Source organism: Gouania willdenowi, chromosome 5 (assembly GCF_900634775.1).
Source record: "Gouania willdenowi chromosome 5, fGouWil2.1, whole genome shotgun sequence".
In the NCBI taxonomy this organism is placed as follows: domain Eukaryota; kingdom Metazoa; phylum Chordata; class Actinopteri; order Blenniiformes; family Gobiesocidae; genus Gouania; species Gouania willdenowi.
The window spans coordinates 23,895,480-24,021,836 of NC_041048.1; the positions used below are offsets into that span (position 1 = coordinate 23,895,480).

The following is a 126,357-nucleotide window of genomic DNA, read 5'->3' on the forward strand; positions in this document are numbered from 1 at the left end:
TCATTCATGGTTCACTTTGCATTAACAACTAAGGATTTTGTATTTTTTTAAATAAAAAAATATTACAGTAAGATGACCGTTCAAACAATGCGACAGCATCAAGTCATAGTAACATATGGATGAAATGCAAAGTCTTAGAGCCAAGAAAAAACACTTATTACAACATGATGTAAAAATATATTTTCACTTGTTCAAGACAGTTGTAAAAAAAACTTGTATCCATATATATATAAAAGACATTTCAGATGCTAATGAGAAAAAAAGTAAATTAAGTTTCAGCTATAAATTATATCAGAGACTTCCTGACCTCTAAACATCAACTGCAACAGGATGAGGAGTGACTGAAAAATAAGATGAACTGCAGCATCCCCTAATGGGATAAACCAGACTGACAGCTGAAGTTCCCAACAGCTAAGCTTTAACCATCATATCATAATGCAGGTTATTGAGCAGAAGGTGAAACATTTAAAAGGTAAACTGTTGTGGCTGAAAACAAGTTTATATTTTATCATGAATGATCAATATAAGGCTGTTAATTATTAAACTTCTAGTCCATCCAATTCCTTAATGTGGAGCATAATATTTTGATCGTATACTGTAAAGAGATTAGTGTCATAGGTAAATCTAGCATCTGGACAAATGGAAACCACATCACTGCTAACCATTTATAATCATGTTATAATGTAGCTTCAGAGACCTCTAAGTAATTATCAAGACACTGACAATTATTAAAAGTTTTCCTAACACAACTATTTTAAATTGTGGCCAATCCTTCGGCATCCAACCACATTTTACAGCTAATTTGTATGATGCACAGAACAGCCTGAGGAACAACTTTATCCAATTCAACCTGATTACATCATCTCTGCTGATGCTCTGAGTGGCAGGTTCACGTCTTTAGTTGAATCCGGTGAAAAACATGTTAAATGTAAAGAAATGAAAAAAGAAAAAGAAAAAACAAAAACTTGAAATGGTGAGGTCAAATGGTCCTTCAATGCTTCACAGAAATAGTTTGAGGAGTAACCATTTGAAGGAGGACCATTACCCATCAGTGATCACAAAGGGCCGAAAAATGATGAGGGGAAACATTACAGCACCTAGAGCCTCTTGTTCAGCAGAGAGGAGCGAGCAGCTTGGATCAGTCGACATCAAAGTTCGTCGTGTGGTATTTTCAGAGCGTGGTCACAGAGGTCTGCAGAGCACATGGGTTAGAAACCAAACAACAGGTTATTATCACTAAGCTGTAGCATTTATTAAGTAGTAATGGGATGTAAACACGTGCAGTTACTCATACCTGTCCTCTTGCTGCAGAGTTTGTCCTTAACGTTTTCCATTTCATGAGAAAAGAACTCTATGAGTTCATCTTCATGTTGTTCAACAATCGTTTCACACTGAAAAACAAGTCAGAGCCAACGTGAAAAAATAAAACTCATAGAACAGCAAACACATCATCGCTATGAGTCTCTGATTGGTACTAAACTAAAAGGAGCAACAACGGGAACTGAACTCACTGCAAACTTTAAACTGGATGTAATCCTCGAGTCCAGCGCGGCCTGAGATAGGTCCATACTCTCACCGTTCCGAGACTTGATCCTAAGATAAGACTTCCTGTTCGTAGAGGAATCTGTGTGTTCTCCATAGTCAGCCATCCTCTCACACACACTCTCCATCAGCTCCAACAGGTTTCCCTCAGAACGTGCCAGAGGCACCTGCAGACAACAGGTATCAAAACACACAGAGGCATCATCACTGGTTATTTATTTACCAGAATTTAGGATTAACCTTACAATAACTGATGCTAATAATGATGTAATAATGCTAGAATCTATTTTCCCAACCATATCCCTGTGAAAGGCCAACCTTTAATTTTAAAAATGTCCAATTAATTCTCATGGAAAGTTTCCAACTTTAAAAATCCCTTGGATTTTTCAACCCAAGTTGAAATGCTTTGTTTATTAATTGCAGTATTTTGAATGAATGCTGGTATTTATGTTTGGATATGATACAGCTATTTAAAAATGACGCCTAATTTCCAGATAATTCCAACAAATCATTCTAAATTATGTGATATATATATTTATATAAAAGGCCGAGGCTATTCATACGGAAACATATGAAAAGACTGCCAGTCTATTCATACGCAGCGCCCCTCATTGGCCAGTTAAGGTCACGTAATAGGTGCACCACGTGACTTAAAGTACCTTCAGTTTTACTTTAGCTATTATTTATTTTTAGCTACCCTTTTATTTTAACCTTAACCCTAAAATGTAATTTTTTTTCGTATATGTATTTTTAAAGGTGGAATTTGCCGTGTTAAATATATTACAATGAAAAAATATATATGACAAAAGTGAGATTCAAACCCACGTTAGTGGCCGGAAGGATCCTTTAGTGAGGCGCCTTAGATCACTCAGCTATCCTGGCATGGTGAAAAAAACACAGGCACATTACGCTTATGTTGAAAAGGTCTGGAAACGTACCCATTGTCTCGGGGGCTATGGTTACGTTTAACGTATCTCTAAACACTTTCTTTACTTAAATATGGAAGAGATTCTCAAGAGATCTAATGCTGTAAAATGGAAATAATAGAACAGGGGTGGCCAATCCTGGTCCTCAAGAGCCACTATCCAGCATGTTTTAGATGTTCTAACACACCTGATTCAAATGATTAACTCATCATCAAGCTCCACAGAAGCCTGATAAAGATCCTGGTCATTTCAATCTGGTGTGTTGGAAGAGGGAAACATCTAAAACAGTGGCTCTTGAGGACCAGGATTGGCCACCCCTGTAATAGGTCATGTGGCTATTGATACAGAAACACAGCACCCCTCAATGACCAGTTCATGTGACGTTATAGGTACACCACGTGACTTAAAATTCCGTCAGTTTTATTTCAGGCTTATGTAGAAAACGTCCGGAAAACGTACGTTTCCGTATCAATAGCCCCGGGGTCCTTTTGATGTTTCCGTATCAATAGACACTTTATAGATAATATGTATTCCTATAAAATACTTTCAATAAATAATTGAAAAGTTGATATTATTGACGAGGGTTAGGGCTGTGAAGTAACCTCACATATCAGCTAATCCTGTCCTGTGTTGTGAGAAGCAGAAATCACAGAGCACTGGAATGTTCATGGATTCTTCTTTTATTTTTTTTTCTCACTATTTTGACTTTCTGGGATCACTACAATCCTGTCTGTCTCCTTGTCCTTCATTCCACCGTTGGGCTTCATGTCCTTCCTCACTCCATCATCTTCCCTACACATCTACCATCTCTCCTGTCTGACATGAGCTCTCAGGACAGTTATGTTTTGAGTTCATCACACAGCCTGTCCCTATTGTAGGTGGGCCTCACCTCTCTGATAGACTGGCTGCCGTCCGGGTTAATCCTGAAGGATCCGGTCTGGATCATTTTCTTGGGGTCTATCTGGGAGATGGCAAACTCCATCTCATCCACCAGAGCCCTGCAGGCTGAGCAGGAAGCAGAGAGGACATGTTAGAGGTATTAGAGGTGTCAGTGTCCAATAACAGACAGCAAGTCAGTCAGTCAGTCAGTCAGTGTCCACCTACCTCCACACCTGACGTCCTGTCCCGGTCTGACCGCCTGGCTGAGGCTCAGCAGGACACACAGGAGCACACATGACGTCAGCCGCATCTCAGCTTCTCCCCTCATTCTGCGTCTGAACAGTAACACACACACATTTACATCCCAACAGGTGAACACAGCTCAGTCAGTGAGCGATAATAACAATGTCTCCGAGGCTGAGCCACAAAGCAAGAAAACTTCTACTTGAACTCACAGTTGTGTCTTCACTCCACACGAGTAGAAGTCCCATCACACTATCACACTCTGAAGTGATGACGTAGCAATAGACCGCTAGACCGGAAGAGGCGGTCCAGACAGCGCCCCCACGTGACCAGGAAGAATCTAGAACAAACAAAGATTAGAAAAATAAATAGAAAGCGTTTAATAAAATGAGTTGGGGATGATGCAGCACTTTACCCGCAAGAGGAAAACTAAGTTGAGCCAATGATTAATAATTATTATTTTTGTTCTAAAATATTATTGTCTGTGACCACCTTACTCTCACTTCTCATGGAGAAAGTTGTTTATTTCATGATACATTTAGAGGAATTTAAAGAGTGCTAATGTCTATTCCAGGGCTTGATTTATTGATTGACATTTCTTTTGTTTGATGTCATTTGTTTTTCAACCAATTTGGCATTACATTGTAATTATTTTATACATACGTGGATCTGATTAATTATATGAGCAAATGTCCTAATACTTTATAATGTGCATTTTTCAAGAGAATTCTAGTGCAGAGGTCTTTCTAAAAAAAAAAAATGCTTTTTATTTATGATTGGTGATAGCTTTAAGAAGCAACACTTGGTCATTGAAAGTTTGAGTAGATAAGGTACAGAACAACACAGTCAGTCACAGATTACGCTGATAGCACTGTGCCTTTAAAGCTGCAGTTTGTAGAATTGTGAGACTTGTATAAAAACTCTCCCCTCCCTGTTTTGAATCCTATCGTCTCTTACCAGTGTCCTGGTGAACGCTCCAGCTGTGGAGCTCTTATTGGGCTTTTTTTTCTCAGCAGAGACTAGTGACAAATGTAGGGACGTTATCTGGTGTTATTGGAGAGTTTTCTGATGTTTTAGAGACTCTGACATTAAAGCACGTATCACTGGCTGCTGTCATTTACCATCTGACTCTGGCTCTGAGGTAATCATCTACTGCTTTTTTATTTGCTGGCTCAACTGGAAAGCTAAGTAGCAAGCTAGCTAGCTACAAGTAGCAAGCTAACTAGCAGAAGAATGGCTCTTTCCACAACAGAATACAGCAGTCTCCTCCAAAAGATTACTGAACTGGAGACTACAGTGCGAGGAATACAAGTAAACATTGAGGTTAATGGACACTGTGGATATGATAATGATACGACTGTGCCGCTGTTTCAAAACAGCGGAGTGGATAAAGCTAACTCGCTACCAGCCCGTGCTAACAAAGCTATCAGGCCTAGGGAGGATCCTGTTCCCGTTGATAAGCCAACAGGTGCGAGTCCTCCCTGGAACACTCTTTGAGCTAAACCTAAGAAAAAGTCATATCCACTTCAAAGGCTAACGGGCCGAGCAAAGCGCCCTGATATCAATAATGAGACGGACTGGCCTGCACTGGCTTCGCAGACTGCAGCCTCAACATCAACTCCCTTGTCTGCCCAGGCACAAAAGTGGACATCTGCTAAAGGCAGGAGTATCACCAAGTCACAAACCCAGTTTCATGTAGAACTGGGTAATCGATTTGCCCCACTGCTGAATGACCAAGGATCTGGCTCTAATGAGGTCAACACACAACCTTCTGGAACTGCGAAGACTGAAAGTGCTTCAGGAAAACAAAAGCGACATGGTAGGCCAAAGCAACAACCTCACACACTGATAGTGGGAGACGTTTCTGTTAAAGATGCTCAGAAGATGTTTAGCAGCAACGTGAAAGTGATCTGCTTACCTAATGACACAGTATCAGACCTGGCTGACAAAATCTTGCATATCGTTGCAGATTACCCACATTTGAAAAATGTTGTGATTCATTTTGGGTTAAATGATTTAGCCAATGAGGAGTCTGAGGTGTTAAAGCAGGATTTCACCCATCTGCTAAAAACTGTGAGCTGTATACAGCCTAAAGTGTTCATCAGTGGCCCGATACCTCCAGTCCGCAAAGGAGATCTGAAATTCTCAAGGATTTACTCTTTGAATAAATTTCTGTCTTCGGCTTGTGCTGCCCTTTCACTAAATTTTATAGAAAATTTTCCTATTTTTTGGGAACGTCGTCATCTTTTTAGAGCAGATGGACTGTGTCTAAACAAGGCTGGAGTAAAACTCTTCACATCCAACTTGTTTTACTTCACCAGTCACACTGCTATCAGTTCTGATAAAGACAGAGGACAACATGTACCATCGGAGAACAAAACAACAAGGAAAGAACATGGAGTCAATGAGCTTCCAGCAAGAAATAAAAATCGCCAAAATGAAGAGGTCAACCCAACCCCCGCATCTCAGGACCCACCTGCTTCACCCCAAAATTCACCTACTTCCACCTCATCCAGCTTCTCTCCTACCCCTGCCTTCTTGGATTTAACTGCCCAGATGAACGAGCTGGTTCTGGCTGGCACAAGACTAACACCCCACCCTTTACCCCACCATGGTCAATCTGCACCACCCATCCCTCCTCGACGATACCAGGCTCAGGATCACTCTTCTCCTCAGGCCAGCTGTGTTCAACTTAGAGCGACACAGGCCTGATGTGTGCTGGGTCCAGACTGCAATAGCTCTATTTTTAGGAACAACCAGAAAAAGTCAGGGCCCTATGGAGTTAATGCAGCTTCTTTAATTCCTGTGGTGACAGGTAACACAGGTAAAATTGTGAAATTAAAGAAAAGCAAAAAGCTTTATAGAGATAAAAATTTGACTCCTATAACATGTCATCCAAAAAGTCCACCAGTGTCTCCAGTAAAGTCTTTAAAATTAGCTCTTCTTAATGTTAGATCTCTTGTTAACAAGTCACTAATAATTAATGATTTTATTTTGACACATCACTTGGACTTTTTATTTCTTAATGAAACATGGTTGAATGATGGTATCAGTAATACTATTCTCAATGAAAGTGCACCACAAGACTTTATTTATTTAAATAAGTGTCGTACTTGCAGGAAAGGTGGTGGAGTTGCTGCCATTTTTAAATCAATATTTCAGTGCAAAGAAATAACATTTGGTGATTTTATCTCCTTTGAATATATGTCATTCTTACTGAAGGGTGATTCAAGAGTTCTGTTTTTAGTCGTTTATAGACCCCCAAAATATTCTGGAGAATTCATGGATGAGTTTGCTGAACTGCTGTCAGTTGTATGCACTGAATACAATTTTTTAATAATAACAGGTGACTTAAATATTCATGTAGACAATAACATGGACAATACTGCCAAAGAACTGTATGCTTTAATGGATACTTTTGGTCTTACACAACATGTGACTGGTCCGACACACACTCAAGGTCACACTTTGGATCTGGTTATCTCTAAAGGTGTTGATATCTCTGCTGTTGATGTAAGAGACTTAGCTCTATCTGATCATTTCTGTGTCTTTTTTGACCTAGAGACTGTAACATCTGTTCCCCCTAGTTATGTGTGTTTAAAGAAAAGGTACATAAATGAGAACACAAGTGCACAGTTTATGGAAGCCATAGCAATGACACCAACATTGAGTGCTGAGACAGTTGATGATCTTCTGGATGAGTATAATAGAAATGTCTGTAATGTCATAGATGTGGTGGCTCCAATCAAAACTAAGAGAAAACCAAACACACAGAAAACACCTTGGAGGAGGACTGAGATAATGCAGAATTTGAAATCTGACTGTAGAAGAGCTGAGCGTAAATGGAGATCAACAAAACTCCAAATTCATCTAGAACTGTACAAAATAAGTCTGCGAAAATTCAATGATGGCTTGTTCAAAGCAAGGCAGCAATACTTTTCTGAAATTATTGCCAAAAATGTCAACAACTCTCGCACGTTGTTTTCTGTAATTGAAAAGCTCACAACCCCCCCAGATCAGATAGCCCCTGAATTACTGTCAGCTGGAAAATGCAATGAATTTGCTGTATATTTCAATGAAAAAATACAATCAATAAGGTCAAACATCAGAACAAACCAGCAAAATCACAAAAAGCTTGAACAGCTTCAACCACTGAGGGATGAGTCAACTACAATGTTAGAGTTTATTACAGTGAACCCAAAAACAATAGAGGAGACTGTTCAGCAGCTGAATCCATCAACGTGTTGCCTTGACACAATACCCTCAAACTTCTTTAAAACTGTTGTAAAGTCAATTGTCACTGATTTGTGTCAGATAATTAACTGCTCATTCCAATCAGGCACCGTACCAAAATCCCTGAAAGTAGCTGCTGTGAAACCGCTGTTAAAAAAGAGAACACTGGATGCCTCTATACTGGCTAACTATAGACCAATCAGCAACCTTCCATTCATGGCCAAGATCATTGAGAAGGTGGTCTTCAACCAACTGAGTCAATTCTTAACATTCAACAAAATATTTGATAAATTTCAGTCAGGTTTTCGTTCTCATCACAGCACTGAAACTGCTCTTATCAAAGTGATCAATGACATAAGGTTGAACACTGATTCAGGAAAAGTATCTGTTCTCATTCTGTTGGATCTAAGTGCTGCATTTGACACTGTAGATCATACAATTTTGTTGCACAGATTGCAAACATGGGTTGGACTAAATGGAAAAGTAATGCAATGGTTTAAGTCATACTTGGAGGAGCGAAGCTATTTTGTAAGCATTGGAAACTTTGAATCTGACAGATTACCAATGTCCTGTGGGGTTCCTCAGGGATCTGTTCTTGGACCCCTTCTGTTTAACCTTTACATGCTTCCTTTAGGACAAATTTTACAGAACTGTAAGGTTGATTATCAGAGCTATGCAGATGACACACAACTATATCTATCACTGAACCCAGATGACAATGGTCCCATTGAGGTGTTGTGTGACTGTTTAGAAAAAGTAAACTGCTGGATGAGTGAAAACTTCCTTCAACTAAACCATGACAAGACGGAGGTGATTGTCTTTGGTAACAAGGAAAAGAGGACTGCTGTCAGCAATTATCTTGAGTCTCGATCTTTAAAAGCTAAAGACCAAGTCAAAAACCTTGGTGTTCTGATTGACTCAGATCTTACATTCAGCAGTCAGATCAAATCTATCACAAAAACAGCCTTCTACCACCTAAAGAACATCGCCAGAGTGAAAGGTTTAATGACTCAGAAAGATCAGGAGAAACTGGTCCATGCTTTTATCTCCAGCAGACTGGACTATAGTAATGGTCTTCTGACAGGAATCCCCCAAAAGAGCATCAAACAGCTACAGCTGGTTCAGAACGCTGCAGCTCGGGTCTTAACCAGAACAAAGAGGTCAGAGCACATTACTCCAGTTTTAAAGTCTTTACACTGGCTCCCAGTCAGCCTCAGAATAGACTTTAAAGTTCTGCTGCTGGTGTATAAATCTGTGAATGGGTTTGGTCCAGAATACATAAGTGACATGTTAGTCAGGTATGAACCCAGCAGGTCTCTCAGATCTATGGACACAGATCAGATAGTGGAGCCCAGAGTTCACAGTAAACATGGTGATGCTGCTTTTAGTTGTTATGCTGCAAAGAAGTGGAACAAACTGCCAGCAGAGCTGAAGTCAGCATCCAATGTGAACATTTTTAAATCAAAGTTAAAGGCACTTTTTTTCTCTACTGCATATGATTGAGAGAGAGATTTTTTGTCATGTTGTTGATGTAATGATGATTTTACTGATGATTTTAATTGATTTTACTGATGATTTTAATTGATTTTACTGATGATTTTAAATGTTCTTATTGATTTAAATGTTCTTATTGATTTTAAACAATTGAATGTTTTATCATGTAAAGCACATTGAGTTGCCTTGAGTATGAAATGCGCTATATAAATAAATTTGCCTTGCCTTGCCTTGCCTTGCCTAAGGACAGTAAGAGGCTGACAGCCGCTCCTCACACACAAGTACCGTATTTTCCGGGAAATTGAACGCACCATTATATTGGTCACATTCCAAGGTTTGAGGGTGCCCTTCAAACAACTCAGCCAATCAGAACGGGCAGGTATAGGCGGGCTGCTGTACTCTGGTTAACTGAGGCTTCCGTGTATTCTGATCAATTTCAACGGACAAGTTTCCATCTCTACATTAAGTCTCCTCCTCACTGCTCCACGTCTGCATATTAGTCTATTTATGGTTACTTTTTACTGGATCCAGACTGATAAACTGCTCCGTCCGCTCCCCGTGCACCATCGCCTCAACAACATCGGACTCTGAGTCCAGACACGATCACTTCTAAACCAACATAACGTGGTTATTTGGCAACTTTATTGTTTCTTTCTATCATAAACTGGCTGATTTGTGTGTGTGTGTGTGTGTGTGTGTCAGTTACGTCAGCTGTCAGGCTCAGAGTCCTGTGTGTGATCGCTCCTCATAAACCAAGGAGCGCAACATTGAAAAAGCTCCGATCTGACGCGGCACAGTGTAGCGTTCTGAGCGTTGTGTAATCAGTATACCGATACGGCTGTATTTGGTATGAACCACTATACCGCCCACCTCTATAATGATTATAAATATACATTCATAACCGAGTCTTGATCGGGAGATAACGTCCGATTCCCATCGAGTCTGAAACCATGTGATCGGGCCCGATTTCTGATCACATGATCGGAAATCGGGACATCCTTACTTTATTTTGTTGCTTCTCTACGTCTGTCTTACTTTTTCCTCTTGCTTTGCCGTGTAACCGTTAAACCTAACGCTGCAATGGAGACTTCTGCTGGAACTAGGGCTGCACAATTAATCAAATTTTAATCGTGGTCATGATTAAATTAACCTGATCGTTTATTTTGGCTTTGGATTATAAGATTGGTTTTATTTAATTGCTCTTTACATCCACACATTTTAAGTTTCAAACATCAGCATGTGTTAGATAGAAACAGAACCTGCCCTGCTGTAGCACAGGTTTATATTTTGATTTTAATATATTTATGGGAATGAAAAGTTCATGCAATACTCAACTAAGGAATAGGATATTTAAACAAAATAATGCAATTCAGATTTAAATTGTTTATTTAAATCCCTTCAGTGACACACAGGAGGTCCTCGGTCCAAATTCAGATGAATGGAATGACATCAGGACACGTAAGTTTGACACAAACATGCGCCGATATTCTGGTTGTTCTGAGGAGAGCAGTGCTGAAGGATCACTGTCACGTTGTTACACCAGTTACTGTTCACATCATCCATCTGCAGCACCATCCTCATCTTCTTTTAATTCTAAACAGGTTTTTGAACCATTTTGTTACAGCGTTGTCCTTAGAAGCTGCCTTCTCCTTCTTTTACTCCTTGTCTTTCTTATGCCTCTTCTCCTTCTTCTCCTCCTTCTCCTTCTTCTCCTTCACTTCCTCCTTCCCCTTCTTCTGCCTCTTCTCCTTCTTTTTCTCCTTCTCCTTCTTCTCCTCCTTCTCCTTTGCTTCCTCCTTCCCCTGCTTCTGCCTCTTCTCCTTCTCTTCCTCCTTCCCCTGCTTCTGCCTCTTCTCCTTCTCCCTCTTTTGCTCCTTCTCCTGCTTCTGCTCCTGAATTGTGGCTTGCACTTTGTTCAAGGCTTCCTGTGTTTCAGTGAGCGTGGCCTTCATGATGGACATAGTCTTGATGCGGTTGGACCGCTCCTCTTCCATTTCCACAAGTTTTTTCTGTACTTCATCCAGGGCAGTCTGTAGTTGGACCTGCGTTTGTGTCGACTGGTTCTCATTATTGCAGAGAGCTTCCTTTTCTGTGATTGCTTTCACAGCTTTTTCATTCTCCACCAGTTGGTTACATTGGTCTGTGCGGCTTTTTAGGTCATCCTCCTTCATTTTCAGAGTGGCCTCCAAATGTGAAATGGTTATTTGTTGTTCATCTTTCTGCTTTAAGAACACTTGTTCTTTGTTCTGAAGCTCGTTAGTAATGTCCAACAAAGCAGCCTTTTCTTCATCCAACTGCTTCTTCTGAGCCTGGACCTTCTCACGTAGCTCCTCCAGTTTAGGTTCAAAGCTGTCCTCCCACTGGCTATTTTTCATGTCTATTTCTTTTTCCATCTCATCCAGTACAAATGAAAGGTAAGAGATTTCCTCTTCCTTTAGCTCCAACATTAGGTCCTTTTTTTCCAATTTGACCTTCAGTTCCTGTTGTGCCTCATCCAGTGAAAGGAGATTTGTGATTTCCCGATTAAGCATCTTTCCACATTCATTACACTTGGGATTAGCTGGTTCATTACAAGATAATTTATCAGAAGAAACTTCTGTCTCTGCTGTGATGTTTATTTTCTCCATTTTAATATTTTAGATGCAAAACTTGTGGACGTTACCAAAAAGCATCAAGTCTTTCAAAGGAGTGTCCAGAATAAAGAACCCACTGTGAGCTATATTATCATTGCCTTTCGTCTTTGTTTTGTCATCGTTAAAAAGAACCCAGTGCAAGATTCTGAATGCTGATTGGCTGTTAGGAACCACTGTTCAAAATACTGATAATATTACTGAATTATTTTTTTATAGTGCTTTTCAAGAAACTCAGACACTTCACACTTTAAAACTCAACGAAACAGATGAAAATGTTAGTGACTTTTTTTTTAACTAGTTTAAAGTACATTACTTTTTGTTTAGTAAAGTAAAACTAATGTAAATGCATGATCGTAAAAAAAACAAACAAACATCAGGGCATGTGACTTTCTAGCCTAAGCTAGGGCGACTTGTTTGTGGATTTTTACAAGAAAATAATGTATCATTGGGAATATACAGGTATATATACAGGTGCAACCTAAAGTATATTACTTTTTGTAATGTAATGTAACACTAATGCAAATGCATGATAGTCAAAAAAAAACAAAAAAAACCCAAAACAAAACATTGAGGCAGGTGACTTTCTCGCCCTACACTGGTGTGACCTTATAGTGATTTACTTTTTCTTCAGTGAAGTAACACTAATGTAAATGCGTGCTCATAAAAAAAAAAAAAAAAAAAAAAAACATCGGGGCATGTGACTTTCTAGCCTGGAGCGACTGTTTTTTGGGTTTTTAAAGGAAAATAATGCATAAATGGGAAAACAACATATACACTAGTGCGACTTAATAAAACTTGGAAAAGTGTTTGGTAGAAAATAAATAAAACACATACATATCCACCTATTGGTCGTTACTCTGGGTTTTGTTGCAAACGTCGGTCAGATTTTTAGGAAATCCTAATAAACATAATTTTTTGATTATCTTTTTGACTCACTGGAACTCTCATTGAAACTCACTATGTTTGGTGATGATTGACCAGTATATCTCCATGGTTACCTTGGTGGATTACATGCTGCTCTACTCTCCCAGCCGAGCATCTAGTCATAGGGACGTCCTCGGAGTCCACAAGGCCAGTGAGTGCAAAGCTCACATTTTGCGACCACGCGGACTCTACTTCGTGTACCTGGTGTCACAAAAAAACATTACTCGGCATGTATTTTTCACACTGATTCGCATTAAGGTTGTCTGCACTTAATTAAATGTAGAAAACAACAGGAGGAATACTCTTGATGTGCAGGTCCTGGAGAGCCCCTGTACTGCATGTTTTAGATGCTCCCCTGGTCCAACACAGCTCATTGTAAAAGCTCATTATCAGGCTTTGTGTAGAGCTGCATCATGACCCAAACATTATAGATCTAACTGTGTTGGAGGAGAGAGACATCTATAACATGCAGGATTAAGTCACTTAAGTAGTGTTGTGTTCAAGACCACACTGTCCGAGACCAAGACTTGCCCGAGAGACCATACACGTGTTTTTTTTTTTCAATTTAAAAAAATATATAAATAAAAAAAATTATGACAAGGTTCGACAGGTAAATAACATTCTCTCTTTAATTTTAGTTTATTTTAAATACATTTGACGGACAAAAAAGGTTCCTGCAAAAAATGAACTAAAATATTAAAACTACTACTGCTACTGATAAATTCACAATTATTCTACATATTTGAAAACAAGATTTTTATGTCAGCTGAATGTACAGCAAGTGTTTAAAAGTATTTCTGCCAAGAAATAACGATTCTCGATTCTGATTCTTTGAGTTGTGCAGGTCAACAGGTCACAGATTTCACAAGATATTTTTTTTTGTTTGAAAAAGCCTTTACACATGCCATTTTTATTAATTCACTTAGTTGATATAGTTTAATTTGGTTGCTGTATTGTAATTAGGATATTCAATTTTAAAGGTTTCCAAATGTAACTGTAAAAGTGAAACTTGCTGAAATAAAACTACAAACAAGTTGTCATCAGTGTAAAAAACAAAGAGCTACAGGTAGATGTGAAACTAAATAAAACAAACTCAAACCCTGGAACAGTCATGTGACAAATCAATCAATAGTTCTTGTTGAGAAATATTATTATTATTCTGGATACAGTGGAAACAGAAACTATAAAAAAATAGTTATATTGTGAACCTATTTATATTGTAGGGAACATATTATGTTCAAAGGTAAAAAATTATTTTTGTTTTTAAAAAAAAGACAGCCGAATTGTAGATAATACTTTAATTTACTTACTCACTCATGTAGTTTGGAGCTTTATGTTCTGTTTTGCGCAGTTTGGTTGTTTTTCTGATTGGTGCTACAATCGCTATGGAGTTTGGTTATCAACGTTTCAAACATTTCATGGAACACACACACAGTATTCATTTATTTGCAATAAAAATATACTAAATGAGAAAAAGTGAAACACAAAAAGTGTACAAAGACAACTGAAAGAATAAAAAAATGCACAAAGACAACTGAAAGAATACAAATACACGACTCCAAAAAAATATACATTACAGAAAACTACAATGCAGGTGCACGGAGGAGATGGATGTAGACACACACACACAGTATTTACAATAAAAATACACTAAATGTGTAAAATAAAACAAAAAACTAAACAATATTTATACAAAAAGTACACACAATTACAACAGAAATGCATAAAAATACACACAATTCAATATTTATACAAAAAATACACAAAATGACAACAGAATCACACTACAATGGCAACAAAAAAACTATAACTATACAAAAATACAACAGAAAGATACACAAATACACATAATGACTCCAAAAAACATACATTTCAGAAAAATACACCAAACAAAAAAAGATAAATGAATAGGTTCAAGTCCCATTAAATGTTATATAATGTTTAGAGGTATGTTAAATAAACCAAGTATCACATGTAACGGCAGTTCCATTACATTAACTGTATGGAAAGTCCTTGGCACATGCTCTCTGCCTTCATGTGTGATCGGTGCTCTCAAAAAACAAAATGCCATTCGATGTTTTGTGACAAGTCTTTACCCAATCAGAGACAAGTTGCTGAGTCGTCACTTGGGAAACTGCTGATGTGGTGTTCCTAACAGAAGGTGGTCTTAGGTCAATGTCCCTCAGTGACTCTGTTTGAACATACCTCGCGTTTAGGAATGGGATACTCAGAGTTTCCCTCATTTGAGCCCCAACATACTCAGAGTTTGAATATAACCCGTTTTATGGAATAGGACTCAGGTGTTGCTCTCCCATCTTTTAAAAGCTGTCGTTTTTCCTCAAAAGAAAGTTTCTCTATTGTCTCTACCACTGTCACCCTGCCGGTAGTATTATATTCTGCCCACTAGCTAGAGAACGGAGCAGCAGCGGCCAAGCTGTATCAATTCACTAATGCACTCTGAACATATGTATAGCATTTAGCATAGCATGGTTACGTCCAAAGGCAGTGTAGAAAGCTGCCTGTTTACGTAAATGGTTGTCTTCTTGGGGAAATGACTGCGCATGAGCAAACACATAAAAACACGCTATGGGGCCAGAGGCAGAGCAGCAATGTGCTTTTGGGAGAGGGCGTGGCCTCCTCCTGCATTACAGCAGAGTGAGACTGTGCCGTAGCAGGAAATAGTGATGTTTAGTCATTTAGGCTATGAAAAACAAAAAATGTTGACACTTTCAAACTTATAGGTACTGTGGACTATCGGAAATGGAAAAATAAATAATTTATGATTATATTATAAAATTAAAAAAAAATTAAAAAAATCAAAATATCAATTCACTCTTGGGTAGGCACTGGAGGGTAGCACTTGAAGTCTTATACATAAGGCTGACATTACTCTGTCAATGTCTGTTATTAGCATGAATAAGGTGTCATGAAGGCTGTCATTAAGTGTCGTTTGCTAAATTATGACACCTTTAGAGCTATGTTGGCACTTATCCTGCAGCCTTCTGCCAGAAATATTTATATTTTACTAAAACATGATTTGTTTTTGTCTTTAAACCTAAAAAGAAGAGTTTTAAAAAGACTGGATGGTCATAACTTATAACACATCCATTCATTTTCTGACCCGCTATTTTACAGCACAGTGCAGATAAAATAATACAGAATAAATTAGTTAATAAGTTCCCTGGATGACGACAACATTTTAACAGCAGGCAGAGATCATTCACATTGTACTGTGATATTGTTTCTTTTTTTAAGATTTAAATGAAACATGATGCTGGAGTTAACATTAGGGATGCACTGAAATTAATTTTTTTGGCTGAAACCGAAACACCGAAAAAAATTTCTCGGCAAAATATTCATCGTATTGCATTTTTGGCTCTGAATGTGCACTAATCACTTTTATTAAAACATTGCTATTGTATACTATAATATTAATGCTTCAAAAAGTAAATCAATTAAAAACATGAAAATATTATTTTTAGCACTGACATTCCAAAAATGCAAAATATAAAATAAAAAGTTAAACTCTTACATTAAATAATGTTGAAAGAGAGTCAAATTAAACAGGTTATCTAATTAAAACACATAGTATATGTGTAATAGTATATCTTGATGAAAATCAGCTTCTTGGTTTTATTTATTATCCAAACATGTTGTTTAGATGCACACACTGAGAGTTCACAAAACATACACACACAACAATTAAAAGTTAAATAAAAAGTAATTATATTAAAAAAACAAAAAACACTGACACAATTGGCTTCATGTTTATAGTATTTTTGTATAATTAAATACATATGTGGTGTTTAATGAACCAACATAACATTTGTGTTTGTGTTTATTTATTAAATTACAAATTGACTTGATTTATATAGAGCTTTATCCCTACAATGAAATTCTCAAAGTACTTTACATATCAGCTCATTCACCCATTCACACTCACATTCACACACCAATGGGACTAAACTGACTTAACCTCATCAAACCAACCAAATCCCTATTAGTCACAGAATGATGAAGAGCTGTTATTATTATTATTATTATTATTATTATTATTATTATTATTATTATTATTATTATTATTATTATTAATATAATAATAATAATAATAACCAGATTTATATTTGACAAAGTGAAAGTATAGAATAAAATTGTATAAAATTTTATTTTGTGAATATTCTTTTTTTTATTATTGTTTTATTTTTTGTTCATCAATTACGAGACAATTCAGGCAACTCCATTTAAACTTCAAGAGACCACACCTGGGGTCACGACCCCAAAGTTGAAAAATGCGGGGGAACAAACGTGCCGAAATAAATAAATAAATATATATATATAATAAATACACGTAAACAAAAATAAAAAGGGAAAATTTTAGATTAAATACAAATAAATAAATATAAATGGGGAAAAATACAAAAGTAAAAATATAATTTCAAATATAAATACATCATTGAATAAATGCATGCAAAAAAAAACATGCAAAACAAAAAAAATATTGTTGAAAAATTCAATGAAATAGATTGATAAATAAAAGTGGAAATAAAAAAGAAAATACAAATATAATTTACACACTTTTTTTAACTTGTATTCATTTAATCATTTATTTTATACATATTAAACATTTTTATTTTTGTTTCTTTTATTCATTTGTTTTTAATTTTGGCAGGTTTGGCCCAACGGGATCTCGGTGGTGCGTTCAGAGTCCGTGGGAAACCGGGGGAAAGCTATGACTTATATGCAACAGACAAAACGTGAAAAGTGGTCACATGCGTCGTAAAACTGAACGTTTCACCTTACGTAAATATTTTCATTTTTATAGTTCATATAAAACGTTAAGATAGCCATTATTTATGCATTGTTCACAAATAAAAACAAAAATAGACAGTGTATCTTGAAAAGTTTTTTTTTAAGTTTTTACGTAAAGTTGCGTGACGTCGTCGCCATGGAAACGAGTTGGATGCGGCATTTAAATTCACCTGCTGAACTTCAACGTTCTTAACGAGCAGCGAGAGACGTTGAGAGGAGAGCTGTGAGCATCTGTGAGCACATTTGAGCTGAGAAAGGAGAGAAAAACTCTACAAAACACTGATAAAAGTCATCCGTAGACCTCTACACGACCAGAAGAAGAAGTTCAGAACCAAGACCAGAACTTCAGAAAAAGGACTGATAAGAGGACGAGACCAGAAAAGTGAACCATGGCCCTGCGCATGGCTCACGGTAAGACACGTTTTAATTATTCTCAGCTGATAGGCCTTATTTCATCATTTTAGCACTGAAAAGTTAAACATATATTATGATTTATAATCTATAGGTCTGTCTAAATCAGGTTCTGGGCCTGAGACGTTTATATTTTATATTAAAGGCCGACAGAAAATGGTTTTAACATAACGAAAATCGAGAAATGCTGATTTGTCATGTGTTACTTTGACTTTTGTTATAATTTTACTCTAATGTGATACTTTTAGTGAGCGTTTGGGCTGTTCCGACTGTTTTGCAGAGGTGTAATTATTTATTTAAAAAAAAAAGTAGATTTATTTAAGTCCTGTACTGACTGAGGTAGATTTAATGTAAAATTGGTACTTTACCTCATAAATAATTATAAGTCGAGTTTGACTTCATATTTTTCTAGATAAAATTGATATTGAACTATTTGTTTTGGTTTGTTTTGAAGCAGCCAATGAGGTGGGTGAAATGTAGTTACCATGGATGCTGTTTGCATTGTTTATACTTGAATATTTACTTCATTTATTTACATAGATACATACTTTATTTCCTACATTGATTACTTTCTTAAAATGTCTCCGTATTTTAATTTAAATGGCTTATTTTTCACCCTCTTATTTCATTTCTTTTTCAAAATCCTCCTGTGGACAAGTGTTACAAATTAGCGCACGTTAAAACAATTAAAAATTGTCCAATGTCATTGTGCTGTCAAATCAAAATAGAAAAAAAATAATCAATAAATAAAATCCTTTTTAAAAAATAGCAGTGCTAAGCATTCATGAGAGTGATACAGTCATCACTGCACAAATTAAATGTTTATTTATGTTTTGTCTGTATATGTTGTCAAAGTTTATCACTTTAGCTATGAATGTTTTAATCTTCCAAGAAATAAACAAATACATTTGTTATTTTTGCTTTATTGTTATAATCATTGCCCTCCTGAAGGAAGGATTAACTAAACTTTATAAGGGGAGTTAAAATATATTGAATTGTTTATTTTTGAATATGCAAACAAAATAATTAAAATGGGGGAAAAAAGAGCATAAATTTGAACATAAAACATCAAATACAGAAGTGTAACTTATAAACTCCTCCTTCTTCTAATCACAATGACAATCTTCATTGCACTAAGACAGCATAAATGTATTATATATACAGTATGTATAAAAGTGTACATCACAAAATATCATCCCAAGTTGCCCGTTAAGCCCTTGAAAAACAAACAAAGAAAAATATAAGATGATAATAATACAATATACCAAATACAAAAACAATAGAACAATAGTGTGTGTGTATATATATATATATATATATATATTCTCTTAATACTCAATGTTACTCAACACCTCCCTCCTGCCTGTACGTCTTAAAAATTGTTGTTGTACCTTCTTTTGAAATGTTTAATATTTGGACTCTCGGGGTGGTGTGTACCTCAGTGGGTTGAGCGCCCGTCCCATGTACGGAGGCTATAGTTCCTCACCTGCAGCCAGTCCAGGTTCGATTCCCGGCCTGGGACCCTTTGCTGTGTGTCATTCCCTGCTCTCTCTGATCCCTTTCCTGTCAAGCAACTGTCATATAAAGGCCACTAGAGCCCAAAAAATCCTTTAAAAAAAAAATATTTGGACTCTGCTTTAACTTCATGGTGAACCTGTTAAATAGTGTCAACTCACTAACTGAAACAACAAAAACTTTGCCTAGTTTTACGAATTGGAGGTAATTTAATGTACATTTTCCCCTCATTATTGCTGAATAACTCCTGCATTTTCATCGCTAATTGTTTTTTTGATTTTTTTTTTTAGCTTTTAGTCTAGCTGTCTAACATTCTGCAAACAACAACAAAAATATTTGGTGTTTCTGTATGTGAGACCGTATAACAGTTTAAATGTACATCTAAAGGAAGGTCCAAACATGTTTCAGTTAAAAAAGAGCTTTAAAAACTTTTACATTTATTTACAATGTTATGAAATAAATATGTTTAAATATCGCTGTTCGTTAAACATTTTTTTTTGTTGTTTATTTCAGGTATGGGTCAGCCCAAGGGTTGGGTCGCAGGCTGGGCCGAGCCCGAGGGTTGGGTCTCTGGCTGGGCCGAACCCGAGGGTTGGGTCTCTGACTGGGCCGAACCCGAGGGTTGGGTCTCTGACTGGGCCGAGCCCGAGGGTTGGGTCTCTGGCTGGGCCGAACCCGAGGGTTGGGTCTCTGGCTGGGCCGAGCCCGAGGGTTGTGTCACATGCTGGGCCGACCCCTCGGGCTGGGTCGCAGGCTGGGCCGAGCCCGACGGTTGGGTCGCAGACTGGGCCGAACCCGAGGGTTGGGTCGCAGGCTGGGCCGAACCCGAGGGTGGGGTCTCTGGCTGGGCCGAACCCGAGGGTCGGGTCGCAGGCTGGGCCGAACCCGAGGGTCGGGTCGCAGGCTGGGCCGAGCCTGAGGGTTCCGTCGCAGGCTGGGCCGAGCCCGAGGGTTGGGTCGCAGGCTGGGCCGAACCCGGGGGTTGGGTCTCTGGCTGGGCCGAACCCGAGGGTTGGGTCGCAGGCTGGGCCGAACCCGAGGGGTGGGTCGCAGACGGGGCCGAACCCGAGGGTCGGGTCTCTGGCTGGGCCGAACCCGAGGGTCGGGTCGCAGGCTGGGCCGAGCCCGAGGGTCGGGTCGCTGGTTGGGCTGAGCCCGAGGGTTCTGTCCCAATCCGGGCCGACCCTCCGGTTTTGTTTCCACCCTGGACAGACCCTCGCTGGTCCGACCCTCCGGGCTCGGATCCAGGCTTGGATCCAGGCTGGACCGACCCTCGCTGGGCTGACCCTCTGGGTTTGGACCCAGGCTGGGCCACAGGTAAGTGTTGAGAAACCTCCATCATTCGGCTCTGACTGTCGGTGTGAGTCTGTCACCAAGAGGCCTTGGTGAGGTGACAGTTCTGACTCGTCTTAGAGTCTTCTGTTTCTTGTTTTTCTAGATGAGTTCCTTGTTTAAACGTGTCTTAAACAGCTAGTCCTTGCATCTGGCTGGATTAGCTTAGCCTTTGATTACATTCACACCAAGGCTTGTGTTTATAATATGACCCTTTTGTAAATAGTTAATTTAGGTGATTAATCACAGCTGGCCTTTGTGTCTTGCGGGGCTTCTGATGTCCCGGGCAACGTCTGGCAACTGGACCTTTTTAGATTTCAAGGATTTTATATTTAGTTACTTTATGACGGGCCACAGTGGGCGTAATTCTCCCGTCACTCTCGTAAACAGGTAAGTATGTTTAGGTTATAGTTAGGTTGTTAAGAGTTTAGAGATTATGTTTTTATTCCCAGCATGTTAGAGACACAAGAGGCATCAGCAGAGGATGAAGACTTCTATCAATCAAAACTATGTAAGTAAAGCTTCTCGTTTACACAGAAAGACACTCAACACTTTTTTTATTGTAAAAATGCTGCCATTGGTAGAAAAAAAAGAAATAGATGTTCCTTTACACTAAATCCTGTAAATTGTCCACCACAGTGTCCCACAATCAGCCCCAGGAGGAGACGCCAGCAGAGGAAAGAAACAATATTAACCAAAACAATGTAAGTAAAACCTCTCATTTACACAGAAAGACACTGATCACATGTTTAATGTATAAATAGACGTCACGTTTTACTAACGCCTGTAAAATTTCGGAGAGGAACGCCATCGTCCACTGATGGAGGAGGAGAAGAAAGATGGAGGACGGGAGCACCAGCATCTACCAATGGAGGAGAAGAAATACTTTTATTAACCAAAACAATGTAAGTAAAACCTCTCGTTTACACAGAAAGACACTGGACACGTTTATTGTAAAAAATGACATTACTTTATCATAATGCCTGTAAAATGTTGGACTTGACCACCAGAATTCACTGATTGAGAACAAGGAAGATGGAAGACTACCATCATCTACCAGTGGAGGAGGAGCAGGAGAAAAATGCGGGAGCACCAGCATCCAAAAGTGTCCCACAATCAGCCCCAGGAGGAGATATCAGCAGAGGAAAGAAAGACTAATAACCAAAACAATGTAATTAAAACCTCTCATTTACACAGAAATACACTGAACTTTTTTTTATTGTAAAAATGTTGTCATTGGTGAAAAAAAAGAAAATAGAAACAGATGTTCATTTACACTAAAACCTGTAAATTGTCCACCACAGTGTCCCACAATCAGCCCCAGGAGGAGACGCCAGCAGAGGAAAGAAACAATATTAACCTAAACAATGTAAGTAAAACCTCTCATTTACACAAAAAGACACTGATCACATGTTTAATGTATAAATAGACGTCACATTTTACTAACTCCTGTAAAATTTCGGAGAGGAACGCCAACATCCACTGATGGAGGAGGAGAAAGATGGAGGACGGGAGCACCAGCATCTACCAATGGAGGAGAAGAAATACTTTTATTAACCAAAACAATGTAAGTAAAACCTCTCGTTGACACAGAAAGACACTGGACACTTTTATTGTAAAAAATGACTTTCTAATAATGCTTGTAAAATGTTGGACTTGACCACCAGAATCCACTGATGGAGAACAAGGAAGATGGAAGACTACCATCATCTACCAGTGGAGGAGGAGGAGAAAAATGGGGGAGCACCAGCATCCAAAAGTGTCCCACAATCAGCCCCAGGAGGAGATATCAGCAGAGGAAAGAAAGACTAATAACCAAAACAATGTAAGTAAAACCTCTCATTTACACAGAAAGACACTGATCACATGTTTAATGTATAAATATACGTCACGTTTTACAAACGCCTGTAAAATGTTGGAGAGGAACGCCAACATCCACTGATGGAGGAGGAGAAGAAAGATTTCTATCAATCAACCAAAAACAATGTAAGCAAAGCCTCTTGTTTGAACACATATTTAATATAAAAATAGGTGTTAATTACTGTACTAGTGCCTGTAAAATGTCTTGTGTGTGATTACAGATTCATTTCAGAGGAGAATCAGACTGTTCCAGATGTTCATCACCACAGCACAGAATGAGACAGCAGTAGTAGTAGTAGTGTTTACTCTGACTGCTTTCATTTCAACTATAAATAAATAAAAAATAATATCTTAAGAAATCAAACTTGGTGAAATGCTTTGTGTGCTTAAGAACTCCTGTTTATATTTAATCTTAGTTTGACCTCCTTATTAGATTTACATTGAAAATCACAAATTCAAAACTGTTCAGTTTTGACTGCATAAATACTGTTCTCTAACAAAATTATTAATGATAATAAAAAGAGAATTGAATCAACCACATTATGTCCTGGTTCAATGTTTGTATACACTCTTCTTTATGGTTATATTTTTAATACAATACATATTTTTAATACAATACATTTTAAGACAAGAAAACTTGTCTTAAAATTGTCTTTTTTTATTTTTTTATTGCCGCCATACACATACAGAATGTTTTAATATATTTGAGAACAACTCCAATAGTTTGGAATGATCCCATGCAGCTCTCTGTGTGCTCCATAATTCACTGATGGGATTGTACATGGCTATGACTGGAAAGCAGGACGGTCTGTTCTTAGACTTCTGAACAACATGCCATAATCAACACACTTTATACAGTGTGTTGATTATGGCATGTTGTTCAGGGCTGTTTCCATTTCTCCAGGCAGATGCTGATTTTATATATATATATATATAAATATATAGTTGGCTTTATTTGGTTTAATATGTTTTGTCTTTGTCCTGACAGTTTATACACATTTTTTTCTCATGGTTGTTTGCAGTTCATGAAATTAAATTAAATTTTTTAAAAGTCAAGCCCCCTATTTAAAATAGGGGTGTCCTGATTCAATATCGATATTGGATATCGGTCCGATATTAGCCTGAAAACGAATATTGGATTCACAGATATATGTATGTTTTTTTTTTTTTTTCCAATACATCTTCTATTCATTTTTTTCAATTGTAGAATACTGTAGATATTACGTTGAAGGTTAAAATGTATGTAATCTACTGGTTCATAATAAATGGGTCAGTTTTTCTCATACCTACTGTTGCTGACTATTGTTCTCTGTTTGAGTGACATCACTTGATCAAGCCTTTTATAACATTCTACACTACAAAATAATTATTTTTAAAAAAAATTAAAGGTAGGATTCATGCTGATATCGGATTAATATCAGTATCGGCCGATACGCAAGCCTGTAATATCGGTATCATATCGGAAATGAAAGTTGTATCGGGACATCCCTAATTTAAAAATCTATTTTGTGGTCACTTTTTCAATCCTTTTCTGATGGGAGCAACTGTTTGATCTTAAACTTATTTTGAAAAACTAAAACCAAAGAAACCTTTGAGCTGTGATCTAAACCCTGAGCAAACCAACTGGTATTTCTCATATACAGACTAAGGATCAGACTCATATTTCATTTTTCCCCCTGATGTGACAAAACCATGACTGCCCTTTTTTTTTTTTTTTTTTTTACAGGACAGCTGAAAATGGACAAAACCAGTTCTCACACACACACGCTTTTCACCTTTTAATTAAAAAGAGCAATAATTCAAGAGTAACTTACAGATGTCAGATATTTCATTACAGTACTCCTTTCAAATAAAACAAGAAACCACCTTTAAGTCTCCAAAACAGTATCAGACTGTGCAAATTCATTACACCACAAATAAATTAGGACACAGTACAGCAGTTTACCGCAGCAACAAGGCTTTAGAAAAGGACATAAAAGCCATTTTGTCAAATTTGAACAATTCTGAAAAAGCCCTCTAATTATTCTTTACCGAAAACAAATACAAAACTGACTTAGTTTTATGTTTATTTCTGTGTGGAAAAACCATTCAAACCACTGTACTTAGTCTAAGTAATGGTTCATTGTGACAGAGATCTTAGAATTAAGGCACTTTGGTGAAGAAGGAAGGCACTGTGGTTGTTTTCTGTCATACAGTTTGAGTGTGGTTCGCTATGTGTAACAGAACCAGACCCACAGTACACGGTCATAGGTTAGTAATCTGCATCTGCTTCATAATGTTTGGTAATACTTTGTATATAATTCCCTCGTCTGGTTCCCTCACTACACAGAGACACTATGCAACACTGCTTTAGAAAGGTAGAAAAAGAGGGAAAAACAAGACACAAATACAAATGGAGACAAATATATTGATCATCATAGCTACGTATTGTGAAGGTTATCTGGTGTTTAAATGCATCCCAGCTGTTCCCAGTATAACAGTTTACTGCAAACGTGTGTTACTCTAAGTTAAACACAAAGGCTTCGTCCTTTTCTATCTTCAAGCCACATATTGTGATCAGCTTAAAACCTTACTCATGGTAAAAAGGCGAGGTACGCATCAGTTTATGACAGGCAAACACACTAAACCAGATTCAAATGAAAAGCTTGTACATATTTTTTTGGGATCGTGGAATAAACAGAAAAACCTGCACAGAAAGCCACAAGAACGTGAACCCATAACCTTCTTACTGTGAGGCAAGCAAGAAATATGCACAAAAATACACATGGAAAAGTTGTTTAAATTCCATAATTCCATTCAAAAAGTTTAAGTTTCATAGATTACAGATTCAGGGCCCACAATTGAAACGATTTCAAGTATTTATTTGTTTATTTTTACATAATTTGAGCAATTGACCAAGGGTTTGGAGGAAGACGGGTGAGGAACAGAACAAAACATTGCACCCCAAATCATGACTGACTGTGGATATTTCACACTGGATCTCAAGCAGTTTGGGTTCTGTTCCTGACCCGTCTTCCTCCAAACCCTTGGACTTTGATTCCCAAATGAAAGGAACACTTTACTTTCATCAGAAAAGAGGACCTTGGACCATGGCCAACAGTCCAGTCCTTCTTCTCCTCTTTATTTTCTGCAAAAACTGAAAAGTAAATGATTTCTTCACAGTATTCTCATTTTTTTTGAATTCCTGTTTTCATGGGTTTTATGAGCTGGAAGCCCAAATTATGTAAAAAAAATAAACAAATACTTGAAATCATTTAAATTGTGGGCCCTGAATCTATAATATATGAAAGTTTAACTTTTTGAATAGAATTATGAAAATTAAACAACTTTTCCATGATATTCTATTTTTTTGGAAAAGGTCTGTACTTTAGTTCAGACAAAGCAAAAGGTATAAAAAACTAAATTCAGTAAAATTGTGTATTTGTTAAAAAAATAGCTTACAAATTTCACTAAAACAAGTGCTTCAAATTAAGGCAATAAGCCTAACAAATGTATAAAATTAGACTTTTCTAAATGGATGAACAGACATCAACTATCAGAACATAAAATAACCTCATTCATCACTGAGAACACACTGGGAACTCATGCAAATATGGAACATGTCAAAGGGAATGTAAACGTGTCTTTGTTTTACCAGCCAGGACTTTTGACAAATAGAACGTTTACAAAAAAGGCGTATATTTCTCTCATGGTTTCAAAATAAATTGACATAAAACTGTCAATACTGTACATTTGGATAAAAACTCATGGGAAATAAAAAATCCCAATAAATATCTTAAATATGTTTAAGTGTCATACAAATTTTCTTTCTTTTTTTCATCAGTATCATTTACTTTAATAATACAAGTATGCTCAGTTTGAGAGAAGAAATCCAGGATCTTTCAGGTCCTCAATAATAATAAAGAAGAAGCTGCAGCAGTGCTTTGGAGGAAAAATAATATAAAATTCCCAGAGATGCTGAAAAGTAAAGCCACGTTTAGTTCTTTAGATTAATTCTGGTTGTTATGTACATGAAATATTAACATGATGTCCATCTGAAAGGCATTTAGACTAATGCAGGGAAATTAACGCTCCGTGCTTCAGCATCTGTGTTCATTTTAATATAGATATTTAACAATGTTTTTGTTTTTTTTCCCGACACATTTCAGTCAACTTTCTTCATTGCTGATATACTAAACATACACTACTGTATCTCAGCCATGTGTTATCAGAATGATGTCAGTTATAGAGATGTGCCAACGCACCATAAGGACACTTTGTAACCCAGAGAGAAGAAGACGGTCAGGTTTTAGGGAGGTGGTCTGTGGGTGGGCTGAGGTCAACATCTTTTAGCAATCAATCAGCAGGTCCCTCATCTCTCCACCAGCGTGTACGTGTCCATCTCATTCTGTAGGTAAATGCGAGACAGGCCGAAGGGCATCTGGAAGAGAGAGACAACATAATAGAGTTAGCGTTGAATATATTATCAGTTTGCCCTGTAATAGGGAAGCATGTGTTAAGGGAAGAATATTACAATTTGTGTGATTTTACAAAAATTATATCCCTGTTTGATAATAAAATGAAATCAAAGCCTATCTTTGTTCCAGAAAGAAACTGACGGTTGAGCATTCACTCTGGTATGAAAAATGATAAACTTTTGGACAACTCCACTGTCATCTTTTCCTCACAGTTCTCCCATGTAAAAACATACCAACAAAAATATGCATTCCTTGCTTTTGTCCTCGAAACACATAAAACTATTTCTTTATTTAAAGCTATCAACCTGTGACATTCTCCTTCATGCAAACTAAAGTCCTTGGAACGTCCTTAAGACCCAAACACAATAAGCGAAATGTCAGCGTTGTTGTTTTTTCCTTCACATGTCACAGAGGTTTAAAAAGTAAAGTGGTATATAGATTTTTAGTGAGGAATTATTACCAAAAGTCATTATGGAGGACTGTAGTCCAACATGTTTCGATGTGAACCTTGAATTTTAATTTTATGCAGCTCTGCTCAAAGGCTGAAATATGAAATAAATTAAATATTACTTATGTTTAGATCATTATGTATCTTAACTTAAAGGTGACGCTTCTTGAATTGGAATATGATGTAGAAGAAATGTATGTCTCTGAGGTTTGTTTTGCAAAGTGATGATAAACATCATTTATGACCGACGGAAGGTACTTTTTCCCCCCCGCACACACTCAAATAGCAATTATTTTGTATTTGTAAAATGTCTTCTGTAATCAAAACAATGTAATACTCCTGTCTACATGCAGGTAGTCTGTGCTTTTAATGGTTTAAGGTGTCAAAAACATTTAAGGGAGGTTCTTCGTAACCAAGTTACGTAAAAACAAAAATAACCCAATCAAAAAGTCTTGTATTGCAAATAAATTACTTCTGACTTATAGGTGTAGTTCTATGTAGAGCAAGTAATTAAATTAAAATAAAATAAAAATAAAAAGATTAGGTCTGTTTGTTGTTAGTCTTCATGAAACCTGGATAATGTGACAAAAATAATGAATGTAACTGAAAGAAATGTCATACCTTCATTTTAAGCAAATTAAAATTACACTATGTTTAAAAACCAACATATTTTAATACTTTACTGATTATTGAAAAGTCAAATGCAAATATTTTTTCTATTTATTACAGCCCTACGACACAAAGATGTATTTATTCATGAATCGTAAACCTTCTTAAGTGACAGTTTCCTTTAATTGGAGATGGAAATCTAAAATCTGCGCTGAGCTTTTATGCAACTTATTTTATCAGGACCACAATCAAACCAAAGATATGGATTTATCCTCTTACTTTGGATAATAAAACAGAAGACACTGACAACTGTCCTTATATCCAATATCTGTATTTATTCAGACACGTGGTGTACTTCATTCAGGGGCAAATAACAGACAAATCATTATTTGGTCCCAAAGAGCTGCAAAATAATTGCTGTTTAAGATTTAAAAAGCTCTTAACTGGGAACCTGAGACTTTACATGATAAAAACAACAACACAGAACATGTGACATGACCGTCACCCCTGAAAGCCACCTTTACTGTCTGCATGGAAGACTTGATGTTGTCACACAGTCCTACAGCACAGTTCAGTCACAGTTTGACTAGAAGAGCAATGGCTTCTACATACTCCATAAGGACAGAACATTGTTCTTGTTCTCAAGGTAGAAAAAAAAAAAAACAGGGTCAGACGTTAAGTTTCAGTCGTTAAGAGACAGACTTTGGAGAATTCTAACTATTGAGCCGACACACATGCAGTCACTACCTGATACTAATGACGAATAACTAGTAAATAAATGACACTGGAGGGTCTCAGTTCAGAGTGGAAACAACATGTGTGAATACAGTACATGTTGTCCCCGGTTTTAAGGCCGTGAAGTGGAAAAAAGCAGTACCTTAAAGAGTAAAGTAATGGTTTAACTGCCAAGAATGTCCCGATTCCACTGTTCCCAGTACGAGTACTGTACTCAGATTTGTGAGAACCTGTTCATGTAAATAGGACTCTAGTTAGCATTTTAACTTTTGCAGTTGAATTGGGTTTTTTTTTTTTTTTTTTTAATTCAGCACATGAAATATATTTACAAAGCTGCTTTTACAATTAAACTGCTTATAAAACAGATTAAATCCAATTGGTCAAAGCTAAAATGAGTACAAACCTTAGTTATAGGACACACACAGTGACCACTATAACTAGTAACCACAAATCCAAGGCTTTAACGCCATCACTTACATTACTTTAAACTGCTTTTTCAATTATTTTTTTGCCCTTTAAATATTACCAGGCATGTTATCTCGTAAAACTAGCCACCAGATAACACAATGACCAGTTGAATTACAACAAGATAGTTTAGATAAACCACTTGAGTCAGATCACCCTGCCTGAAAAGAGAACAGAATCTATCCTCCAATCAGATTGGGACCAATCACAAGTTTTGTTGATCGATGCAAAAAAAAAAAAAACAGTGCATTTATGGCATGAGTTGAGGGTTCCTATGGTGTATGGAGAAGCCTTTAACACTGGTTTAGGCTAAAATGGATGAGGAGTTGTGAAGAACCAGAAACTGACAACAACACAATCAAAATGTGGTCAGAAAACAAAGCAAAAAAAAGAGTCTTCAGTGACATGACACCTCAACAAGCATTATAGTCATAAATTATCAATTTTGAAAAAGGTCTTGTAACTTTTATTTTGAAGTTTAACATGACAACTGCTGTAGCTTTTTTTTTTTTTTTAAACTGAAATACTGTAACTAATGACTTTAAAAACCTGTTCACAACACAGCAAACTCACTATCATAGAGCTTTAGCGTGATGAAAAAACAGCACAATCCTTTTTCTCAAACCACAAAAACTCAGAAAGACTGAAGATTAAAATGTGTTTCATTATCATTCCACTTCATCCAGAGTGTGTGGTACACTGGTTATTAAAGGCACTAAAAGTGAGGATAAAGCCACATCTGCTGTATGTACGTCTATGTTTGAATCAGTTTAGTTTTTATATTGCACGTTTAGAGTTTGAACTCTTAGAAATAAAAATAGGAAAGTTAGCTGTTAACACTTTGGGTTGATTAATTTCTATCAATCAGATATATACAGACATTCCTATGACCAGCAGTTACAGGTTCATTCATATGGAAACTTTTGTCAGACATTAAAATGTCCCAAAACACTCATATTCCAAATACTGAAATGCTCCAAAGAGTCTACACAGAATATAGAGTTAGAGGTGAAGAACACCTGAGAGGTTTATTGCTACACATCTTCATTTTAGGAACATCATGGCAGACAAAAAGGTAAAATGTCTCAAAAGACAACAGCAAATAGTGAATAAAACTGGAGATAGACTGAAATGCTTGTTATCCAAAAACAAATATAGACTTGGCAAGAAATGTTTATGAACTGAAGTCATTTTGTGTTTAATTGTGCCACAAAAAAATGTTTTTGGTTGTGACTTCCTCACTGCTTCCACTGTTGTAATCCAACTCATGTGATCAGTGAAACCAAAATAAATTAATTCACAACACTGCAAACATTGTGTTGCAATGCTTTTAGTGTGTCACATGTTTGGAAAATTTGGGGAAAAAACACACCAACTGTTGATATCCTGCTCAAAACAAAAAAACAAGACAAAATAAACCCAAGACATTAACGGAAACATTGCTCTCAACCTGCTGAACAATACTGAACCAGAAACCGTCTCCCAGACATAAAGAGAAATGCTGGTGATCATTGTTGGGCTTTAGGTGTCGTACTCTGACTGTTCTTCAATGAACACAGCAGGTCGGTTGCTTACCCGGCTGCCAAAGTCCAGGCAGGAAACCCCCAAAGCAATCAGACAATGCCATGCCTGCAGGTGGCGAGAAAAGAGTGAGAACACACCATGAACTTTGTTCTCACACATCGCAGATTGGAAAATGTTATGACAATATATTTGCTAAGATGATTTATTAAAGAATAAAAGACATCAATGTTGACATGCAACCTACCAGATAGATGACGAAGCACAGGTAGGCAATGGAGAGAAAGGCGGCAAACACGTAGAGCAGCACGCTGTTTAACGCCGTTATGTACACAACCACAAAGTACATGTTGATTGCACAAACCGCCAGAATGACAATTCCTCCTGAAATCTTCCAAAACCTGAAAAGGAGACAGTTCAACATTATAACCTGCAGATTTACAAGAAACTGACAGAAAATATCTTGTTTGTTCAAACCTTTTTAACTCATTCAGTGCCAGCCATTTTCAGAATTTCTACCCCCTCAGTGTCAGCCATTTTTGAGCATTTTGACTGATTTTTAAAGACCCACAGAATATTCTGTATAATGACAATCTGAATTCTGACACCAGATTCTGAATGATTAGATTTCATTCTTCTGTAATCAGCAGTTGAATAGAGGCAAGTTTCACACAAATCACCAGTTTGTAACAAAAACCTGAGAAAAATGGCTTTTTCTGAAAAAACCTATTAGTGACTTTGAAGCAGTTTTTTTTTGCTTTAGGGACACCTCAATGTTGGTTTCCTTCTATAAAACTACAAAAACAACATTAAGACCAGGCTTTTGATGGAAACAATATTATTATTATTATGCTATCTGGGCCAGAGTTGAATGGTTTTCTTACTGTATTTTGGCTGTCCTCCAAGTCTCTCGCCCTGTCATTCTCCACAAAAGCAACTTCCTCCTCCTCCCGGACATGTCAAGTGTCACCCCTTGCCACGTTTTTTGAGAGTTTTCTCTCACCATCGCAACACTCTCAATAGTCCACTTAGTTCCACACGTGCTCTGGTCGGGTGTGCGTTGCTGGGAACTTCAGCATCAAATCTCGTAGCGCCATTTTCTGTCTCGTAAACTCTTTTCCTCTCCCTTTGACCTTTGCCCATCACGGGTGATCTCTCATCTACCACCTACATGGCACTTATTATTTTGCTGTCTGGCTCACAGTTGAATGTTTAGCTTACTGTATTTTGTATCTGCCCCCCACTCCGTCAAACACAGACATAACTTCCTCTTCCTCCCAACACGCAGAGATGACCCATTTGGCCCGGTTAGTTGATGGTTTTATCTCACAATCGCAACATTATCAATAATTCACTCAGGTCCACACATGTTCTGTGTTAGTATGTGGTTCTGTGAGCTGCTGGATACTTCACAATATCACTCCGTAGCGCCATAATCTCACTCGTTCCTGCTTCTTCCTCCTTAGCTAATGGTCGCATCAGTGGCTAATCTCTCAACCAAAGATGCGCTGCTGCCATTTTGAGGGCACACTTGTCACTACATCAACAGAGAAGCCTTATATTTACAGGAGAACTCCGTCACAGTCTATCCTAGCAATTTCTGTGAAAAAACGTAATTGACGTAAAATTACGTCTTTGGCACTGAGCGTTTGGATTTGAAATGACGTAAAATTATGTCAATGGCATTGAATGAGTTAACAAAAGACTGAAACACACAGAAATATACTGTACCTCTCTTAGTTACTTTAAATGAAAACTTTCAAAAGCTAAACATGTGGTCAATTATACCACTGTGTATTTTTAAATAAGGAAGACTCCGTCAAATATGCATCAATCTGTCTTTGGCCTCAAGCCTTGAGCATAAAGTTTTCTGAATTTTTTTAATTCTGATCCACTGTAATAATGACAAACTAGAAACTCTTTGTCCTTTCAGTGTAAATATGGTATTCTGTAGAAGCAGTCGTTATAATTGTTGAATGCATAACAGCTGATATTAGATAATACAGTGATTTTCACTCACAATCCATTAGCAAAGTCGTTCATTATGGATGTCAGACTGGTGAAGGTCAGAATAGGAATCAAAGCAAATGGAAGCTGTGGAAAGAGGGGGAAAGAGAGTTTGACCTCGAACAGAAAAAAACCAAAGAAAAACTGAACAGATTTGGGTGAAAAGGCTTGGTTTAAACCCAACGGCTCTTCGATCCCTCAGTCTTACCTGCAGGCTTTGAAGTACATTAAGAAAGTCGTTCATTCCCGTTAGGTGCTGAACATCCTGGAAAATGGCTACCAGCAGTGTAGGCGTGATGGCAATTGAGCGAGTCAGCAACACTCGGGCAAAGCGAGACCACCGTAGGTTCAGGAATCCCTTCACATGACAGAAAACATAAATATGTATGAAAAAACACGTTTTTGGTCAACCACAAATGAATATTATATTATTATCAAGCTTTACCAGTATTTTCTTACCTCCATCACAAACTGCCCAGAGTAAGTGCCTGTCATGGTGGAGCTCTGTCCTGCAGCCAGAATCCCTATGGCCCAGATGTAAAGAGCTGCAGGTCCAAAGAAACAGCCCAGCACTACTCCCTGCGGACACACACACACATTATAAAAATGTATGATCTATTCATATCATATCTGCATTTCAACCTCTATATTACTATAAACTTCTGTTAAATACATATTGAAATAATGTAGTTGCTATTTTGACATTTTAAAAGTGGAGAAGTTCACTTTAGTCACACCAGCAACACCATTGGAAGTGTTATTTTCATGCATTTCTGAAAATATATTATAACCATTTTCCTGCCTTCTCTTTACCCATGCATTTATATGTAGCTGCAGAAGGAAGGACTGCACAATCTTATGGAAGCTATGGACTCCAGTCTTATCTATTTCTATAGTCCTATGACAATACACAAAACAATGGTACAAAACTTAAATGTACTTTGAACATATTGTCTGTGCTTGTATGCCTACACATTTTTTCTTTTTACCCAGGATCAATAGATAGAAACAATAGAGGAAAACTTCGTCATGGAAAAACTGACCGTAGCGCAGATGAAAATTAAATAAGAGAAGTGGATGTTATTTCAGGCTAAACACATTGACAAAGACTGAAATAAGAAACTGGAAAAGACCTGTGTGGAAACTGACAGAATGCAGGAACTGAGACAAACTCTCAAACAGTATATTTTGTTTTGTTCTTTTAATTTGTTTTTGTTGTAGTGTTCCAAATATACCCAATGAAAATTTAAGTTACAAAAATAAAAAAGTCTCTCTTAAGAATCAACAACAGTCTTTCAAAGGGCATTATTTAATGTACATTATGTGTATGTGGAAAAACAAAGGGCATTATTTGAAGTACATTATGTTTATTGTGGGAAAACACCTACAATATACTAGGGGTTGAACGACTACATAATTTTAAAGGTTGACTCTATGTGCATACTAGTCAAGTCGACGTCAACTAGTCAATGACGTCACCAAGAGTCAAAGCCGAGCGCCGGTGTTGTGCCAAAATCTGTGACCAGGAAAAATCTGTGACCGCAGGCGGCGACAGTTCCAACCCCTGTGGCTTCTCAGCAGACATTTACTTCCCCTTAAACACGTTTATAATTTTTCTCCAGTCTGCATTTACTTCACCCACCAGAGCGTAATATTTAGGGGGGAGTAATAGCTTCTTAATAGCTACAAAAAAGTTTAGCACTCTTCTTCTCTACCGCTGAGAAGCTGCAGAGATCACAGATTTTTTCGGGTCACAGACTGTTCATGTTCAACCCCTATAATATAATGTATGTTCAGATTGTATTTACATTGAAAACACTAGCGATGCATTCATTACAAAAAAGTAAACCAAATTAGACATACCCCTTTGTAAATGTCCACCTCGAGTGTTGCGTTGTTGAGGGGGAAGAGATCTGTGTGAGGGCTGCCTGTCATGTTGCATTCAGCATTCTGTAACAGCAGAGACAGTATTATCTTTATTAGCAGAAATATTATTGATGAGCAAAACATGATAAAAGACTTTAATATTCGGTAGGAGATGGTTGTCATTTCTATACTGCAGACTTACCACATCCATATTGGTTTTATTGTAGAAGGCTTGAGCAAAAACAGCCACGACAAATACGTTGATGAGAAAAGAGATGAAGAGAGCGATAGTAGACTCAATGAAGAAGTACTTGTTGGCTTCCTTTACGTCATTTTTATTTTTACGATCGACATCCCGAGACTGTTCAACACGGGAAAAAACAAAGGTTTTGGTCAAACATCCTAATCTGCTCAATGCCTGGATTTCTTAAAATGTCTAGTTTTAATACAAAGATACCAACCTTGACCAAAGCAGAGTGTAAGTAGATGTTGTGAGGCATGATGACGGCACCAACGATCCCAACAGCTTGCACTAGCTGCACAGGCCCACAGCCGGCACAGTACGGTACAAACATGCCCTTCAGCAGCTCACCTTGGTCAGGCTTTACCAGAACATACTGTAAGAAGAAAACACTAATGTATACACTACACATGTAAAAATCACAACACACCAAAGCTTCTCTCATGTCCAAAAAATAGGTGGACACTGACCTCGTAACCAAAACTTATAGCCATGACTGTGATCAGGAAGCCAAAGAAAGCTTCAAGTTTTCTTAGACCTACAGAGACAAAAAAAAGTATAAACCTAAAGAAGCCCAACAATATATGTGCATCTGCAAAAGTAAATTATGTACCATATTTATCTAAAAACAAGAAGACAAATGTGTCTGTGATGGTGATAAGAACTCCTGCCCACAGTGGGATCCTAGACAAACACAAAGAGACAAAAATGATTCTCATACATAATAAAAAATAATGTAAAATACATCATATGTTGTGTGTGTGGTTTGCAGTCAGATAAAAGCATTACCTGCCCACAGAAAGAAGGTTCAGTGCTATGGCACAGCCAATGACCTCCTGCATGTCTGAGCCAATGATGGCCAGTTCGACCATTAACCAAAGGATGATTCGAGGAACCTGTAAAGGCAACAGTTTGATGTGACGCTCTAAAAAGCAGCTAGAATAAATAAATACAAATAATAAAAAACAAAAAGCTGCTAAAGTTCCACATCACAACAGTACACAACCTAATACTAAACATGGCAAACAAACTGCGATCACACTTATAGGTCTATGAACACCTGAACACCATCATGTAATTGCATTAAGAGTCTGAAGTACTCACTGTGGGATACTGTCGGTTGCAAACTTCAGCCAAGTGCATTCCTGTGACGACGCCGAGACGTGCGGCCAACCTTTGCAACAGCAACCCAATGATGGTGGCTCCAAGAAGCACCCACAGGAGCTAACAGTAGGGAGAACGTTTGCATTGTTAGCTACTGTATGGACTGCAGATGTTAATTCTAATATATTCGTAGCAGTTTGTCACATAACTAAACCTGAGAGACTTTAACCCATGTAATTAAATAGAACCCTGTTCCGGGGTTATGGGCCAATCTGCAGGAAACTAATCTATACTTAATTTAAAAAACACTACTTGGAAATGTTCACAAATATGCAACTATTACAAAAAAGGACAAAAAACTAATGTCTACATTATCTAATAGAGTAAATAAAAAAATTAACTATTCTGATAATATAATTGTTCTCAGCCAAGTGGTTTGCAAAAAAGTTGAAAAGGGTTTAGAAGTCACCTTAAAGCCAGCTTTAGCTCCTGATTGAAGGTCAGACTCAATGTTCCCAGGATCCAAATAGGCAATGCTCATCAGAAACCCGGGTCCAGTGAAGGCCCAGAGTTTACGGAAACTAAATGCCTGAAGTTACACAAGATAAACTCTTAGTGTAACACAGCAGCAATTTTTTAAAAACCGCATAGAATGAGGAGAAGCATTGTTTTTGTTGTTGTTGTAAGCCATTAATGTTTGTTTGGTACATTGTTTGTAAAGGTTTACCTGGTTCGCGTCATTGGGAATAGGCACCTTCTCCTCAAAGTACGTAGAGAAGCCTCCGTCCTGCTCCTGGTCCACAGGTGAGGCAGGTGGAGAAATAGCGCTGTACTGGTTTGTCTGGACTCCATTTTCCTGAGGGGAGTCCTCTGAGAAAACAACAGGGAAAAAAAGTTATCCTCATCAAAACAGAGATAAAAGAAACAAAGCATTCATCCCCCAGGGAGAATAGGTGCTGCCCTTCACCAAGCAATGACATAATCAACAAGACCAACAACAAAGACAAGAAGATCTTTGGTACAGTATCACGAGTAATAGATGACAGACTGATAAGCAGCTTATCAATAAAACAGTGCTTTTATATCCGAAGCTTTACAAAACACATTCCTGCAGCCGCGTTGCAGTTTTTCACCAAGTGATAAAACTAAAGCTCAGCTTTCAAGCTTAAAAAACCCAAGAGTCATCGTTTCTTAAAACATGAAGTACACTCTGAAGCAAACTAACAGAGGTCATGGATTTTTGTAGCTTCAACCGCAAACCTTTTGATAATGCTCACAAACTAAACTAAACAAATTAACTAAATACTGCTTTGGTTTATATTCACAAAAGAACAATAAAAAGAATAGCAATTAAATATAAAAGCCCATTAACTCACTGTAGCAAGCTAAAAGCAACTGAACAGTGATTCCTAAACTACTGTAATGACTTTAGTTTAAACTTTAAGCCAAAGCATTTTATTGTACACCCTGTCAGCAGTAGCCAGTAATTACCTCCTTACTCAATACTAAACCCAGTCACTCCACTCACAGGCTTTACAAGAACACAGAAAAAGGTTATATAAAGGCAGCAGACTGTCTGGAAAAACCACAACTATTCAAAAAAACAAAACAAATGTTAAACATTTTTGTCCAAATGTAGCAAACAACTTACTGAGACTGGACTTCTCATTTGCGTCTGCTGTCATCTCCAGCTCACTAAGAAACGTCCTAGAGTCCAATGTTGCTCAATGTGATAAGATGTGACTCAGCCCTGACCATGCATTTTTATTATTTTTTGATTCGTCACTACACTCTGAATTTGTGTTTCTAAAAGGATTTACCAACAGGGGGAAGTAAATGTAACACATCAGTGTTCAAATATATCAGTAAAAAAAAAAAAAATGTTTACTTTAGATCAAAACGTGAAAGACTTTGACAAGGTTACAAAGAACTGAGCAGAAAATAGCTTGGATAAATGTATAAGATGGGGACTCTGCACATATAGTTTAATGTAGGACGATGTGATGTAATACGATGGTCATGTTTCTGTTGTGTTTAGGTTTTACCTTCCAGGAGGTCCACGTCTTGCTGAGCGTTCATCAGAGTGAGACGAGTGATCCCTGGAAACCGGAGGGAGGAATTATAGCCTCTCTGCCAAAGCAAAAACAATGTTTACATTATCAGGCAGCTTTATTCTCTAACTTGTGAGTAAAACTGCAATTATACTGGAGCAATATTTTGGTTTCTAAACAATGTTTGGGGTAACAAAGACTGAGTAATCTCAGTCATTATTTCTAAAAGGTTTTATCTTTGGGAGCCTCAATTACTCCTTACAAACAAGCTGCAACCCAAGGCATTAAAAAGTTTGATTCCTAAATGTGTTCCGCTATAGAAAGACTTTGTCTGCAGTCTGCATAATCAAATATGTGTAACAAAAATATATTTGTTCCAGCAAATGTAAACAAACCATTAAAAACACCTCACTTTTGGGTCCTGAAGCATGAGTTGAGAACCTCTGCTCTGCGTAACCCAAGTTACTACAGGTTCTTTTTTAGTTCTCTTTTCCTTAATTCCCATGAATAGGAAAAAATTACATTTGAATTTAAAATTACAGCAAATCTTAAAAAAAAAAAGAAAAGATTTTTAAATAAACGCTGATAGTCAGGACTGCAGGTCGTCCCAGAAGCACATGACTGTCAGATCATATGAGGTTAAAGAGGCACAGAGGGTGCTGAGCAAAAGGTTTCCACTGTGATTCATGTGCTACTCCCTCTGAGAAAACAAGCTTAGCGTACCAAATGTTTTAAAGGGGACATATCATGGTTTTAAATCCTTCCTTTTTACATATAAATCATACAGTTGTGGTCTATATAAAGCGGAACTGCAATGCTTGGGTCTGAATTCCTCATTATTATAGCTCCACAGGCCCCTTTTCTACCCCTTTTCTAATGTGCTTCTGAGAGCAACTCGTTTTGGTGCGGTCTCTTTAAATGCAAATGAGACACTCCATACCCCGCCCCCTCTTCAGGTGACACTCGGTTCAACTCCACCCTGCTCGGCCATTTTTGTAGTTTGATAGAAGAAATACGGCTATGTAGCAGCGCATAAACTTTTTATTCAGAGGTTATTTACAAAATGTCAACAACGGAAGACTTGTCCATCCAGCCTTACATGTTCGAGCCAGAGTCTGACCCGGCGGAGCGAGATGAAAATGAAGATGATCAATCTGCAGAACCCGAACAAGTGAGCTAACACAAGCACCGAGCTAACGCTAGCGCCAAGCTAACGTCACGAAATGCATTTTAATACAGTCTTTTCAAAGACAAAAACGGCAAAATGAAATGACTAATGAAAACTTTAGACTTAAATTAAATCACGTAGGCCATATCATCAAGGATCTAAAATGAGCACACAGCGCTAACATATGAAGTCTGAAGACGGGGCAAATGCTAAGCAACTGCTAATGCTAACAAAACAATGACAGGGACGTCTTATGATCACACTTTTTAGCATTATTTACAGCTGACCGAAGTGCTCTGTTCGTCGTCTCCAAAGATAGAAGGAATTGAACCCTCAATCAGACAAAGTCTTTCGGCAAATCCTTCTTTATACTGGCGGAGGGTGCAGAAGCAGTCATCCTTGAAGTGCTTCGCGCACACAAAAATGACCTTACCCACAGATGTGGGTACATTTCCGTGAAAAATAAAACTCAACCAGGCACTTCGAAAAGGTTCTGATGCTGGGAGACGGTGTAATGAAGCGTGTGGGTTACTACATTCAACAACCAAACATTTTGACTTATCCTCTCGTAACTTCGGCATCCTTGAGCTTGGACAACAAAATAAAAGCGAGAAATAAAATGGTGGATTGCTCGAAGTGTTGGACCTGGAGTTGATGTCCTAATTTGGCAGTTCCGCTGCAAATACTGTGATGTAATAGTTCAAAAAACGTAATAGAGAATAGAAAAATCGAAACAGATTGAAAAATATGAGCAAAACAGAATATAAAGATATCTAAGAAGCACCTGAAGAGACTAATTAGATTTTTTCTGTACTTCTAAGCACTCTAAATATACAACAAAATGCATTTAAGGGCTAAAAAAGTGGATTTAGCATGATATGTCCCCTTTAAAGTACATTATATTACACTCAGATTGAACGGTAATATTTCAGTTGTAAAACAAGTCTAATGGCACCATTTTATTTGATTTTTTTCATGTTAAAACACTAAGGGTTTGCTTTAAATCCTCTAATAATGAGCCCAAGCTGTACCTCAAAGGGGTTTCTTAAACTAATACAAGGCTGCGAACTTAATTTTGCTGACACAGCAGTGCACACCTTATATGTTTAAATATCTGCAACAAAACCTATGAATAATCCCCTTTAACCAAGACCAAAAACGCATTCAGTGACGGGGTTTTAGAAACACATCACTGCTGCTGACTACATTCCAAAGAAAAGGCAGTATATTTAAATCAAAAATATATAGATTCTATACAAACAGAGGGTATGCAGTTCACCCATGCATTAATTAAAGTACAGTAATGCGTAGGGATAGGAATCGAAAACCGGTTCTTTCTGAGAACCGTTTCCCAGTAATCCAATTCTTAGGAATCGTTTGTTTGCTTGTATTTCAATTCCGCTTATCGGTTCCTCTTACGTCGCAAATACACAACGATAAACTCCTTCAGGTCCTGTATATTGTGTTCATGCTACCACCAAATGAAGCTCCTTCCAGTTGTTTCCTTTCCACCGCGGAAAATCCATCTCCTCCACCTCCGTGCTGTGTTTAAAGATTAAAGACAGCACATTAATGGAATTCGTCCTCTGCATTTAACCCAGGAGCAGTGGGCAGCAGTTCGGGGTTAAGGGACTTGCTCAACATCCCACAGTGACGGCCCAGGTGAGGCTTGAACCGGCAACCCTCCGATTACAAGCCCAGCGTCGTTAACCACTAGGCCACCACTCCCCCGTGTTTGTGGCATCTCTGTTGCTACGCTAGTCACTTCCAGACACGGGAGGCGGACTTGTACTGATCGTTGTCTTTAGTTTGCTCTTTCACACATACGGCTGATGACATCACATGTAACAATGGGGACGGCGTTTCTGAGGGTCCATTTATAGAAATGTAAACAAAGGCTAAACTAAAGCTTTACCGTTTAAATACATAAGTGCAGCTGAACTTTTGGTTAATATGTTCTTTTTCGCAAAATAATTATTTGTTTTATGTCTAAATCAGTTTTGGATCAAGTTGTTCAAGTTCAAAAGGAGCACCGTAAATATTCTCATATGCTCATATCATATGCTGTAATAATAATAATTCATCAATTTTACATATATTATTATCCAGTGAAAACAATCAATACCTAGTGGATTAAAAGGGAGCTGATATTCCTGCAGGAAATTAAAAAGACAATGATAAGATAATAAAGAGTTAAAGCAATCGCTAATGTCTTATCAATTCCCATCCCTAGTAATGCGTGCAAAAGGACAATGTAAAAAGTAGGGATGTCCCGATACAGCTTTTTCATTTCTGATATGATACCGATATTGCAGCATTGAGTGTCGGCTGATACCAATATTGATCCGATATCAGCATGAATCATACATACTTTTATTACTTTTTTTTTTCTTTAATAAAAAAATTATAATTACTTACTTTGTAGTGTGGAATGTTAGAAAAGGCTTGATCAAGTGAGAACAATAGTCAGCAACAGTAGGTATGAGAAAAACTACCATTCATTATTAACCAATTGGTTACATAATATCTACAGTATTCTACAATTGAATGAAATAAATAAAAAATTAATTGCAAAAAAAAAAAATGGTAATTTGAATCCGATATTCGTTTTCAGGCTGATATCAGACCAATATCGGATTGGGACACCCCTGGTATAAAGACAACTGTTAGACGACAATTGATTTACTGACACATATATTACTGCATGTTTATTCGTCTGCTTGATTCCGGTACAAAATCACCTGAAAACAGTAACCTTTAGAAGATGAATAGAAAGGTTTGGCTGTGACTCTCAACAATCTGACCTAAGCATGAGCAGTCAGGCTAAATCTATAACAGACGTAAACACACAGCATGCTCTCGTACAATTAACTGGGTGACCATGTCGCTAAAACAAGGTTTGAATCCGAAAGCTATTTTAATATACTGGTCTAGCTTTGTATATTACAAACCTATTGTTTTTAAAGACTTAAACTAGGTATTTTGGGTATTATTTATTAGGTACACAAACATTATCAGCATTTTACTATGCACTGGAACACCTCAAATGACTTAAACACTATTTACTGAATAACCATCATATGAACAATGTTGAAACTAAATCCACTGTGTGACTCGTGACGTTTTCTGTTATCAGAACACTGGATGGCGAAACTTTACAAATAGGGTAGGAGATAAAAACTTGTGTAAAACTGTGAAAAATCCAAAACTACGTCACTTAAATCTTCAGTAAACATTACAAGTGTGCCAGGAAGTCATTTATCAGAAAAGATCTACTGATGTCACAGACTGATTCATTCAGGCTTTCCTAATGTTGTAAGGTAACCAAAAACCCTTTCACTTCCTCATTTGATTGTTTTATGGTTCTTATACCACAAACGTCATTGTTATAAAAACCTAATCTACACCACACAGCTTTCACTATCACTCCAGCAAAGACGCCTCCCAAAACGGCAATGTGATCTCCAACGACACGCCCTGCAAACTGCACCAGGCAAAGACATTAACCTCAACAACAAAAATAGTAAGCAAAACTATTCATGTATTGATTCTTAAAGTTAATGAATATTCGCAGTGTACGCCAACCCAAAACATGTTGTCTCTCTATACTGGCTAATCTCACTGGGTGGCAGAACTTACTGGAGCTTATCCCAACCTGCCTCAGGACGAAAAGCATGATACACCCTGGACAAAATACCGGTAGTCCCTCACAGGGTTCCCACACCTACAAAGGCCACACAAGGGACTCAAACCCACAATCACTGCACTGAAACAACAAGAGAACAACAAAAAAATGTGTGAAAACAACCACAAAAAAAGCAAGATCCCTGAAACGGTAGACCGTTCTAATTCAAACATGTATCTTTGTTTGACACAGTAAATACATTTTTAATAATAACATACTATCAAATAGGGGTGGGAACCTCTGGGTACCTCACGATACAATACGATACAAAACAAAGCTCATGATAATGATTATCTCACGATATGACAATACTGCTATGATCGATATATTGGTCAGAAATCAATCTATGTCCTAACAAGAACAATAACAATATATTAGTTCCTTCAACAGTGACAACATTCCCCCCCCCCCCAAAAAAAAATTAAAAATTAAATCGATACTTAGCGCAAGCATATTGATAATCGATCGTGCAAAAAAATATTGCGATACCTTGCCGTATTGAGATATTGTCACACTCCTACTGTCAAAAAAACAACAAATGAGGAAACCAAATGAACCCCATGACACACATTTTCCAAGAATCCTCTTGAAGTCTTATACTTGGGGTAAAAATGTGCAAATAAACAATGTAATAATGAAAACTATTAACATAATTGCGATGATTAAAATTTTTTTTTTTTAAAAACTAATAACTGGGTCTAATAAACAGCCACATTTCTAACAGAAGTGGCAGAAAAATATAGCATCTTATATTTTGTTTTTATAAAAGCCCATTTATACAGTTAAGGAGAAAAAGTTATTTCATTTTACAAAATTGACTTAGACAAAGGGTAATAGAGGGAATGACCTGCTGTGGCTACCACTGAAGAGGAAAATGCCAAAAAAAAAAAAAAAAATCTGCAATTTTGATCAATTTCGGTGGTTTAGGGACCACCAACATGTATTCTATTTAATAATATTTGTTGATAATAACAGTATGATTTTAGCTGGTCTGGACCAGCAGAGATCAAACAAGGCTGTTTGTGGTCGTGACCAGATGAATCTGACACATTTAATCCAAATACTTGAGTTATATATATATATAAAAAAAAAAAGTAAGAACCACGGGGAATATTAAAGATTAGCTTTTGAGCCTAAACGTGTAAACTATTAATCAGATCATCAGTTCAACAACATCTGACATGTTTTTTTTTTTTCTTTTTAATCACTCATTTCAATTTGTTTTAACTCGAGAAGCCAGTCCGAGCAGGGACCATAATGTATGAAATCTCGCCCTGACATCTTATTTAGCGTTTACATTAGTCAAACAACTAAGTAATAAATATTCCCTGAATGTGTCTTTATTGTAGAAACAGTAGCAGAGCTGCTGTGCTAACACCTCCCCGTCCTAGACCAAGCTAACCCTGCTTTACAGGATACATTATTAGCTTCCTAGCTGCACACAAGTACTAAAAACACTCTTACCTGTACAGGAAGCTAAAGAAAACTGTCGTAGATAAATGACCAAAGCTTGACTTTGGACTACTGACAAATGTGTATTTTAACATGAAGCTAAAGTAGCACGAAGCTAAATTCTGCCAAAGTCGTATCTGCCCATGGTCACACTCAAAGACAAGTGCGCATGCGTATTGAATTATACGTGTTGTGATTGGTCGAGAATTCTATTCGCTATGCCCGGAGTGCAGCCTGGCAGGCATAATAAAATCACTATTAAACCAAGAAAAGTACATAACTTGTCTGAACAATATGACCATTAATAATACAGAACATTTATTATCCCTTAGAGAAAAGAGGAAACTTTTGGAAATAAACTAACATGACCAGGCAATTAAATGGTTAGATAATTTTGAATATGTTTAATATGAGAAGAGACAGATGTGCATTTTTTGAGTGAGTTTGACAAGGACTATTATATAGGTCCATTACTAGCAGCATGATGGTGTGATGATGAGCACTTGTTGATGAAGGACCTTTTTAAATGGTGTTTGAATGTTCTGTAATTGCATGCATGGATTTAAAAAAAAAAAAAAAAAAAAATGCTATACATACATTTTGTGTGTTAATGTATTACCTTTATTTATACATATAGTTCCATTGAGACAACGAGGTCTAATTTCCATGACACTTGTTTTAGACAAATGCATTAATATTTCAAAACATATAACAGTTTAGAGTTGCAAACATTCCTGCAAAGTGAAGTTCTTACCAGAGCATGCACTGCACAAATACTAAAAATGAATGTTGGCATTGTGTGGTGAGGTTTTTAGAACAATATGTGTCAAGTTTGTTAGTCTGTATTATACATTGAGGACCTACACAGGATAAAGCAGGTGATCATAATGCTTTAAAATAGTTTAGGTTTTACTTATATTGAATAGAATCAGAATCAGAATTTCTTTATTAATCCCAGGGGGAAAGTGCTTTTGTTACAGCCACTTAAGAAAAAACAAAAAGAATAAAAGAATAAAACGTTTAACAAAGACGGAAAAAATAAATAAATAAACGTTAAATAAGTGTATAATTAAGTAAAAGACTGTTAAAAATGAGGATGAGATACACACACATTACAGTAGCAAAAAATAAAGAAAAATAAATAACAATAATAATAATAATAATAATAATAATAATAATAATAATAATAATAATAATAATAATAATATACAAATTTTTGTCATTTATATATTTATTTATTTTTTGCAAAATATATATCCTAAGAACTTTAAAATATGATAATAGCAGTTAAAAGTATATCTGTTTAAAGTCGCGCTCCTTACTTTTTCTCGCGAGATTTGGGTAACTAACGCGTAATAGCGTACCGGCTGCTAACTAAGCTAAATCTGGGCTAACTATAGCTGCCAAAGAGTGTCATGAAGCCATTTTTCCACCAAGTTTCAATAACAGAGCTTCATCAGTGACCGGGACATGGAGCTGAGAAAGATTACCGACCAGGTAGTCAGAAAGCTTATCTTCTGGAAACCGTTATTCGGTGTCTGGTGATTATCAGCGTAGCAAACAGCTGGCTAGTTCCGTCCGCAGCGAGCGAACCAGGAAAGTTCACTTTACAACGAATTCATGTTAAACAAAAAAGCTGTGTCATGCTATGACTCGTTTTTAATCTTGTCCAACAGTTAAATGAATGATAATTAGTTTTGTGTCGTGTTAAGGGCGTCTCTGTGTATCAACGCCGGATTGCGGTGGGGGGAAAATAACACATCAACAAACAAGTTCAAACAAGTGCTTTACGAGGTTTTATAGTTTCATTCAGAGGCTGAAATTCAATGACTGACTTTTCAGGTTTACGCTGAGATTTGGTGGAGTACGCATGCGCAGTTATGATAATATATGTTATATGCCGATTGTTTAGTCATATGATAAACTACATTCAAAAGCTAGTTAAAAAAAAAACACCTCAATTTGTAAAATCCTAAAGTTCAACCTCTATATTTCATGTTGAAGGAGTAATCATAAAACAAAGAGGTTTTACTTGTTTTTAACAAATCTATTTGTTGTAAATGGGGGGTTTGTAAAGCTATGCCATGTCACTTATATAATAACCCATCTAGTACATACTGTATGTTGACAGCTTCTGTCTTTCACCTGTCTATCTATTTCAATTCTTTTTCTTTCTTTTTTTTTTTTTTTTTGGTCTGTGTCAATGCCAATCACAGTTAGTTAGTCTGTCATGTTTTGTCATTATATCTGATTTTTGAGTAGTTAGCAGTAAAAATGTTTGTTTATGTTAAAATACAAATGAATAATATTATTTAAAAAACGAAACACTGAACAGTTTTTAGTATTATTGACTCTATTTCTATGTACCCTCTCTCCTTACAGTCTCCATTGGTCCAGGCCATATTCAACAGAAGCACAGAAGACGTGTCTTTTTTGTTGAACCATAACGAAGATGTCAACTTGCTGGTAATTTTGTCTTGCATTAAATTTCATTTTCATTTCACTAAATTTATATTATTTTTAAATATGCTCTTAAAAAAAAAAACAGTTTCAGCTTTAGGGCTCCTCTATGCATCTTTTCCAGAATGTTTTATAAACTTGTTATCAACAATGGATAAAAAATAGATTAAAAAAAACAACAACAAAAAACCTGCAAATTATAACATAAGGGACCGGCCTGCTAACATGGCAACACAGCTCTTAAAATAAAGAAGAAAAAAGGATGTATTATTCCATTTTCTTTCAGAATGGGACATAAGATTATGCCAAGGTTACACTAATGTAAATACATGTGTGTTATGTCTCCAAGCAAAAGAGAATATCTGGAGCAGCTCACAATATAAACCAGCTGGAATAAAACCGAATAAAGCTGTCTGTGCTACCAAAAGTGTCGAGGTAAAATTGGATTTGACCGTTTCCCAATAAAAAAAAGACTACGGTACATTTTAGTCAAACTATCTTAGACTAGTAAAAATACAAAGAACTCAAAGACAGTATTCAGTCACTACATTCCACTGATCAACCTGCTGTATAAAAGTGCAAGTCTGTTAAAGGATTGGCCTGAGCTGCTTTTTGAATTCCCCCTTGGGGATCAATGAACGTTATCATATCCATTGAACCATTGCTACCTTAAATAAAACAGTCTACATTAATTAATTAATTTCCTCATCACAAAATACTTTGTTTCCTTTATATTAAGTCCTCAACATAGTAAAAAGTGATTATTTTTAGTGTTATTAACATAAATGTATAATGCTAATATGTATTGTAAATATCTTGATTATTTAAAATTTGATCATTAATTGTGGATGTAAAGGATGTAGATTTCAACATGGAAAGCTAGAGCCAAAGAGGGTTTACATACACTATCACTATATCAAAAGCTGAACTGAAAGAATAAAAACACTAATGTTTTATAATTTCTGTTTTCAGGACCAAGAAGAAAGCACACCACTGCACGCTGCTGCTTATTTGGGTGACACCCACATTATGGATTTACTAATTAGTTCAGGTAACAAAAACGAATTCACATGAATAATTAAAAAAACAAACAACCTTGTGGTAAATCATTTTTATTTGGTAATTTAGTGACTAAGTTGTATTTACAAGCAGGATTTTAAATCTACTCTGTTTTTTTAGGCGCAAACATCAATGCCAAGGACCAGAACCTGCTGACTCCTCTTCACCGAGCGGCTGCCTCACGAAATGAAGTACGCACCCTGAAAAACTCTCAGAAATAACGTTTTGAAATAGAATTGTCATCAAACTTCATGGTGAACCCACATTTCACTCGTCTTGTTCTCAGAGGGCTGTGGAGCTGCTGCTAACGCACGGCGCAAAGGTGAACACACGAGACAAAGTCTGGCACACGCCTCTACACATGGCTGCTGCCAACTGGGCTACAGGCTGCGCTGAAGCTCTCATACCTCACGTTTGCAGCCTGGATGCTGGGGACCGATCTGGTAGGACGCCACTTCATCATGCAGCATACAGCGGCCACGAAGAGGTGAAGTAAAGAACATGGATGGTCGTGAATAGATTACAAAGTGCTTATCTTTAGCTATTTATTGTTCATACCTTTGTAAATGTGTATTTATTATAAATATGTGTAATATTTATTAATACTGTATACAGTAAGAATAGATAGATTTAATTCATGCAAATACTCTTAATAAAGCCAGGCTGTTTAAATGACGTGTTTGGAGATGATAAATGTTCTTCCTTGGTTTGATGAAGCATTGTGTGTTGTTAAAGCTTCTTACACCCTCTTTATAGATGGTTTACGCTCTCCTACGTAAAGGTGCTGGTGTGGGTGCCAAAGACAAACAGGAAAGGCAGCCAATACACCTGGCGGCACACCTGGGTAAGTGCTCTACACGGTGATACGATACATGTTGTTTTCATAGCTTGGTTTTGTAACAGCTGTTTGTCTGCTTTATAAATCACTTCAATAAACATTGATTTGCAAGTTTTTCAGAGCTTGTTAAAGCAAACTGACTTTTATTCAAATGTACAAGATTAGATTATTTAACCTTTTGTCCTGATGGGATATTTAACCCAGAGCACATAGTGTGAGTTATGGTTTTAACAAATACTTAAAATTATGGTTCATAGGTTATGTTTGAACAGGTGTGTGTGGTGCGATGCACATTATTACGTGCTGTATGTAGTAAACATATGTTTTTTCTTCAGGACATGTGGGAGTGGTGAAGCTGCTCTTGTCTTATGGTGGAGATGTGATGTGCACAGATAAGCGTGGGTACACACCACTTCACGCAGCCGCTGCAAACGCACAGTCAGATATGGTCATGTATCTTTTAAGCCTCGGAGTTGAGGTAAACCTGCTATTTCATCCCTTCACATTCAAAATACAAGTTGTGTTTCACAATATCTGTCTTTGATATTTGTTATTGGAGCTGTTTTAATGTGATTTTGGATTATTTGCAAGAATTACCCCTTTGCTTTAAAGTTAATTGGTAAATGTAATGCTTTCCTCAACTGTACTCCCAATGCAAAATGGTTTAACTAAAAGTTTGACACGTTAATAACATGTGCTATACTGTACGGCACAGCTCCAAATTGATGGAAAAGACAGAACTGTATCTTTCACAATTGACCTCATTTTTGCTTTTTCTATTAACTGTAATCAATAACGTCAGCCATTGCATATTGTCATCATTTGTGCTGTATATTTTTAGGGCTTTATTCTAAAGTCACCTGTTCTTTATACTTTCTCCCTTTCAGACTGATGAGGCAAATATTTTTGGAAATACAGCCCTTCACATGACCTGTCACACTGGACAGGACTCTGTCGCCAATGAGCTGGTCAACTGTGGTGCAAACATCAATCAGCGCAACTACCACGGCAACACGCCACTGCATCTGGCTGCTGCCTCCTCCAGTGGTGTCCTTTGTCTTGAAATGCTTGTCAGTAATGGAGCGGATGTTAACATAAGGGTAAATTCAAATTTTAAGTAGTTTTTGAGTAAGAAAATATTTTGCTCTTGCTGTATTGTTGTCAGTTTGTTAAAGTTGGCTTTTCTTTGATAAATATTTGTCCTTTCTGTGAAGCAGAATAAAGACGGAAGGAGCGCTTTGCATATGGCTGCAATGTACGGACGCTTCACAGGCTCCCAGATTCTTATTCAAAATGGTAAAATAATGCAAAAAACAAACACTAGGTTCCAATGAAACATGATAATCTCACAAGATATGACGCACAGTTCACATTCAACAAAACAAGTACAATATTTATTTAATCTGTAGGTGGAGAGGTGGATTGTGTTGATAAGAAGGGAAACACTCCTCTGCATGTTGCAGCCCGATACGGTCAGGAGTTACTGGTCAGTGCTCTACTCACCAATGAAGCTGACAGATGCAGGTAAGTTTACCTAAAGCAGAACCAAGGGATTGGTATCAGGAATTCAGTATTTCCCAGTTTTAAAGGGTCAATTTGTTCATTTTTGTTGTAGTTTCATGTGTTTTTGGAGTAGTTTTGTGTATTTTTGATCGACTTATGTGCATTTTTCTGTCATTTTGTTCCTTTACTTTGGGTGACTGCACAAAATTAGACCAAGTGCTGCATGTGACCCCAGGTTGCCATTTGCTCATGTCTTTTATTGATGATCCCAAGATTTAATATACAGAAGAGAAAAGGCCCACAACCGCGAGAAGAAAATAGTTTCCAAACCCAGTCATAATGTCGTCTCCATTGTGACCTACTATACATTGTTATTTGTCACTTGTAATGAGTGGTTAGTGATCACTACTGGTCACCCATTAAATTGTGTGTGCTACTGTTTGGCATTTATGAATGTATGACTGGTGTGGAAAAGCATGCATTGTGCAAGCAAAATTAGGAAGGGATGAAATACAATCAGCATATCAGCATATCTTTGGCGTTTATTTGATTTGCTACTTTAACAAATAATGATTTAGATATATATAGATACTGTATATAGATAATTTTTCAGCACATCTGGAACATTTGACTATATATTTATTATATTCTCATCAGAGATGTGTAGTTTTCTCGCTGCATGAAACCTTTACCTTTCAAAGACTGATATAAGTTTATATCTTAATAGAAGACTCTTCTTTAAATATTTACTAACAATAAATAATGTCCTTTTATAGACAGGGTGCTCATGGGATGCTTCCTCTACATTTAGCAGCACTCCATGGATATCCAGACTGTTGTCGCAAGCTGTTGTCCAACGGTGAGAAGTTTGCTAATGTTCTTTAGAATGTGTTCACTTGTCACACTTGAGTTTTTAATTGAATTGAATCAATGATGAATTGAATTGTTTTTAATTCAGGCCAGTTTTACAACTGTATACCACCTCTGACGAGTGGCCCAATACTAGCCACAGGCTTTGACATAAACATGTTGGACGATCATGGTAGGACATGCTTGCATGCAGCTGCTTCTGGAGGGTAAGTGATGAACTCTCGTATTAATGCCATGGACTATTTCTGCTCACTCGTTTTAGGGAAGTAGACACAGCTAATGTCAAGGCTATATATAGTACGATCACTTCAAATCATTGTTGGTCCCTATAAATATGCTACTTCAGATTGTATATTTGTGAGAGATGCATTTGTACCAGTTACATCAGAAAATGTTTTCTAGATTGAATGGCTGTTGATCAAATGATAAATTGATCAATCAGGCTGGTCTACTGTCAGAATACTAATCAATTATTTCTTGTTATGTTCTTTGTTTTGCAGAAATGTTGAGTGTCTCAACTTGCTACTAAACTTTGGAGCTGAAATTGATATCAAGGACAATTTGGGAAGGTGAGACGTGCTAGAGAGACAATGTTGAGTATTTGAACTGTACATTATAGTGACCTCACAGTTTCTTTATGTGAACCCACAGATCTGCTTTGCACTATGCCACTGCCAGTGGGAACAGTCAGTGTACAGTGTCCCTGGTGAGAGCTGGTGCAGAGGTCAATGAGCTGGATCTGACCAACTGCAGCCCTCTGCATTATGCTGCTGCTTCACATACCTTTTGTGGGTGAGGGATAATAATAAACAATTGGCATTCACACAAATGCAGCTTTAATAAACAATGTTTTATGCAAAGGAAGGACGCATTGTGAAGAAATACAATCCTGCAGTTGAAAGTTCCCTGATATCCTAAGAAAGGTAGAAGTAGCCTTACATTATGTAGAATGCAGGCAAGCAGTGAGAATTAAAACATACATTTTTATTTATTTATTTATGTATTTATTTATTTGACAGGGACAATGTAGTCAGACATAGTTACAGAAAAAATGCAACTGATGCCATGCATACAGAGTGTTTAGCTAATGCTAATCCTCAACTCCTGTACCTGGTTGAGCTTTTCCCCAGATACAAAATATAGAAAATATATAAAAGCACAATCTTAAACACATGTTCACTTATTTACAACAGTGATCTATCATTTATCCGTCCCCACATTCAGCTCACACAGAAATAAACATGTCACTGGATTGGATGAAAAATTGCTCTCGAAACAACAAAATCCAGCTGCCTCAGTGTGACCAGAAGAACTTTGTACTGCTGCTCTCATGTTATTATCTTTTTCTTTTCAGAGGGGGCACAAACTCTGAGCCATACATTAACCTAAATAAGGAACAAGAGGCATCTATGTAAGTATTAAGTAGATCAATGTTTGTTCTAATTTCTCTGTGTCCTGCTGTGTAGCACCGGCAAGGATGTAGGACATTGTTTTTCATGACGGACACTTGAATGGACATTATCATTACCAGCTATCACTTGGTAATAGGGGTAACACAAAGAAAATCTTTACTGTTGAAATCGGGCACTCTATCAGACCAATATCAAAAATAAATGTGCAATCAGTGTGTGAGATGGTATATTTTAAATGACATTGTAGTTAAAATGATGAGCTGTTATTTAACCCCATTAGGAATTGCCAGAGAACCATTTACGGAACAAAAACCACACTCAAGCTCTATGAGTGGTGACATTGTTTTTACTTTCCAACTCACTTACCAGTCCTGGGTTTTAAACCAATGACTTAAATCTTACATATTTTACCAAATATTTACCTATTTCTAAGGATAGCCAATCTATCCCAGATTAGTTTATGGTGTTTGATCATGACTTGTTGCTTTAAATCAACGTAATTATTAAGTTTCCTAATGTGTTTTCAAATGTTGTGTGTTCAGCTGTTTGGACTTCTTGTTGGAGAATGGAGCAAATCCTACTCTGAAGAACAGTAAAGGATACAGTGCTGTTCATTACGCAGCAGCCTATGGAAACAAGCAACATCTGGAGCTGGTCAGGCCTGTCTCTTTTTTTTTTTTTTTTTTACTTAGTGTTCTTTTTACTCAGTCAGAAACGGTCTTGACCCAATATTGGTTTGCTACTATTGCAGCTTTTGGAGATTTCCTTCAACTGCCTGGAAGAGGCTGAGAGTAATATTCCAGTCAGTCCTTTGCACTTGGCTGTGAGTATGATTGCTCAAAAACGTGTGGATCCATGAGACTCTGTTGAGTGCTGCTTCCTACATTGTTTCTAATCTTTTCATCAATACAGGCGTATTATGGGCACGGCAAGGCACTGCTATTGCTCTGTGAGACGCTGGTGAGTCTGGATGTGCGGGACATTGAAGGACAAACTGCTCTCCACCTGGCAGCTCAGAGAGGCTTTTCATCATGTGTTGAGGTTCTGTTGAAACATCAAGCGTCCTACACACTGAAGGACCATAAACACAAGAGGACGGCTCTCCACGCTTCAGGTGTGTTATTTACAATATTATAATACACTCTAAATAAAGCTATTTGTATTTATCTAACACTTTACCACTAATTGTTTTCTGACTAATACATTTTGTCCTTTTCTTATGAGCAGCTGCTGAGGGTCAGGTAGACTGTCTGCTCCTATTGGTCAACATGGAACAAAGTGCTGATATTCTTGATTGTCAGGACACATCGGGACAGTGAGTGACTCCATACCTTATATTTTAAATACATAATTTATTATTCTTTTTGTTGGTAAATGTAAAGAAATATGGTCTTTAAAAAACATTTTAAATCAATAATCTTCTATGACCGCTATATTATACCGTATAAAGTTGTTGGAGCCACAACCATCATGTTCATACATTATAGCAGTGTTTCTCAAACTTAATACAGCTGTTTCATCCCTTTTGAAGAGTGAAACATTTTCAGCTCCCCTCGCAATGCAATTTCAAATAAATGGGTAAACATTTTTACTTTTGTAAAAAAAGGTACAAATTGTGACTATTCTTCTTCAAAACTCATAGAAATAGCATAAATTGCACAATCACATATTTTAGAACAGTTGTAATAAAGTTTTTTGAGTGTCATAATGTCACAAACCATCTTTCTAAATCATCGTCACACCAACTCTGTAGTCGTTTTGACAGTCTGACATGACCTCATTTTACATTTAACCACGTTTTTGTGTTTTTGAAGATGAATACTACATTTTGTGATTGCATCTGCTGCTCTTGCATTATAGTTCAGATATCTTTGTGATACGTTTTTAACAACCCACAACACAGGTGTGATACTGATTAGTTTATGGCCCACAATCATTTCAAATCAAATAGTTACATTTAATTCCTTTGTCGCTTTTTGTTTTTTTTCGTGTGACAGGACAGCGCTCATGCTGGCAGCTCTTGGCTGTCACACAGACTGTGTTCACATCTTGCTGGAAAAAGGCGCGCAGGTTGATGCTGCAGACAAACGGGGTTTTACTGCATTACACAGAGCTGTGAGCATAGACACATTACATTTAACTTATAGAGAATCATGGTGGACCACCTTCACCTTTATCATTCCTGTTGTCCTCCCACATGGTGTGTGCTGAAGGTTGTGTTGGGCAGCGAGGACTGTGTGTTGGCAGTGTTGGAACACGGAGCCTCTGCTCTGTGCAGAGACTCTCAGGGAAGGACACCGCTCCACCTCGCTGCGTCTCGTGGTCACACTGAGCTCCTTCTCACCCTGCTCAAGGCTGTTAAGAAGGCGGACCCTCTGGACTCCTTACTGGACTACAGTGGCTTCACACCCACTCACTGGGCAGCGCATCATGGTGAGACCTAACAACAGGAACAATGTCTCACAGTTAAATGAAACTTAACATATACCAGTACCAGAGTTGATTTTTAAACAGCTGTTGGTTTTCTGTGTTTCTTCAGGGCATGATGGGTGTTTACGTGTTTTGCTTAATAACACGTTCTTCAGCAACCAGGAGGGAAATCCTTTTACCCCGTTACACTGTGCTTTGTGAGCAACACAACTTTTTACACAGTGTGTTTTATACATAAGCAGTTTAGAATATATGGTGTTTTTGACTGATCTGCTCTATAAACACAGAGTTAATGGACACGATGTCGCTGCTGAGCTTCTCGTGAAGAGTGTTGGCTCTCATACTGTCAACTGTCGGGATGCCAAAGGGAGGTGTGTTTAACTGTGTACATCAGTTATGCTGCATGCAGTGCAGCAGGTTTCAATTTCCCTCCACATGCTAAGAATGAGAAGATAAAGATAAGGACATTTATAATAAAAACTTTTAAAATGCTTTCCCACAAAACGAACCACAAAATATTGCCAGAGCCAAACACACACGTATTTACTCTTGATTTGTATTTTAGTTTGAAAAATAAATCAGCTAACTTCCACTATATGTGATACAGACACGGCTCTACTGGACTCAACACAAACCTGAACTGACCAACACACCTGCCCTTTTTAATGCAGGGCTGAGCACATAGTACCATTATGTGACTTATGAAGTGGTAGTTTGCCTTTCAGTAGCCCCAACCTATAGTTTTAAAAATGCTGCTATCAAAACTCAGTTTATTTAGATCCTACTGCTTAATGTTTTTTTCTGACTGTGTTTGTTCAGGACTCCTCTTCATGCAGCTGCTTATTCAGGAAGCGCTGCAGGGCTCCAGCTGGTCCTGGACCAGGGTGCAGAGGTCAATGCTGTGGATAACTGTGGATGCTCTGCTCTGATGGTTGCTGCTCGCTGTGGACAGAATATAGCAGTTGGTGGGTAACTCGGAACACTCTCTGATTCTTAAAGACCCCCTGGTTTGTGCTGACCTGTCATACGGGGAAATGAAAAAATGCCTTGATTATTGGCGTTGCTCCTGAAGTAGTTAAGACACGCCCAGTCACAGCAGCCCCGCCCCTACAGCGCTGCACAGTTCAGCATGGAGCTGTCAATCAATGCTCACTGAGGGCTGTGAGAAGAGGAAACCAGTTTCTCCTCCCATCTTTTATAGGAGGGGCGGGACCAACAGTGACAGTTAGTGACGTCACTGATCTAATATCAGCCAATAGCTAAATTCAATTGCAATAGCTGGCGTTCAACACAAAGAGGGCAGTCACTCTGACATTTTACAACTAAAAACACAAAATGAAATACTAAAATGCAAGGAGTGAGACTCGGATCAATGAACTACATTTCGTAGAAACCTTCAGCAGAAAAAAGTGGTTTTAGGGTGTACTTAGTAGTTGGTAAGGAACCTAGAGTAACTTACAGACACACCTCATGGTTAGATTTCTACACACCAGTTTGTTCCCCCAGTGCTTATAAAACTTACCAGCCCAGTTAACCACACGTTCAAAATATTAAAGTCTGTCATGGTTTTTGCTGATTTTCCTACTTTTTTCAGAGTTGTTGCTGCACAAAGTGAAGCCTGACCTGAGCCTGGTGGATGTGAATAATAACACTGCCCTTCACTTAGCCTGCATCAAGGTCACAGACACACACACACAGATTTCTGTCTGCATGCAAGCACATATGTTTAGCACACATGTAGCAGATTTTGTTTATTAATGTTTTGAGAATTTTTTTTTTATCATGGTGTACTAAAGTATGAGAAACCTTTGATTAGTTTACTCCTTTTTAACACTGTTATAACAAAAAAATAACTGTTGGCATGTGATGAAGAACCTTCTCACAGTTAAAAAAAGATCTACATGAAATGTTGTTGTATGTTATCGTTACTGAATTGAGGAAGAGCTCAATGTGTTTCCTGCTGCAGGGCCATGAGATGTGCGCTCTGCTGATCTTAGGAGAGATCACTGACTCCTCCCTCATAGATGCTAGAAACAACACTCTCCAAATGTGAGTGAGGACAATTCCACCCCATTGCTAACTTAAAAATACCTTTTATCAAGATATCAACTTGGACTTAGTGAAGACAGGTGAAGTCTTGTAACACAAAAAGATGTACTGACTCTGAGATGCATTCATCGTGTATTCCAGGCCCCTTCACATTGCAGCGAGGAAAGGCCTTGCGACCGTAGTGCAGGTGTTACTGAGCAGAGGAGCTGCTGTCATGGCTGTAGATGAGGAGGGTAAGTAACGGGGGTTTTATTTTTGTGATTAGGGGTCAAAACATGGAATGTTTCTTTTTTGTTTACTTCTGGTCCACCTTGTGCAGGCCACACACCAGCCCTGGCCTGCGCTCCAAACAAAAACGTAGCAGAGTGTTTGGCCTTGATCCTGTCCACCATGAAGCCCTTCCCTCCCAAAGAAGCTGGAACTGGAGCCACCTCCCACTTCAATCCCATCCTGAAGAACTGCAGCATTTCTGCCACCCGTGGAGCAGGTGGAAGTTTGTGTCATGCCTGAGTCTCAGACTCTACCAGCCCTACAGAGTGAAATTTCATCCCAGTTTAGTGACACACACACACACGCGCACACACACACACACGCACATCTCCACACACATGTCACACAGCACATATTCATGAACTCGTGGCACTGCTCCTCATAGTCTTATACTTTATTAATGCTGTTGGAGATTCTATAGAATCAACTAGACATAATTTATTGAAGGAATAACAGTTTTTAATATGAACATATGAAAAAGCTTTTTAGCTTTTCACACTGTTAAGAATATTACCGTTTCTTTTTCATGCTTTTTCACCAACATAACATTACAACAGAGTATTTTAGGATATCATCTGATGCAAACTGTATGAATGTGTTTCTGTGGTGTGTGTTTGAATGAAGTGTTTGTTCGTCTATATTCTCTTCAGTCCCTTCAGGATCTAGAAGTGTTATATTTTCTTTCTTTTTGATTCTCAGGTGAAAAGCTTTTTTTTGGGGGGGGGGGGAACACTTTACCAAAGTTTGTACAATTAGTAAATATAAAAACTGCTTACCAAATTCCATTTTATATTGCCTCAGTGAATGGAGCACTATTCCTGGTGGAAAAGTGATTTTCCATACACAACCACTCCGTGCTGCACGACAAACTTTATGCTACAGAGTCCATAGCAATAAATAATTATATCCTTTGGTCTCTATTTTTTGTCAGTAAACAAATTGGGACGCTGTAGGAAATCTTAGCAAAATGTGCTTTTTATGATTCCTGGAGGGACTGACGTAATACTACTTCTTGAAATACGTGTTTTAAAGTATCTAACATTATTCAAATGTTTTTATGCAAATACTAAGACTATTTTTTTACGCAAGTATAGCTGACTCTACAGTGTGTGTTTTAAACAGTTTTATTTAAATATTGTCATGATGAATAGTAAGCCAAAAGGTCTATGTTTTTAAAATATAGTTTAATGCTGTAACATGTAATGCTTCAAATCAGGGGACTTTTTACTTGTATTTCATAGAAAATCTCATGTTATGAAGAAGGTCAGTTTGTTCTGGGCTGTCAGAGCAACATCTTAGGATGGATGTTACAAAGCACAACATATGAGTTGTATTAGTCAGCTGAGAAAAGTCAAAGAAAATATTCAGGGGAAAAATAAGTATCAGATTACTGAAGATTTCTAACATGTCTCTTTGTGACTTTGCTTTTCTTCATGCTTTTGTTTTAATTTTGCCAGTCTCTGAAGTCTTGGTTCTCCTTATTAATACATCTCTCCTTTATTTAGTGATGTAATATAATGCTGAAAATACTTGTAGCTAAGATGACTTATAAAGATATGAAACCAGATTTAGAAGCCAGTCTCCTGTATTTTAGGAGCAAGAGAAAACTAGTGGTTGGTATGTTGCCCAGAATCAGTTTAATATAATTCAGCCATCCACTGAGCCAAGAACCCAGCTTTATACCCAACATCTACCCTCTACGCCTGCTCAGCCTTGCTTTAGCTAAGGGAAGTTTAATCAAGCCTTAGCGGAGTTATCATCTCATGATACTGTAGTTCTAAAGATGGATCTCTGGAATTAACAGGGTTAGAACATGAATAAATAAAGCTGCTACACCGTGGCACATTTTCAAAATATTTTTTTTGCTTTAATAATCAGAAGTTAAATTTGTCTTTGAAGGACCTTTTTCTGTGTAATGGTTTGTTTTAGTTGATTCGCTAAGCTTCATTTTAACAGTGGAGTAGATGATGTTAAGCCAAAGTTTAATTGAAGTGTCCAGCATGTCGTTTTTAGTAACCTTTCTATTTTTAGTCATTTAAAAGTGAGAATGGCAGAGAACAGAATTTACCAGCATTTAAAAAAATGCTGTTGTGCTTTATATGTTTCCCTTTTTTTAGGAAAGGTTATTAGCTGCTGTCCCTCTACTGTCTCTCCCCCTTTAAAAACATACTTTACACTTTTGCACTCTGATATCAATGTTTACATGTTACCTTAAGGAATCTTTTCCCTAAATTTATGCAATAAATTTGACAAAGATGAAACTGGGATTCATATATTTTTAAAAAATGATTTCTACATACTAAATGAGGTGATGTATTGTGACGCCTGTTTCCTGTGGATAAACTTTTTTCAATACTAAACATCAGGGTGTGATAACTTGGAACGCTTTGTGGTTCCACTGTAACCGACACCTGTTTGAAATGACATAAATAATAAATCATTTATTGATATTTTTTAATGTGTTTTTTTCTCTTTGAAACAAACAACATGTGGATTTACTTGTAATTCCAAATGATGACATCACAATATTATTTCAGTTGATAATGTAGCATTAAGATTTATGAATGAAGTGTACTACAAATCAAATTCATCTATTATTATCATTGAACTATTGTGTTATTCAGAGGTAAAAGTAATGGATTACAAGTACTCATGTGACTGTTGTTGCTTTTATGGGTACTCGTACATTTTTGAGTAGATTTCTATATCATTTTAAAAGAAGTAAAGTAATTCATTACATTTCTACAGCTCAGCATTACTGACTAAATTATTATTTTTGTTTTAAAATGATCAACGGACAATGGGAAACAACAAAAAAATTAATAGACAACAATCATAGACGACCAACCAGATTAAATGTAATGTACCGCACCAAAACAGCATTGAGTGCTGGTTATTTTCTCAGTTTCAGAGTTCATAAATGTAGCTATATTTAGAGCCTGAGAATTTTATTATTTGGAATTGAACTCATTGGTGTTGTTTTATTTCTTAAAATGCACATTTTGACAAACCTTTTATTTTACACAGATGCCTTTGTGGAAAAAAAGAAAATTCTAATTGTGCAAGATTTGGTCTCTTGCTTTTTAAGTGATATGTTTACTGTATGCAAGGGAACCGTAGCAAGATTTATTAACAAAAATAAACAGGTCAAAGTAACTAGTAACTTTTTACTTTGAGTACTATTCATTAGAGCTACGGTTTACTTGTACTTGTCTTGAGTATGTTATGTTTGTTTACTTTTCTTGTACTTGAGTACAATTTTAATCAAGTGTTAGTCTTGAGATACTCTCATTTACCTGAGAATGCATACAGAGAGACGTACAGGTTTTGCTTTGCTCAATCAATCAATCAATTTATTACAGATGAACTGAAAACGAATCAGCAAAAATATCAAGTTGTTACGGCAGAATTTGCGGTTGACCTCATTTGGAAACATGATTTATTGCTCTGGTTGAATGATGGAGTCCAGTCGGAGCATTGATGGTTTTATAAAAAAGATTTATTATAAGATAAAATAAAAAGGAGTAAAGAAGAAGCTTCCATCCTGAAAGAATGAAAGACAAAGGCTGGTGGCAAAGCAAAAAGGCAAAACCCGTTCAAGACCCGTTCCAACGCTCTGACTAACAGTTTCAAAGCTTAAGCTTTTTATATAGATAACAGCAAAGTTCCACTCTGGGGTAAGGAGGAGGGGAGAGTCAGATGCCCAATAGTGGAAAGATTTGAGGATGATGAAGACGTATATGTTATGAGGGAGATCTGGCGCCACTCTTATCTCCTTGATAGTGTGTGTGTGTATCTGCATGTGAGCAGAGACTCTGGCCTTGGCAGAGTCTCTGTGCACTGAGTATGATCTGTACTGTTTAATCATGATTCAGCTGTTCAAAAGTGTAAAGAGTAATGGAGTCATCATGTATTAAAACATGACAAATTGTACACATGAACATACATTTGACGATATGATGATGAATATAATAATTGCCATAACAAAGTCAATAGGCTATAACAAACATCCATGTGTTTCACTAGTGTTTCTCCTCCCTTGGCTGCACATGGATGGGACATGTGTCTTCTTTTGTTTTGATACTAAGACATTTGTGATTGTCAGGGTCAAACATGAGCTCATCAATGATAGATATACACACATTATATAGGTCAAAGCACAATTTTCAAAAGTTCATATACAACAGTAATATTTTAATTAGAAGATGTTTTACATTTACAAAGCAAACGATCAGTTATTGTAGTTAGTTAAAGATGACATTTACTGCTGATATAAAGCAATACAAATTATGTTCAAGATTATTGATTTATTCATTATTATTATTTATCATTTAGGGGTCTATTGTGTCATGTTTATTTTATTTATTAGGTATATCCATATGAAAAAATTTTAATGTGTATGAAGTATAATATTTAAAATACAATTATTCTTCATTGTTAATTAGTTAGATGTTGTGTCTTTTTGTCAAACTCTTTTTTAGTGTTAATCTGAGTGTCCTAGTTATTTATATCTGATTTGTCTCTTTGCTTACATACTTGCTTGTGTTATTGTTAGATTTAGAGTTGCTCTGAAACTGTTTGTTCTTGTCCTGAAAATGGCAGCTAACGAGTTCATATGAATTTATTCTATGAGTAAATAGGATTATTCAATATAAAGACATTTCATTATAGTATGTTAAAAAAAAAAATCCATTTCAACATAAGTAACAGTACTTCTACTTGAGTAGGATATATCAGTTCTCTTTACACCTATGGTGTTATTGTTATAACGAGTCATCAATAAACATCTGACATGGGGCCAAGATTTAATCCATGTGATTATCTTCACTGGTCATAATGTTCTGTATGAGTTCAATACCTCTGTGAACCACGAGGTGTCACTGTTAGCGATGTTTGAAGCCTCTCGGCCACCGTACCCTGTCTAACGATCAGTAGCAGGCGCTCTCCGGACCGTAGGCTTCTTCTTCACCAACATGGCGAATGTGGTGCTGGAGTTTAAGGCTAATGCCGGGGACTCAGAGCCACAGAACAGGCCCGTCCTTATACTGGGACAGCAGAGCAACCTGCAGCTCATCACCTGGAGCCAAATCAAGGGAAAGCTGGAGCCAGTGGTCACCAAAGAGGTGAGTGACAGCTGGAGTTAGCACGATGCTAACCACATCAAGTCAGTCAGTCTACTTCTCTAATAAGTCCAAACATGAGACCTTAACGGTTTTTAAGAATTTAAAATGCGACTTCACGTTATATTTTATTTTGTCAAGCTCTTAACTGCACATTTAAGGTTTAAACTAACGAGTAAAGTCGATTATTTATCGACTAAAAAAATAAAAAATCACTGTAAAGCCGCTAAAGCCAGCACATGTACATTACATCTGAAATGCTGAAAGGTTGCACATTTAGAAATATTACTAGTGGAGCACTTGTGTATGTTTTCTATAAAGAACAACTTGAGACTCCTACTAAGACTTTTCTCTGTCAATGATTAGTATTATCCTTATCATGTCCTCTGCTGGTTAAAGGTCTTCACTCTGACAAAACCTCTTATCACTCTAATCATGTGGAATCAAATAGTCATGAATGCAAATTCCAGTTATTAATCAATGCAGTTTGAGTTTGATATGATTGTATTATTTCACAGATTCCATGAGGTTGTGTTGGTGCTAAATTGTCAAAAAAAAAAAACAAAAAAACCCCCACAAATATTAGATATTATTTTGAGAAATTATACTTCTAGGATATTGAAGACTGTTTGTATTTAGAATGCCGTACCCTGTAATAGTTGGATAAAGATATTTCAAAATACATTGCCAACAATTTTATCTATTGACTAGTCGCCAGTAGGGATGTAACGATTCACTCAACTCCCGATACGATTTGATTCACGATACTGGGTTCACGATACGATTCTCTCACGATTTTTTCATTTACAAAATGGGACTGTAGACACATTTTTTTGGGGGGGAAAAATGCTGTATTATTTTCCTTTTATTTTTCATTGTCAAAAGAATTCCTTGATAAACTATTCAAAACAATGCAATTTAACTAAAAATTAATCTTGAATTAAATAAAGGTATAATACAAATGAAAATGAAGCCTATTAATTTAAATTCTGGTTCTATAATAAACAATGCAAAACTGCATAATAGTTTTTCTTTTAAAAGTGCAACTGAAAATGTATTTTGTGCCTTAACAATTGGACTTAAAAAAAAACAAAAAAAACAGTGATTACACTGATTTACGTCATATTTGTTTGGACCAGCAGAGGGCGCTGGTAACACAGTGGTCGGTTGGCATGCAGATATTCTAGCAGTGAAGAAGAGATGCTATGCTAGCAGACAGAGCTAATAGAAAAACGTGACTTTTGCAGATATTCAAGTAATATTACAGATATTCTTTCGGTGCTAAAGGGGTAATGAATCATTTATTAACATATTTAAGAGTAGAAGGCGGCCAGAAAGAAAGTATTAGCAGACTCCGCCCGCCGCCAACACTTCCGGATGGCGCCGTCTGCTGGATAAAAAAAGTACTGCGATTCAATTGTCAGAAAATTGATATCAACCGTGATACCTATGAATCGATTTTTAACTGCCTTACGATTAATCGTTACAGTCGCCAGGGGTTTCCCGATACAACTTTTTCACTTCTGATCAAATATCGATATTGATCCTGATACTATACGAGCACAAATCACATATACCGTCTTAATTTATTTTGTAGCGTGGAATTTTAGACAAGGCTTGATCAAGTGATAACATAGAACAATAGTCAGTAACAGGTACGAGAAAAAAAAATTATGCATTTGATATTAATCAATGGGTTGTATGGATTTTAACCTTAAATATAACAATTTAATAAAGCAGTAAATTAGATGGAAGACCTTGAATATAACCTCAATAAATCTAATTTAAAAATTATTATTATTTTTTTATATATATATATCAGAGGTGTTGGATGAAGACCGGTATGATCCGATACTTGTTTTCTGCTGCTATCACAGTAGACCAATATCAATATTGATCAATCAGGGCACCCTTACTAGTTCCTGTATTATTTTTGCTTCTGTTGCGCAGCAGCAGCTTCTTTTTCTTAATGGGCTATATGCACAGTGAGACGTGATGTATTTCCGATTGAAAATAAGACCGATGAAGTATTTCCTGTTACCGCTTTTGGACAGTTAAAACAGTGGAGAAGTGAGCCGTCACACTTTTAAAACATGTTTTTCACAGTTTTCGTTTGATTGTGCCTGTTTGTGTGGTTGTGTGTGTCTAAACAATGACATCCAAAAGGACGAAGTTTACCTTCCAAACAAAAGGAGTTAGCACATCAAGATACCGCTGTGGCGTTCCTAGGTGTACAGTCTCAGCTAGACGTAGTTCTGCTTTGAGTTTTTTACGTTCCCACAAGAAGATGAGCTACAAAAAAGTGGATCATCAACATCCGGAGAGATGAACCCTAAACCCTAACCCTGACATGAAGGAGCGATCAAATGCACAAGGGCGTCGGTGAAGCTGTCCCCTTTCTTTTTCAGTTTTCACCCATTGTTTGGTGTTACAAAGAAAAGCATATTTTACCACAGTTGTAACACTTTAAGTTGCTTAGTTTCAGAACATTTCATCCTGAATGTGATAATGACAGTCACTGAAAGATTTCTTGTGCGTGTGTGTGTGTGTGCGTGCGTGGTCAGGTGTGGCAGGCTGCCCTCAGTGCTCTGAACCCAAACCCCACAGACAGCTGTCCTCTGTACCTCAACCAAGCTGTAGTTGCTGCTCTGCCTTCACGTGTCAGCAGACACAACAGCCCATCCTCCGCCCACTTTGTGTCGCGTCTGGTCCGCTCCTGTCTTCCTGGAGGGAATACCCGCTGCATAGTGGTCAGTGGCTTTATCTGGATTATTTTCTGTGTTTTATTGAACATTGTCGTTTGGAAGAGAAGGAATTATAGAACAAAAGATCTAGTGGCTAACATAAAGTCTATTCCATTATCTTCTAGATGGTATGTGAGCGTCCAGATGTTTTTGCCTCTTCCTGCGCCATTGCCAGAGCCTTTCCCATCTTCTCTCGCCGCTCCACCTCCTCACGCAGGGCTGAGAAGAAACATGTGTCCGTGGAGTTTCTGATTGTCGGACAGGACAAGACTCCTCTGGATAGCGCTGAAGTTGAGGTGCTTTGCAGGGATTTCTGACATTTTAAACACTTCAAGTGCAAGATGAAAACGCTGTCATTTTAGCAATTTTATGAAGTCCAAGTCTCATTGTGAGCTGAAAGGCTTTTGTATCTTTTCAGTGTCTGTCACACGCTGCTGATGGAGTGCGTCTGGCTGCACGCATTGTGGACACACCATGCAACGAGATGAATACGGACACCTTCCTGGATGTAAGTATGCTGTTTTTGTTTATTTGGCCACAATTTGATAATGTAATAAACTGTAACTTTTCACCTCTGCACGTCCTGGTTTCTTTGAATATGTGTTAATAAGCTGCGCAAAATTCTGCTTCATGTTGGGACTAAAGATTTTAATGCCAGTTTTAAAATTCAGTATAAAAAAGTCTGAAGTCAGGAGATTTTCCGTCACTATATTAATAGAATGCTGACTCTGAGACAAAGTGCTTGGATTAAACCCAACTACTAAAGTGGCAGACTGCAGTTAGAGACTGCAAGTTGTAAATACGTGGAAATACTTTTAGACATCTCTCTATAAAAGCAAGGAATCTCTGTGTGTCTGTCCGTGCCTCAAATATCTCTGGAGTTCAGGGACAGACGGCGCTCATACTTGCTACATAGCTGCATCTTGGTTCAAAGCTGTGCGACGTTGCATTTGTTTGTACTGTAATGCTACAGTTAATGAATAATTTCATAAAATTGTCTACCTCAAGCAAAGCACAGCCACTAGAGTCACGTGTGCAGCCAGAGCCAATCGCTGAAGAGCTTGAGTAGCTACTTGAGCACGCACCAGACGTGCGCACACACAGCCAAGCAGGCACATGAGTGAGAGAAAGGAAGATAGTTTAGGGCTCTTTCACAAGTTTTGAGCTCCTGTGACTGTTCCTTATTTGGTGATTATGTTTCATAACTTTTATTTTAATTTTATTTTTAAATCAACACGGGTTACATCGGACGGAGGGTTAGATTGGAGAGGGGGGAGGGCCGTCTGAGCAGCTGCACTATACTAGCAAAGCTCTCAAGTCTCACACATTGGGCATGATACACTGAGAGTGTGAATGTGCGCGGCTGAAGTGCGTGCGTGTGAGCCCATGGAGGAGTAGCGAGTCACACACATGCACACACAATGTTTCCTCTGGAAGTGTGAGCCACACACATGACTTATAATAAGTTATTCTCAGTCAGCTCGCTAAGTTACATCTGTTTGTATATTAATTACTAATCTTGGATGATGATCACCTCTGCACTAAGAAATGTTAAACGCTAAATAAATAGTTTTATTTGTACAAATTTGTAGTTTATACATCGCAATGTATTTAATAAAATATATTTAAATGTTAACAAGCATTCAGTGGCCGAAAATTATGTTGATTTTTGTGAAAAGGTTTATTTTCACAATACAAAATGCAAATTCTTCAAACAAAGCAGTGTATATACAGTGAAGAAAATAAGTATTTGAACACCCTGCTATTTTGCAAGTTCTCCCACTTAGAAATCATGGAGGGGTCTGGAATTTTCATGGAAGGTGCATGTCCACTGTATGAGAGATAACCTAAAAAGAAAAATCCAGAAATCACAATCTATGATTTTTTAACAATTTATCCGTGTGATACAGCTGAAAATAAGTATTTGAACACCAACGTTAATATTTGGTAGAGTAGCCTTTGTTTACAATTACAGAGGTCAAACGTTTCCTGTAGTTCTTCACCAGGTTTGCACAGACTGCAGGAGGGATTTTGGCCCACTCCTCCACACAGATCTTCTCTAGATCAGTCAGCTTTCTGGGCTGTCGCTGACTAACACGGACTTTCAGCTCCCTCCAAAGATTTTCAATTGGATTTAGGTCTGGAGACTGGCTAGGCCACTCCAGAACCTTGATATCCTTCTTACAAAGCCACTCCTTGGTTTTCCTGGCTGTGTGCTTTGGGTCATTGTCATGTTGGAAGATCCAGCCATGACTCATCTTCAATGATCTGACTGAGGGAAGGAGGTTTTTGGCCAATATCTCACAATACATGGCTGCAGTCATCCTCTCCTTAATACAGTACAGTCGTCCTGTCCCATGAGCAGAAAAACACCCCTAAAGCATGATGCTACCACCCCCATGCTTCACAGTAGGGATGGTGTTCTTGGGATGGTACGCATCATTCTTCTTCCTCCAAACACGCATAGTGGAATTATGACCAAAAAGGTCAATCTTGGTCTCATCTGACCACAAAACTTTCTCCCATGACTCCTCTGGATCATCCAAATGGTCATTAGCAAACTTAAGACGGGCCTTAACATGTGCTGGTTTAAGCAAGGGAACCTTCCGTGCCATGCATGATTTCAAACCATGACGTCTTAGTTTATTACCAACAGTGACCATGGAAACAGTGGTCCCAGCTCTTTTCAGGTCATTGACCATGTCCTGCCGTGTAGTCCTGGGCTGATTCCTCACCTTTCTTAGCATCATTGAGACCCCACGAGGTGATATCTTGCATGGGGCTCCACTCCGATTGAGATTGTCCGTCATGTTTAGCTTTTTCCATTTTCTAATGATTGCTCCAACAGTGGACCTTTTTTCACCAAGCTGCTTTGCAATTTCTCCGTAGCCCTTTCCAGCCTTGTGGAATTGTACATTTTTGTCTCTGGTGTCTTTGGACAGCTCTTTGCTCTTAGCCATGCTGACTGTTTGGGTCTTACTGATTGTATGGGGTGGACAGGTGTCTTTATGCAGCTAACGACCTCACACAGGTGCATCTGATTCAGGATAATACAGTGGAGTGGAGGAGGACTTTTAAAGGCGGACTAACAGGTCTTTGAGGGTCAGAATTCTAGCTGATAGACAGGTGTTCAAATACTTATTTTCAGCTGTATCACACGAATACATTGTTAAAAAATCATAGATTGTGATTTCTGGATTTTTCTTTTTAGGTTATCTCTCATACAGTGGACATGCACCTTCCATGAAAATTCCAGACCCCTCCATGATTTCTAAGTGGGAGAACTTGCAAAATAGCAGGGTGTTCAAATACTTATTTTCTTCACTGTACTAAATAAAGATTCCAAATAGCAGCTTTAAGTTAAAGCACATGCTACATGAGCTGATAAATAAAAACATCTTCTGCTCTACAACAGGCTGCTTCATTAATGTAACTAACATCACAATGAGTTCCAGCATCTGAAACAGTCGCTCCATTAGATCAGCACCTGTGTGAGCAGCGAGTCAGATCTGACACAAGTTCATGAATATTATTTAAAGAATAAATAAACCACAGGTTTTGGGCTGACGTGCCACTTAGGAGGAAATTTAGAAAATGTCTTGACCATACCTACTGGAGTGGTTAAAACACCCAGCCTCAGGTTTGACTTTTTCTATGAAGCAGCTACATTATGAGCTCATATCGTATCTCCAGCCCATTCAACAGAAAATTAATTGTTCATAAAATCCAGAACATGTCGAGCTATATGCTTTTAAAATGCTAGCTAGATTTTTTGCCTACTTCCATGTAAACTGTGCTGGACTCTCACAATTCAATAGAACGTTGTTCACTGAAAGTAGTTTTGAACCTGTCTCAAACAGAAAATATAGAAGCAGCAACATTACATAATCCTATAATCCAATATGTCACTGCGTCGATGCAGTAGTCCACCTTCTGCATCACGATGCATCGTATAAATGATTAATTTAATGATCCTAAGAATAAAACAAACTTGCCAATCCTTAATGACTATTTTTTTATTTTGTTTCTTTTACTTATCACACTCCAAGTTAATATAACTTTTCTTTCCAGACTAAACAAATAATGTGAAGAGCAATTTAATTTATTTCTAGCTGAACAAAGAAGCTTGGAGGACGTAAACCTTCTTAGTTGATCAGAGTAGCTCTGAGTGCGTGTAGAGGAATAGTGTGAAAGCAGAAAAAACATCCGAGACCTAAAATTTGGGGTTGTGGGTTCCACTTTCTGTGTCAGTGCATACTTCCTGTTTACCATATCAGTGAAAGCAGATGAGAGCAGATGTCTGTTTCTGCTCCAGGAAGTCCAAGCTGTGGGAAGGGACCTTGGAATCACTCCACTCATCATTCGTGGGGAGGAACTGAAACAAAAAGGGTTTGGAGGTGGGTCACGTGTACATTTTCACTTCCTGCATACAGTCACAGTGACAGTGCACTTCTTCTTACTTAAAGCTGATATCCGGAGTTTCTGAGAAATCTATGTTTATGTATGATTCTTTTGAAATGTGAAAAAATACCTCACTAGTCTTTTACTATGGTCTACTGCTGGTGGTCATTCATATACATCAATGTATATAAGTCCCACCTTTGTCCTGTAGACCCCTATACAAATAGAAACAAGTGCTGTGATCGTCCAGCCAATAGGCTTCGACTTCCTGTTTTTTAGACTGTCAATCAAAGTGCGTAACTGTGCACGGAAACAAGGCCACGGGTAAATATGATTTTGGCTCTTGCCTGACCCATAGACCTATATCAATGTGACCTTGTTGTGTTCTGCAATGCGCATGCAGAAAAATAGAGGCGTGGCTTCTGGTAGATTGGCAGAGGAAGTGGCGCGGTTTAGGGCGGGACATAGAGACGTTTCTCAGAAACTCCGGATATCAGCTTTAATTTTAATAGACTTGCTTCACTTGAAAACTCACAATCAGTCCTGTTTTTATAAAGTAGTGCAGATGGCTGATATGAATTACTAATGCCTCTGTCTCTCATCTCTCAGGGATTTATGGGGTTGGAAAAGCAGCAGAGCATCCACCTGCATTAGCAGTCCTGAGCCACACACCAGATGGTGCCACACAGACCATTGCATGGGTGGGGAAGGGAATCGTGTACGACACTGGTGGACTGAGCATTAAGGGAAAGGTAAAGGGTGTGCAGGAGACCCTGTGCTCTTCAATGTAACCTTTAAGATTGTTCCTATTAATTTCATTGGATACAGCTGATGTAAATTCTATTCATGAGCCCAGATACTTGATGTGGACAAATGACTGTTTCACCAATAGGAAGTGTTTTGAAATCTCCTTTTAATGTATAGTTTTTACTTGCAGACCACCATGCCAGGAATGAAGAGGGACTGTGGTGGAGCTGCAGCCATCTTGGGAGCTTTTAAGGCCACAATTAAACAGGTGACGCTACAATTCCAATGTTCAAACTCAACTTTTCAACTTACATAAACTGGCCAATTTTTCTTTTCTTTATTTGGGAAGTATCTGGTGATTTACAGTTCCACCTTACTTAACTGTTGAATAGATTACATTGGTTTGTGTTGAGAAGAGTTCCACTCAAACAGGATGAGAATAAACTAAACAAGTAATGACAGCGCAGGAGTAAAAGGGAAGCCTTTGGACAAAATGAAATATAATGTTAACAGTTAGCCATTTGAAGACTATCAGTGATGATGTTAATAATCAGATCACATTAATAGCTGGAGAAAACTCAAGTGCAATCAGAGAGAACGTGAACTTATCTACAATAAAGGGAGATCCAGACCTGTGTCTGATTGTACCCACACACTATGTTTCCATGGTGATACACGAAAACAAAGGCAACTGCAAGATGAAGAGCAAGAACTGATGGAATGACTTTTAAAGGCTGTTTAGGATTCCACACATTGTCATCAGTTTTTACTGAAACTGAAGATAATGAATCTAATGACACAAGAAGGAAAAAGTAAGTGTCATGTATAGGTTTAATAACATGGCTCTATGGTAACCTGTTGAGTTAAACTGCTTCTCTCTAGTCTACATGCTCTGATTCCAAAGGCATTGTTGATCTTAGCTCTTAGCATATATAACACAGAACAACAGGCTGAATGGATTATCTATTCTGATTGGTTGTAGGGCTTTAAGGACAACCTCCACGCAGTGTTCTGTCTGGCAGAGAACTCTGTGGGACCCATAGCCACACGGCCCGATGACATCCACACTCTGTACTCTGGAAAGTAAGACCTTTAAATCTATACATCAATTATGATGGTGTTTAGCTTAGCACGTTCATTAGCAGCTCTGCACAAACTGTTTGGACGATGTTGGGTGTCATCTTGTTTTCTTCTGTTTCCGTCTTTAAAGAACGGTGGAGATCAACAACACAGATGCAGAAGGTCGCCTGGTGCTGGCTGATGGTGTTGTGTACGCCAGCAAAGACCTCTCTGCTGATATTATCCTAGACATGGCAACCCTGACGGGGGCTCAGGTGGGCAGCCGTCCCTAACCACATGCATGGTCTAGTACATGTGGTCTAATGAGGGTTGTGGATCTGAATCTGGACTGTTTCTGTTGCTTAGGGAATCTCCACGGGGAAATACCACGCAGCTGTGATGACCAACAATGAGGTGTGGGAGGCTGCGTGCATGCGCGCCGGCCGCAGCAGCGGAGACCTTGCTCACCCTTTGGTCTACTGTCCCGAGTTGCACTTCAGCGAGTTCACCTCCGCCATGGCCGACATGAAGAACTCTGTGGCTGTGAGTGACGGGAAAACCTTCAGCCTCCAGAGAAAAATACATTAGAAATCATCTCTTTCATCATCAGTTGAGGAGCCATTGTTTTTACCAAGCACCTTTTTTATTTATTGCTTTATATTCTCTATCTTTTCTATATTTATATTTTATCTCGACACTGTTTGCTACTTTTTGATGCTGCTGGAAACCCTAAATTCCCTGAAGGAAATCAATAAAGGGATCAATGACGCGCTATCTATAACTCATACATGTGACCCTATAAGAAAGTTTGACTTACATGACTGTCAGTCATAATATTATTGCTATTTTATTAGTGTTGCTCACATGTAGCTTTTGCCAAACTTCATGTTTGTCACACAAATGCCTGGAACTGATACAGGTTTCATCATTTAACTAACCAAGTTTCTTGAATAGTTTAAATGCTTCTTGATATTGCTGTAGTCATCCAAGGAAATGGTTGGTCGACCAAGATTATGGTACAGTAGCAATTAGTCGAGCAAAGAAAAAAAAAAAAAAAAAAACGGAGGATGAATGAGCAGGTGCAGAGGAGGACGAGGAGAAAGAAAAAGAGACAAATATTTTGTTTTGGTGTTTTGTGGTGTTGATTTGCTTTTAAACACAGACCATTTATTATATGAACCTTATTCAAGCTTTGACCAAAACCCGACAAAGCAAAAGTGAAACCTACAGGTCCGACAGACATTTGGTATTTATTATTTTTAAAATCTTTTTTTTCCTCATACAAATGACATATTTTCATTTGCTTTAGTGGTAATCCTGCTTTTATTAATAAACTGTTGATGTCAGCATCAGATCAGCGCATGGGGAAACAAACGCACATCAAACACAGGTGTGCATTGGATCTATTTACACAATCCACGTATCAAATATTAGGATAATCCATGTTCTTGTGCTGAAAAAGGATTGATTGAACAGTGGATGTCTTAATTTGTTCCCTCTCTGATCTGATCTGAGGACAGTGCACTGCGCACTGACAGCTGAAGTGTAACACTTGTTTTTGCAGCGCAGCACGCACTCACACAGAGCTGTTGCTGGAAATAGAATCATGTTTAGGCATTAAATACATCATATTGACAGTTAATCCTTATCACCTATATAAGTGCGTTGCATTTTTTTTTAATGGTATTGAAACTGATACCATTGCTGGTCGACCAATGAAAATCTTGGTCGACCACGACGGCATTGACCAATTAGTCGACCAAACGACCAAAGTTGGCAGCCCTACTTCTTGACGAGTTTTCCGTGGTTCAGTGAAGTGTTAATAAGACCTTTAATTACTGTGGGTGCTTCACTTTGTGAGAAGAGTTGTTGTTTTTGTTCGTAGGACCGTGAGAATGCTCAGAGCTCCTGTGCTGGCCTCTTCATTGGCTCCCACTTGGGCTTCGACTGGCCTGGTGTGTGGGTGCACGTCGACATCGCCTCTCCAGTTCATGCCGTGAGTATCTGATGCTGACTAAGCATGTGCTCAAAGCTAGTGTTGTGTTGTTTTCCCTTCCTGCCCTGGAAAAAATCAGGTGATCAGTTTATTGTTGAGTCCAAGTAAATGTCTGAATGTGTTTTATTAAATAGCAGCTAAACTTAAATTGATCAAATATAGAAAAACAAATCAAACTTTTTCTTCAGATTTTGTTTCTCCGTGTTTTGTTTATATTTTAAATATGCTTCGGATTTACTTACTGTTTCAACCAAAGTTTCCTGCATTTTGCAGCTGGTTTGTGCAGATAGTTCCTCAACTGTAAATAAAAAAGAAGAACTGGGTGTGTCTATAATTACCCGTTGTGATTTTATAAGGCAGCACTTCCCTCTCATGGAAAAGTGAGCGAACTGGAAACGACGACTCTGCAGGCGATGGGTTAAAGCTGCTTATCCACATAAAAACACTTTAAACTGTACCTGTGAGTCATCCAAAAGTTCTCATTTACTATTGATGCCAGCGTGAACTCAAAAACTCTGCCACACTGACATTTATGGTGTTTAAAAATTACTGACATAACAATAGCGGACGCTGATTTTTTGGTTTCCACTGAAACACCTTAATATGGCCAAAATAGGAGCAAAGTCATGACGGGAACACGATAAAGAAAGCAAGTCAGGTGAATCACGCTCTTGTCTGGCCATGAAACACATAAGAATAAAGTAAAAAAAAAAACTGCACATTACATTAAAACACATGGCTATGTGTGATTGTGAGTCAGACAAATGCTACTCCACGGTGTGTGTGTGTGTGTGTGTGTGTTAGTGTGTCAGTGTGGCTGCAGCAGCGGAGTTGGTCAGCTGCTGCTTCAAACACTCACCGGAGCTGCTATGCCGCCTTCTTCTCCTCCTCTCCACTACTTATTACAGGAATAGTTCATTCAAGGTGATAGTTCACTGTTTTGTCCAACCGCATTTGGTCACAAACATGTCAAATCAAGTCAAAGGCGATACGAGTAAATATAACGGGTACCAAATATGGAACTGCTCCGGGTATTACACCGTGGCTGCCCATTGCGTGTATGCAGATCAAACTAGGTTCTTTTTTATTATTATAATTTATTAGAGAACACCATTTCAAAATAACGTGCATGAGAACAAGACATGGTGTGACTAACCTGGATAAATAACAAAAACGCTCCGCTCTGAGTCGCACACATACCCCCCACCCACCACAATCTGCAAACTTCTGAGCGAGTGGATCCACAACCTCCTCAGCAGTAATGGCTACAATGTAAACAAACTTGAAAAACATCTTAACGGCGACGTTAGGCTGACAGTTATGGATGCATGAGGTTTGTTTGTCACATACATATATACTACTACTGAATAGTACTTTATGACATGTAGTGAAATAGCATTTGGGTGTTCAGCTTTATGTGCACAGTGTGCAGCAGGGGTGAAAGAAATAAGGTAAATAGTAAATGAGCATTTAACAACAACAACCTAATGCTATATAAACACAGCCACAAAAACAAAGTTAGCTCGCGAACATACCTCATGTTATAACATACAGTCATGAGCATCAGCAGACTCTGCTCCTCCCGACCGCAGACGTAGGTTTAAAATCTACTTTTTACTGCGTTGTTCTGTGAGCTTTTTACATTTTTCACCTTTGTGAACGACAATCTTTTCCTTTTCTCAGTTAGAACGATTGGAGCAGCCGTAAACTCCACAAAACATGGGCATTTTAATGATTTCAGACGGCATATTCTCAAGCTCCCTGCTCTCCATCAGAATTTAGCGCCCTCGCTTTGTCGCGATACAGCAATGTGAGTGACGTCACGTGTACACATTCTATTGGCTGATCCTAACAACAGCTCTAGGATTCGTTCAATAACACAAATGTAGCAGACTCTCGTCCGCGTGCAGGATTTATTTTACTCTGTGACGGCATCTATTTCAAATGTAGCGAAGTGCTGTTAGTTTAAACTAAATTTACTTAGGTAAAAGTAAAATTACAGATTTTAAAAAGTACTAAAAAAAGGTAGAACTACACGAAAAAGCTACTCATGTACAATAGTTAGAGTAAATGTAATTTGTTACTTTCCACCCCTGCATATATGACAATACAGTATAATGTATATTCTATATTAAACCGCAGTGTTTGTTTTAGCTGTGAGGTAGTTTGAGAGGGAGAAGCTCACATTCTTATATAAGGGAGGAGGAGCCAGGATTGTCAGGTGTTTCTGCTAGGTGACATCACCGAGCAGGGAAAATCCAACTCGCCTGTTTGTAGCTGACTTTTTACAAAATGTGGAATAACAAGGGAGGGAGGAAACAGAACTTATTCAACTTTGGCCCTCTGAATGAGCCTAAAGGGATGTATATCACTGTAGCAAAACCTTTATAAAGTCATTTTTTCTTTTTTGCATTACCGCTGCTTTAGTGCTGTTTTTGGCTGGTGCATTACGTTTAATATGGTTTGTTGGCTATGATGTGATGCATTTGATTGTTGTCTGGTCATTTCATTTTTTTGTAGTTTCACAATGTCCGTTGATCCTTTTAAAACAAAAAATATACGGTTGGGTGTAGAAATGTGAAAAATAATTTTACTTCTTTTAAAATGTACTTAAGTACAAGTAAAGTTACTGATTTAGAAATTTACTCAAAAACTTACAATTACCCATAAAAGCAACTTAATTACAGTAACGTGAGTAATTGGAATCAGTTACTTTCACCTCATTTTGCACACAAGAACCTACTTTAATAGAAATGATTGTATTTGTTAGACTGTCTGATCTACATTTGTTATTTTCAACTCAAGCAAAATTCCACCTCAACCTGTATTTTACCACTTCCTAAATGCTCAGCATTTCCTTTGAGGTTTTGCACATTCTGACTGTACGTTACATGCATGCAGATTTTTTTTAGTGATTATGTTGTTTATTAGGTGCAGATTAGATTCAACTTGTTATGTAGACTTTCTTTGGAGGCAAGAATTGGACCCGAAACTGAGGATCCAAACCATAGTAATAATAATTTTCATCATATTGCCCCTTTAAAAACAGTGGGTATGTGCTTCCATCTGTGATTTCTTTCATTTTCTTAAAGTGTTCATACACTAATATTGTCATGTTATAAACAAGATTCCCATCCAACACATTATTGCAGCAATCCTGCTCTGCTGCTACCCTCCTGATATTCTACTATTGTCATGTGATTTAGCTCATAAAGCAGAGGCCTTATTATTATTATTATTATTATTAGATTGAGCAGCTGCACTCTGCTGATAGACAGACTGGAACTGGCAGACATTGTTTGGTAGGGAGGACATTGATCGCGGTTTGAATCTCTTCCTTGTTGTCGTTGTTGCAGGGTGAGCGAGCCACAGGGTTCGGTGTGGCCCTGCTCATGGCCCTGTTTGGCCAGGCTTCAGATGACTCCATGCTGAACAAAGTGTCTCCTCTGGGTGCAACAAATAACACGACTGAAGAGCAGGAGGAGCGCGACTGCAAGCGACGAAGGCTGGTGTAGCTCCAACTGAGTTTAAATTCAGTTTTAAAAAATAAATAAAATAATAAATCAGTTGTTGCACAAATGATTATCCTGAAATGTCAGCTGTTTTTATTACTCTGCACATCGTATTGAATAAAGCAGGTGTTAAACCTGTCTGGTTTTTCTGTGTCAGCAGATTTTACATACACTTCTGGTTTTCTATAACAATACTTGTTACAGATTTATCCTATTTGCCTGATTCTTATGGTGCTAACTGCTGGGAGTTGTTTAGTGTGTGCTGGTTAACTTTTCACTGGGGTGAGTTCAGATGGTATGAACTTTGGTCTGCGCTCACTGCAGTCTAACAGATTTACATGTTAACAGGGAAATATGTCAGCATTAATGAGATGAACGTCCAGCCTGAATGTGTGTGTTCCTCAGTGGAGATAGTGCCATCATTCCTGAGTGCATCTTGGGAAACATGTGGTCACACTTGGCTTTTCCACAAAGCCCTGATAGATCTATGAAACCAAAGGTTGGCCTACAGAGGACATTTGTGTCTCATGTTGTTAGCTTTCCTTTCATAACTTTTGGTCTCCTTTAATAAATCACATGGCTTTATACTGTCATGTTGTTCAATTCTTCAGGTACACAGTTCACTCTCAGTTTGGTCCCATGATTTCTGTAAAACAGTGAATTTAAACCTCATGACTTAAACAGCTGATGCTTTCACAGATGTTAGTTTTAACTAGTACTCTACTCTTTATAAATAGTACTGACATATGATTGAAATTGTACTCAAGTACAAGCAAGTCATACATAAAATACTCAAGTAAAAGTAAAAAAAATAGTGCAATTAAATAGAACTCAAAGTAAAAGTTAGTAGTTACTTTCACCCCCACGTTTATTGTTGGTAATAAATCTTACCACGGCTCCCTTGCATACAGTAAACATCTCATGTATAAACTTAAAAAGGAAGAGAACTTAATTTATTTTTCGCAAAGACCTGTATAAAATAAAAGGTTTGTCAAAAAAATATACAATTCTCTCTCTTTTTTAAATTGTTTTTTTAAAAATAAAATAGCACCAATAAATTAAATGCAAAAATAATATCAGGCTGAAATAACTGATAATAATTTACTAAATAAAAGATGAATGGTAAATAATAATAAAAACAATAATACAAAATAATTGTGTGTTTCTTTTGTAGTTTCACAATTAAAACTAACTATTAATAATTTACTCAGTAATGGTTGGGTGTAGAAATGTAACTAATTACTTTACTTCTTCTAAAACGTACTTAAGTACAAGTAAAATTTCTGATTTAGAAATATACTTAAAAAAAAAAAAAGTACATGTACCCATAAAAGCAACTTCATTACAGTAACGAGAGTATTTGTAATCCATTACTTTCACCTCTGTTTATATATCTGTTAGTTGTTTTTAGGTGTACCTGCCGCTCCCTTTTCCTGTAGACCATGTGACGTCCTGCTCTGTCATGTGACGCTAAAGCTCGTGCCACTCGTTAATCAGCTAGTTGTTCTTCCGGGTCCGTCCACTACTACTGTTCCCTGCTCTGTCCACCACTACTGTCCATTGTCCACTACCACTGTCCCGGTTATCCATGGCCCCCCGTGCCGTGCTGCTGGTGCTGCTGTCGGCCGTCCTGTCCTGTGTGTCTGCCGGTGTGTTTTTCAACTCCGCGGAGCCTTGTTATGTCCGCAGAGAGAGGAAAGCTCACTTTGGACTGAGGTAGGATTCTCATTCCTTATATTCAGTGGAGCGCATGATATATTTCATAAAACATCTGTCAAGGTTTTTATGACTATGATGGAAATAAAAACAGAAATACTTGTAAATCTTATACAGGACTATAATAATATAGCTAAAATAAGGCAGAACATACATTTTTAATAGAATTATAGCACTTTTAAAGATTATTTTCAAAACAACAGTCGCACTATATTATATTTGGACACGTTGAATAACAGAATAAATTATAGAAGTAAATTAGTAAAAAAAAAAATTCTTAAAAAAAATATGTACTTGAGAAAATGTATACCTTTACTACATATTTGGTATATTTTTATGCATTTAAACCTTTTTTTTTTTAACCAAATAAATGCAGTTGGACAGAATATTTAGGTGTTATAGCATTGACTCATATATCTGTAGGTATAAATTCATTTATTTTATTTTTTATGACACTTTAATCATGACCACCAATGTAAATACACATGAGTCCTAATTAAACAGAAGCTTTCAAAGCTTCCTGTATGCTGTTTGCATGTTCTCTCTGTGCTTCCCTGGTTGGAGACATTGGCCAAGTTATGTGTTAGTGTTTCAGCTGCAGAACATGTCCCTCCACAGGACTTCTCCTCGTCCTCATGAGTACCTGAACGTCTCCGATCTGCCTAAGGAATGGGACTGGAGGAACCGCAATGGTATCAACTACGCCAGCACCACCAGAAACCAGCACATTCCCCAGTACTGTGGCTCCTGCTGGGCACACGGCAGCACCAGTGCCATGGCAGGTATGATCGAGCTATAGAGCCATTATCTCACCTCACAGAGAGGATGATGCTCTCCTCCTCCTCCTTTTTCTTCAGATCGTATCAACATTAAGCGTAAAGGGGCGTGGCCTTCTGCCTACCTGTCCGTCCAGCATGTGATCGACTGCGGCGATGCAGGCAGTTGCCACGGAGGCGATCACTCCGGGGTGTGGGAGTACGCCAACACCCATGGGATTCCAGATGAGACGTGCAACAACTACCAGGCCATTGATCAGAGTGAGTGTCCTGGAGTGTATGAGGATTGAACTGCTGCCCTCTGTCCCAGTCTGAGCTGTGCATGGTGGTCTTTTGTTAAAGAGTGCGTGGCCTTCAACCAGTGCGGGACCTGCACCACCTTCGGACAGTGCAACATCATCAAGAACTTCACCCTGTGGAAGGTGGGAGACTACGGAGCTGTCAGAGGGAGAGAGAAGATGATGGCAGAGATCAACACTAGAGGCCCCATCAGGTCAGTGTGATCACCATGAAGAACAGGATGGACCCACGCAGGGTTGGGGGCAATTATAATTGTAATCGAGTAATTGATACTTAATAACAATTGTGATGTAATTGTAATTGTAATTCAAATAATCTGTTGCTGTTGTAATTGAGTTCAGATAATCAATTTTGTAATTGTCATGGAAGTTCTATAAAAACTGACTGTCATTCACAATTTTTTAATGCTAATAATGGGTGATGAAGCGCTTTAAACCAAAGAGAATGAGTCCACACACAACAGATTGTGGGATACATTTTGTACTGCTGTTCTGCGGACGTGAAGTCAAATGATGCTGATGGTGACGTCATATGACGTTGGTGCGCGTTCTCGAAGGCTTGGAAATAAACCGGAATTTAAAAAAAAAAAAAATGATAAGAAGACGGCTTGGAGACTGAAAGAAGACAGGCACAGTGGACTAAACTACTCTTTGGTTCCGCAGATGAATGCAGAAACATGTGCACAGGTCTTACAGTAAACACTCACATGAGCGGCTAGTAAATAAATAACCGTCACGTGTCACAGTTAAAGTGCGGATCGGGCCGCATGTTCTCGTTTGTTTTAGTGGTAAGCACCAATTTTATGAATAAACAACTGTTAATGTCAACATCAGATCAGCACACGGGGTAACAAGCGAAAGTGAAACACAAACAGAGGCAGTGCACGCAAGAGACCCATCGGATCTATTTACATAATCCATGTCTCATGTTATTGTTCAGAAAAAGGAATGTTTCCACAGTGTGTTCCTTTATAATTGTCCTCTGCTCCATTCTCCGTGCCCAGCGGATCAGCTGCTGGAAAAGTTGCATTTTTCAGGACTACATCCGCTGCAGCACAAAAGGAAGAACGCTGCGTGCAAACAACACTATGTGACCCAACCCGACCCGTACGGTGCCGTTGGGTCCTGTCAGGGTATCCATCCTCTATCCACAGTATCAGCTCTGGTGCTAAACAGCTGATGCGCGCCCCATGGTGGCTTGGCTAATTGGCTGCAGTTACACTAACCACTGTGGTGTCACTATGGAGTCTGATTTGTAGATCCTGCTCTATGCTCCTTTAAATTAACATAAAACTGTGGAACAATGTTATAGTTCTATCGCTTACACATACGTCTTTAACAATTATTAAAATGTGTTTCACATCAACTCTTCCCACTACCTGTCAGTGAATCTTCAGGAACATTTTACCATTTGAAAAAATAGATGCTGTAAATCTAGTGGAAAAAAAGCCTCAGAATACCAATATTTTCATTGATTAGGAAGCCAAACAAGATAACCAAGAGATTAGAAACAAATTAGATGATAGATCATATTTTTTAGTAAATTTTACAGCTGATTTAAGACATGGGTCAAACTGACCCGTAATCAAAGCACACATCTTCAGTCTGTGTTCTGTGCGGTTTGTCTCCTCCAGCTGTGGGATCATGGCCACAGATCAGCTGGACGCGTACACTGGAGGCGTGTACTCAGAATACCAGAAAGACGCTTCCATCAACCACATCGTCTCAGTAGCTGGATGGGGAGTGGAAAACGGTGTCGAATACTGGATCGTACGCAACTCCTGGGGCGAGCCGTGGGTGAGTCCGTGATCAAAGGAAATGACGTCACACAGCACTTTGAGGGTATTTTCAAAGGGAAACCTCTCAGGGTGAAGTTCAATGAAAACCTTTAAAGCTGCTGCCCACCCTATTTAAAGGTCCCATATTATGAAGAATATGCTTTTTCTGGTGTCTACATCTCTAAACTGGTCCTCCCTGAACATGCCAACTCCCAGAATGAGGAGAACAAGCGATTCCTGGATGGTCTCTGCAGCCCACCCACTGGTAACACGGCGCTCCTACAGGCTGTTCAGACTCAGCTCCTGTCGTTACGTAACCAAAGAGTCATTTTCCTAGGCCGACCTCCTCTTAGCAGTGATAGGGGACATCGAGAGGGGGGCGTTTGGTGTGGCAGTAGTGTTTTGCAATGTCGTCGCTCAGAGCTAAACACGCAAAATGCTCTGTTGTTGGTTGTACAAATCAAAATAAGTGCCTATATTCTGTCCCAGCTACAGAAGTAGGCGTCGACAGACGGAGCTGATTAGCATTTAAAGGTGCAGGCACAGAAACAGCCTGTTCTCAGCAAACATTCAGAATGCTGATATTAGGGGTGAGTATTGGCAAAGATGTTGCAATACGATACGTATCATGATACTTGGGTCATGATACGATTTTGACGCGATACTCTACCCAGTTAATATCACAGTGAGTTACTGACAATGCACAAAAATAATAATAAAAAGAATTTCTCCTATTGTGTCAGTTTAAACACTGATCTGAACAGATTATATGAAAATAAAAACCCTGTGCGTATATACTGTAAATATTGCAGGCATTACACACTGCCATCATAAAATCAAGTGCATCAAGTAACCATTGCAACACATTGAAAGCATTGTAGCCACTGAAATAATATTTATTAAATATCCAAAAGAATTTTTATTTTTTTTATTTTTTTCTTTAAATAAAAAAAGAAAAAAAATTTTTTTTTAAAAAAGAAATCGATTTAAAATCGGCACCCAAAAATTGCGATATATCATGAAAAAGATTTTTTTTTTCACACCCCTAGCTGATATTCAGTTCCACGGATGGGTACAGTGTTGTTGGACCTTTGACAGTCGTGTGAAATTGATGAAAAACACTATAATATGGGACCTTTAAAAACAATTAAAGAAAATCTTAGTTTATGTCTCATAGAATAGATGAATGAATCAAACTTAATTTACTTCAACAAGAAAGGAAAAGGGTAAGAATTTCTACTCTAAAGTCTGTTTTCATCTCCACGGTAAACACTCGCTCACTGACATTTTAGAAAAGCTTTGCATTTTGAAATGTGAACTGGAGTCCCATAGACGGGTGCATAGAAGTGTTTTTCGGCAGACGAAGAGGGAAGTTTGTCTTGGCACCATTTTTGTTGTAGTTTTGTGGAGTAGTTTATCGCTTCACTCCACAAAACATCCAATTTCCACCGGATTTGGATATTTCTTTGCAAACATTAAAATAAACCACAACTTTCAGTCTGTGAAAACACCATAAATGTGTTGGGAAGTAACTCTGATAGAGTTTTCGGGGCAAACACAAGAAATCTCAGTAAGAATTAGGTAGAAACCCTTCTATGCATCTGTCTACGGGACTACACATCCCACAATGCAACGCGCAAATCTTTACCAACAATTTGTATACAGTGGTGATCAATGCAAACCTTTGAGTGGCAATTTCAACCTTTTTCATGCAGTTTTTATTGAAACGCTTTTATTAGCATGTAATCAATGGATCAACACAATAACTTATAAAATGAGCATTCAGACAATAAAATGGTAAAATGTTGGGAGTTGGAAACACATACTTTGACCTTTTGTGCTCAGGGAGAGAAAGGCTGGCTGCGGATCGTGACCAGTGCTTACAAAGGAGGAAGTGGCAGCAAGTACAACCTGGCAATAGAAGACGACTGTATGTATGGAGACCCCATCGTCCCTAAAGACTACCTGTAGAGGAGTGGGATGAGCTGTGCCTTCATGCTCAGCGTTTAGAAAAACTTTTAATGTAATGATGCATATAAAAGGGAATAAGGGCTGTATTTTTTTTTATCTTGTGGATGCAAATGATCAAATCGCTTGTACAGGCTGTTGAACAGTCCAACTCTTCTGTGTTTATCACATGTACACACAACTCTGTGTTTGGGCTAAGATATGAGCTTTAGATGAGTGAGTGAACAAACGGCTACAGGTGACAATAAGAGCTCTTTTAATTTACGTCTATGTGATTAGTTCATTGAATCTATGAATGTGTGCCAGGTCAGACTTCACAGTGAGAAGCACTGAACAATCCACCAAAAACACTGTGCCTTACACGCTCTGATTATTCATGCTGAGAAAATGTAAACAGATGCACTTTTTGTGATCAGACTATGCCAATAAACACCTCAGTGATGTTTTACACGTCCATCTTCACTGTCAGTCGTCTACTGTCATTTACTCACAACATGAGCAACAGTCAGAGGTTACTCAATCTTTCAATTTTTTTTTTAAATCCTTACTTTCGTGAATAGGAAAAAAAACACCAACAGTATCAAATCCAATAAAGCAAGAAGTTAATGTAAAGCCCTTTCAATGCCATGTTTGCCTACCTTCATGTTCTCATTAATTTTTAATAAATAATTAAAAGTTTGATGTTCAAAAACATTTAGACTCAAAATTAGACAATTCACTTTTATATAGTTAAAGATAATTATCCACAATCCTTTTTTCCATGTGATCTGCACAAAATGCAACATTCACTCCTCAAAATGGACAGGAAGTGGTTTTACCTACCAAAATAAAATGAAAAAAACAGACAAAAATAGCTTTTTGAAAAGGTACACATGCATGGTTTGTTACAGTTGGTCACAAAAAAAGAACGACATTGAGTGTTATTGATACGTGTTGAGTTTGAAGCAGGTAATAATCACCAATTAATAATTATAATATAATAATACAATACCTATCTATAAGGCAATGAACCTTTTTGTTTGGACTGCAATGATTCCATTTTTTAATTATTTCAAAAAATTGTCTCAAATGCAGCTTTGCAGAACAGCTCAATGTTGACAGGTAGTCATGGTAACAGGCACGGCGCCAGGATTTTTTTCTTTCTAGGTGCTAAGGGGGTGCGGGATTGATATGTGGGGGTAAATAAAAAAAAAACATTACTTTCATGAGTTTCTCATTTTTTCTTCAATAAAAGAAGTTGTGCAACACAATTTTAGCTGTAAATGTAGTTTTAACTGAATTTGGTCAAAGAATATTTAACAAATTAGTTAAGCATAATACAAGTGACCACAAGGCAATGGCAACAAAAAAAGTATTGAGCAAAAGTTACCTATTCAACACCTGACAGTCACTCTTTCGCCTGCCAATAATCAGACAGTAAATCTAAAATGCAAAACGTCAGGTAAGAACTAACTCACCCTAGTTGTTTTAAAGGAGAACAATGTGTTGTTTGTTGTTTCTGTGTGTTTGGACAGGCAGGTAAGATTGCTGAGTCAAGGGTTTGCCTTTCGGTTTATCAGATATGTTTTCATGCACCGCAAGCAGGAAAAACTGGTTACAGGTACCGTGACAGAAACTGGTAAAAGTTTGTAGAGACTCCCTGGGAGACGGGCTCTTGGTCTTCATTTTCGACAGGAACTCTTTTTTTCTTAACTATCCATTGCATTGGACTGCTAGTAAACGCTAAAATGATGCGCAAAAAAGTCTTCCGCCCCTCCCATCCGCTATCACACACACACTGTAGTATATGTTAATCAATGGTCCCAATGAATGGGGTACAGGCAGGAATTTAAGTGGAACAGAATGGCTACTCTGGAACTTTTTAATGTTTTTGAAGTCAATAAATTAACATTAAAAATATTTTAAAACATCAAATAAAATGCTCAAGGAGCTTAACTGGGGCTACACAAATTTCTGACCTGGCTATAGCACCCCCTAGCCCCGGAGTAGCGCCCTCCCTGCATGGTAAGTCGGGATAACTTAGAACAGCTCATTGTTGACAGGTAGTCATGGTAACTCAGGATAAGTTAGAAAAGCTCAATGTTGACAGGTAGTCATGGTTACTCAGGATAACTTATAACAGCTCAATTTTGACAGGTAGTCATGGTAACTCAGGATAACTTAGAACAGCTCAATGTTGAAAGGTAGTCCTGGCAACTCAGGATAAGTTAGATCAGTTCAAGGCAGTCATGATAACTCAGGATAAGTTAGATCAGCTCATTGTTGACTGGTAGTCATGGTAACTCAGGCTAAATTAGATTACTCAATGTTGACAGGTAGTCATGGTTATTCAGGACAACTTGGAACAGCTCAATGTTGACAGGTAGTTGTGGTAACTCAAGATAAGTTAGAACAGGTAGTCAGGTAACTCGAGATAACTTAGAAAAGCTCAATTTTGACAGGTAGTCATGGTAACTCGGGATAACTTAGAACAGCTCAATGTTGAAAGGTAGTCATGGTCACTCAGGATAAGTTAAATCAGCTCAATGCTGACAGGTAGTCAGGGTAACTCAGGATAAGTTAGATCAGCTGTTCCAACTTATCCTGAGTTACCATGACTACCTGTCAACATTGAAGGTTAAGATCAATGTTGACAGGTAGTAATGGTAACTCAGGATAAGTTTAAAGCTGCATAGAATCTACAGGAGTGACTGCACAAAGGGCTTACAACTAAAGTGGGTCTAATATGCTTAAAAAAAAAAAAAAAAAAAAGAGGAAATATTGACCAGTAGGTGTCCTCAGTGAGCAACGTTTGTAACTATGAGTAATGATCATAAAAAAAATTGTGTGTGTAATTCAGAATCAAATTTGCATTAGGAATTGAGTGTTTACAAGGTCAGTTTAAAGAGGATTTAACTTTTATTCTCAATTAAAGAGGAATTAAAGCTCCCATGTAAACCATCCATGAAAAAGCTACTTAACCTCCCACTTTTCTATAGCAAGACATACTTCCTAAGTATATATAATAATATTTAATAATTAAATCACCAAAATAGTCAATAATTCTGAAGGTCACCTGATTAATTTGACACCCGACGTTATCTTGTATAAATGTTATGTAAGAGCTTTAAATTGGATGTAGTGAAAAACGATTTATGATCAAACTAATGTATTAAAACTTTGTGCAGGATTTTATTTCAAAACAACATGAATCATAGAAAATCAAATATACACATTGAGCTGCATCCTCTAAGGCTTCTCAGTCGTCTGGTCAGTCCTGGTGTTGTGCGTCAAACAGCGCTAATGTTTGGCTCTTTTGGGCTAAAACAGATCTGCCTTCACCTTTTAAAAGTGAAAAAGTCCTTCTGTGTTCACTGAGGTAACGGATCGTCTTTGGCTTCAATCAGCAGCACGTCAGTTAATCATGATGAAGTTTGACTTGCAGTGAGCTGAAAACAACAGATGGTTCATCTGTGGTTAGAGCAGCAGACACGCTGTGTTTAAAAAGCTCTTTGACATCACTTACCGATAAACTCAGCCACGGGGTCGTGTTCTCCCTCTGTGCGTATTGTTCCTGCGATGCTGTCGTTCTCCAGGATGGGCAAGAAAAGCTGAACAAAGTCAGATGTGTATGGTGGCGCGATCACGTCCAGCACCTTCAGCAGGAATACGGATTAGTCTGTGCTAAACTGTTAGCTGTGTTTCAGGCAGAAAGTACTTCTACAGCAGGGATGGGAACTCTGTCACAGCGGGGGCCCCACAAACATGATAGTATCTGATCAGAGGGTCACATGATCAATATTCATATCAGCATTTAGAATAATGATCAATCTGAGCATTACCATGGGGAAAAAGAATCCGTGTATCATTCGTTCTCATTATGTAACAAAAACATGAAAAATGAAAAAAAAAAAAAAAAAAAAAACACTAATTTTTTGATATTTGTTTCCAAAACCAAAGTGAAAAAATGGAAAACGCCTTGTTTTTCAAATTCAAGCTCTTTTGCTTTGGTACAGAAAACGAAAAACGAACATATATATATATATATATATATATATATATATATTTGATTACTAGCCTTGGATATACTGTGAAGAATGGCTGTTTAAAGTTATGACCAGTTGACAAAATATCATTGCATAGGACAAACTATTAAAACTGAGTTCAGTTATTAATTTAATGAATCAATTATCAGCACAAGTGAAATATCTTTTTTGTGTTAAAAATTAAACCAAATCTAAATCAAGTTTTTCATAATTTATTGAACAGGAAGGTTTGAGATACAGCAAAGTATCTGTTCTTACTGAACGTGGTTATTTTTTGTCATGTGATGTTTATCTGTGATCATTCCTCAACCCATCAAAGCTCTTCCTGTGTTTTGAGACTATTGTGTGCTTCTGAATTTAAGGCAAACTTTCTTATAGAATTTGCAATTTTTGGGATTTGGTGCATTTATATACAATGGGTTGCTGGACAATGTTCGATTTGCAGAAAATGCAAGTAAAAATTAAATGTTTGCATTGCAAAAAGGTTTACTATGATTGTGATTACAAATGAATAATTTTTTTTTTTATGTCTCTTTAAATTAAGTCTCTTACAAAAGGGAATAACCTGAGAGTAAAGGTAAATTATCCCAGTTGCTTAAATGCATAGGAGAGATGATGAAACCATGAACTAGAACAATTAAATGTATCCCTAAAGCTGAAAATTGCCTTACAACAAAGTGCTGAAAAGACTTTGTTTTAGCACTAAGTTGTTCAATCATTGCATATTTTTTATGTAATTCTTAGATTAGATGTTACTGTAGGAGACCTTTACCTCAGTGACAAAATATCGAATGAGAGAGATATCCGTGTTGAGTTTCTCCAGACACTTGCGGATGTATCCGACCACAGGCAGCACGTAGCCTCGGCTCAGCAGATGAACCATTCGGTCCAGCAGAGTCTTCTTCAACTCCAGCTATAGACCGACATAACACAGCTGTCAGCAAAGTGCCCAGTCACCACCACACATACTGCCGTTTTCCCCACACACACACACACACCTGCTCCATGACGTCAAGCTGAGAGTGCTCTGTTTCAAAGAGCTTGATGAGCAGCTGGAGCACCTGTGGGTGCAGCAGCTGATGACACGTGCAGATCTGTGTGGAAGAAAGCAGTTCATCACACTCTTCATCCCTATCGGGGAAACTGGGAGTGGGCGGAGGCTGTCGTACCTCATCCAGCAACGCTAAATGAACCGGAGTGTGGTCTGTCTGCAGCTGGAAGTACCGCGGCTCTGACACGGTCCAGTCCACCCACTTCAAAACACCCATGGCAACTACAGGAGACCTGAACACACACAGAATAATGAGCGACGGAGCAACGAGGAGCGCTTGTCCAGGTTTTTACACACAGACGTTTGTTTCCCACAGTTTAAATCAACCGTGGGGGAAAAAAACTCTCAAACTGCACAGAAAAAAAAGTGTGAAAAACAGCATCAGTGAGTTGACTGATGTGTAATTCAAGCAAGTTCATTTTGGCCTCTTTTAAATAACATGTTATTTCTATTACGGCTGGTGCCTCATGGCCTCTTAGCCTGCCCTTCCTCCCTCTCACCTGATTCACACCAGCAATCAGGTGGAGAGGGAGGAAGAGCTGTATAAAGGGCTGAGAGGACCAGAAGGAGGGAGGTACAACACCAGACCAGCAGCCGACATGGGGAGTTTCTTCAGCTCCCCACTCCACATTTTTGTAAGTTTGTTATTTTAGTTTGGACTGGAGATTTCTGGTAGTCCTGTTTTCATGTAGATTTAGTCTTTTAGAGGGTGGGTCGACGGCCCTGTATAGGGTCGGCCCAGTGTCCTCACTACTTTTGTTTAGTTCGGCCAGGGTCTCCCGTCCCTTTTATTTGGTTCTGTTGGTACTTTTTCATAAATACTTTGGAAACCTTTGATTTGTGCTCGGCGTCTTTTATGTTGCAGCCCCTCACACCTTTTGGTCAAACATCCTGGAGGGGGCCGCAACAGTTCATTTATTCAGACAAATTTTTTTCAGGAAATTTGATCTCCTGACATGTTTCGACTGCCAACTGCCAGTCTTCCTCAGAGGCATCTACTGATTGCCCAGAAAGATGCTTTCCTTATGAAAGAACTCGTAGGGATACATCAAAGCAATAACTAGATGCCTCTGATGGCAAGTTCACACCAAAGGCATCAACAGCATCAGGTTTACATCGGCAATACATGGTGGACTTGCTTCTAGGGCTCGTCAGAGGTCGCGCTGCGCGTCCCATGTATCCTGTGCGGGGAGTTTTAGTGCTTTTCGCGTGGCGGATGCAGCACGTTTTGAGATTTCGAGCTTTTGACGTGCGTCCGGTGCCTCTGATGCTGGAGTTGGGATTGTTAAACTTTTGGAGCATATCGCGGCGCGTCGACTAATCAGGAGCGTGCGTCCCAAGCATCTTTGATGCTGGTGACAAGCGTACTGATTCAATGAGCACAAGTGGGCGTGAGGCACGATTTCGATGCCCGAAATGCGTTTGGTGTGAACGTACCATGAGGAAGACTGACAGTTGGCAGTCGAAACATGTCAGGAGATCAAATTTCCTGAATAAATGAAACCATAACATATTATTGGGATTAAAGTGTGTTTGACTCACCGAATGCACTGGTACAGCGTTCCAAGTTCAGCCACCAGCTCCGTAGCTCCTTTGTTCTCATTGCAGCAAAGGTTGTGGACCGTCTCTATGGCCTTAGAGGTCGACTTCAGCTCATCTTTATTGATGTTGACCCTTTTATTCTGAAAGGAAAAAGAAAAAAGTTGGGAAAAAACCATGTGATAGAAAGTGAAGCAGGTATGACTTAGTATATGACGCATATTTCCACATTATAAAAGAGTAACTAAAGTGGCTGGCATTTTTCCCAATTACAATTAAAATTATTGCAATAATTAATCACAATTACTGAGTCTGGAATAAATAACATAAAATGTAACCTTCCTCTTGTGTCAGCTTTCTGTTAGCATCTCCAATGATAATAGTTCTGACCCATGTCTTAAATGAAAATGAAAAATACACTAAAAATATTATCTAAGTTTGCTTTAAATTACAATTGACAGTTAATAGAATTTTGATGACAATTACAAAACAAAGTTATTTATCTAAACTCAATTACAATTATGATTATGCCATAATTGTAATTATCATCTTCGTAATTACAAATATAACTGATACAAAACCTGGTCAGTATGTTTTAAAAATGGAGACTCATTGGGCTCCTTGGACGTTAAAGTATTTGTTACCTTCTTCCATGTCTCCACCACACTAGCAGCGTAGGCCAGGATGTGAATATATTTGTGCTTGTGGTCTTGGTTGATCTTTGACCCAGGCTTGAACAGGGACTGCATGAACAGGTCCAGAAAGGCAGGAACCCTGATCTGAAAACAGCAGCCTGTGTCATCACACTGATACGGAGTCATGTGCTATCAAACAGGTGGCAGAAGCTGTGTGTGTGTGTACCAGCTCCACTGGAGGCGGGTCCATGCTGCTGAACATCTTGAAGAGGACTGTGATGTCAGCAGGGTTCAGGGCTCCTTTGGATAGCATGGCACCCAGGGCCTGGCAGGCTCGGGGGTAAGCTGCAGCTGTACCCAGCGCCAACGTGATCTGACTGGCATCATGGCCTCTGGGAAGTCAACAACACACATTAATCAGTGTGGGAAACAAATATGCTGATGTGTATCATTCATTACATCCCACTAGGGTTAGGGTCAATTATAATTGTAATCATGTAATTGATGATTAATTACAATATGGCGTACGTATAATTTTAACTGTAATTGAAAACATCTGTTGCTGTTGTAATCATAATTGAATTGTAATTGAGTTCAGATAATTGACTTTTTAATTGTAATTGGCATTAAAATTCTATAAGAACTAGAAAGATCAAATTTTTGCTGCTGCCTTGGAATAATTGATCCAAACAGATTTTCTATAGATTCAGAATAGTTTACTGAGCTCAAGACACAGTCAGACGGTGAGCTTTGCAAGCATTGCTGTCCGCAGACTGTGTGAAACAGAAGGTTTTAGACATCAGTATTTAAAGACTTTGTGAAGAAAGAGTATGTGTTATGCTGGGAGCAGAAGAGAGATAGGGCTGTCTGTGAAATTAACAATTAACATTATTCCCAGACCTTGCCAGAGGAGTTACCGGTGGACCACTGATAAGAAGGAAGTGAAATGGAAACACGGAGGAAGCAAACGCACCCAACACAGATGTGCCCATTGTTTTCCAAAACTCATAGAGGGTTGAAGGCCATAGATAAGGAGGAATCATGGGAAGAGCAGATTTTCACACAAGAGAAAAAATATTCTTAAGACAGAACATTGAACACTTGAAATTAAGCTTTCATAAATGATTATACGTTTTGCCATAACATGTGGAACCATGTTATAGTTCTATGGCTTACACATGTGTAGTTAACAATCATTGAAATATGTTTCATATCCAGTTTTCCAACTACATTTCAGTTCTCTCAGAGTATTACTTTATCTTGTTTTTAAATATATATATATATATATATATATATATATATATATATATATATATATATATATTCATGGATAAGAAAGCCTAACAAGATAAAAAACAAATTGGATGATAGATAATGTTTGTGTATTTTACAGCTGATTTAAGACATGGGTTAAACCGACCAGTTATAAGAGATGCTAACAGAAAGCTAACACAAGAGGAAGGTTAAGTTTTCTGGGGTTATTTATTAAAGGCTCAGTAATTGTAATTAAAGGTAGGATAGGCGATTTTCGAAAGCTAGCATGATTATGATTATGCTCCGCCTTTACCCCCCTCCCCCCTCCCCTCTGTGCTCCGTCTCAATCGCTTATATTGTGGAGAAACTTCGTTGTCAGACAAACAGTAAACTTTACCATTATATATGTTGAAAAACGTGACCAAAAACGAGGGATCAAGAACAAGCAGGGAGACATGATTGGTTTAAAAAAAAGTTTGTTTTTTTCCATTGGTTTAAGTTATTACAGCTGCTACAGTTGATAGATTTTCTTCGTTTGTTTTTCAGAGCACATAAAATCTTGTTTTCTATCAGGACATAAAGACAATTTCAACCAAAAACTTAAAAAGTGTATCTGGAGAAAATCGCCAACCCTAGCTTTAATTGAATTTGAACTTTAGTAATAATTGTAATTGACTTTCAGTGGAAAAGTAATTGTAATTGGAAAAAACACTGGTCACCATAACCAAAATTGAGTTGTATTTGAACATGGATAATTGAAGACGGGTTGTACCTCCCGTGTGCAGACTTCTGCACCTCCTGACCGATCCTCCGCACAGCCGAGCCGCCTTGTTCCTCCTGAGCCAGGATGGACATCATCGCCTGAGCAAAGAGGTACGTGTGCTCGCCGTGACACACCATCTTCTGCAGGAGAGGAGGAAGCCATTCAGCAACTAAACATGGTAGTGCAACATGCTGTTGAGGCTCAGAGGGAAAGGTGTGATGACAATAATAGTCTTGGATAAGGCTGCTCGATTATGGAATAAATAAAAATCTAAATTATTTTAGTCATCATTGAAATCAGGATTATTAAAACAACTATTTTTCCACCAAAAACTTGTTTATTTTTTGTACAAAACAATGTAAAATATATTCTTCAAACATAAATAAAATGCTTCAAACAATTTTGCACAAATCAAAACAAAAAATATGTAACAAAAAATATTATTTAAAGTACTAATTCTTCATTACTAAGTGTTTCTGCTGCATTTCTCCTGCCATGTTTCAAGATCGCTAGCAATTCCTTGTGTTGGCCTGCAGGCTAGCTTTAGCTTTGAGAGGGGCGGGGCTTAGGAGCTGGCATGCACATGCATTAAACAACTCAAAGTTAGTATTAATAATCGTTTTTTTCTGCAAAGCTTTATTCTTTGTAGATGTCCTAAATTGTGGAAGTTTTTTTAAAATGAAAAAACAATATTTTTTTCTCGAATATGTTATTTTTGCAATGGTTGAGTGTAATAATCAAAATCACATTCTGATTACTTGCACAGCCTTAGTCTTGCATGTTTCAAAAAGCTGCTTTTTGCAGTGATTTTTTTTGCAGTGCAGATTATTAAACAAACAAAAGGCGAGTCCTCACAGCAAACTCTGGAAGGTTCTTCTCCAAGTTCTCCTCTCCTCCATCCAGCAGTGCGGCTAATGATGTCCTCAACACCCGAGAGAAGACTTCCAGCTGCTGACACGCTGTGGACACACTGGTGATCTCTCCCTGGTAACCTGCATCTGAGATGAGCTACACACACATGAACACACACAGAAAAACACTGAGGACCTTACACTGCTGACAAATGTGATTGAAAACATTAAATAACAGGTGATTTAAATCTACAGGGCATCTGGTTAAAATCTGGACCTTTAAAGACTCCAAAACCGACATGACTCTAGTGTTCAGTGCTCTTTGATGACATCAGATCTGTGGGGCAGGTTTTCAAAATAAAAATATCTTGCGTGCCACAATGCTTTGAAGGCGCCATTTCCTTACCTGCTGCACCTCATTTACCATGATTGCAGCAAATGTGGTTGAGACCGCTCTATTTAAATGAGCATTTTGCATCTGTCAACTGTTCAAAATGGAGAATATAGGAGAAGCTGAGTGGGAGAAAGTGTACAATTTAATTTGTAAAAAATGTATAGTGCAATAGAGCAGCAGGTGCATGTCCCTGTCTGCTCTACAGATAACTGTACAAACACTTGTTCCTTTTAGTGACTACACTGAATTTATTCAGTTATGTAGCCAACAAAATCAGTATAAATGAAAGTGCTGTTGCTTGAATAGACTTCAAAACATAATGTTCTTTTTTCTAATTTAATGTGACTACTCCCGTCAGCAGAGGTGAAAGTAACGTAAAGTACTCACTGATTTCCACTTCACGGTCTCTTCATAAACTTTTATGAAGGCACATTGAACATAATCCATATGTTCTTAGTTATGCTATTTCTGATCAACTCCCTGCCACTTTCTTCAGTTCAGGTTGGGCTTCCTACCTATTATTTTCTTACCCACATGGCAAATTTGGCATTTATAAATTTAGCTATACAGTACTTAGAATTTATTATTTTTAATTGAATTTATTGGTGTTATTTTATTTAAAAACAGACCAGCACAACGTTTTATTTTATACAGATACCTTAGTGGATTAAATTAAGTTTGAATTGTGCAAGATTTGGTCTCTTCCTTTTTAAGTTCATACATGAGATGTTTACTGTATGCAAGGGAACTGTGGCAATATTTATTACCAACAATAAACGTGGGGTGTGAAAGTAACTAGTAACTTTAACTTTGAGTTCTATTTAATTGAGCTACTTTTTACTTTTACTTGAGTACAATATCAATCTAGTTACACTACTTCTACTTGAGTAGAATATATTGTCAGTCCCCATGAGTCACTGCTCATATCTGCCCATTAAAAACAGACTCCTTAGCAAAATCTACAAACCGTCCTATTTATCTATTGATGACATTGATCTTGAGTTACTGCAGCAACAAAGCTCCTGAGCATCACCCCAGCAGGTCTGAGCTGTCTGAACGCTCTGTTCCACGCGCTCAGGTAGGAATCTGGAACCAGGCAGCTGGTCAGTATTATGCTGAGCAATTCATATTAGTAATAATCTATTGGTTCTAATGTAATCATAACATCTTTATGATGTAAATTATGACCTTAATCAATTTTTGACATTAAACTCTGTACATTATTCAAAACGTTTTAAGCCTAAAACATTGAAACATTCATTGATTTCTCTGATACATTTTATGTCCACTCTCAGCCAGGCTCTCTCCCCTATCTTCCCCCCCTCCTCCCCCCCTCCTACAGAGACACCTTTCTCCATCAAAGAGAGAGATGTGAATAGACTTTTCAGGAGACAAAACCCCCGTAAGGCTTGTGGACCGGACTCTGTCTCTCCCTCTACCTTGAAGCACTGTGCTGATCAGCTGTCTCCAGTGTTCACAGACATTTTTAACACCTCACTGGAGACATGCACCGTACCAGCCTGTTTTAAGGCCTCCACCATCGTTCCTGTCCCTAAAAAGCTGAGGATCACAGGACTTAATGACTACAGACCCATCGCTCTGACATCTGTGGTCATGAAGTCCTTTGAACGCCTCATGCTCTCCCACATCAAGGACATCACCGACCCCCACCTGGACCCCCTGCAGTTTGCCTATAGATCCAACAGGTCAGTAGACGATGCTGTAAACCTGGCTCTCCACTTCATCCTCCAGCACCTGGACTCCCCAGGCTCCTACGCCAGGATCCTGTTTGTGGACTTCAGCTCTGCTTTTAATACAATAATCCCAGCTCTCCTTCAGGACAAGCTTTCCCAGCTGAACGTGCCAGACTCCACCTGCAGGTGGATCACAGACTTCCTGTCTGACAGGAAGCAGCACGTGAAGCTGGGAAAAACCATCTCTGCTCCCCGTACCATCAGTACTGGATCTCCTCAGGGCTGTGTTCTTTCTCCTCTGCTCTTCTCCCTGTACACCAACAGCTGCACCTCCTCTCACCAGTCGGTCAAACTCCTGAAGTTTGCAGACGACACGACCATCATCGGTCTCATCGCTGATGGAGACGAGTCCGACTACAGGTGGGAGACAGACCGGCTGGTGTCCTGGTGCAGCCAGAACAACCTGGAGCTCAATGCTTTAAAGACAGTGGAGATGATAGCAGACTTCAGGAAGAACCCAGCCCCCCTCACCCCCCTCACCCTGGGAGACTCTACAGTGAGCTCTGTAGAGTACTTCTGCTTCCTGGGGACCATCATCACTCAGGACCTCAAGTGGGAGCTGAACATCAGCTCCCTTATCAAAAAAGCTCAGCAGAGGATGTACTTTCTGCGGCAGCTGAAGAAGTTCAGTCTGCCAACAAAGATGATGATGAACTTCTACAGCTCCATCATCCAGTCCATCCTCTGCTCCTCCATCACCATCTGGTACGCTGCAGCTACGGCCAAGGACAAGGCCAGACTGCAGCGTATCATCCACTCTGCAGAGAAGGTCATCGGCTGCAATCTGCCCTCCCTCCAGGACCTGTACGCCTCCAGGATTTTGAGGCGTGCAGGAAAGATTGTGGCCGACCCCTCCCACCCCGGTCATAAACTGTTTCAATCTCTCCCTTCTGGTAGGAGGTTTCGGTCCATCAGGACCAGAACCTCCAGACACAAAAACAGCTTCTTTCCCTCTGCCACCATCCACATGAACACACCCCAAGTCACCCATTGAACCCCCCCCCCCCCCCCCCCCCCCCCACCCGATCACCACCTCCACCAGCTTGATACCTGCTGCACTGTATATATATATTTATATTTATCCTATTTATCCTTTATTCTCTATCTATCCTTTATTTATCCCTCATCCTTTATATTTATCATTATTATTATTATTATTGTTGCTGGGTTGTTCTTTGTTGTGTTGTTTTTATTTCTTTTATTTCTTTTTGTTGCTTGTTTTGTGCACCAACCACCAAGTCAAATTCCTTGTACTGTCCTCAAAACTGTACATGGCAAATAAAACATTTCTGATTCTGATTCTGATTCTGAATTACATTTTTCAATTACAATCACATCTTTAATTATCCATTTTCAATTACAATTGTGGTGACCGGCATTTTTTCCAATTACAATTAAAATTAAAATTATTTCCCGAATAACAATTCCCGAACCTGGAATAAATAAGCCTGTAACACCTATCCGTCCTCTAGTGTTAGCTTTCTGTTAGCATCTCTTATGATAACAGGTCAGCCTGACCCATGTCTTAAATCAGCTGTAAAATACACTAAAAATATAATCTATCATCAAATTTGTTTTTCATCTCTTGGTTACCTTGTTAGGCTTCCTAATCAATGAAAATGATGCTAATAATATTTATGGTGTGGTGCGTGTGGGCCTTTTTTCTGTCACAAATGGTGAAGTGATCCTCAAGAGAAGTGACAGGTAGTGGGAAAACTTGATATGAAGCATATTTGAATAATTACGTGTGTAAGCCATAGAACTGTAACATGGTTCCCCAGGTTTGCATTTTTAGTTTAAGTTTTTATAGAATTTCCATGCCAATTACAATTACAAAGTCAATCATTTTAACCCAATTACAACAGCAATAGATTTTTTAAGTTACGTCACATTTGTAATTAATTACCAATTACGTGATTACAATAACAATTGAGCCCAAACCTGCTCTCAGCACACACACACACACGTACGCGCTACCTTTACTGTGAAGTTGAGCATCAGGCAGTCAGGATGAGCCTCGGCCAGTTTATAGAAGAGATCTCTCCACGTGGTGTGAGCGATCATCTGCTCGAGCCACGCTGGAGTCTGAAAACACACGAGCCTGTATCGGTTTGGTGCATAACAGCTTCCTTTATCTGATGCTGAACTTGCAATAATATTTTTGTAAAACAAAATCCTGACTGTTCGTTAACTCACCTCTCCCTCTACGGTAAAGATGGAGTCAGCTTTCTGAGGGTCAAAGTGTTTTATCAGGAGACTTTTGAGATGGTTTTCTACTCGCTCCTGGACCTGGGCAGGCTCAACACCTGCAGACACAGAGAGGACATTACAAATAATAATAATAAAAAAGTAACTTACAGTAAAACAAATGATAATAATATATATCATCATTCCTACCCATCTGGATGAGCCACTCTGCCAGCAGGTTTACAGTCTGAGCCACAGCAGAGTAGTTTTCAGACAGAAGCTGGATCACATGTTCTGGAGACCCACCTGCCTGGAAATACCTGCAACCAAATTCCCCTGATCATTTCCCTCTGTGTTCTCTTGCAGTTTTGCAGGTTTCAAACATCTGGAACGACTTCTACATCCATGTGAGGAAAAGCGTGCTTACATCTTTAGGGTGTTGAAGATGGCCGGCTCCATGATGTAATCCCTGCTGGAGAACTTCTGCAGACAGTCTTCCTGGATCTTCCCATCATTTTCTCCTTCACCGTAGCCATCCTCCTATGAGACACATGCATACAGGACACTTATCTATGTACTAATACATGTGACAGTAAAAAGCTGGACTGATCCACCCTTAGCCAAAGGTACCCTAATACCCACCACAGACCATCAACAGTCATTCACACCCAACACAGCATAACGTGGATGGCTGTTCATCATAGGAATGGGATCCACACAAGGTTCCTGCTGCTTAACAGAAGGTTTTCCTTGCCGCCATGATGAATTCATGTTGGGTGTGGGATACATATGTATGTTTATAGACGTATATATGCATATGTGTGTATCCATAAAATGAAGAGTTCGTCCTTAAGACTGCTCTACTGTAAAGTGTCTTGAGATACCATTGGTTATGATTTGGCGCTATACAAATAAAAGATTGATTGATTGACGATTGATTCATAATTCATTCATGTATTTATTTATTGGAGATTGCATGTTACATGTTTACATTATCATGGAGTAAATTATGGTCCAGAATAATTCATGAGAAGACGCCCAAACCACTTGGTTTACTAGTTTAAACAAAGGCATAGATGCACATCAGCAACTTGTACTCACTGGATACACGCACACGCACACACACACACGCACACACACACGCACACACACACACACACACACACACACACACACACACACACACACACACACACACACACACACACACACACACACACACAGGTGGAAGCAGCTCCTGTAAGATCTGGTGTTCTGCTTCAAATCATGTTAACTGATGATTGACTTTGAGCTATTTTGCTCCTTACTTGTGTGTAGAAAACTGATTTAAACTAACTTTTATTTGTCTACAGTCACTGTATTCTCTGCTCAACAGAGCATTTTATGATTGTACTGCTGATTAAATTGCATAATCACTACAACTACTACTCAGAGGGGAAATGAATGAATTACAGTACTCACGTTACTGTAATCGAGTTGCTTTTATGGGTACTTGTACTTTTTTGAGTATATTTCTAAATCAGTCATTTTACGGTACTTATATTTAAAAAATAAATAAATAAATTGTTACATTTCTACATCCAACCGTTACTGAATATTTTTTTTTTTTTTTTTTTTTTCCTGGGGCTCCGAATTTTGGGTTTTCATTATCAGTAAGCCATAATCATCAGAATTTCAAGTGTCATGAGCCTATATCATATATGGGTTTGACTTACTGAAATGAGTGACGAAAAATACAAATTTTTTTCATGTTACTTTAAGTTTTAGATATGTACATTAGACATTAGCAGTAGAACCCAGTCAAACTGTGTGACTAGGCTCTACTGCTAATGTCTATGAAATGAAATATATTAACATGTACTATATAATTAATATAAATGTTATTAATTTAGTGTCGTCACTCATGGTATATCCATGTACGCTGTTATTACAGCTGAGCAACTTCTTTTTTTTTTTTTTTTTCGCTTTCCAGGGAAACATGCGATCGTCATTCATCCATTAAAATGGAGCCCAGTTGAATCGCAACACCGGGGAGCTCAGTAGTCGTTTCCTCCGCGTCATCCCCGGAGCTCAGATTAACTAAACTCTCCACAATAAACAGCGAGGAGTGGGTTCACCTGCAGCCCAATGGAGGTTTGGCTGATAACCGTTCAATGAGCGCGCAGCAACAAATGAACAGTTCAACTGTGTTCTCACCAAGCTTCCCTCCGTGCCTTCCCAGTCTCCGGAACCGCTGTAGTACTCCTCGGCCATGATGACGGAGTGAAGCAGGACCGGCTACGGCCACAAGACCCGGGTTATAGCTTTTAAACTCTGGTTCTATGAGTAGCTGCAGCTCATGAAGCTAACAGGCTAACAACAGTAGCGAAGAAATGGCGAGACAGTGACGTCACGCTCACGTCCCTGGATTGAGATAAACATGTGTCAATTAAACCCTGAGTTACGACTGTCAGGCTCCTCTGGTTATTTCTGCAGGTCCCAAAACAATTCAAGATCATGAAACAAAACAAAAAACTAGACGACCACTACAAAACATATGTTTATGAATTTAAATTAATGAAAAATTACATTTATTATTAAAAACATGGCTAAATATATATATATATATTAAGTTCAGATTGTGAACTCCAGAGGACAAATTACACCACGTGTCAAACTCAAGGTCCGGGGGCCAAATCCGCCCTTTAGAGCATCCAATTTGGTCCACAGAAAATAGTAAAAAAATAACAGGGAAAACACAAGTTATTGTGTAAATCACCAATTAATTCAGTTCTAGATATCTCAAATTCACAAATTTAATTAAAACTCCACATTTTAGAGGCTCAAAGAATTCCCATGCTTTTATCACATGAATGCAGTAATTTTTCATTGCAAATTATGAAAAGAATTTCAAATTTTTCAAAAAAAAATCTTGCAAATTGCAAAAATTGGTTAGAAAAATCAATAATTTTTCAAGCGAAGATCCTGCAGGGACTGATATTGACAACTAGAGCACAATAATGTTAAAATTGCTATTCCCCCCCCCCCCCCCCCCCCATTTAAAATCTGCAGCCCACTTGAGATCAAACTGGTCCGTACCCTGAACAAAAGTGAGTGAACTTTGGAGTGGAGTTTGCATGTTTTGCTATGCTTGGTGGTATTAACAAGTACAAGTGAATAAACGCATTTAATGAATGTATTTGTATGTTTGGTCTACAAGGGGTTATTTAAAGTTTGCTTTACAATAATTATCAAGTCATGTGACGAGGCTAAACTGGGAAATACTCTAAGTTTCCCCTCTCGGTACAGAACAGCCAGTAACAATACCTTCATCGCCAAACAAAGCTGTGATCGAGTTTGGATTTGAAAAATAAAAATCAAGACAAGTGGGAATGAACATTTTAATATATAATGCAAACCGCAACATATGAATTATATTATTTACCCAAAGGAGCAAAATAGGTAATCTACGTGTGGCAAACAAATCACACAGTCTGTGTTAAATCCAAGCTCAACACAATATTTATATCCTCAGCCTTAAAGGGAAATTCCAACCTGAAAAGAAAATGTACATTCCTTTGACGTCGGACAGTTCACTCAGACTTTTTCCGACTTAATCAAGTGTCACCCGCTTCCTGGAGATATAGAGGCTTGTCCAGGCCTTTCAGAAGATTAGGACAAATCATGGAGGTGCAAAATGTGCCTGTTTGATACTCAATGACCTACTCGTGCACACACATTAAAGTGAACCTAATAATATTCAGGGTCAATCATTTGGGGCTTTTCGCTTCATGAAGGCATTCTATCAAAGTATTTCTACACACAAATATATTTCAGGAGAAAACTGAAGCTCATGAATCAGTTCAGCTACTGCTTAGATAAATAATGTTTACCCTACAAGAGAGAGACAAAGTTCACATTGTTCAGATGCATGTAAAAAAAAAAAGAAAGAAAAAAAAGAAGTTTCAAAAAATGTCATCTTGACATTTTTTTGGTTGAAAATTCCCTGCGCGGGTGGTTCATGTGACCACATCTGCATCGAGTCTTGGAAAGTTTCAGAAAGGATTAGTTAATAGGCTGAAGAACTCCACCATGAGACTCAAACAGTGAGTCTTTAGTAACTCTGAAGAGAAAAAAGGAGATAGCACCTTGTTCACAGAGGGCAAAACCAGAGGGTGGAGGGGAGGAGCCAGAGCAAAACAGACTCCACCTACGAGTGTGTGTGTGTGTGTGTGTGTGTGTGTGTGTGTGTGTGTGTGTGCTTGTGTGTCAGCTTGCAGGAAAGATAAACTCCTGGTTCTTCACCAATTTAATTTGTCTTCACTCTCGTCTGTTATAATCTGGCTGTGTGCAGGTTATGCAAATATAGTCCTCCCTCTCTGCTCGCTCTGCTGACAGTCCCACGCAGATCTGGTGAAACCATTGATTGCAGTTGCCGTCACACTGGACCCAGTTTACCTAAAACAGGAAAGTTTTTGATAAATAAAACGTAAAACACTGAGTAAAAGGACAGATCAGAGGTTGAATTAAATAGGCCAGATGTGTCAAATTCATTTTAATTCTGGGGCCAAATACGGACCAGTTTAATCTCAAGTGGGCCACAAATTATAGGCAGTAAAACGAGCAATTTTATCATTCATGTGCCCTAGTTTGCACTTCCAAATATAGTTTTTAGAGTAAGTAAGGCACCGACAATATCCAAGCAATTATTAACATATCAGTCCCTGCAGAATGTTAAATTTCCTTGATTTTCTGAACATTTTTTTTAATTAATTTGTGGAAATAATTTTAGGAAAATTGTAGGATTTGGGAAAAATTGAGTACTTGCACCAATTTGAAGGTAAAAATGACTGCCATCATGTGGTATAGGCATGGGAAAATTGTAACCTCTACAAAATTTTGTAGAGTTTCATTGAAATTGTGTATTTAGAGATACGAGTCATGTTTTCGCTGTCATTTTTACTTTCTCCTGCTGGTCGAATTGGGAGCTTTAAAGGGCCAGATTTGGCCCCCGGGCCTTGAGTTTGACACATGTGAAATAGGCTGATTAAAACAAACCTCGTCCCCCTCGGGCTCTCTGCACCACGGTGCAGCACACAGTGAGAAGTCCTCCTCTGAGTCCGAGGCAGCAGGATCAGACATCGTGTGCGTTGGAGAGGAAACCATCTTTGATTCTTTGCTCCTTTCTTTGCTCTTCTTGGGTTTTCCCTTACAGAACTTCTCGCTCTTCTCGTTCTCCAGCGAGTCAGAGCATTCCAGGCGTCGCTTGGTCTTTCTGCTCTGGATGTTCAACTTCTCTTTTTTTAAACTGGACACGCCGTTCTGCACAAAGTTTCACAGTTGGACTCAATAACTCGTATTAAACTATAATATAAGCTTGATTTTGTGACCAACTCGTATTAAATTTGGGGACATAACTTGAGAAATATTGTAGGATTTCGGAAAAATTTTGTACTTGAATCAATTTGAAGTAAAAAATTACTGCCATCATGTGACATAAGCATGGGAAAACTGTGAGTTCTAGAAAATGTGCTGTTTCATTAAAATTGTGTATTTGGAGGTACTGAGATATCTATAATTGAATTAGTTGGTGATTTACACAATGAGTCATGTTTTGGGAGCTTTAAAGGGCCGGATTTGGCCCTGGACCTCGAGTTTGTCAAATGTGAAGTAGGCTGATCAAACAAACCTCGTCCCCATCGGGCTCTCTGCACCACGGTGCAGCACACAGTGAGAAGTCCTCCTCTGAGTCCGAGGCAGCAGGATCAGATGTGTGCGTTGGAGAGGAAACCATCTTTGATTCTTTGCTCCTTTCTTTGCTCTTCTTGGGTTTTCCCTTACAGAACTTCTTCCTCTTCTCGTTCTCCAACGAGTCAGAGCATTCCAAGCATCGCTTATTCTTTCTGCTCAACTTTTCCTTTTTCAAACTGGACATGCCGTTCTGCACAAAGTTTGACATTTGGACTCAGTAACCCGTATTAACCAAAAAATAAGCTGTGGTTTAAAGCCCCGTTTTTCCTCACCTTGCGGTGGTGATGATGTGGGCTTCTTCTCTGAGACGAGTGCTCCTGTTCTGTGCTGTGTGAGCGTGGGGGGGCCAGTGTGTACAGCAGGTATCTGTAGAGCTGCTCAGTCTCTGGAAGTGTGACCTGCAGCAGGAATCCCTCCACCATCAGTTCCTCCAGCTCAGGGCCGAGTCCTGTGGAGTGGAGTGCAAGAGAGTTTGAAAAACACAAAGTGGAGAAAAAACAACAAATGCTGCCAAAAGAAAAGCTTTGATACAGACCTTGAAGTGGGAGAGACGGATGCTTAGTATGAAGTAAACCATTTGTTTCCCGATACAATGACTGTCTGTGTGCAATCTTACCCTGAAACATCACAAATATCATGCTTTTTTCCCCACAAGTTGATATCAATAATAATAAAGGAATACAAATGTTTACAGTTCAAATGAGAAAAACTGAGTGGACTGACCATGTTTGAGACTTTCTCCAGCACTCCCTCTGTGCAGGCCTGCTGAACTCTGTGCTGCCACCGCACTGTCCTCTCAATAAGGAAGCGCAGGGCATCTCCCTCGGGCAGGCGGACTCTAATTCTCTGTAATGAAGCCAGCAGAGGAAGAACCTTGTCCAGTTGGGGTTTCTTCGACCGTTGACACTGCGGGCAAAGCCACGCTTGGCCGTACTCCTGCTCCTCGGCTGTTGTGACACAGCCGCTGTGGTAAACGTTTCGGCAGAGCTCACACTGGACCATCGTACCCGAGGGCGGCTTCTGGCAAACGCAGACTGCATGGCAATTCTCAGCAGAAAGAAGCTTGGATTCGTTTGATGCCCTTAGAGCCAACAAGTTCTCCATCTCACACTGCCGAACCTCCTCCAGTGTGGTCATCTGTGACCAGAGAAAAGATTATTTAAAGCTCAGTTTAAAGTTAAAAATCCAGGTTCATTTGCAACCACTGCCATATTTGAACCACTTTTACTGTGAGCGCGAAAAGCATCAAAATCATTTCATCAACTGAGGCATACATGCACACTTCTTGTCACTGTGCATATTGTGAGATGTGTGTAAGTGTGAGATGTGGATAGGTGGTCAGCTCTGTGACTACTCAAATATTAGAGTTCAGGGAGAACACAAGTGTTTTTATTGTCGTTTTGTCTGCATCTCATGAGCTCATCTCTTACCAAGAACAATCCAAATGGATTCCATGCACTGTAGGAGGCTAAAGAAATGCATTAGCTCATTGATACTCACAGCAGAGGCCGAGTCCCTGCTCTCTGTGAGAGCTTTCTTCACGTCACACACAGAGTCCAGCTTTGTTGAAGCTTTTTTGAAAACCAGTGGAGAATCTTTGACTTTCTTAAATCTTGACCTCTGATGGCCAAACCCAACGTCACATCTTGGGCAAAGGACCTGAAAGTTTAATTTTGGTTTTAATGTCCACATATGGGAAACTGTCCTAAAGACAATAACACCAAGCAATACTTGTGCTTACCTCTAAGAGGGAAAGGGGAGAGTTTTTCAGTAGGAATGTTTTGGCTGCGCTCTCCTTCCAGCTCTGAATGTCCGTCACCAGGGCCTCCAGTCGACTCAGTGGCTCCAGCTTCACAGGGAGGCCCTCAGCTTTAAGTACCAGCTCAGAGAGGCTATCCAGTACTGGGATACGGCCCCCAAGCTGCAACAAGCACAAAAAGAACAACTTTAAACAGATCACATGAATGTTAGGATGAGTTCAAGTTAAAAAAAAAAAAGCCTTCTTACCTGCAGCGAATCAGCTTCGTGTATCCATTTCTTGGCTTCATTGATGACATCCTTCAGTTGTAGACAGTTTGGCAAATAAGCAGGGATGTTTTCCACTTCCTGTAGGGCACCATCCAGTGTCTCTAAGCTGTGATGTGGGCTGTGGAAATTATGATTGATTAGATGGATGCTATTGAGTCGGGGTGGGAACTTCTGGGTACCCCACGATACAATACGATACGCAATACAAAGCTCACAATAACGATTATCTCACGATATGACGATACTGCAATTATTGATATATTGGTCAGAAATCAATCTACGATAATCTATGACACAACAAGAAAAAAAAGATTAAATAAAAAAATAAACATTTTATTTTATATCTCTGAAAGGTGACACTATTTTAGTGCAACATTTCTGTAAATGTGTCAACATGCCAATGTAAATGAATAAGTATCTCTAATAGTGCTTTCTGTAGACAAAAAATAGGGTCTTTCTTACCAGTGACACCATTATGGTTCAATATTCCAGTAAACAAAATATTGGTTCCTTCAACAAACAGTGACACCATTTCTGTGAAGACCTATCTGCACATTTTAGTGAAAAAAATAAAATAAAAAAATCGATACTTAGCGCGAGCATATCAATAAATATCGCGATATAGTCATACTCCTATTATTGAGTGTAGTACCACTGTTGATGCAGATGAATGCCCCTCACCTGGCTTCCAAGAGGCTGAGCACACGCTCCTCCCACTGCTCCGACACAGTCAGCAACTCCTGCAGGCGAGCCATGGCTTTTTCCACAGAGCTGTGAGGAGCGAGGCCCACACCCTGGTCAATCAGCCTCCTCATGGTGTCCAGGCAGAGGCTGTCTGGTCGACTGCTGGCCAGCTGCACGGCCTCCAGCCAGCGAGCCTGTTCCAACCGCTCCCTCAGGAGGGGCAGCTGTGGCAGCTCCACATCCAGGCCCAAACTCGCGTCCAGCAGCTCCTGCAGCTCTAGTGCGCTGGGAGACTCGTCAGCCAGGAGGTGCTCACTGCGTTGCTGGAACTCATCCACACGGGTCAATAAGTCCTAGAAGGCAAAGAAGACAAATCCAAGAAACACTATTACAAAAACCAAAACTTGAAACAAGGATGATTGAAATCAAACACAAAGCATTTTGTGTTATTTGTGAGATACAGCAAGTCATCTTACAAACCTTTAACAAAGGAGATTGTCGGATGTTGCACGGCAGACTGTCCAACTGTTGGACAAAAGACCGCAACTCCTCCACCGTCAGCTCATTCTGATTCTGAGACTTTCCTCCTCCAGAGCGATACCTAAAGCATAGGACCAAAAAGATTCCAATTCAACTTTAAGATAACATTTTATCACATTAACCAGCTGAGCCACAAAATTCAAGTCTGCTATATCTTAGTCAGAAAAGCTGTATTTGAAAAAGCCTATATGAAGCTTTCAGACAGCCAACAAGAGTTAGCACACTAAAAAAACACAAAAAAACAAAACTTAAGCAGCTTCTAAAAGTCTAAATGTCATGTTCATGATTTATTTATTTTTTGCATTATAAATACTTTTCCATTTCCAATCGATTAACCATGTTTGTTAATTGAAAATATACACCTTGCAAATGAGTCAAGTTTGGTATATGGTTCTGTGTCAGGACCTATGACGTCAATGTGACGCAGAGTTTGGCCAACTGTACTTCTGCGTCGAGGGAACGCATCGCAATACGATTAGCCACCATGCCGTTAGGGGGCTGTGGCTGTGTGTTGCTACAAATGAGGATTAAAAAGCCATTGTTTATCTTGTTTTATGTTTATTAAGCATCTTAAAATGTAATTTATTTCTGGACTATTACTTACGTACTGTACCTTAAACAACGGTTTGAAAATGTGCACTTTATTTTTCAATATAAACATATGCAACAAAGTATAAAAGTGTGACAAGTGCGCTTCAGTCGACAGTCACGCCAGGGCGAGGGGGCCCCGACTCAGCTGTAGAGCGGAGAGAGAGCAGTGAGGTAACCTGGTCCACGGCCCCGAGAAGCAGCAAGTACAGAGCAGTGTAAAACTCGCTTTAAACATAACTTCATGTCTGCTCCTCTAATAATAAAACTCTGGCACTTTTAGTCCATTTCTGTCTGACTTTCCTTTGACTCAATCAACTGTAGAAACAACTCTCGTTTCGCACCGCAAAAAGTTGAAACATTGAGATGTTGACTGGAAAAGGCCGTGACCGGGGCTGAGGTCTGAAGTGGAGAAATCACAGCTCTTACGTTCCACGTCGCCTAGTCAGGATTTTGGGGGGGGAGCGTGTCAGGTTACGGCGAGGGGGTCTACGTCTATGTAGAGCGCTACGTGCGGCTACGGCATCGATTTTACACAGCACCATATTGATCATGTAACAACTAAAAGCGGCTTCAGACGTACCTGGTCTGCCTCTTCCCGTTGAGAAGCTGCTGTGCCATCACTGCAACTTTATCAGCCTCTGAGGCGATTGTACGCAGCTGATCCAGCAGAGTGCACGCAGGAAACGCCTTAGTTTCTGCTTGTTCCACCAGACTATGAAGCTCCTCTAAACCTGAATACAGAAGAACCACAGCTTCTTAAACACTAAATCTTAAAAACTCAGAGGCAATCCTGTAGTGTCAGTGGGGGAGATGGTGAAACAGTTAAGGAAGCAGGCTTGTAATCAGAAGGTCACCAGTTCAAATCCCACCTGGGCCATCACTTTGGGATGTTGAGCAAGTCCCTTAACCCTAACTGTAAATAAAAATGTCTGCTAAATAAAACTGTAAAACTGCTGAGTGTTGAAAAGCTGCGGCACCATCAGAGAACACACCCTTTTTCTTGATTCCTTTGTTCTCTACAATGTCCTGAACGTCACACAACCAGTCTCTGTAAGACTCAGCGCGCTGCTTCACTGCCTTCATCAAAGGGTACAACTGATCCAGTGTGAACTTGTAACTGCAGGGAAGGACAAAAAGAGGCAGTCAGCATCAGGAGGATGTTCCTTTTCCAAAACCCAACATCCATGATGAAGTTAGTCAGTTTATTTTAATCTGCAACAGTCAATACAACCTTAAAAAAATGCTTTTTGAACACAAAATCCATATTATATCAACATAAGATGAAGCTTTCATCTATCAGAAGAGAGACCCTGGGTGCATATTGAGATGTTGTGCTTTCTGGGGACTCACTGAAGGGTGAGGTTGCTATGAGGACAGGAGCAAAGGTCCAGGGCGTGGTGCAGGCAAACCATCTTGCCAGGACTGCAGGCACAGGTGATGCCAGACAGGTAGCAGGTGGTCCGACACTTACAGCACTGCCTCGCCTCATCTGGGAGCATCTCGTAATCTACTTGTTGCGACTGCAGCACACCCTGGGGACAAGAATTCAGTCATTAGCAGAGAGAGAAAGAGAGAGAGAGAGATCGGGTCTCATTTTGGCTTGAAGATACAATCTCATAAATTCATCCCTTTTACCATTTAAGCTGACTTTAGTCACAGTCATTTAACTTTCTTACTGCAGACTTGTTGATTGGACATGAGCTTTGCTTTCTCTTAACTTGCTGGTTTGTCCGATCGAAAACAATAAGCCGTTCACCTTATTCACGATCCGCCCTCGAAGTTCCTCTTCCTCTTCCACCATCATTTTCATTTCTTTTTGTACTGCAGACGCTAGTTCAACATCCATTATGTCAGCTTTGAGGGCCATGTTACACACCATCTCATCATGAGAGAAAACGCAGTATCTGCTCAGCTCGCGATAGTGACGCACACAGCTACGCCCGATTGGCATCTGCCAGAGAACACACACACGAGAGCATAGAAATTAAATAATAAAAGGAGCTGAGGCAGAAGAAAATTAATCAGCAGTGTGAGCTTCTAATCCTTTTCACAAAGAAAAACAAAAACATCTTATGTAAACAAGTTTGTTTCCCATTAATTAGTCACAAATATAAATAATAACCCTGATTGAGCAGTCTAATATTTATAGATGATGGAGAGATGCTTCTTTCTTACCCAGTCCATGGTGCAAAAGTTGACTGCCTCAGCAAAGTTGAATCCCTGGTTGAATCCGCTGTGATAAGCTCTGGGGAATGTGATGACGAACTCCCCGGCACACTGGTTAGTGCGGTAGATCTACGGAAATGGAGGGAAAATACTTACAATAGAAACGCTGTAAATAGTTCTGTCCCTATTTTTTACTGTAGAAATTAATAAAAGACAGTTTTGGTTAACACATTTTTCAGCTTGTGTTTTTCTGTTAGATGGTAGGGATTGTGCAGCACCACATTACATCACATTCTGCAGGTGTCATGTTTGTTAAAAGTCAAAAACACACATATATATATATGAGCATTTTAATTCCACTAGGGTGAATTAAAAAAAAACTTTAGTTTGATCACTATGAGCAGTCAGAGAAAGCAAGTTACCGGGACACCGTTGTTCATCAGTGTATTGGGATTCATAATGGTGACCAGTTGGTGAAGAAGGTCTGGCTGGGACTCAAACAGCTCAGGGGCCAGTTTCTTCATGACCGACTCGAGGTGTTCAGCAGCATAACCAGGAGCCCCGTACCACGTCTTCGGCTCCCCCCTGCACACAAATCAAAGCTCTTCGTAACAAGAATTAACACAAAGAACAACAAAGGTGTACTTAACAGAGTTCAATTGTTTTGAAAGATTATTGGAAATATTTCGAGAAGAGTATTTAACTCAACGACTGCCAAAAACATCTAAAGACGTCTTATGGTTTAGTAACGTTGACTGCCAAAGACGATAATTGCGTTTTTCGGCTGGGGTTGCTAGTAGACAGTGTGTCAAAGCTCTCCTGTGAATATCAAGCTTGTACCATGCTGTAGTGACCTACTGGTGCCATGTAGGTGGCAGCAGCCCACCTTTGGATGAGAGATCACAGAAAACGGTGCCACGAGAGTTGATGCTGAAGTTCTCAGCAGCTCACAGCAGCGCACACTCGACCAGAACATGTGTGGAACCAAAGTGTACAATTGACAGTGTCGCGATGATGAGGGAAAACGACCAAAAATGGGGCAAGTGGTGAGACTCGGCATGTCCGGTATGAGGAGAAAGTTGCGTGTGTGGAGAATGACGGGGGAGAGACTTGGAGGACGGCCAAGATACAGTAAGAAAACCATTCGACTCTGACCCAGATAGCAAAATAATAATAATGTTGCCATCAAAAGCCTGGTCTCAGTGTTGTTTTAGTAGTTATATAGAAGGAAAACAATGTTGAGGTGTCCCTAAAGAAAAAAAGATTGCTTCAAAGCCACTAAGGTTTTTTCAGAAAAAGACATTTTTTTCTCAGCTTTTTGTCACAAACTGGTGATTTGTGTGAAACTTGCCTCTATTCAACTGCAGATTACAGAAGAATGAAACAAGCTAGAAACAAAATTATTTTTTCTGATGAAACGAGAAAGTCTTTCAGAATCTTGTTGTAGATACAAAATATTTTGTGGGTCTTAAAAAAAAAAAAAACAGTGGAAATCATCTAAAACGCCTGGCAATATGGGGTTGGCTGCTCTGAAAAGGGCTGGCAGTGAATGAGTTAAATGATCTGACAGTAGAAGAGCTGAAATCAGAAGCAGAGGAACTGTACCAGTGCAGGTAGTTGATGGAGTAACTCCAATGGTCCTCAATGTGCCAACAAAAAGAGGAGAAGCACATCCCTACATAGAGCCAAGGTAACTTCATCCCACAGATGTCAGCAGTGATGTGAGTCAGCACAGAGCCATCGAACACCGGCATGTTGTTCAGGTTCCAGCCGCTGCTCTGGTAATGCTGAAGATCAGAGCACGTCACTTAGCTTTTCAACCAAAACACATCAGTGATAACAAAACCATCAATGTGAACAATCTTTAAGACAAACTCGTGAGAAGAAAATTCCTGACTATCATACCTCGTCGTCAGGTCCAACTTCAAAATGCCCGTTTTTCACTGGGAAACCACTTCCGAACTCCTTGGAGGCGATGTCTGCGCCATACTCCACAGTAACGTCGTCCTCAATGGTGCTGACGAGACGCCAGAACTCCTTCTCCACCAGCTCAGTGGGAACCATCTATAAATAAAAATAAAACACACACCAGTGTCTTTAAAATAAAAATGATTCCTTTTGTGGACTTAAGTGGTACCTGTTGGACTAAACTAACTAGTAAGAAAGAAATATGATTTTTCTCTCAAACTCCAAAGACCTGTTTTACTTCTTTCTCCCCCAGTCAAAATAATACCAACAAAGTGTGGGGTTGTGTCAAAAAAAAAAGCTGGTAGCAAAACAAAAAAAATATTCATTACTTTGTTGCTCTACACAAAAGAAACAAACAAAAAAAAAAAATCACCTTAATATTGCATCAGTGTGGGTTAGTACCACAAGCCTGCCCTCTGTCTCAGCTACAGAAGGATATCACCTTTAGATCCTTTAAATCATTATGAGCCGCAGGTATATATTCCGTTGGAATACATTTTAAAACAACGATCATTCAGACAGCTTTCCTCTAAGTCTTCGCTAAACACAACTCCACGTATCTTTTCCCTAGGTGCACACAACAAAGAAAACTCTCAAAACCAACTCACATGAACTGGCATGTTGAAGTAATCTGACTTGAAGGAGTCGGCCATGTCCCCAAAAGCTTGGAGTGTGTAACTCCTGGCTGCCTGCTCAAAGCCAAATGCAACGGGAGGTTTTCCACATTCCTGCCAGAAGCAACAAAACTTGGTAAGTCAAAACAAATTATGTTTGATTGTACAGTAACACTTTTTCCAAAACATGAAACTAAAGAGTCGTTTCATATGAAGCAGTTTGTCCACACCTGAGCCAGGCATTTAGGGCATCTCCAGTCACCTTTGGGAACATCGTGAAGGGGCGGGATCAGACAGAAGATGTGATAGCTGTCATCACAGCCGTCACAGAGTAGCAGGCGGTCCTCTGCAGTTCCCTTACCACACATCAGACAATGGTACTGTTCTACCTGATACGCAGCAGCAGGGGAGGGAAAATGTATCATTTCTACCATCTGTGTTTTTAATAAATCTCTGGACTAAGTTAAAGCTATACCTTATTCACTGTGGATGTGTCTGTGGTACGTAATACAGTTTCCTCATATTCAGTGGATATCTTGTGCTCAGAAGGCTCCTTTTTAATTACAGGCATCGACATTCTCACTAAAAGACAAAGATTAAAGTTTGTGAGCAGACATTGACACCTTGGTCTGGTCCCAGAGACCCAAAGTTCCTCATTATAAAGATGTCTCCCCCACTCCAACCCACCTAATGGTATTGACCAATCGACTTATTTCTACTGTTACTGGTATTTACCTGGTTGTGGCTTTGTAACATAGGTTCCCATTCTTCTCCTGCGTTTGGGGCGAGATTCACAGAATTCTTCATCTGGTTCACTTTTTTTCTGATGTGAGAAAAGTCAGAGAGAACAGTAATGAGAGAAACATTGGCTTCTACACAAAACACATTAATTGTGGTTAAACTGCAGTTGTGTGATCACCTTGCTATTCACCAAATAACATTTGGGAAGTTATTGTTTGTTATTGACTTTAATGTGAACACCAAGCTACCATTTCTTAAAGTAGCAGAAAGGAAAAGGAAACAGGAAGCTTGTTTAGGTTTTTTTCTCCTTGTGGCTTGGCTAAAGCACACAATTGACTAAAGAGATGTTTAACACAAATTTTGTGTACGTCTGTCTCTAAACAATCTAATGAACCTGGCAGTGGGTAAAGTTATTTTTTCATATGTTGAAAAGATGCATGCATTTAGCAGAACCTTTTTAGCTCCACATTCTTTGCAGAATGAGGCAAAGTAGACAAAGGAAGTCGACTCACTACTGATCTCATTCGTTTGGCTCGCCGTGCAATGCTGCAGGTTTCTTGAGGCTGAACAGACTGGCGCTGTGGCAGATCGTGAGGGGTGTACTCCTTATCTTTAGTGTCATTGGTCAAGGTGGCCTTCTACAGTGAGAAGCAGAAAAGCAGGTAGACAGGGTGAGAAGGAGACAACCTGAAAAATGGGTCTATGGCTAAAATATAAGTCAAAAAAGATAAACACTATGGATGCTGTGTTTGGTGGTATAAATACTGCAAAGAGGGCTTCAATGATTAATTATATTGTTAGAACTCACAGTACCAAAGATGATTAAGCTTAAAGGGTACATGTAGTGAAAGTGTATATAACAAAACAAATGTGTTGTATGTACTACCAATAAACAAAATATGTGCATCTTTTTAAAAAAAAAAAAAAAAACAAAAAAAACATAAGGATTTTTAGAATGATTTAATACCTTCGGGCATAAACTATTGAGAGTCGCATATTGTTTATTGGTAATACATTAAACACATTTATTGTTATGTTATGGTTTTCTTTATTCAGACAACTTTTTTTCAGGAAATTGGATCTCCTGACATGTTTCAACTGTCAACTGACAGTCTTCTCAGGGGCGATTACTTTGATGTATCCCTACAAATTATTTGAAAAAGAAAGCATCAAAGCATCTTCTGATGGCTTTCATGTGTCCTTATATAATCTCAGGCTTGCCACACCCCCTGTTGCCCAATGGAGAAGAGAGTCCCAGGTGTGGGAGAGTAAAAATGTTCCCTCATCCCTGTTGATGTTAAAGCTCTGCTTCCTGATTTTGATAGCTTGAAAGCCATCAGAAGATGCTTTGATGTTTTCCTTATGAAACAATTTGTAAGGATACATCAAAGTAATCACCTCTGAGGAAGACTGGCAGTTGGCAGTCGAAACCAACAAAAACACGAGATGAACTTACTGGAATGACCTTTTTTTCCTTACATACATTATCACTACAGGTACGTTTTAAAGATTTAAGCCCTTTAGTCGGCGAGACTCAAAAGAAAACAAGTGACAGTACAAACCGGCAGATTGGCTCCAGTCTGGAAAAGGTTATAGGGGTAGAGGATTCGCTCGTAGTGCGCCCGCAGATGTGAGCCAATGGCTTTGCCGGGAGCGAAGCCCATTTTTACAGAAATCTTTGTCCAGCGTCGATCTCTGCAGACTGCATCAAAGCCTCCTTCTTCATTCACCAACTTATTTATATATTAAAAAAAAGCATGAATAGCTTTTAAAAACATGTAATAGCGTGTCCTGGAGCTAACATATAACTGTCTAACCCTATCAACAGAAATACAGACATAATAAAATATAGACTTCCATACCTTGTTAAGTTGGTAGAGATCTAAAATCTTTCTTTCCACATGGGGGATTTTTAGAGTGCATCCCTGGAACTCCCAAAATTTGGCAATTTGATCCAAAAAGTTTAGTTTAACACGTGTCTGAGCCTACAGAACAAAAACAAACAAACAGTTATTTATTTCACTTTATTTGTGATGAAATAGGTTCCAAATACATAACCCAATGAGGGAACATACCTCCAGCTCATTAAGCCGTTGTATTCTTGGTGTGAACTTCAGTCTGTCAACATCACAGGCAAATGGTGGCTGCCATTCCTAAGAGGGGAAAACACAACAAATATGTCTTGTTAAGCAGAACAGCAATCCTCTAGTGTTCACACTTAAACAGAGGGCTTGGTTTACAGATCAGTCTGATCGTGGTAAAGTTTAATCAAGTGTCGCACTCAGATTACAGCTAATCTCGCAACAACCAAATGGGAATCTTACTATTATTTACCTGATGGGGAACTGAAAGTACATGAAAAGGACAACACCTTTATGTCTAAAACTAATCATATGTTTTCAATTCATTCTATGACAAAGGATTAAATCCACTGCTGTCACCACACTATTTCTGTAAAATCATGCGATCCTTTATCATCCACATATTTCACAAATCTGAAGTAAAAGTAAATATTTTACTTGCAGAATGTTTCCAAACCCCAATTTGTCCTGAAGCACAACCTTCTTCTATAAATAGGACAGTGGGTCAACAAAGCATTTCAGTTAACAAGAGAAATCTAGTTTTGTGTTATCAAAAAGTGGGTTTTCACTTCTTAACCTTGGAGAAATCTTTTTTTTTTTTTTTTTTTTTTTTAATGAAAGCCAAAACAGTGAAAATGTAGTTGGTGAGCTTTTGTCATCACTGGTTAATGGTAAACATGGAGCAACAGCCTTATTTGTCCATTTTATGACTGTAGAGCTGATGAATTAAAGCGATGCATGTCTTTCCACCAAATATATTCTTAGCACTGCTTTATTGTATGTTTATGTTTAGCCCGTGTTTGATCATTTTATATAAATGAAAGTATTTTCAGAACCCGTTTAATCCTCTAAAGTGAGAAAACCCCAAGGTTTCAATTCACACAAAGTTTGAAATTTAGACAATTAATGGCATAGTATAACTAGTATCTAGGGATAGACATCTCAGGCAAACCTGAATAGAATAAGTAGATAAATAGGATAGGATTGACAAGATTTTACTCTCGCTATTAAACAATCCAAACAAAATATTGCTTTACTGTTACTGGCTATTCCAAGTAAGTCCACTCAAAACAAACGGTAATAAATGGTTAATTAACTTCTACACTTGATTTGTTTAAGATGTGCAAACTGGTCATATGGTCTGCTTGCTGTCAAGTATGTAATTGCAGAGTACTAAAGCCCAAGTGTTTCTTAAAATGGACCAAACTAAAGCTCACTTTTAAAAAATACTGATTAAGACTGTCTGCAGACAATGTTAGCATTAAACCATTGTGAATGCTGGATATCCTCAAATCAAGATACATTAAAACTGAACACAGGGCTTTTTTGTCCTCTAGAATGGAATAGGTGATTAGTTTCAGGATAACAAAAGCTGTATCTAGCAACGGAATCTAAGAAACCATTATTTACACATGCTCGATTTGATTTTATTGATCTTATTGTCAAAACAAAGTTAACTAAACCTGTTTTGAAAATCGTGGGAATCTTGGTTTGGAACGTCAGTTTCGGGTCCAAATCTTGCCTCCAGAGAAAGTCTACATAAGTTTAATCAAATCTGCACCTAATGAACAACATAATCACTAAAAATAATATGCATGCATGTAACATACAGTCAGAATGTGCAAAACCTCAAAGGAAATGCTGAGCATTTAGGAGGTGTTAAAATATAAGTTGAGCTGTAATTTTGCTTGAGTTGAAAATAACAAATGTATATAAGACAGCCGAACAAATACAATCATTTCTATTAAAGTAGGTTCTTGTGTGCAAAATGAGGTGAAAGTAATGGATTCCAATTACTCACGTTACTGTAATTAAGTTGCTTTTATGGGTAATTGTATGTTTTTGAGTACTGTATAGTTCTAAATCAGTAATTGTACTTTTACTTTTAAAACATACTTAAGTACAAGTATTTTTTACATTTCTACACCCAACCGTTACTGAGTAAATAATTATTTTTAGTTGTAAAAGGATCAACGGACAACGTGAAACTTCAAAAAATGAAATGACCAGACAACAATCAAATGCATCACATCATAGCCAACAAACCAGATTAAATGTAATGCACCGGCCAAAAACAGCACAGCAAAAAAAACCCTTATAATGGTTTTGCTATAGTGATATACATCCTTTTAGCCTCATTCAGAGGGCCAAAGTTGAATAAGTTCTGCTTCCTCCCTCCCTTGTTACTCCACATTTTGCAAACGGGACAGTTGGATTTTGCCTGCTTGCTGACATCAGCGAGCGGAAACTCCTCCTCCTGACAATCCTGGCTCCTCCTCCCCTATATAAGAATGTAAGCTCCTCCCTCTCAAACTATCTCACAGGTAAAACAAACACTGCGGTTTAATATAGATCAAAGCTGCAAGCAGCGTTTAACGGGCCCTCCCAACCACACGCATGCCGGGACGTGGCGCACATTGAGGTGTGTTGCATGTAGGGGTGTGGCTGAAATTTTAAAGTGTTAAGACGTAGCTGACTATTTCCAAGGATTATATCACAAACTTTCCTGCAACATTCTGTGCAAATATAATGCCTATGATTTATTTTTACCAATAGGTGGCGCTATGACTATCAATGACAGTTGAGTTAAACCATAACATTTTTTTGGCATACAAATGAAAGCTGCTATAATTAATTAGCATCTACTCAGCTCTACAAACTCTTAATAACTTCCATAAGCGAAGCACATCCAAGTAAACAGGCTGTTAAGAGGAATATTACAATCTATAAAGATTCAACTTTATTGTCGAGATTGTTTTATAACAACCAAATAAACATGTACAGTATGTTTAAAATAAATATACTGTATGAATGTGTGAAGTACTTTAATAGTGCAGTGTTGGATGAAAGACGTATCGCTCTATTTAAGCAAAGAATCTGTGTGTGTGTGTTTCTCAAATATCTCTGTGGATCAGGATCAAACTGACCTGAGAGTTTCAACATGGCTGCTGCTTGGTTCAAGGGTGTGCAACGTCGGATATGTTTGGACTGCAATGTTACCGTTAATAAATAATTTCATAAATAAATGCTTTACAAATTCCGTAAGAGTCCTACCTCTACAGTGATGATGTCATCAGTCCCAGCTGGGAGCAAATACAATTTTCAAGGGGGCACTATTGAGTCATTTTGCCATTCACATGTGCAATTCCCCCAAAATATCACATTTTCGCCAGTCCTTGTGCGTTCAAATTTTCATGAGTTTTTGAATGTGTTTAGGCCCTCAAAAAATGCAATCACTTTTTGTAAGAAAAAAAAAAAAAGGCAGTGGCCATCCGTAAGGTTGTCGTATCAATATACCAATATTCTATTCGTACGCAGCCCCCCATTTGGCCAGTTTACGTCACTTGATAGGTCAGTCATTGGCCAGTTTAGGTTGCGTGACTAAAACTACACCTTATCCTAAACCAAACCCTAACCCAACAAATTGTTGCGATATTGGGTTATAACCCAACTCTAACCCTAACCCAAAGACGATACGTACTTGTACTTCGGTAACAATACCAATAGATCCAGGGGGTTGTTCGTACTGCAACCGTACAAATAGACACTTCCTAAAATAAAAATTATTACAAAAAAACAAAAACAAAAAAAAAAAAACATTGAAAGTAACTTGCAACTTTTAATTTAAGTACTATTTAATTCAGCTACTTTTAACTTGTATTTGATGTATGACTTACTTGTACTTGTGTACAATTTCAATCAAATAATAGTACTTGTGCTTGAGTAGGATATACCAGTACTCTTTACACCTCTGAGAATATACACAAAAAATGCCAAACCAAAGTAGGAAAAGCACCTTTAAAATGTGCCTTGGTAAGGATCCACTAACAGGGGCCTGGATTTCACATGTTGATAGATTTATAGTTATTTATTGGTCTGGGCTGCACAAAACCCCTGCGTCCACATTTTGGTCTGAATGTGCTGATCAAACAGTTGGGTTGTGGGAAGAAAAAAAAACACACACAACAATTGCACATCACATAAAAGGGAAATGAAAGATTCAAATTGAAATAGGAGACACTTCTCAGCACCAACAAGCTTTGCTAAAACCTGGTGCACTGCTCAAAACAAAAGGAAGGTTGATGGAGACATTTGCCCACATTTCGTTGATTTTACTACCACATTGAACAGTGAAAATGGTGACCACCATCATCATCTTAGGACCAACCTCTCCGACTGCCTTCTTTCTTTTGTTTACATGAGCTGTGCATTTTCCACCGGAGGCCTAGCAAACACTAAAGCCCCCACCCCTCCCCATTGATGTCTGACAACAGAAGCCAAACCCTTAGCTTTTAAACATACTAAATATATTTTGGTGCTGTTTGTTTTGACACTTCAAAAAGGCCATGTTATCAAACTGCACACTATTAAACAAATAAATATTAAAAAAAAACATATTACACACCAACTACGATTGGGATCTAACAAAAAAACATTATGTCAGTATTGGTAATTTTTTTTAATTTTTTATTTTTGTAATTTGTGTATTAAATGCAAGGACACACCCTTGAAAAGGACACCAGCCTGTTCCCAGAAATAAGGTCAGTGTGGTAGTCATTCAGTTTCACACTGAAACTAATCAAACATTTAACAGGATCACTTGTCTTTGTGTTGTTAACAGTTGTATGGTATTTGTTGTATTTTTAGTGACGTCAGATTAAACTATCATTTATTCATATAAATAAAATGCGATTAGATTAACCCAGCAAAGACATGTATACTGGGCGTAGTTTGGACTGGGTTGAGTGTTTTTTAGTGTAGGTATTAAATAGGATTTAATAATGCTAAAAGGTGTGAGTGAAGCTAAAGCTGTGTTCGATCGACTCTTCTTCCATGAACATTTGTCCACCGAGCACGTACATGATTCAGCCACACACAAGTCACCAAATCCGGCTTTAAATAGGCCTGTTTGGCTCCCTGGTGGGTCACTAAAGTCGTCACATCCCACACGGGAAACCAATTTGCACCCCACACTCTTAGTTCAGTCTGTGGCCAAAGCTAGCTTAATTTCCGTGCTCAGACTATAACAGGAAGCTCCTGAATCGGCCCTAATGTAAACACTCTGTATTTGAATCGAGTCCAAACTCAAAGCATCTGAATCAGCACTGGACCTTTTCTGTGTTTGTGTGGGGGTTGTATTTTAAAGGCCACACAGGTTTACTCCACAGTTGTCCCTCTGTGTCTCTATGTGTGTGTGTGTGTGTGTAGCTGCTGTTGTCCAACATGAACACAGTCCAGCTCACTGTTCAACTCAGAGCCGCAGCAGTCAGTCCGCCGCCATGTTGAAAGCTCTCTAAAAACACCAACTTTGCCTCATAAATTCTCCTCAGCGACCCACAGCGGCATCTTTCACACACACTCAGAACCAAAAAACACGTAAAGCACAAGGAAAACTCACCGGTGGAGGTCGGATCTTACAGATGCCAGTTTTCTCTGCGATTGGTCGGATTTTGTTGATGTACGCAAAAGGGTCTGTAAATTCCTCCCAGCTGGGCTCAAACACAGGACACTCCGGGGGAGGAATAAACTCATTCAGCTGCGGCTGACTCATCGCTGCACTTTCATTTGAGCACCTTGAGTCAAAATATACGGTTAAAAATAGGAGTTTTCTCACGCAGAATGAGATATAAGTCTCTCCCTTGACTTCAGATACGAATTATCTGGCAGGAGACGAGCTGTTGTTAGACACGGACTGTGTGCATCCGCATCAGAAACTAGACACCGTTAGACTTAAACTCCCATTGTCCAGAAGTCATATATATATATATATATATATATATATATATGCTAATATATATATTAGCAAAATATATAGGACATTATTAATAACATGAAACGGCTATCGTAGTTTTTGCAATGTATAACATAAAAAAAAAAAAAACATTTGAGCGCGTCTTAATCACCTTCAAACTACTTGAAAATCACAATATTATGAAAGTTTAGATACAGTTATTTTTAGGGCCTATGTTGTTTGATTAATCTCCGTTAGCTGGCTTCAACAAACCAAACACTCCCTGTCAGACAGGAGCTGTTCTACGAACGTCGATCAAGTATGATCACAACACGCGCATTGATTACAGCCTCGCTAAGTGCGCGTGCACGTGAAAGGGGTGGGGATTGCGGCGGGTCTGACCAATCAACGGAGAGAACTGACAGACTGAGCGTCTTTACAAAACATGGAGGAGCAGCTTATCATCTTAAACAAATAAAATGAATATAAATCCATGATGACAGTGAAATGCAACAGTGAATTAGTGCAGCTTGCAGCAGGAGGCGGAGCTTTTATACTGGCTTGATCTGATCCACCTCATAACTCGGTTGCAACCATTTGCTGAAGTTTAAAATGATGAATAATTAAAATCCATAATTCAAACCAAAGACAACCCTGTTGTTACAGAAAAGGTAGGAATGAGAGAATTCAGGCAGGAAGCTGCTAGCACTGTTAATGCGCAACAGATTATTTATTTTATTAATCTATTGGCTGATGAACGGACAGCGCTCTGCAGTTAAACTTTATTACAGCACACACATTTTTCTTTTAAGTACACCTATTTATCACACACACTGGGATGAGAGATGAGAGCACATTGTTTAACTTTATAGTATTTTTGTGCTGAGGCGGTCAGTTTATGAATGAATGAATGAATGAGTGATTTCACCAGTCCATGCATAGACACTGACTGTAGATCAGTCCATCAGATATAAATCTATATTTTTCCTAAAGGATGTCATTAGTAAATTAAAGGATTGCATTAATAATAGTCTTTCCTAAATTTAGCTGTCAGATTTGCACCAACCAGGGTCTTCTAACAATGGGCAGGTCGTTTTCTAATTTGGTCAGGAGGCGGGGCTTTAGGACTGCTAACATACAAGCCAGAGAAAAACCTGGTCGCTAGCAGGTAGCTGTTCAGCATTAATTGTCATAGTAATTAAGCTCCAGCAGGCTTTGTAGGACAGCACACGCCGATTAAATCCCGGAAGTAAGCACGATAAGAGGTAATCCGATTCGTAGCATACCCCCTTAATGTAGGCCTACATGTATTTATACAAGTTTTTAAAATACTAACTCTTATACACTTACACTTATAAACTATAGTTCATATCCAGCCAAAACCTTATGCTATTTTTTTAACTCCACCACAGAATAGTAATGTTATAGTTGAAAAACATACATTTGTTGTTGTTATAAAGTGTGCAAAATGTTTTCGACATTCCTAAATTAACCCATGATCACATCTGTTTTTTCGAGCATATAAAAACGCAATAATGTGTTATTTTATAGAACAATGCTGTGAATAATCTAATGATTAAAAAATATATTTAAATTAGGATAGTGTTTTTTTTACGAAGGAGCATTGTCTCACTAAAAAAGAAAAAATTCGTTTTCCGAATCATTATTTTTTTCAATCTTTTTTCCGATTTGTTCATTTTTTTAATCCATTTTCCGAATTATTTATTTTTTTAATCCGTTTTCCGAACTATTTTTTTTTAAAAATCCGTTTTCCGAATTTTTTATTTATTTTTTTAATCCGTTTTCCAAATTATATATATTTTTTACTGACTACAGTACGCCATCGTAGTTTTTTAATCGTGGTTGTTATTTATATTTTTGGACAGATTTTTTTTTATTGGCTTAGTGGTTTGCTCAGAGATGAGCCCCCATCTTGGAGTTGCCTGATTAATTCACCCTCTCACACAGCGATGCGGGTTACAATTGCATGTCACGAGTCAGGCTGACAAAATCCTAACACCGCCCGTCCGCGCTGTAATAGTGCACTAACCAGACAACACCAAAACGCTTCCTATTCAAACACACCCACCAGATCTATGCGCAAGGGCCGGAACTTCTTTTTTAAATGGTCTGAGTTCCGCTCATTGATTGGCGGAGGGCAGTCACGTGTCGTAATCCTTAGACCAATAGTCCTCGACGTTAATGCAAGAAAACGCTTGGATTAGTGTATGTAGAAGATGTAGTTATATTGTATAAATAAAGACATTAAACAATCAAGCCTGTTAATGAATAACAAAACACGGTTTGTGAGTATATATATATATATATATATATATATATATATATATATATATACATATGAAAAACATATTCTGAGATCAAATATCATTACAGTTGCTGTCATCAATGATTATTTATTATTATATTATTATTTAGATTCAATCCATATTATTAAAAGCATAAAACTATTTCAAGTATTCTAGCACTTTATACCCCAACTAATGCAATTAAAACCTAGTATCATTATATCATTACTACTGTAACACACCGTAAATGTTGCTTTATTTATAGGTTTTTATTTATATTCATCATGGAACTAAATCAAATGGTGGGTTTTTGACATGACATTAAATTAACAGATAGTATGCACATAGTAGAATGCAAATACAAACTTTTTAATGTTGAATATAATTCATTTTAAATATTATAATCAGAAGCACAAGATTGGGGGAAAAAGTCACTTTTATTATTTTATATATAGAGTTTATATATTCGCATTAATACACTGTCACTGAACAACAATATCTACAGTAAAACCTTGAAATATCTGAAGGCTTTCTTTGTTGACTTTTTTTTTTTTTAAAGATACAAAGAATGTGCTTTATGAAACTTTCATTTAGTTTGTTGTGTGTACAATATACGTACATGTGTGGAATTAAATTCCAGGGATGAAATTAAGCGCTATATGACTGAAAACACAATAAACCATTTCACCTTTACTGGTTGTTTTCTGACTGCATAAATACACGTACAGAGCTTAAATGAATTACTCTTCATGATAAATCAGGTGATCAGCAATCAGAGGCTTTAACTGGTTTTTGTCTGAATTTGAGGACATCTAGTGGTGAAATATGAGCAACGCTCAAGGTTTACTCCTGAAAATGAACAGAAATAAACACTTTATTAGCAACGATGACTAATTCAGAATGAGATTTATTCTCGAGGTCTATTCAAGTATACCTGACCGTTTTAGAACACATGTGTAGAACACAAATAGATGACTGAAATGAGTGAGAAGCATAAATTATTACTACTGGAGCCAATAGTCACATACTGTATGAAAGAAAGTCACTTCCATGTCTCCTGTTTGTGGAAGAGCTGCAGTCATCATTGTATATTGGGTATAGTATAGGTTTTAAACCCAGGCCAATGGTAACAGACAATTCATTTACACACGATTTATAGCATTCTTCATAGCATTTGATACTGATAAATAACAACTGTGATCTTTGTTTACAACATAAAATGTACTAATTCATATTCTCTGGAATAACTATTTGAATTTATTTCAAGCAGAAATGTTAAACTAAAAGCCTAATCAGATGACTTTGTCCTTCTTTCAGCAATGTTATTTATGACCGAAAGTTAACTAACATTTTTGGTTTCATCCTCACTTTAGTCCTCAGAATTTTTTTTAGACTATTTTCAATTGACTAAGCAAAATAGTAATCATCTGAATCTCTAGATCAGTGGTGTCACACCCATCTTAGTTCAGGGGCCAAATACAGACCAGTTTGATCTCAAGTGGGCCACAATTTTTATGCGGGAAAATGAGTAATTTCAACATTATTGTGCCATAATTTGCACTTGTACACATACATAAAATACTAAATATGTAAGAAACCGTCAATATCCAAGCAACAAGTGACAGATATCAGTCCCAACAGGACTGATATTTAAATTTCCTAGATTTTGTGACCCAATTCTATTCAATTAAGGGTAATATATTGTGATAATTTGATGAAATATTAAGAATTTTGAGTTTTTTCAACTGTTTAATATTAAAAATAACTGCAGTCATGTGAAATAAGCACCAGGAAAACTGTGGGGACCTGCAAATCTATTGATTCATACTTTCTCCTGCGGGCCGAATTGGATGCTCAGAAGGGCCGGATTAGGCCCCCGGGCCATGAGTTTGACACCTAATCTGGACCCAACAGATCTAAAAAATTTCAGACCCATTTCAAAACTTCCGTTTTTGTCCAAAGTGCTGGAAAGGGTGGTCTCTGATCAGCTGGTACCCTTCTTGAAGAAAAACATTTTTGACACTTTTCAGTCTGGTTTTCATAAGCATTACTCCATGGAAACCGCCCTGCTTAAAGTATCTAGTGATATTATAATGTCTGCGGACTCTGGAAAATGTACTGTCCTGGTCCTGTTAGATCTCTCATCAGCATTTGACACTATCAGTCATCAAATCTTGCTGACAAGACTGTGTGACCTGGTCGGAATTTCAGGACCAGTCTTTGCATGGTTCTCCTCGTACTTATTGGGGAGAAGCTTTAGTGTCTCTGCAAATCAGATCCTGTCTGACTCTGCCGATTTGTTGTGCGGGGTTCCCCAGGGCTCTGTTTTGGGCTCGATTTTGTTTTTACTTTATGTCCTTCCATTAGGAAGAATTATCCAGAGCTTTGACGATGTTTCATATCATTTGTTTGCTGATGATATTCTGCTTTACTGCTCTTTTAAGACCTCTGAAATCCAGAAATTAAGGTCACTGCTGAAATGTGTTGCGCAAGTTAAAATAGGGCTCTGCGCAAATTCTCTCCAACTAAACTCAGACAAAACAGAGATGCTGGTGATTGCCCCTGATGACGCCATCCCAGGGATTCACCAGTATCTGAAAGAGAGTTTTTCTGCTAAAACAAGCCTCAGATATCTCGGCATTATCTTCGACAAAGCAATGTTCTTAGAACAACTGGCGCCCTGTCCAGGGCGTACCCCCGCCCAGCGCCCTATGAGAGCCGGAGATTGGCACCGGCAGACCCCCGCGACCCTGATAAACGGGAATGAGCGCGTATGAAGATGGATGGATGTTGTTAGAACATCACTCAAAAGAGCTAACAAGAAATTGTTTTTTACCAACTGAGGAAAATCTCTAAACTTAGAACAATCGTGTCCAGAGATGATCTTGAAATGATTATTCACATCGTTGTGTCTTCTCTTTTAGACTACTGTAACAGTTTATTTTCTTGTCTAAACAAAAAGGAGCTGTCTCGTCTTCAGCAGGTACAAAACTCTGCGGAGAGGTTACTGACTCGCACAAACAGAAGGACTCATATTACTCCCATTTTAAAAGCCCTTCACACTGGCTCCCAGTTACTTTTCCTTTACATTTTAAAATCCTGGTGCT

At 38.4% G+C, this 126,357-nt stretch overlaps 7 protein-coding genes across 11 annotated transcripts in view; 3 read left to right on the forward strand and 4 right to left on the reverse strand.

Annotated features, from left to right (window-relative positions):
* Nucleotides 1-3,916, reverse strand: part of cnpy2 (canopy FGF signaling regulator 2) — a 3,934-nt gene extending 18 nt beyond the window's left edge. The window contains exons 1-6 of the mRNA XM_028447208.1: nt 3,803-3,916; nt 3,573-3,682; nt 3,358-3,473; nt 1,512-1,709; nt 1,295-1,391; nt 1-1,192 (exon numbers count right to left, since the gene is read on the reverse strand). The exon at nt 1-1,192 is cut by the window's left edge and continues 18 nt beyond it. Of these exons, the coding sequence (XP_028303009.1) occupies nt 1,149-1,192; nt 1,295-1,391; nt 1,512-1,709; nt 3,358-3,473; nt 3,573-3,675 (558 nt within the window). The 5' untranslated portion in view covers nt 3,676-3,682; nt 3,803-3,916 and the 3' untranslated portion in view covers nt 1-1,148. The remainder of the gene's footprint in view (nt 1,193-1,294; nt 1,392-1,511; nt 1,710-3,357; nt 3,474-3,572; nt 3,683-3,802) is intronic.
* Nucleotides 3,917-26,042: 22,126 nt separating this feature from the next.
* LOC114463264 (natural resistance-associated macrophage protein 2-like) lies at nt 26,043-44,757 on the reverse strand. Of its 4 annotated transcripts, none has more exons than XM_028446703.1 (17): nt 44,623-44,757; nt 38,300-38,353; nt 36,982-37,124; nt 36,724-36,843; nt 36,255-36,374; nt 35,940-36,046; nt 35,764-35,834; nt 35,621-35,688; nt 35,371-35,526; nt 35,112-35,270; nt 34,907-34,993; nt 33,503-33,622; nt 33,252-33,401; nt 33,057-33,130; nt 31,284-31,437; nt 31,091-31,144; nt 26,043-27,221 (listed from the first exon to the last, which is right to left on the reverse strand). In XM_028446703.1, exons 2-17 carry the CDS (start codon nt 38,331-38,333, stop codon nt 27,153-27,155), a joined length of 1,686 nt encoding a protein of 561 aa, XP_028302504.1. In that variant the 5' UTR covers nt 38,334-38,353; nt 44,623-44,757; the 3' UTR covers nt 26,043-27,152. The 4 variants fall into 4 exon arrangements, with proteins under 4 accessions (XP_028302504.1, XP_028302503.1, XP_028302505.1 ...); XM_028446702.1 differs by having other exon boundaries at nt 38,300-38,384; XM_028446704.1 differs by lacking the exon at nt 44,623-44,757 and adding an exon at nt 40,952-40,970.
* A 1,198-nt stretch (nt 44,758-45,955) lies between these two features.
* Nucleotides 45,956-59,959, forward strand: ankrd52b (ankyrin repeat domain 52b). The gene is made up of 28 exons (XM_028447200.1): nt 45,956-46,107; nt 46,993-47,076; nt 48,043-48,121; nt 48,250-48,320; nt 48,416-48,616; nt 48,886-48,973; nt 49,303-49,445; nt 49,855-50,067; nt 50,185-50,263; nt 50,377-50,491; nt 51,247-51,329; nt 51,429-51,546; nt 51,841-51,909; nt 51,992-52,132; nt 52,695-52,751; nt 53,295-53,406; nt 53,504-53,575; nt 53,665-53,866; nt 53,980-54,067; nt 54,750-54,867; nt 54,966-55,185; nt 55,292-55,379; nt 55,470-55,553; nt 56,002-56,147; nt 56,777-56,859; nt 57,149-57,231; nt 57,373-57,464; nt 57,551-59,959. Exons 1-28 carry the CDS (start codon nt 46,081-46,083, stop codon nt 57,739-57,741), a joined length of 3,147 nt encoding a protein of 1,048 aa, XP_028303001.1. The 5' UTR covers nt 45,956-46,080; the 3' UTR covers nt 57,742-59,959.
* Nucleotides 59,960-62,407: 2,448 nt separating this feature from the next.
* Nucleotides 62,408-77,150, forward strand: npepl1 (aminopeptidase like 1). Its single transcript, XM_028446740.1, has 12 exons — nt 62,408-62,624; nt 65,186-65,371; nt 65,491-65,661; nt 65,784-65,873; nt 69,681-69,762; nt 70,376-70,518; nt 70,704-70,781; nt 71,496-71,596; nt 71,724-71,847; nt 71,939-72,115; nt 73,458-73,568; nt 76,925-77,150. Exons 1-12 carry the CDS (start codon nt 62,475-62,477, stop codon nt 77,081-77,083), a joined length of 1,572 nt encoding a protein of 523 aa, XP_028302541.1. The 5' UTR covers nt 62,408-62,474; the 3' UTR covers nt 77,084-77,150.
* Nucleotides 74,338-120,904, reverse strand: kdm5ba (lysine demethylase 5Ba). Of its 2 annotated transcripts, XR_003674078.1 has the most exons (29): nt 120,612-120,764; nt 115,208-115,285; nt 114,995-115,117; nt 114,695-114,865; nt 113,645-113,770; nt 113,127-113,214; nt 112,867-112,973; nt 112,622-112,780; nt 112,386-112,505; nt 111,715-111,873; nt 111,415-111,596; nt 110,232-110,394; nt 109,819-109,938; nt 109,400-109,594; nt 108,994-109,175; nt 108,636-108,760; nt 108,224-108,374; nt 106,993-107,113; nt 106,510-106,865; nt 105,808-105,946; nt 105,542-105,721; nt 105,301-105,459; nt 104,524-104,937; nt 104,336-104,417; nt 104,073-104,248; nt 103,739-103,990; nt 103,108-103,371; nt 102,266-102,507; nt 74,338-74,377 (listed from the first exon to the last, which is right to left on the reverse strand). XR_003674078.1 is itself a non-coding variant. In XM_028446737.1 (28 exons), exons 1-28 carry the CDS (start codon nt 120,762-120,764, stop codon nt 102,370-102,372), a joined length of 4,683 nt encoding a protein of 1,560 aa, XP_028302538.1. In that variant the 5' UTR covers nt 120,765-120,904; the 3' UTR covers nt 101,437-102,369. The 2 variants fall into 2 exon arrangements, 1 of the variants encoding a protein (XP_028302538.1); XM_028446737.1 differs by lacking the exon at nt 74,338-74,377 and having other exon boundaries at nt 101,437-102,507; nt 120,612-120,904.
* On the forward strand, nt 78,558-84,085 carry ctsz (cathepsin Z). Its single transcript, XM_028446743.1, has 6 exons — nt 78,558-78,796; nt 79,415-79,578; nt 79,654-79,833; nt 79,915-80,065; nt 81,506-81,668; nt 83,495-84,085. The coding sequence occupies exons 1-6, from the start codon at nt 78,669-78,671 to the stop codon at nt 83,618-83,620; spliced, it is 912 nt and encodes a 303-aa protein (XP_028302544.1). The 5' UTR covers nt 78,558-78,668; the 3' UTR covers nt 83,621-84,085.
* nelfcd (negative elongation factor complex member C/D) lies at nt 86,769-100,441 on the reverse strand. The gene is made up of 15 exons (XM_028446739.1): nt 100,267-100,441; nt 98,498-98,610; nt 98,281-98,390; nt 98,080-98,189; nt 97,861-97,968; nt 93,740-93,892; nt 92,894-93,024; nt 91,094-91,259; nt 90,877-91,011; nt 90,236-90,375; nt 88,812-88,926; nt 88,641-88,736; nt 88,415-88,555; nt 87,123-87,252; nt 86,769-87,045 (listed from the first exon to the last, which is right to left on the reverse strand). The coding sequence occupies exons 1-15, from the start codon at nt 100,321-100,323 to the stop codon at nt 87,011-87,013; spliced, it is 1,740 nt and encodes a 579-aa protein (XP_028302540.1). The 5' UTR covers nt 100,324-100,441; the 3' UTR covers nt 86,769-87,010.
* Nucleotides 120,905-126,357: the final 5,453 nt, after the last annotated feature.

What these genes read in the sequence shown, in the direction of transcription:
- ankrd52b (XM_028447200.1), top strand. Translation starts at nt 46,081, where the DNA reads ATGGAGCTGAGAAAGATTACCGACCAG. An exon ending in GGATTTACTAATTAGTTCAG is followed by an intron (nt 48,122 to 48,249) that starts GTAACAAAAACG and finishes CTGTTTTTTTAG; the next exon opens with GCGCAAACATCAATGCCAAG. An exon ending in TTACTGCATTACACAGAGCT is followed by an intron (nt 54,868 to 54,965) that starts GTGAGCATAGAC and finishes TGTGTGCTGAAG; the next exon opens with GTTGTGTTGGGCAGCGAGGA.
- nelfcd (XM_028446739.1), bottom strand. Translation starts at nt 100,323, where the DNA reads ATGGCCGAGGAGTACTACAGCGGTTCCGGAGACTGGGAAGGCACGGAG. An exon ending in AGAACCTTCCAGAGTTTGCT is followed by an intron (nt 93,025 to 93,739) that starts GTGAGGACTCGC and finishes CCTCTCCTGCAG; the next exon opens with AAGATGGTGTGTCACGGCGA. An exon ending in AGCTTGACGTCATGGAGCAG is followed by an intron (nt 88,556 to 88,640) that starts GTGTGTGTGTGT and finishes GTCGGTCTATAG; the next exon opens with CTGGAGTTGAAGAAGACTCT.
- npepl1 (XM_028446740.1), top strand. Translation starts at nt 62,475, where the DNA reads ATGGCGAATGTGGTGCTGGAGTTTAAGGCTAATGCCGGGGACTCAGAG. An exon ending in GAAACAAAAAGGGTTTGGAG is followed by an intron (nt 69,763 to 70,375) that starts GTGGGTCACGTG and finishes CTCATCTCTCAG; the next exon opens with GGATTTATGGGGTTGGAAAA. An exon ending in ACATGAAGAACTCTGTGGCT is followed by an intron (nt 72,116 to 73,457) that starts GTGAGTGACGGG and finishes TTTTGTTCGTAG; the next exon opens with GACCGTGAGAATGCTCAGAG.
- LOC114463264 (XM_028446703.1), bottom strand. Translation starts at nt 38,333, where the DNA reads ATGAACGCTCAGCAAGACGTGGACCTCCTGGAAG. An exon ending in CTTGTTTTTAGATAAATATG is followed by an intron (nt 35,689 to 35,763) that starts GTACATAATTTA and finishes TTGTCTCTGTAG; the next exon opens with GTCTAAGAAAACTTGAAGCT. An exon ending in TACACTCTGCTTTGGTCAAG is followed by an intron (nt 35,271 to 35,370) that starts GTTGGTATCTTT and finishes CGTGTTGAACAG; the next exon opens with TCTCGGGATGTCGATCGTAA.
- ctsz (XM_028446743.1), top strand. Translation starts at nt 78,669, where the DNA reads ATGGCCCCCCGTGCCGTGCTGCTGGTGCTGCTGTCGGCCGTCCTGTCC. An exon ending in AAAGCTCACTTTGGACTGAG is followed by an intron (nt 78,797 to 79,414) that starts GTAGGATTCTCA and finishes GTCCCTCCACAG; the next exon opens with GACTTCTCCTCGTCCTCATG. An exon ending in CAGCACCAGTGCCATGGCAG is followed by an intron (nt 79,579 to 79,653) that starts GTATGATCGAGC and finishes CTTTTTCTTCAG; the next exon opens with ATCGTATCAACATTAAGCGT.
- kdm5ba (XM_028446737.1), bottom strand. Translation starts at nt 120,764, where the DNA reads ATGAGTCAGCCGCAGCTGAATGAGTTTATTCCTCCCCCGGAGTGTCCT. An exon ending in ACACATCCACAGTGAATAAG is followed by an intron (nt 112,781 to 112,866) that starts GTATAGCTTTAA and finishes GCTGCGTATCAG; the next exon opens with GTAGAACAGTACCATTGTCT. An exon ending in AACGGGAAGAGGCAGACCAG is followed by an intron (nt 107,114 to 108,223) that starts GTACGTCTGAAG and finishes CCTATGCTTTAG; the next exon opens with GTATCGCTCTGGAGGAGGAA.